The sequence below is a fragment of the Xyrauchen texanus genome, chromosome 27 (assembly GCF_025860055.1).
Source record: "Xyrauchen texanus isolate HMW12.3.18 chromosome 27, RBS_HiC_50CHRs, whole genome shotgun sequence".
Classification (NCBI taxonomy): domain Eukaryota; kingdom Metazoa; phylum Chordata; class Actinopteri; order Cypriniformes; family Catostomidae; genus Xyrauchen; species Xyrauchen texanus.
The window spans coordinates 38,714,651-38,841,873 of record NC_068302.1 but is presented as its reverse complement, the minus strand read 5'-3'; the positions used below and the strand labels follow the sequence as shown (position 1 = coordinate 38,841,873).

Genomic DNA, 127,223 nt, shown 5'->3' with positions numbered 1-127,223 from the left:
AATGCTTGATCTTGATCATAGCAAACAATATGATGATGATAACCTCAAAGTGGCCAACTTCCTTTTATTCGTTTGCTTAAATGCCTTATAGCAAGTGGCACTTCTGTTGTTGTGGTAATTGCTTCTCGAATGAAAGAAAATCAGCTCAACACTATGTGATTCCTGTATGGATAATATCCAATACATCATACTTTATAAGTGCTTTGTGAGATTCCAAAACTTTAGAAATGGACGATTGAGAGAACTCTTCATGGTTGCTATGACATTTACAAATGTTCCAAAAACATCTCATTCTTTCCAGATTCATTCCCCTTGTGTATAGCAAGCTAGTCCCAATTTCACAGGTTGTATCGATCAAGTATGAGAAATGTAATGAGGCATGAAATGAGAGGAGTGTTTACTTTTAATTTGGGGGGCTTTTAATGGGCAGCGAATGGTAGGGTTGAATTGGATAGGGAAATGCTGTCTGGACTTGAACCTGCTACACACAGTATGTGTGGTATTTACCCATGCTAAATTCGGTGGCATGATGCTAGGTGTTTTGAAAAGTCTCTAACCCCAAGTATGTCATTTATGCATTATTTTGGCAGACGATTTTAACTGAAGTAACTTATAGTACATTCAAGGTCAGTATTATCACTATGTGTGTTCCGGGGCCGAATGGTTCTGAGCATGTGAGTAACGGTTACAGTAGCATTTCAAGTTGAGCATGGTTCGGTACAGTACAATAAGACAACGGTTCCTGTCTGGAATTTTCAGCATGTTTAGCTAACCATACTCTGGACAGAAAACCGTTGGTTGAACGACTTTCCTGATTCATGATTGGTCACTTGCTCAGTCCTTTTTTAGCAGCACTAAAGTGTAAAAAGAAACCATAACTGTGCCGACCAGCCCTGATTGGCACCATTCGACCCGATGGCGGAAAAGCAGCTATTGTCTAGTTTAGCTACAGGAATCCCATATGATCAATGGTTTTGTGACCTTCAAGTGGAGTCAGAAATATTGTAATTATGTTGATGAGATTTATGCATTAAATGCGTATAGCATTTAGGGAATCTGAGAATTCAAGATGATACCTGAGATGCCGAGTTGTGATGTTGGAAGGGGTGTGTTGTCATTGAAGATTTTAAGTACAAAAAGTGGTGTACTTAAATTTTTTTTAATAATAAATAAATATATATATATATATACTGTGTGTGTGTGTGTGTGTGTGTGTGTGTGTGTATGTATGTGTATATATAAATAAAAAATAAATACATAAACAAATAATAAAAAAAAATAATATATATATATATACTGTACATATATGTATGTATGTATGTGTATATATATATAAATCAAAAGAAATACATAAATAAATAAAAAATATATAAATATATACTGTGTGTGTGTATGTGTATATATATATATAAATAAAAAATAAATACATAAACAAATAAAAAAAAATATATATATATATACTGTGTGTATGTGTATATATATATAAATAAAAAATAAATACATAAATAAATATATAAATATATATACTGTGTGTGTGTGTGTGTGTGTGTATATATATATATAAATAAAAAAAAATAATAATAATAATATATATATATATATATATATATATATATATATATATATATATATATATATATATATATATATACTGTGTATGTGTATATATATATATAAAAAAATACATAAATAAAAAAATTAAAATTAAATATATATATATATATACTGTGTGTGGTGTGTGTGTGTGTGTGTATGTATGTATGTGTATATATAAATTAAAAATAAGTACATAAACAAATAAAAAAAATATATATATATACACTGTGTGTGTGTGTATAAATAAATAAAAAATAAACACATAAATAAATAAAAAATGATAAATTCTAAATATATGTATATATATATAGCGCTTAGCTCGCTGCGCTACGAACCTGGCGACCCGAGTTCGATTCCCGCTTATGGCCAACACCAGTGACGATTATCTGAACCGGTCCCAGGCCTCCCCTAGGTCGACTCAGCCTATTTTTTCTTAAGTACAAAAAGTGGTGTAACTGTCCAGAGACAGTAAAATAAATAAATAAATAAAATGTCTCATTAAAAGCTGTTATTCATGAAAATAATAATATTAGTTGTGAATTATTTTTTTAAATATGAATATATGATTTTTCATTTTAATATATTAAAAATCGTCATGCCATGTGCCATATGATATTTTTATGTAAAGGCATATTTTGTTCAGATAAAATGAACAAACCCAAAGAAAACATAATACACTTAAAATTCAAGATATTCATGAATTTTGAAGCCGTATTGAATTACATAGGCCTACTTTAAATTATACATTAAAAAATACACATGGCGGCTTCAAAATTCACAGTTCATGTATTAAGGTGTGTATTTTATGTTGTAGAACAAAACACCCACATTTCATCAAGTAATGTTTATCACAGACCTAATTTTACTCAAAACCTCCATTATAAAAACCCACAGGAAAATCCAGAGGGAACTCATTCTGGGTTTGCCTACAAATTGACGTTATGGCTGAACAGCTCCATAACCACTGAACAACTTGGGCGTATGATTGTCTCAGGTGCACTTGAAGGCAGCATAATAGTGGATGAGCAGTAGTACACATTAGCCTTGGTAACCACCACTACTAATATAAAAAACTGTGGTCAGTTGTGGTCCTTAACAACTTGGACATTTTTAATATATGGCAATACTTAGAAAAATCCCTTTTTATAGAAGCACAAACCAAATCATTTGGGGGAAGGTTATTTTTGCAGTGGTTCTGGCACACTCCCTCCCCCATATCATCTTAATGTTAACGCTCACAGCATTCGGATCACAGAGAGACATGGAGAACATCTCAGACTGTAATTATAATTCTTCAAACTTGCTCTTCTTACATTGAGTGGCATCTTCTCTCTGTCAATGGTCTAAACAACGGTGCCTTGACGTCAGAAAGGACCAGTCATTCTTAAGCCGACATTTAACGTACGAGTGAATGTATCTTGCTGTCATATTCACTGGCTCTTTCTCTCTGGCACCTGTCCAAAATTTTACTTACAAATGTAAATTTGGTCGAGTGCAATCTAATATGTTTCAGCGGCACAGAAGGTCAAATGCAGCGGGACGCTACTAATAATACGATCACAATAAATTGCCATGTAACTCAGAAGTAAATGCAAGAGCAGGTTTATCTAAGCACAGACAACAGACTACAAATGCTCTGCTAATGTAGGCATAATGCATTGCTTGCCTTTCATCTTGAAGAAATAGCCCCCAAAAAAAAGCCTTTTGCTCACCCTAAAGTCATTCCAAACCCTATTGACTCTCTCTCTTGCTTGGAATACAAAATGAGATGTTTTGAAGAATGTTCACACTGCTCTCTTCCCCTACAGTGACCGGGGGCTGTTAAACTCATTTTACTTTCATAATGTGACAGTATTTAATAATATTTAACAAGAGAGACTAGTGTTCTGTGTTAAAAGAAAATACAATCAAAAACATTGTTGTAGGAGTGGTGGTGGTGTAGTGGTCTAAAGCACATCTCTGGTAATCAGAAGGACGCTGGTTCGATCCCCACAGCCACCACCATTGTGTCCTTGAGCAAGGCACTTAACTCCAGGTTGCTCCGGGGGGATTGTCCCTGTAATAAGTGCACTGTAAGTTGCTTTGGATAAAAGCGTCTGCCAAATGCATAAATGTAAATATTCCTGGTCACAATGGAAATGCTGCATTTTGGAGGTTATATAAGCAGAAATATGAAGCTTGTTTTATTGTGAAAGTCCTAACATATCATGAATCATTCAGTTAACCCTGAAGAGTATAATAAGTGTATATTAATATAATATATACTTACTATAGTATATACAGTAGGCCTATAGCAGGGGTGGGCAGCTATTTTGGTAAAAGGGCCACATCGGGCTTTTAATTGTGCATGGGGGGGCCACATTGTATTGCTTTTGAGATACAATGATCTGCATTGATTTGCTTTTTGTAACTTTTAAGCCCAGAAATTGTTGTATACTCAATTTTCTGAAGTGTATCTGTTACTAATGGGACTATTCTGCAATTGTCTAAAGTATTGTGTTGCTCTACAAAGATAGATACATTTCTATCAGGCATTAAAAACTGAATAAAGGCTGAGCTTATATATTTATTTTACCATCTCTACTTCCCTGTTCATTTATTATTCAATTTAACAATCTCTACATCAGGGGTCTGTTTTAAAAGTAAAAAAATATTTATAGAATTTTTAATGTTTGGGCAAAGCGGGCGAGTTTACTTACTTTTTCTAAAACTTTACCCGTTTATATGCTAAAAGGGTCATGATGCGGGTCGCCTCGATGGTTTGACTTGCAGCACACATCTGAATAACACCGACTGCATGACTATGATAAATGATTACTGCAAGAGTTCGATTAACATTCAGGTGCAAATGGACTTCAACATTTCTAAATTGCACAAATAAAAAATACATTTACATTTGTCTCTGGCTTGCTTTTGCTCGCATGTCAATAATGAAGAGATCTACTTTTATATTTAATTTAGGGCTGTCAATTGATAAAAAATTGTAATCAAATTAATTACATGGTGTCACGATTAATTAATCGCATTTAAACGCATATACAAATATTTGCTTAGAAAGCCCCTTATAGAACAATAATTTAATATATAATGATGAAATAATTATACATAGTTATCTTTAAATATTTAACAATTATATATATATATATATATATATATAAATAAAAAATATTCAGTTAATTAAAATGCATTACATTCGTGTGTCAGAAGAGTTCATCATTGATAAGACAATATAAAAAGCAGCTTTAGAATACAATGTATTGTTTAATATCATATTATTGATCATAAGTCAATCATTGACACACAGTTTACAGCAATCCATTTCACAAGTGTCAATCATTGGGGATTTATTATGAGGGCTTGTTTAAGGTCCCGTCAATGTACACCGGCATCAGACATGCTTGTGTAGCGTCTCGGGTGTGTTGCGTCATAAACATAAAATGTTTAGGTCACTGTGTCAAGTTAAATAGAGTTTAATACTTAAAACACATCTTGAGATCTCTTAGTTCGTATTTGCGCCCAATCAAGTGTTTTGAACACAAGAACGTAACGCATGTTTGTGTTGTTCTGCTGGAGTGTTTTCTTCACTGTATAAACTGCATGTTGCCACATAGCTGACATTTCAATTACTGCCCTCTGGAGTAAACAGGTGGTACTACAAGCTTGCATTTCTCAGGAATCTTCCTTATTACGGTCCGGGGGCATTGCGATTAATTGCATACATTGTTTTAACACATGAGGGTGAGGAAATGATCATATGACCCTTTAACATGCACTTATTTTACAACACATACAATGAAGTCTTATGACAAGGTGAAAATCTTAGTGAATGCCATGTGTGGTATAATGACTCGGAGAGCTTAAATAATTTTCAAGTAATTGCATATATTGCATATTTTTGCTGTGATCTTGTTTTATTGTTATCATTTCCAACCCACCTTTTGGGTTTTGGCTGACATGGACATGACATCCCGGGCTGAATATGAATCCCACTCCGGCCCTGAATACACCTCTTCTATAATGAATATGTTTCTGAGTTCAAAGTTATTTTCATATTTTTCTGGGGGTTTAGGTAAAAATTGGAGTAACTGTCTGGAGAAAAATATTAAATCAAAAAGAAAAAAGAAATGTTTGCATTAGTAGAGAAGAAAAATATTGTATTATTATTTCTGAAAAAAATAAACATTGAATATATTTTTTTTAAAATATGAATAGCCATTTTGTTGTCATGTGACAATAAATAAATAAAACCCCTTTAGACACTCAAAAGCCTGTTGTGATGTTAAAAATATATATAAAAAAATAAAATAAAAAAAAAATGTGGTTATTATTGGCAAAAACTCAATTTTGATATTTGTACATTTTATTTCATAACCCTATTAGTTTTGAAAATAATGATTAAGTTGCATACACTCATGTATTCAAGGTGCATGGGAAGTATTTTAAAACCTTTCACTTGATGGTTACATCAAAAAACATTTTGTTTTTTAATTTGTGAAACCAACATGGACACAAAGATTAGATTTCTTCAAACTTGACTCATGCATTTCATGTCATTTTTATCACCTCGGACAACCTTTCTGACCCTAAATTTCCTTAACACTTATTTAAACGTGATGTGTCAGAACATATCCTCCCATGTTTTTATCTAAAAGTAAAAAATGCATAAAACATTGTTCCTTAATATTTAAATAGATTCACCCTCAATGGAATGCATTCTCAAATAGAGGTTAACGTTTCAATGTCTCTTGGGGCTAAAGAAAGCGGTGAAAACAGTTTTGCCTCTTCATACGAGTTCATCTTGAGTTTGTCATTGGGCTGACACACCATGGTTGCAATTTTTTCCGGGTCTGTTTAATGCAGTTTTCTCACGGAACTGAGATATGCTTCATTCAGCCCTTCGTGAGAGCGACTCCAAACATTGAGCACATGAGAAAACCATCGGCCACAGAATCATGGCAATATGACAATGTCTGCTTAAAATTCCAAAGGGTTGTAGTGTGTTTACCCCAGAGCTACATTATCTCCACGGTGATGATCATGGGCTCCTGTGATTCATTTATACAAAATATGTATGTATAAATATTGCATGTAAATGCTTCCTGTAATCAGTGATTGCTTTACTAACTGGTTACAAATCATTGCAAAGATACACGTGGTTAACATGCTATAGGGTCAGAAATTAACAAGATTTGCATTTTCAAAATATAGAGGGAAAAAAGGCCTCAGAAGTGAATTTCTTCTGTATTTAATTTGTTATCTAACATTTCATAGTATTAAATTCTAAGGCACTTTATTTATAGTTGTGTTGCTGGTTCTCAACTGGAAGGCAATGGTGCTATCAACAACAAGGACATGGGTTCGATTTCCAAGATACTCACTTTGGATAAAAGCATCTGCCAAATGCATAAATGTAAAATGTTATTTGTTTAGTGTCTCTGCGGTAACTTGTAGCTGTTATATCTACATTTACTGCCTCTGAGGCGAGTGTCTTAAAATACTTAATGTAATGAAAAAACTCAACTCCGCAACCTGAGTCAGCCTGCTTTCATTAAATTACGTGACTGTGGCAACATTTCTAGCAAAATGACACGATTCATTACACATATCGCGGCGGTTCTGAGGTAAAATGTCCACTATGTGGTGCTAAAAGCGAGTTAAGTGTTCTCCTAAACTGATGAGGTTCAATGCTCTATTCAGTTGCAAATCAACAAAACTCTACCCTAGTATCCCTAGAGGTATCCCTACCCTAAACCTTAAACCTTAACCTAATGGATAGTGTCATTAAAAGCAAATGTGACTTGATAAATGTGATTGCTCAAGCAGCAAAGTTATATTGTGATGCTTTTATTAAACTTTTCTCTTGTGTCGACTCATGTGCTCTTCATGACCCGTACCCCATCATTTGCATTGTAAGAGTAACACTGTATCAGATGAGCTTCTGCACAACTTGAATGCACCTGAATAAGTTTGTAATTTAGCTGCATTTGACAAAATATAGGTGTGTCATTACAGTAGATTCAAGGCAACCTGGCCTCATAGAAATGCATTACTAATAAATATAATAATAAACATAGGGACTGGCTAATTAATAAAAACGTTTTCTAGCAGGGTGTTTATTTTGTTACATTATTTAACCTTGCGCGACCCACGTCCACATGAGTGGACGTTTTATTTTGGCTTTGCTATATGCAACTCATAATTTAATTTAAACCGACTGATCTCAGTTCAGGAGACTCTGGGATGTTAGTAAAAGGTTAAACTTTCGACGTACAGCGTCATTTAACAAAACAACATGGCTGTGATCGCAGAGGAGTTTGTGTTTGGTAAAAATACCAACAAAGCATCTGGTAAGAAACCTAATAAAGTTTTGACATTAAAACCTGTTTGAGTCAAAATATTAGAGTCTCTAGTTTCATCCAATATGCCATTTGTTTTAAAATCTGAGCGATTTATCACGAACGCCACGCTGTTGAACACAAGGACCATGTATGTGGACTGTATGCTCAGTTACAGATAAAATATCCTATATTTACTGTGCATTATCATATAGAGAATAAATGGATGCATCCACATACTGGAACATGTTGCTTTCAGAGGCTTCATATGAATTTAGGATGAAAATAAGGTGCATTTCAAACTGTTCTGAGACCAGTGCAGCTATGTGCATTCAATCCAAACGTCCTTAAAGTTCAGTTTCAGGCTGCAGATGATGTTTGGATCACTCAACATGTTTGACAGACATGGGACGATGATAATCAGTACATAGATTCACAATTTATGATGTATCATTTTATTTCAACATGGTTGGCAGTGATTGGATGATGCTGGACATTACTTTGAATCAGAATTAATTATGCTAATATCTGATGTAATGTCTGGAATGTGTCAAAAACATGACTAACCAACACTCCTGGAAACATAATAAACAATTTGATAAAAAAAAAATATAGTATTATTTAAAATTTTTCAATTTGGGGGCCTGGGTATCTCAGTGAGTATTGACGCTGACTCTCACCCCTGGAGTAGCGAGTTTGAATCCAGGGTGTGCTGAGTGACTCCAACCAAATTGGCCCGGTTGCTAGGGAGGGTAGAGTCTCATGGGGTTATCTCCTCACGGTCACAATTAGTGGTTCTCGCTCTCAATGGGGAGTGTGCTAAATTGTGCGTGGATCACGGAGAGTAGCATGACCCTCCACATGCTGTGTGTCTCCGCGGTGTCATGCACAACGAGTCACATGATAAGATGCACGGATTGACAGTCTCAGAAGTGGAGGCCACTGAGACTTGTCCTCCACCATCCGGATTGAGGTGAGTAACTGCACCACCACGAGGACCAACTAAGTAGTAGGTGATGGTCATGTGATCCTAACATGGCAGCCCCCATGACGGGACCCTCTCCATGTAGAATAAAACAGCTTTTATAAAGTTCCTGATATGAGATGTGAGTGCTCATGATTTAATACATATGTTTCAAAATTTAAATTCATTTCTTTATTAGTAAGCATTTTTAATGAGTAAAAAATTACTGAGTGCACCTTTAACAAAATGTCCTTTCTATTGCCATACACCCACCTCCACTGCTAACAAACGAGTCGGAGAGGTCATTAAGAAAACACTAGATCAGATAATAGGTAGTCATGTGATGATCTAAAATGGGCTCTTGCCTCAAGACAGCGGAGGAGAATTTAAAACCCATCAGTCCTGGACTTTGTGGGGGAAGACACTGCATGCTCAACATGATCTAAAGCAATTTTAACTTGTGCTCGTATATTTTTAATAGTTTACAGCTATCCGTATGTGTGGGAGGTTGCCCCATGCCTCTCTCTCTCTCTCTCTCTCTCTCTATCCCTTCATAAAACACCATCAAGCAAGCAAATGCTTATAAAATCAACAGTACAAGAAAGTAGTGCGCCATGACCATGTTTTATCCCTGAAATGGTACCTTAGAAAAATCACTTTTTTCTTTTCTTTTTTTTTTTTTACACGGTACATGTTTTGGGGCATGCAACATGGTAATACCATAGTTTTCAGACATGTACAACAGTCTCTTTGAAGTGCTTTGGAGCACCATGTAAACAAAACCTTAGTACTGTATGAAGTAATCATGTAGTACTTATGTTAATAATGACGTTATGTTTATGTTAATGCTTACATATTGCTTTTTCATAGCTTACGATACTTAATTGAGCTATATATGATTACTGGGGCCTTTTTCTCAGATGAAATAAGATACTCATTGCTCTCCATTTAATGCAACTGCTGTATAGGTGACACAATTGAAGAGATCTCCTTTGTTATATATATATATATATATCACTGATCTCATTGATGCTATTTGCCAAGCATAATATCAATCCATATGTCCAGATGTGAGGAAGATGGGCTGCTTATTTTCATTACACTATGGTGCCCCCTTCTGTACTAACAAAGAGCTGTGGACTTTTTGGCTATTTATGCAGTATGCACATGTTCTGTATGCATGGAATACCCAGATGACCTACTACCTACATTTGTGAAAATGTGGAAATGCTAGAAGTAATATCAGAGATAATTTAGCTGAGATGGGCAACTACTATTAAAATGAATGGGAGAAATTGTAAAGCCCAACGTAAAAGAGCCAATCACCTTTTAGATACAGACATCACCTGTCAATAAACTTGAGAATGTGCACGCCGATTCGTTATACAAGCCTGGAAAATTGCATTTTTTATGTAATCTGAGGTAAAGAAGCACAATTTATGATACCAGTGTTGACAGATTTTATGTTCTTTGTAGGTACGCAGTGTATGTTCTTGCTAAATTGCTTGCTAACATAAGATTGTTGTTTAGCATAGTAGGTCATACATACTATGTAATCTTAGAATAGTTACCCCTTTGTTATAAAATGCTTTCAGTATATATAATTTGTAATTTTCCAGGTTGTAACCCCTTTATTCCCCAAACTTTGCATTTTGTTCCCTTTACCTACACATAAGTAATTTATAGGTACACTATTATTACAAAAAGGTACGCTGTAAATTCTGTGTACTCACGCTGTACATTGCAGGGTGTAATCTAAAGCGCTACCCATAAATGAGTTTGGTTTTAACCTGCTTTAATATGCAAGATATGCTGATTAGCAGGAGTGATTGATTAAAGTTTTAATTAAACTCTACTGGAACCTTCTAGATCTGCAGTAGCAGGTTTGAGGAACCCTGCATTCAGTGATGTAAAGTGTAAGTCGTCTTTATGGTCAATTAATAACATAGGCTATGATTTATGTGCAGATATGATTCATTATATTAATCATTTCACTGAAAACACAAGGTGTGACTTATTCATCTTATATTATGTAATTTGTTGAATTACCACAGGCAATAACTTTGGCTATTGTAATAATGAAAAATGTAAATAATAAAAATTGTGATGCTTTGCACACTTACTATGGAAGTCTATGGCACCAGAATAAACACTAAAATAGACAATGTTTACAAAGTATGGCCAAGACTTAAATATTACACATGTTTACAGGAGATTGGTGTAATAAAATCGCTTACTAACCCTGTCTGTGCGAAGCTGTATTCAATATAAAAGTCCTCTCACAGGAAATAAATCGATAAACCCTGTAACTTTCTCACGATACGCACAAGGATACAACAACGTGGTGCTTTCACAAAAATATAAGCTACACGTTACTTAAATTTTTTCTTTTCTACAAACAGAGAGTTGAGTAAAAAAAATATTTATGGGTAATTCGGTGAAATATGTGCCTTTTGTGTCCCTCATTAACATATGCGTAATCAATGACATTAACAATAAATTGCAGATGCCAACTTTTACAGTGTGTTATTAAAGTGTGCAATATTCAGGCGAGTGGTTCAATGAGGATGTTGCCATTTCTTCCCCCAGCGAGGGTGAAGAACGTGCACACTCCAAGGACAAGGAGCTTCTTTGCATGCTCAGGAGAGTGGTTGAAGAGCTCGGTCTTGAGTGGTCCCCTCCAGAGGAGCCAGAAAAGTCTTGCCTCGATAAATGTTTTTTCAAACCGGCTCTCGTCAACAGACGTTCTCCGGAAGAGCGCACCATTCTTCCCTGAGGTCCACTTTCTGTGCACTCAAATCGGTGATGCTGCCATCCTCATTAAAAAGGACCATGTAGAGGAAATAGTCTTCTCAAAGCTTTCCCCAGTGGAACTGGCTGTCACAGAACAACTCTGCAATAACACTACCATGGGATGGAAATCTCACCCTGCTCACCCCTCCAAGGCATGTCGACTGACGTCCGCACTGGCTGGAAGAGCTTATATAGCAGCTGGCCAAGCTAAGTTCCTCAAACAAGCCTGGTGGTTCTGGATCTGCATATTTGGCTAACTCTCACAGGGATGCGTGAAACAGAGAAAGCCGCCCTCCTTGACAAACCGGTCTCGCCCGACTGTCTCTTTGGCAATTCAGTGGAAGGCTTTTTAGAGTACTTTATAATGGTGCAAAAGCAGTCTCAAGTGATGAAACATTTTCTGCCAAAAAGAAGTATCACTTTCCCTTTCCCTTCCCCAGCATGCTTCCGAACTAATTCAGGTCAGTGCCTGGCAAAGAATCAATTTCTCGCTGCCTCAGCGCAGCCAAAAGGTACTGCTGAGCCATTTGTGAAGCCATGCAAACTCTCAGCATGAAAAATGCGCAGACGAAAAACCCAGGCCAGGCAGCAGAGACATTTTTGACATGCCCAGCCCAGTGAAGAGGAGCCCAGAGCTGTAGAAGGCTCAATTCGAAGCTCACAGTGTTTCTTCCCTCTTCTCCAATACTGTTCATAGGGAACGGGACAATGTTAAAAATATTGCTTCTGTGTGTATTACTCAAATAGAGGCTGATCTCACAAAAGAAGAAAAAGAGCCCATTGTACAAACACCGGACCCACACACAATCTCAGAAAAAGGGCCATTTCCCACTATGCTCAACCGCTTCCCTATGGTGAGCAGCGCTCTATCTCCTATAGCGAGGGAATCAATAAGCCTGCTGTCTCTTTGCACGAACGCGGGCAAAAGGGCGAGTCAGACTGGGTATTAAATATGATCGAGCACGGTTATACGATTGTGGCAGGGCAGAGGGTGGGGCCGGGTCGTGATTATACACACCCGGTCCCTTATCAGGCTAATTAAGCCTCCGAGAGGGATAAAGGCCGATGGCAGATGGTGGTGCGACAGAGAGAGAGAGAGGACAGAGAGAAGAAGCTCACTCACCGGTTCTCTGATGTGCCGTCAACGTGGTCATCGAGCACTCCTCCACACTCTTCGGTGGACGACAGCCGCTCCACCCCAAGCGGACCGGAGTCAAACCTCCGACCCCCAGTGGACAGAACGGCCCTCCGCTTTTCTGGCGTCACATGAGGACATTCCTCCGCCCCTGGCAGCGGCCCTACAGCTCCAGGCGATCGGGGAATCTAGTCCCCACTCACTCCGCGGACGACGGCCGTTCCCCACGTCCGGGTGGTCGGGCTACTCCGTCACCCGGCCGATGGCAGCGGCGCTCCCCTGGTGGACGGCAGTGTCGAGGACTCTGCAACGGGCATCCCTCATCCTTCCCAGGTTTCGACACCAATGTAAGGGGATTCAGATGGGCAAGGAGGAGGTGAGAACCGGCTTGTCAATATAAATAATGTTTAGTTAAACTCAAAACAAAAAGCAGAAACATAAACACACACATGACGGACATGCCCGTAATTCTCTCTCTCTCGAACCGTCGTCGCCGGCCGCCTTTATCCCTCGCGTGCCCCATCAGGCCGATTGGGGACTGGCCGTGCGACATTCCAGCCTGCCCCCCCTCCGCTCCACAACGATTCAGTTTGTACACCGACCACCGGCGTTCTGCAATCTGTGGTCTGACCGGTGTTTCACGCAGAGATTCACAGACTCCTCGCAAAAAACGTAATAGAGACTGTCCCAGACTATGACACACAGGGGGTTTACAGCCATTATTTTCTTGTCACAAAAAAAATATGGTGGGCTTTGGCCCATTCTAGATCTGAGAGACTTGAATCTCATGCTCACGAAGCACCCTTTCAAAATTATAACTCAGAAACAGATCTTATCGCACATCCATCTTCAGGACTGAAAACCTCTGTCATAATGATATCATCGTCCTATCAAGATGTGAACTCTACAACTACATGTTTACTATTCGGTAATTAAAAAGTGAAAATATGTAGAAATATCAGCATTGATTGACAGCTTGTTGTGTCATGACTTTGAGCATAAATGTATTCATGGCTAATTTAACTCCACTGAATAAAATAGTTTTTTGGTGAAGTAAATATAGCAAAAAATATTAAGTACTTTCTACATCGATTAAGCTCATTTAAGCATGAACTTGAAAATATTAAGTAAATTCTACTTCTTATTTTACAATTCTAACATGTAAAAGTTAACGATATAGCTTAAAAGTAAATATTATTTATAAAAAATGTGCAATGCATCATTATGTATCAATCCTTAAGTAGAAAATCTTGTCATATTTATTCGCTAATTTTAGTACATTTAATTAGTAAATCAAATAAGTCAATTTTACCTATTTCTCTAAAGCTGTTGTTTCCAGCAAATTAGCTTGCATGGTTTCACTGCTTGCAAGTTTATTTACACCAGTTGAGTTGTTGATTTAGTTGTTATGTTTGCGAATTCTTGTTTTTTGAAGTCTGAAGTTGCCCGTTCATGATCAAATAAATTGTCTGTTAAAGGTGCACTATGTAATATTTTACTGTAATAAAGCATAAAATTATCCTAATATGTTATCAGAGATTTAGGAAACATGCTAAGTTGAAATACTGGCTTTTCCGAAAACAATGCTACAGCCAGTATATTCTACTTTGAAATGCCCATTCCGGGCCGGAATTTCTGTTTGTGTTTTGGCATGTGTGATCCCGTCCACTGCCCATTTCCCAATAGTATTTCAACACCCCGAGTTGCCACATTTGGAACAAGTTAGCATGCAAACGCAGCGCGCTGCAGCCATGGAAGCCAGCAATACATAGCTAACATTGACAGAGTTATAAAAAATCCACATGAGCTGGTTTCTAATTTGCAAATAGTAGAAACATTGCAAACGTATACATTAGCTAATCAGCTTACATTGTAAGGCTCGTCGTTTGCCTTTGTCAGTTTGCTTGTTCCTGTTGCATGTCCTCAACCTGGCAACCCGTTTGAGCTTCGAGTCTGGTTAGGAGGGGTCAGGGGAGACAACTCTCTCCAATATTTAGAATTTGGACTGCAGTACCCATTTAAATGCTTGATGTCAATGTTAAATATTGCTCCTTTAATTGTTACCATCATCTAATTTTCTGCCCCAAGTGTTGATGTCTGCTTGCGCAGCTCCATGATGTTATGCCATTGCTGGTAATGAAAGGTGATGATGTCTAATAGACTACACAAGCATGCATGACACTATCATGTGTTAGCTATCACAATTAGCTAATATAAATACCATAAACATCAAATTTGTAAGTAAAAGTTACTGAAATGGTAAAGTGAAATTCAATCCTTATTGTCAGGAAATTGTCTTGATTTTGCTTAATTTTATTCCATTCAAATTGACGTAGAAAATCTGTGTGCAAAAACTTTAAGTGAATCTTACTCGTCATTGTTTTTAGTGTGTAAACCTGTCCTCCCACAGTAATTTATAAACACTTAAAATATATATATTTTTTTAAATTAATAAGGCACAGATTTAGCAGAATAACCCATATTATTTTGAAAATGGCATTCGTTCAGTGTCATGGTATACAGGCTATATAAAACTACTATATTAACATCTGATACCACAATGAAATAATGGCTAGTCTGTGTTTGACATTGGGAAAGCTGTAAAGGCATTTGTTCACAACTGCATTTTATTGTAACAATCAAAGACATGAAGAATGATGAATTCTGTACATAATCTTCCATGAGAAATGTTCAGCTTTTGTCATAACAATACTCACAGACATTGATCAAGAACTGTATCACTTGGTGAATAGGCAGGCAAGTCAATTTATAATAACAAAGTTGAACTGCAAAATAAAAAAGAAAAGTATTCTCACCTAACGTTTAACTCAACACGGGATATCCTAAACAAACCCTACACATGCCAGTCAATCTGTTTGATATAACCATGGTCACTGCAACCTGCCAAATGCCCATATGGTAAAAGGTCAAGGTCAGTTTTGTGGCGAGATGGTTTTTTGACTGCCCCATGGCACGGTGGTGAACGCCATGTGAACTGCTGTGATGTCATGGGCTGAGCAGATAAACCAGTGCCTGGATTCACAGCATGAATTAAACACCCGTTGTGAAGAGGTTACCGGGGCAATGGCCCAACACAGCACGGCTGTGGTATCCAATCAACAGCCACTTCAAGTGATGGAGACCTGTTGCTATGGTAACTCTCTTCCGTTAGTCGGAAATGAAAGGGTGAAAAGAGCAGCTTCGCCTTTTTTTGCCTAGAGAATTTTTCTTTACTTTCTCTGTATTGTGTTCTCTGGTGAGAACCTCCTTTGTGTAAACTGCAGGAGAAAGTAGGAACGGACAGTTTGACACAGTTTGAAAAAATAAGTGAATTCAAATAACACCAAAACCCCACAGGACTGTGCACAACTGCCAATACATCACTGTTAGTCTCTTCACTGCTTTTACATATATATATATGAAACATATTCAAAACAGCAGTTAATTAATACTGAAAGAATAATGTGAAAAGTAAATAAGTGCAAAAGCATGAGGAAGACAAACATGAGGGATTTCAAGACGTGTTTACAGTACAAATACCGACCTGAAACCTAAATTATAACATACATACAAAAGAAATCGAACTTTTGAGTTCATTATAAAACAACATTCTAAAAACCTTTAATAAATCAGGCTTTTGTGGAAGAGTTGACACTTTTGCAAAATGTAAAATTCAAATGTGGCTTGCAACCTAATTTTTGAAACAATAAATACTGTAACTCACTGACTCTTCCTACAAGGAAAAAGAACAAACCAAAATGGCAACAGCACTTTTTAATACTAAACAGTGGTAGTTTTGTGCTGTTTTTCAAAATGAAAATAAAACTAATATTAAAACATTACTCTATGGATGGTACTGGTTCCAGTTTTTCAACGTGGCTTACTTGGTTAGCCGTATACGTTTTTATTTTCTTCGAAACATGCGTCAATGCAAACAATGTTACGTTTTAGAGTTTTACAGTTTGTTTTGAGGTCACTTATGTGCTAGTGCACATCTAAAAGTTTTCAAAATGATCTTTTAGCAGATATTTGCATTTAAAATGTACCTCTCATCCAGGAAAATAAATCAACAATATCAATGACATCACCTTGCACTCAGGGGCGTATCCAGAATTTTGTCCAATAAAATGCACTCTGGAATAAGAATGCCCCCAAGTAAGCCACATTAAAAGAATGGGATCCTGGATTGAAAAAGATGGAGGGAGGGGGTGGGTGAATGGAGTCGAAATGTAGGAGGAAGGGAAGGAGATGTGCTTGTTGGAACACAGTCCAGATGGATGGACCGGTAACAGAGAAAATGCCCATGTTTCTCTAACCCAACACCCCCATCCCATCTTTTCACTTTCTAAGTAAATGATTTTATCCCAGGTTGGTGATGTTGGCCCGTCCACCAGGTGGCGCCACAATGCGTTGAGTGGTGCGACGAGGGATGTTATCATCAACTTGAGCCCCTGCAGAAAAATAGAGAAAAGTATGGGTTAAATGACAAGCACAGAGAAACATATTAGGGCGAATTCACTAGTTGATCCAACAGTTGATATTTCAGCGTTTTATTTCACTAACCACCTGCAATGCGTATTGAGTATTAAAATGAAAATCTTGCAGTGTTCTGCGGCATCCTCCACTATATAGCGCTCAGAGCCGGCCTGCAAGATCGGAATTGCACAGTGCAAATTGCATTCAGCACAGCTTTTGTGGCCATGTTTACGCCGTTGACTAATTTGCATAATACCTTTAGCAAATCAAGTGCCGAACCAGCATGGAAAGCGCATGCCAAATATACGGTGCTTTTACGGGGCACGATTAATTCTTTGTGAATTCACCCCTATTATGTCTACAATAGAATACGGGTGTACTACTTACTGCATAATGCACAGTATATACTGTAAACTGCCTACTAATTATTTTAAAATAGTGGGGTTGTGCTACATAATAATACGTGCTACGACCATGCGCAACGTATTATCCAACATATTTACAATTGTATTTATGATTGAATTTTGAAGTGATTTTTAAGTCACTGCACAAGGCACCTGTGGAAGAAGTTGGAGAGAATAAAGGGAATGGACTATATAACAGGACGCAGATGCTGGAATAAACAAAGAAACAAAGAATGAAATTGCACTTGGTCCAGACCATCCAATCTTTTTGCGTGTTGCGCGGGCAATTTCGCCAAACCCACTTGCGCATATACTTAGGGCATACTTGCATGAAAATACCAAAACTTCATGGCCTTACCCATTGATTTTGCGCTTAGGACTTAAGGCATTGTGTTGTGCTTAATGCTTGTGCTCTTGTATGCAACAATGAATGTTTTAAACAGTAGGATGCTATTGGTAGTAATACACTGTTGCCACGTGATGTCACATCACTACGTTGTGTGTCAACTAGTGGCATTCGGTTATCTCAGTAATGCTGAGCACATTCAGTACATACAAGAAATTTGCATACTGTGCAGTAGAATGTAATATGCTATTCATACCTCTTGAAACTTTGTAGTACATGATATATATGAATACTGTGTATATATATATATATATATATATATATATATATATATATATATATATATATATATATATATATATATGTATATGTGTGTATATGGATGTTTACTCACCAGACAGGCTGAATCCAGACTGGTGAAGGTTGCGAACTGGTTGAGGAGCTGGTTTAGCGGGAGAAGTCTTCCCAGAAGTGACAGGGGTAAAGACCTTGGGTGTTACAGTGACCTCACACACTGGACCGTCATACAGACCCCGAGGGACTCCATGCAGCTCAGCAAGCTATGACAAGAGATGCCGTAGTCACACATGACAATCTTTACAACATATATATGTGCAGTAACACAAAAAAATTCAAACCAGACATCCAGTTTTAACTGCTGCCTTCAAGTGCACCTGCAAAGCTCCACCCACTGAGTTGGGCATTCGTTGTTACGACATGTAACACAACGAAGACAATATAAAACAAATCCACAAAATACGCTGTTAAAAGCTGTTTTGTAACGTTGAATAAGAATCCTGCATGACATTTACATGACATTGCACATATGATTTATTAATGCATTTAATCTAGCAAATAATTCTAGTATTTATTCATTTGCATAAAACAAATTGCAAAGGGTAACTCATGAACTTTACATTAGTTGACTATAATATCTCACACAGTGTTGGGCAAGCTACTCATAAAATGTAGCTAGCTAAGCAACCACTCAAAAGAATAATAAGTTAAGCTAAGCTTGTGACGAGTGAGAGGGTATGCCAAATGATTCAGCAGCGCGAGCGCAAGCTTTCGGAGTCATTCAGAATGAATCGCAAACCGATTCAGACCGCTTTCCTAACACGTGTGACCAATTCATTGTAAAGAACTGACTCAAATGAACAATTCATTTGTGATCAGACATCTTTAGTTCTGATTCAAAACTGGCATTAGTAAACACCGGGTACAAGGCATGATGTAGCGGTGTAGCTTTTATCAACGCTATGCCGCTACCTTGTCAAAGATATGGCTTTGCTTATGTAGTTAAGATAATAGCTTCGCTAATAGTAGCGAAGCTACTGCCCATCACATATATACTGCTGTCACATATAACATATATAACTGAAATCAAGCACTGAAATTATTTATCTAAATCATTGCTTTCCAACTCTGGAAATATCTAGAATTCGGAGTTTCCAAAGTGTAAATATGATCAGAACTCTTGAAGGAATATTCTGGGTTCAAAACAATGAAAGGTCAATCAACAGCATTTGTGGAATAACGACTTGTCCCTCCTTTTCGAAGTAACCGTGATGCACATATAATGGAAGTGAATGAGACCAATTTTTGGAGGGGTTAAAGGCAGAAATGTAAAGCTTATTATTTTATTAAAACACTTACATTAATTCTGTAAAACGTGTGTATTATTTGAGCTGTAAAGATGTTTATATTATTGTTTTGTTTGTCATTTTAGCAGTTTTGGTGTTACATCATGGCAAAAAAGTTGTAAAACTGGATATAACTTTACAGAGAAATGGTTAGTAAGTGATTTTCTCTCACTAAAATCATGTTAAAATGCGTATTGTTTACATCTTGTGACATACTTTTGAAAAAGTGAGTATTTTAATGTTTACGAAATGGCCCAGTGACTTCGATGTGTAAACCAGATGGTGTCTCACTGTAAACCAGATTTTTGCTTTTTTAAAGTACAGGAGGAACGAGTCAAATACATTTTTGTGGTAATCAATATTATGCCACCAATGCTGTTGATTGAGCTTAACTGTATTAAACCCAGAATATTCCTTTAATTACAAAATTTTTGACTCCACTTGAAGGCCGCAAAACACCCTACTTAATCAAAACTGGACTTTGGTGGCATTCATTCAATTTCTGTTAGCTTTGAGACTACTATCTATATGCATCTTAAAAGTTGCAACATTAAAAAGTAAGCAACATGAACTTTTAGCAAATATACGCACTAAAATTGTTCTTTTTCACCTCGAAAAATGGACCACAAATATAAATTATACCATCTTGCACTCAGGGGCGTTTCTCAATAGTTTTTCAATTAATTGCTCTCTAGAATGAGAATGGTACACCTGACATGGTTTTGCCAGGCTGTGATGTAAACTAAAGGCTATTGGCTATTTTAAAAAAGGACAAATCCTTTGAAATGCCCTGTCTGATCTTCCTGTCTCAATAGAAAATATGTCAACACATAGAAGAAACCATTTAAACCATGATCAAACCATTTTGTGAATTCTTCTTCAGTCTATAACCAGAATGACAAAGGGAATCAACAACTTGTCCTGTCTGATTTTTGCCTACAATTTCCAGCAATACTAATAACATGTGTGCACTTAAACTACCGGTATATGAATGTCTGTAACCCTACCCTGCTGCGAGCCTTTATCCTCTTGTAGACATAGTCTGGGAAGGGTTTACGGGTGATGTATCGTCCAGACCCCTCAATGGTGTGAAGATTCCCATCCTCCAATACGATCTTCCCCTGACTGATCACCACCACAGGAGCTCCACGCACCTCAATCCCCTCAAAGATATTATACTCCACCGACTGAGAGTGACAGAGAGAAAAAAAAAAAGATTAAAACAAAAGAATGAAAGAGTTTTATTTATTGCACAAGGACCAGTAGAATTTGTTTACCTTCAAATAAAAATGCTGTTTCACATTTGTGATGTCACAATAGATAAGCGCCATTTTAAAGAACTTGTAACCTTTCAGTTCCCAGCTAAGATCTTCAATCACTAAGCTACTTAAATGACTGACAAGTGGAGCTTTTGTGAATTGGTCAGTAGCACATCCCTTAAGTTATTAAATATTAATTTATAAAAACATTTTATACATCTAGTGAATTTCTCTTTTCACCTTGCAGTTCAGGGCTTCCATAATAATGCGTATTGAATAGCCTGCATGAATATATCCCATAACATACATTAACTTAAGTTCACCTCATCTTCGATTTATTTCCCTGAAAAACGTTATAAGTTTACTTAAGAGGAACAAAATCTATACTATTCTCACCAGGTGGTGGTTCTTTGCAGAGATGATCTTGGTGGCATCCGGGTCCCAGAGCACCAGGTCAGCATCGGAGCCCACGGCGATGCGTCCCTTACGCGGGAACAGGTTAAAGATCTTGGCGGCATTGGTGCTCGTCACGGCCACAAACTGGTTTTCATCCATCTTACCTGTCACCTGTGAGGCAGAACATCCACATTTCTCAAAGACAAGGTCAAACACTTCTTGTGGGCACGGAAGCCTTTTTTGATAGCAATAAGCCAACTATAGCTATGAATGCATAAAAAGCTTTTTAGCACATTTACTACAGTTTTAGTACACATTTAATAGAGTAAACATCTTCAATCTCCTTATTGTCAGGATATAAGCAAGGAGGCAGAGGTAAGTGAATCCAAACACAGCTTTATTTTCGGTGGCAAGAGTGTTAGGTGAGTATATAGTAAGTTCAGGTGCAGATACTGTGAAGATCACTCGGTGCAGGGCAGGCAACAGGTAAGCACAAACACTTCGGGAATATGGGCATCGGGTAGTAACAGTTTAGTGATACCAATCCTCTCTTTCAGAAGCAGTCGTTAGCAACCAGGTTCGGAAGACTAACTGGCGAATCGGAGGGATACTGGAGAACAGGCGGTAGGTGATACGAACAGGAGTCCTGGAGAACAACAGAATGAGGACACAGGGGTTAGAGGTTTTCAGGTGAGTAAACGTTACGTTTTCAGCAATCGGGATGCATCAGGGGTTCAGAAGACGAAGATGAAGGGTCTGTTCCTGTTGGAGGCTTGACGCTGAACTGGGGTTATGGTGAGTGATTTATAGTGCGTGTTGAGGAGGTTGCTAATGGTGAACAGGTGTGTGTGATTAGTCATCCGGGGAGAGTGATCGTTGAGTGGAGGGTGGAATCAAGCTTGGCTGATCTCTCACAGTACCCCCCCCTCCAGAGTCCAGGCCAGCGACCTTGACCCCACGTCGTGGGGTGGATGCGGTACTGAGCAGGCAGGCGAAGTTGGTAGGTGACTGGGTTGAGGTCCGGGAGGCAGCCATAGGGCAGAGACTGGGTCAGGGGGCCTGGAAGGTGACCACAGGACAGGGACTGGATCAGGGGGCCTGGAAGGTGACCACAGGACGGGGACTGGGTCAGGAGGTCTGGGAGGAGGCCACAGGTCGGGAACAGGGTCAGGAGGTCTGGGAGGAGTAATGGTTACTGGGGGAGCTTGTAGAACCATGTGAGGAAGGGTTTCTGGGGGCGGAGCCGTGGGAGGCGGAGCCAAGGCGGACTCCGGGGGTGGAGCCGTGGAAGACTTGGCAGGCGGAGCCCTGGAAGGCGGAGCCGGGGAAGACTCGGCAGGCAGAGCACTGAGAGACTGAGGAGGCGGCGCCGAGGAAGGCTCGGGAGGCTCAGGAGGCAGAGCCATGGGAGGCTCAGGAGGTAGAGCCGTGGGAGGCTCAGGAGGCAGAGCCGTGGGAGGCTCAGGAGGCAGAGCCATGGGAGGCTCAGGAGGCAGAGCCGAGGAAGGCTCAGGAGGCAGAGCCGAGGAAGGCTCAGGAGGCAGAATCGAGGAAGGTTCGGGGGGCTCAGGAGGCGGAGCCGTGGGATGCTCAGGAGGCAGAGCCGAGGAAGGTGGCGCCGTAGGAGGCTCTAGAGGCGAAGCCCTGGAAGGCTCTGGAGGCGGAGCCGAGGGAGGTGGCGCCGTAGGAGGCTTTAAAAGCGGAGCCGAGGAAGGCTCAGGAGGCGGAGCCGAGGAAGCTGGCGCCATATGAGGCTTTAGAGTCTCCGGGATCAAAGCCGTAAGAGGTTCGGGGAGAAGAGCCGTAGGAGGCTCGGGAGGCGGAGCCCTGGGAGGCTCGAGAGGCTTGAGGGGCGGAGCCCTGGGAGGCTCGAGAGGCTTGAGGGGCGGAGCCCTGGAAGGCTTGAGAGGCTTGAGGGGTGGAGCCCTGGAAGGCTCGAGAGGCTTGAGGGGCGGAGCCCTGGAAGGCTCGAGAGGTGGAGCCCTGGAAGGCTCAAGAGGCGGAGCCCTGGAAGGCTCAAGAGGCGGAGCCCTGGAAGGCTCGAGAGGCTTGAGGGGCGGAGCCCTGGAAGGCTCGGGAGGCGGAGCCGTAGGAGGCTCGGGAGGCGGAGCCGTAGGAGGCTCGGGGAGAAGGGTCGTGGAAGACTCGAGAGGCTCTGGAGGCGGAGCCCTATAAGACTCGAGTGACTTGAGGGGCGGAGCTCTGGGAGGCTCGAGAGACTTGAGAGGCGGAGCCCTGGAGGACTCGAGTGAATTGGGAGGCGGAGCCCTGGGAGGCTCGAGAGGAGGAGCCCTGGAAGGCTCGAGAGGTGGAGCCCTGGGAAGCTCGAGAGGAGCCCTGGAAGACTCAGGAGGCGGAGCTCTGGAAAGCTCAGGAGGCGGAGCCCTGGAAAGCTTGGGTGGCGGAGCCCTGGAAGACTCGGGAGGCGGAGCAGAGGCAGGCAGAGCCGTGGAAGACTCTGAGGGTGGAGCAGAGGCAGGTAGAGCCGTGGAAGACTCTGAGGGGACCTCTGCGGTCTTGAGCACAAGAAGAGACTGGGGAGAAGGCGCCCTCTTCCTTCTCTTTCTCTTTTGGCCAACAGGGAGCATGGTTATGGGGACGGCCGAGGCTACAGGCGTTGGCTCTGGGACGGTCGAGGCTACAGGCGCTGGCTCTGGGATGGTCGAGGCTACAGGCGCTGGCTCTTGGACGGTCATGGCTACTGGCGCTGGCTCTTGGACGGTCATGGCTACTGGCGCTGTCTCTTGGACGGTCATGGCTACTGGCACTGGCTCTTGGACGGTCATGGCTACTGGCACTGGCTCTGGGACGGTCGAGGCTACAGGCGTTGGCTGCTTGTCAAAGGTAGGCAGAAGCTGGAGGGCAGAGACCTTTCTTTTTCTCCTCCTCCTCCGGACAGACGAGGCTGGCAACGCTGGCTCGCTCACCGTGACAGGCGTGGGCGCAGGCTCGCTCACCGTGACAGGCGTGGGCGCAGGTTCGCTCACAATGACAGGCGTGGGCTCTGAGACTGGGGCCTCTGGTCTTGCAGTTATGTTTTGGAACACTGGCTCGGCCTCCCCCACAGTGAACGCAGAACCAGTGAACAGTAGGGCGAGGTCAATATATTGAGCCAGGCTGAGGGAACAGCGACCACCAGGCATACAAGAAGAGGTTGGCTCATTTAGCCCATAATAAAAAATGTCCTTAAGGGCTACCTCCCCAAAGTTAACCTGGTTTGCCAGGACACGAAAGTCCACCACATAAGCCTCCAGGGGTTGGTTCCCCTGACGAAGATCCAAGAGTCGGGCTGCTGGGTCCATAATGGTTGGGTCAGGTATTCTGTAACGCTCTAAACACAAAACAGGCAGAGACGTAGACTGAGTGGAGATGAACCCGTTGCAATCCTCTGCCCGGCCTGAGAAGGGCGCTGGTCGGGAGGCGGAGTTGGCAACATAAACCAGAGAGGAAGCGGGGTTTGCGGAAGCGTCGTCTTCGGGCTGTGCAGGATTCATAGCGGTGTATGGTCAAGCCTTCTGTCAGGATATAAGCAAGGAGGCAGAGGTAAGTGAATCCAAACACAGCTTTATTTTCGGTGGCAAGAGTCTTAGGTGAGTATATAGTAAGTTCAGGTGAAGATCACTCGGTGCAGGGCAGGCAACAGGTAAGCACAAACACTTCGGGAATATGGGCATCGGGTAGTAACAGTTTAGTGATACCAATCCTCTCTTTCAGAAGCAGTCGTTAGCAACCAGGTTCGGAAGACTAACTGGCGAATCGGAGGGATACTGGAGAACAGGCGGTAGGTGATACGAACAGGAGTCCTGGAGAACAACAGAATGAGGACACAGGGGTTAGAGGTTTTCAGGTGAGTAAACGTTACGTTTTCAGCAATCGGGATGCATCAGGGGTTCAGAAGACGAAGACGAAGACGAAGGGTCTGTTCCTGTTGGAGGCTTGACGCTGAACTGGGGTTATGGTGAGTGATTTATAGTGCGTGTTGATGAGGTTGCTAATGGTGAACAGGTGTGTGTGATTAGTCATCCGGGGAGAGTGATCGTTGAGTGGAGGGTGGAATCAAGCTTGGCTGATCTCTCACACTTATCTTACTTTGCTCTGATGCTATCAGTGTTATTATCGTTAACGAAAAATGTACGTAATAAAAAATGTTTTGGTATAACAATAAATAAATAAAAGTTAAACCTAAGACTACGTCAATAATAATACATTTTAGTTTAAAAAAAACACTAAAAGCACTATGTTTAAGCCTTCAATCAACAATAGAGCATTGTTTTCCTCAACTCTCTCTATTACCGTTTACTTCAGAAAACTATGAGTTTCGGAAACTGCCCTAGCATAGTTGGGGGGCCTGAAACTAAACTAAAATAAATTTTAATTGAACTTTTTAAAACTAACTCAAATAAAGAAATAGTGTTGAATTAATTTTGATAGACAGTATATAATACAATTTGAAACCTTAGCAATCTGTATTCACTAAGAATGAAAATACCACTAGAGGTATTTTGTATAAGTCTGCCATCGGAAAACATAACCATATTTACATTATTACAATTAATGCATTAACTTTGCATGTAGTTGTAACGTTAGTAGGAGGAGGCAGATGAGGAGTGCGGATCTAAGTGCGGGTTTTATTGATCAAAAGTGGAAACAAACAAAACTGGAACAAAGGAAACGTCCAAGATGAGAAAAATGAAACAAAAACATGAAAACATCAAAAGGGTACATGAACAGGGTAAACTGGGCTGAACATCGACTTCCAGACATCTACAAACAACGATCGACAGAGGAATGGAGGAACAGCAGGGTTTAAATACACAGAGACACGATAATGACAAAACGACAATCAGGTAAGAATAATAACACAGTGCTGGCAGTGATGAGGGCCGGGAATCATGGGAATTGAAGTCTGTGACGGCGACAAGAGAAACACTGGGCAGACAACCAGGGATCGTAACATAAATAATATCCTAAAAACTGAAATAAAACAGTAACACTTTACACAATCAAAAATTCAATTTGGTGGATATTTGTTATGAAATTGAAATGCATAAATCTTACAATAATTTTTTGAGTGCAATAAGGTTGTATTCGCCAACATTAGTACATGCATTGTAAACTAACATGAACTAAAAATTAAGAATTGTAAATGTATGAATAACTATTAACAAAGATTATTAAATGCTGTTAAAACGTATAATTAATTGTTAGTTCATGATACCTAATGCATTAAGTAAGGGATAATCCACTGGCTAGGTGTGCGTTAAACTATTTTAAATGAACGACATGAAGGCGAAGAACCACCTGACGCATAGTGCATTTAAAATCGCACATCTAGCCTTGGATTATCCCGATGGTCACTTGCCAGAATAAATGTTACAACTGTCATTTTTTGCAGTGCAAATTTTGATGGGAAGAATAACAAATAACGGTTAATTTTATCTAAGGGCTGTTAGATCTGCAGCTGTTCTAAATCAGACACAGAGAAAAAGTAGTGCGACTAAACACTTGGTCAAAAGTGTGAATTTAAATGCACAATCCAGAAATTAATCATATCCACAGAATGCAGTGGGGTTGGCACTCCAGATAAATTGTATTATTTCATTTTTATTCATTGTCATTTTCACAGTAATGTGGAAAAAACGACATTACAAATGTGGCAGTGACAGTAAAAGTAGCACTTACTGGATGATAAAGGGAAACCCATTCAGAACACTCTGGAACCTGCAGATTTTGCTGGACAGCGAAACACACATTTAATAGGTCCTGATTTCAATCTCTCACCCTCTGTGATGTTAGAACCAACCAATATGTGCTTACGGTTGGCAGGAACTGAACAGAGCCTTACAGGCAGCATCGTCTCCCAGCCAGAGGTTTAGATTTACGGGAGAAGGATGGACATCATATGTGGCACGGAAGAGAAAACTCGTCCTATTTGCCTCCATATTACACTGTTCTTTCCAGGTGATTCTCCTCAATGCCCTCCTATCTCGTCCAGCGGCCTTGCTTGGCTTGAGATATGGCTATAGTGATCCTGGTAGCTACTTGATAGAGCACCTCTTCCACCACAAGTTGTCTGCTGGTGTTGCTTTTTGCCTGGTGGGCTTGCTTGTTCCTAGCCCAAAACCCCATCTTTCTTGTTGCTGTCCAAAGGGCCTGGTGTCAAAGGGCTGATTTTGCATCCTGGACCGCTATTGCTGGATTACATTTCCTCCGTGTTACTAGGGTTGAAGCAGCCTCTGTTACAACCATATCCCAGGACTCTCTTAGTATCACGTCTAACCTTACTTTGGCACATTTGTATTCCTCCATAATGCTAGAAATTGGGAGAGAAATGACTCCATTTCCATACAGTCCTCTTGATAATCCAAGCCATTTCCTTGTGTGTGAGCTGATCAGATGCTCCAGCTTGCTGGCCTGTGAAAGAACGACTTCGTACAAGGTAATTGGCCACACAAGATGAGGAAGCAGCCCAAATTGGAGGCACCAAAGTTTCAGCTTCCCTGGGAGAACAGTGTTGTATGCACGAGGCCAGTGATTATATCCTCCATTAATGGTTGTCCCTGCTGTGTGTCTTTTAGGTTTGCATCATACCATCATCCAAGGCTTTTAAATGGCTTCTCCATGAATGTAGGCATTGGTTATTCATCGATGCAGAACCTGTCATATTTACATATACATTTATGCATTTGACAGATGCTTTTATGCAAAGCGACATACAGAGCCCTTAATACAGGGACAATCCCCTCGGAGCAACCTGGAGTTAAGTACCTTGCTCAAGGACACAATGGTGGTGGCAGTGGTTGATCGAACCGACAACAATCTGCTTAACAGTTTAGTGCTTTAGCCCACTACACGACCACCACCACTCCATGTCATATGAGCTTACCCTTAAAATACTGTGAGATTTACATGGCTTTATTTCCATTCGTGCCCATTTGATGTTAGAATGGTGTTTGTCCAAGAGATGCTTGGTGCAAGCCTTTGTCGTTGTAAGGCTGGCACAAGGATGTCTATGCCCAAAAGGTGCCAATTCCGGAAAAAGTCAAAGAACTCTCACACAGAAGAGCATCTCAACTTGAGACAACACACCCTACTGAGTAAGGACCATAAAATGCAAATCGCACTCACATCTGCTCCCTCTCTCACACCTCAGGTCACTTTAGACTCACCAAAAACTAAGTTCTGACTTATTCTGTCCTGTAATGTAAAAGGTTTTCTGATCATACATGTTTGTTATCATTCAAGAGGTCTCAGTGCAACTGGTAAAACAGTCTCATTCCCTTTCAGCAAAGTCAAATCACAAGTAAGATTTAAGAACTTAGTAAAATACTGTATTCTATCAGGAGCATGCCCCTCTCAAGTCTCTCACAGGAACATATGCTGCATGCAGATTAGGTGCATTCTTTGTAAACGTCAAACAACCTACTAAATTTGAAGTTTCAAAGGTCTACATACAACCCCCTAAATTGTAAACCAAATCCTGAATAACATCAAACAAACATCTGAAATAATAGAATTGTTTGGTCCCTAACGAGAGATGGCAAAGGATTTACTCTGAAATTATTGTCGTTAGTAGATAACGTTAAGTCCATGTTTCCACAAATCTACGACAAGTTTAGTAGCGGACTACAGCTCAGTTCTGAGTGGAGCATGGGGCACACCGACTGAGACTTTAGAGCTCCGACTACCAGATTTTCATTAGATCAAGTGTACTTAGAAAGTACAGGCTCGATAGGGAATTTCCATATAGGACAACATGAATAGGGTGTAGTCTAAACCTGTAATATTTTTCTAGCTATGTGTGCATAGGTAACTATGGCATGATTATATAAAGCTTATTATATAAAGGTATTGTTAGTCTATCTTTGTAAAGTTTAGTTGTCATGACCTCTGGGTAGAAATAATGTTACTCTAATTAAGTGTTTACTATCTAAGGGGACTAAACAAAATACTTTTAGATAAAGGTTAAGCATGAGCAGCAATCTAATTAGTATTTAGTCAATTACCTGACTGGCTAATTTGTAACCGTGAGATCAGCGTACATGGCCAGCGCGAGACTCTCTAAGCGACATCAGAGTACAATATAAAATAGAGTTAAATACGATGATCAAATGTTAAACCAAATTTAATAATAATAATAATTAAGATTGTAAAGATCATAAAACTAATAATATAGTTATTTAATTGGAACGAAATAACATAAACTTAATGTGCACGATAAGACAGAACACGCAGGAGACCTTCAGCCACGCCATTGGATGCCATCCTTGGGCCTTTGGGTGGCCTCCCCCTTACATTGTCGTTATTGTGGTCATGTCGTCCATATAAGCCATGATCGTAGGCAGACGCAGACCGCTTTTCAGACGTTCCCCTCCTACCACCCAGCGTGATACCCTGATGATAAGCTCCATTGCCACTGTGAAGGCCAGGGTAGAGATGGTACAGTCTGCCATTATGCCTACCTCCAGGTGCTGCCAAGCAGTGGTGTGTTCCTTTGTTGTGACACAAAACTGGAAGTAATCTTTAACAAGTTGTGTGATGGTCCTGGGACCTGGAAGAAGTTGAAGGCTGTCCAAAGCAACTCACGAGGCACTGATGCAAAGGCATTAGCCAGATCTAAAAATACCACATGCAGTGCTAGATGATAATTGCATGTTATAGACATCCTGCAAAGCCCAGCACTCCCATATAATACATCCTTACTCACCACACATTTGTCCCAAATGAGTGACATTCTCTCCTCAGTGCCGTTAGTTCCTTCTGGGATGAAAGTGAAATTATCTTTGCCAACGGCCCTCTGAGAGGTGTTAAAGGTGCAGTGTGCACTTCCAGTCACCTGCAGATCACCACTGCACAAAAAATAAAACAAACACAGGTTTGTAAAAGAGGAGTAAAGCGCTCATCAAATAGGCTACAATCTATTCTTAATCATTTGATGAATCCCAGTTCATCAAAAGAAAGTGAGAAAGAAAGATATCACATTATGGTGTATAAAAGCGCCCTCTAGTGATCATCTATGACTGTCAGCAACACCACATGACACAGGCTATTTTTGGAATAACATACTGCCATACTATTCATACTATTTCTGCAGTATGGAGTATCCCATTCACAGTACGCAAATGTTCTGTATGAATGAAATACCTGGATGACTTAAATGGGCAAAAATGTGTAGTATACAACCAGAGCATTGAGATACCGTATCCACAACACAATGCTCTCGAACATCCAATTCCAGTGTGACGAATGAATTGGAATGGAACTGGAATGACTGTCCAAAGCTTAGCTTATTTTCCCCAAAAAATGTAAACTGCAAAAATACATTGCTATGGAACTGTTCCTAGGCTCTCTGTCTCATTTAAAGCAATAGAGCAGCTGTCCACCCACCAGGCAAGCAGGGAGTTGAGATAGTCTGGTGTGGTGGGGTCGGGACTGAGGGGGGGAGATGTGACGTAGGCTGCAGCTTTGGCCCAGTTTTTGCTCCAGTAGTGAGTGCCGTCCATCCCCAGACTGGCCGAGATGGGCTCCCCGTACACCACGGTACCTGTGGAGGTACAAAGCAGCATAACTATTGTTAAAAACATTTTGAAAGCTGTATACATCCAAGCGAGTATCTTTGACTCAAGTGCTGCTTCCTTCTTCATACTCAAAAGATGCCTCATTGTCTACTATCCACATATTGAGCTATCTTCTACTATTCCAATAGTTTTTAATTGCTAAATGGAGTAAAAACTTACTCCAAGTGGCTAAACTTTTGTGGTTTTTGGCTGTTAAAACAACTTAATGATTTCAACAGACCTAACCTCGGGCCATTGCTTTGAGCAATCTAACCCGGCGTGGCACGGTCAAAAAACAGTCATCACGAATCTAGTATCGGCACTATGGATTGGCACTATGATTTGACAATTGTTTACAAATTTAACACGATGTACATCACATTATCTGCATATTTCTGCATTGAGGAAAAAGGTGGATAATATGTAAGCATGTTTGATATCCTTCAATTAGATGCAATCATACAGAGCCCCTTAAAGGACAGGATAGGAATGTTTTTCGTTAATAGTCCCTTGCAAAAATGTGCGTTCCCTCACAATACATTTACCATAGTTTTACTTTAGTAACCATATTTTTACCTTAGTATTTGTTGTAAAACCATAGTGATAATACAGGAAAATTAAAACTTTTGTAATAAAAATCATAATTTTGTGGTTATTGTCGTTTTACTTACCAAATACCATCGTATTTGTAGTAAAACCTTTGTAACCACAATAATTGCCATGGTTAATCTATTGTAAATCTAGATTGGTTACTATATGGATACAGTACGCTGTATTAAAACCACGGTTTTAAAACCATGGCTACTTAACTTACTTCTCATAGTTACTATAATATTACTGTAGTAAAACCATGGTTTCTGCCAAAAAACTAAAACAAAACATGTTAAAACATCCATCCATCCATCCATCGTCATCCGCTTATCCTGTGTACAGGGTCATGGGGGGCTGGAGCCTATCCCAGCTAACATTGGGCGAAAGGCGGGGGACACCCTGGACAGGTCGCCAGTCCATCAAAACATTTGTTAAAACATTTGTTTAGTAAAATTATAATAACCACAAAAGTATTATTTACCACAGTTTTGGTTTTCCCGTATTATCACTTAGGTTTAACTACGAATATCATGTTAAAAATATGGTTACTGTAGTAAAACCATGGTATTTCTAGGGAACGCAAAGCTTATTGCAAGGGAACACAAACTATTGCGAGGGCACGCAAAACTATTTCCGAAAATGTTTTATTATTCCCGCCATGTCCTCTAAGGGGCTCCGTAATCGTAGTCTGAGGGTAAGAAATCAGAGTCCCTACCCATCATATGCTATGTGATTTTGTGGTCCACCTGGGGCTCATATTAAGGACTTTAATATTCCTTCATTGTACTATAAAAACACACTGTAAGTTTCAGAACTCAAAACTTCCTCACCACTGCAAAAAGAGCATTTATTGTAAGCAAGCTGCAAGAAACGCTCTACTTCTGTGATTTTGTGGTGTCTAAATATGCCATCTAGGAAGGCAGCTTATAAGGTTTTGCAACAGAGCTGATATCACATTTGTCTCATCTTTAATCATTTCAAAGCAAAACTAATGTGAACCATTTAGTGATTTAGTTTAATGGTGATCAATTGATGGTACTTTCAGATCAAACAACTGTAGTACCCTTTTTCCTGGCCTGGGCAATGACATCAGCTGCACTCTTGCTCATCACCTTGGTGATGTAGAGGGGACAGTTGGTCTGATTGGCCACCGTTACGGCCCGGTTCACAGCTTCAGCCTCCACCTATAAAACAGCAACAGAAACATACTGACCTTCAGCTCAAATTACAGATACATCCGCCGTAAAGTGTCGTTCAGCACATCCTGAATGCTTACTGCACTTGTGTGCAAAAAACTTGGCTGAAACTTTCTGAACGGTTTATGTGTCTGTGAAACTATGCAGAGCATGGAAAAGTGCTTTTGAAATCCCCTGATACCTAAATGAAATGAAACATAAATGTGTTTTGGTACAGTTCTGAAGAATAAAAACTGGGAAGCATTATAGGGAAGCTACTTTAAAACTGAAGCAACTAATAATTCAGAGTAGTTTAAGCTACACTACAAGTTACTTACAAAATGTCAGTATTAAGCAGGAAAGTAACTAAAAGTAACAGCGCAGTCCAGTAGCTTTTCCAGTAACAAACTACTTTTAACCACGAGTAACTGTGTAGCGACACAAACCGCTACATCACTGTTTTTATGCAGCATACAAAACATTGAAGTGAATCAGTTCGTTTGGATGGTTAATGTAAATGAACTGGTTAAAGTAAACAGTTCATATATATGTAGCATTCAGAAGTCAGATTCATTAAAATGTGTTTTACTAAAAATTATTTTAATGAATCGGTTTGTTCAGATGGTTCATGTAAATGATTCACCGATTCACTTGAGCCCCTGTTTATAACTTTAAGTTATAAAGATAAAGAGATATTTTTCTGGGGGCCTGGGTATCTCAGCGAGTATTGACACTGACTCCAGGCCGACTCCAGCCAGGTCTCCTTAGCAACCAAATTGGGCCGGTTGCTAGGGAGGGTAGAGTCACATGGGGTAACCTCCTTCATGGTCGCTATAATGTGTGGTTCTCGTTCTCGGTGGGGCACGTGATGAGTTGTGCATGGATGCCACGGAGAATAGCGTGAAGCCTCAACACGCGCTACGTCTCCGTGGTAATGCGCTCAACAAGTCATGTGATAAGATACGCGGATTGAGGTGAGTCACTATGCCACCATGAGGACTTAGAGTACATTAGGAATTGGGCATTCCAAATTGGGAAGAAAAGGGGATAAAATCTAAGCAAATTTTTTTTTTTTTCTACAAATCTTTATTTGTGTTCTGCAGAAGAAAGAAAGTCATACACATCTGGGATGACATGAGGGTGAATAAAGGATGAGATAATTTTCCTTTTTGGGTGAACTGTCCCTTTAAATAAAAATTTCACAACAAACAAACAAATACCACAACAGCATGTTTGAAGGTTATTTTGGAAGTGTTTTTATGTCTTGATGCACATGTAATGCCTATGATGTGCTAAAAATCCTCTTCAATGCACAGATGTTTGTTCACTGTGTGAATGTGTTTTGATAGATGTATTTAGTGTTGTTTCTGTCAGCATGTGCCCTAGTTTCTAGCAGTACCTCCTCTGGGCGGCTCAGGACATGTCCTTCAGGACCAGTAATACCCAATCCCAGAATCCTCTTCTGTTCCTGAAAACATGGAGCCAAAAACAGCAGAGACACAAAAGCAGTTGTTAGACTTCTGTCACCAGAAGTTCTAGCGGGAAGACTAGCAGCTGTACATCATCACATCATTAGCTGGGTAACTCCTAGCCAATCGCACGTAAGCCATTGCTTTATAAGTCCGCTCACAATCTATCACATTGCTGCTTCGGTGTGCTAACACGGCAACCTCCACCACCCCACCACCACCAGTTGAGCCCTGTCCCGCACAGGGGTAGGCTCCTCGCCCCTGCCTCCTATCTCCGGCAGGACATGACGGTTCCGGGTACAACTCCCTCGGACAGCCGGACGGGGCCTACGCCAAAGAGAGGGACATTACTTTCTGTTTTACATCTATCAAATAAATGGCATCTTAAACTTCACTCAAGCCTGCGTGTCTTCCCGATAGAACTATCATTGTATGGAAAAAAGAGCAGCATTAACATTCTTAAAAATTTCACCTCTTGTGTCCCACAGAAGAAATGAAGTATTATGGGTTTGAAACTGCATAGTACAGAATATAAATGTTTAGGTGAACTGACGGAAGGAAAGGTGTGATTACCTCAGCGATGATGTCACCATTTTCAGCGTGCACCTGTGCGATGGCTCCTAGATCCCTGATAACACTGAACACCTCATACATCTATAACAAACAGTAGTTTTGTATGTAAATGCAGTGCTGTGTGTATTATCGTCTGCTGTGGATCTACAGCTACAGAAAATTGGGTGTAGATCACAGCATCCCGATCGTTCCTCAGTGACCATCAGCCCTGCACGCTCAAATCACACTAATGCATGGAGAACACATTAATACTGCAGTCTCATGGCACTGGAAACCCAGAGATTTACACCCTGTTCTGCAGTTCTTACGTTGCTTTGACAGTAATATCTGCATAGTTTCAAACATATGCATGATAAATCATACCTAAACCTACATTCATTTAAAGACGCATGCATGGGAACTACAGTCATACCTGGGAGTCGCTTAGCTGGAAAACACCCTTGTAAGCCAAGTAGACCAGGAAAGAGTTGACGCCTACAGAGACATCAGATATGAAAAACACATATACAGAACCTAAAAAGTACAGAACCTAAAAAAGCAAACAACACTGAAACTGAGAAAAATGGCTTTAGAGTTACTTGGTTTTTAAAGTTAATACAGTTTTCTCACTGTTTTCTCTGAATCTGAGCGTAGTTGAGACAAACCTGTCTGGCATAGCACAAATATATAGTAAGACACTTGATTCTGGTCACAGAAATCTCAGCTCTGTAGGTCCATAATGCAAGTGAATGGTGATTAAAACTTTGCAGCTGCAAAAAGCGCATAAAGGGAGCATAAACATAATCCATAAAACTCCAGTTGTTTAAGCCATATCTTCTGGAGATATAAAGTCTGTTTTAGGTGAAAACATACCACAATATAATTCCTTTTTCACTATAAATCTTGACATTAGTAGTCTCCTTGGCCATCATGAAATCATAATTGTTCCAATGACAAGATATACAGTGAATAAGGAGTTTTATTTTGGTCTGTTCTTACCCAAAACCAATTTGATCGCTTCAAGAGACACAGATAAAGCCACTGGAGGTTTATGGATTACTTTTATGCTGCCTTTATGTGCTTTTTGGAGCTTCGAAGTTTTGGTCACCATTCACTTGCATTGTATGGACCTACATAGCTGATATTAATTTGTGTCCAGCAGAAGAAAGAAAGTCATACACATCTGGGGTGACATGAGGGCGAGTAAATGATGAGAGAATTTTCATTTTTGGGTGAACTAGTCCTTTTACTTTCAGTTTCAAAGTCAAAGTTTTATTTGTCAAATGTGCAACATAGAAACAGCAGTACTTGTTGACAGTTACATTTAATTTCAAGTTCCCATTTTCATTGCATGCAAACATTTTGGCAATACAGTAATTTGACATTGCAATAAAGATCTATATCATACCGTGATCTTTCACCAGTGCCTCGACCTCCTCCTGCATGCCCTTGTGCCACTCTGTGATGTCCACATGGAGCGAGTAATCACAGCATGATTTATGATCTGCCCACTGTCTCCACTGGTTAAAGGCAGCGATCAGACTAACACCAGGCTCAGGAACTACATGATCAACTGACAACACAACCAAACACAGAAAAATCAACTTGCCTGTGTCATTGCATATTACCATCCATTTCAATGACTTCAGTCGAGCTTGTTTACAGAATCCTTCTCAATGGTCTTCCAATGCAGCTGGTAAAAATGTCCATCAAACAGGCATGAGAGGAGTTCTGTGAAAACTCCAGGAAGCACTAATTGGCGGCACTGCTCATCTCAAGTTCATGCTGTCACATTCTGCACATGCCTATCATGAGTGACCCCTGTCCCAGCAGACCGGAGTGACTCACACACAGTGTTGAGTGTGTTAGTGTCTGTCACTGGGTCTCAGATCTCAACCCAGACATGACATCTGCTGAGTCCTTGACAGACCACAATGTCAGAGCTGGAGCCAATGCTAATTGCTAATAGGCATCATAATTGATATTTGTGGGTAATTATGTTGTTTTGTCTGGACTGGTGGTGACTGACGCTGGGCTCAGAAATACAGCTGTGTTACATTAGCGTTTACTGTGTTGCAAATGAACTTTTTTAATTCAGATGACATTAAGCTTACAAAGTTTAAAGCACGCTCTAATGCAGAGCATATAGCCAGACTTATGCAAATAATACTCTGAATAACTTTTTTGTTTGGCTCTGTATTTGTTACTATGATGGTAAAAAAATTTTTTAATGATGCTGATGATAATAATTCAATTTCTTCTTCCCTTAAGTAATATCTATTATCTAAATGACACACTTCTTTGAGGATTTTATGCAAATTTGATCATTTTTACATGTAAATATGCACAAATGCTAATTTATGAAACTTCAGTACAGTAAAAACATAAACTTCTGTGAGTTGAAACATGAAGAATATATGAGAATGTGACATATATTGGAGGCAACAAAATATAAATAACATGACTTAAAAATCATGTCGTAACAATAATATCCAGAGCTGCAGAGTCTACTGAACAGTAAAGCGTTTCGCCATGGCGTTGCTTCAGAATGTGAGCAAGGCTCGATGAGGCCACTTTATACATTTGAGCTTTGGGAAAATGTCTTTGTTTCCATAACAGAAAGATGCAGTATTTTGTCTGGAAGTTGAGGCACCTGCATTTAAGCGTAAACGTTCCCACAGTGGATTTTCGGGGTCTCTCAGAACTTGTTCTTTGATCATTGTGCTGTGTGTGAGTGTTCATGAGAGTGTATGTGTGTGTGTGTGTGTTCTGCATTGTGGGTGATTTATTGGTTTTATTTGAGAAAAAAAAAGCTCTGTGTTAAGTCTCAACAGTTCATTTTTGTGTGTGTGTAAGTGTGTGTGTGTGTGGGTGTGTATGTGTATGTGTGTGTGTGAGTGGGTGTGTATTTTTTGCATTCTGTATGTTTACTAGTCTCACCTTTTAATTTATTTTATTGATTGTATTTGACAGATTCAAAAAAATTCTCTGTGTTATGGTCTTTCCCATTCATTTTCATTGGTCAGTCAATTTTGACCACGAAATCAAAGGGTTTAGATTTTTTTTACAAACACTTAGACTTATCGAATCATTCCCACATTTGTTTTGTATGTTCAGATGGCAAGTAGAGGTAAAGTCTCCAAGTCTTGTACCGCTCAGATAATGCTGAGTTTACACTACACGATTTTAGGCCCGTGAGCAACGAACGCAAAGCATGAATTATCAAAGATCCGATCTGAGAGAAGCGTTGACGCGTCGCCGATGTCAGCAAGATATCTAGAATGTTAAATATCTGGACCCGTCTGCGATTCTAAATTGCGCAATGTGAAATATCTTTTGACTGAATACAACTGCAGCGTTGACCTACAGCCAATGAGAGAGCAAGAAATGGGGCACGGGAAGTTTCAGTGGGAGGAGTCCTGATGTACCTGCTACAGAACATCAACTAGCATGGTTGCGGTATTAATAAAATCTCATTTGACCAAAGAAATGGAGAAAAAAAGAGTGGACCATTGGCATAAGCACCAGATTTTATGTTTCCTCTGAACTGTACCACAACCGGGTGAAGAAAGAGAAGAGATGGAGAGAAATTGCCAATTCTATTGGACAGTCAGTTAAGCAAATAAGTAGATTTTTCAGTAGGAGTTACTTTTTCATTTTGTAACCAATAAAATATATGATGCCTTGAGGCGATTAAAAACATACACATCATATTCTGAAATGCATAACATATGATCATGCATTTGTTGAATACCAGATTACTGTTGAATAGGTGTTATTTTATTTTAATCTATTGAATTATAGATTTATATTAGTCTTATTTTTACAGTATATTAGAAATGATATATACTGTAGTTATATTATTCTTTTGTTTTTGAACGTACTGATCATAGTGGTGCCGCCAGCAAGAGCAGCTCGTGTGCCCTGGTAGAAATCATCGGCTGCTGTCATGCCACGATCAGGCATCTGAAAGCGGGTATGGACGTCAATGCCACCTGGTATCAGCATCATGCCGTGGGCATCAATGGTCTTCACACCCCCTGGAACTATGAGGTTTTCACCAATTTGTCTGGAGAGAAAGACACAGAGATCAAGAGAGGTCAACTCTACTGTCCTCAGCTCTGACAAGGAATCGACTAGAAACATAATGACATAAAAGAATGAAAATGAACTTGCTTGATGACTCCATCCTCCATGTAGATATCCGAAAGGAAAGACTGATCATCATTCACTATCTTCGCTCCTTTGATTAGAAGACGATCACTCTGAGAGATAGAGAGAGAAGAGAGAAGTTCAATCCCAACAGCATGTGTGCGTCTATTTATTTGATTGCTTGAGTGTCAGTCAACAGGAATCACATGCTGTTAGTGACCATTAAAACAATTAGTGCAATTTCATCAATAAAACAAAAATGTGTGAATATATCACACTAATGTTGCTTTCACTCACTGTCTGTTGGTGTGACAGTTGTCCAAATAATAGCTATGATACAGAAGCCATCCTACACCGCTTCTTAAAGTCGACATGGCTGTCTTTGAAAACCTAATTTACTTCCGTAATGTGATGCATTTTAATCGTGAAACAGAAAACGTAGAGCTTTTTGACCGGGACATTCACCCTCGAGAGCATCTCCACGTATCCCACTAGAAACACGTCTTGTTCAAATCAATAATTATTTGCTATTATTGTCACAAATTGATTTACATAACATTTACTGGCATTGAATTACTTTTGATTGACTGGATTTAAGAAAGCCACACAATAAAAATCCTGCACAAAACAGCATTGAAAAAATAACAACAAGCCCAGCACATCAGATTCAATCATAACTGAAGCAGAAAGATCGCTGAGGCACATCCGAGTGATTCTTATCATGGTAAATCAATTCTGACATGCTGAGGCCAAACGTCATGTCAGGGCACTGGAATCAAATGCAGCCTGCATGAATGCAGTCCTGTTGAGACATGCAGTTTACAGTATTAGGCTTTCTGCAACAACCGCTCCACTGATGATGCCATTGCTTCTACACTACACACTGCTTTATCCCACCTGGAAAAAAGGAACACATATGTGAGAATGCTGTTTGTAAACTACAGCTCGGCATTCAACACCATAGTGCCCTCCAAGCTTGATGAGAAACTCCGGGCTCTGGGCTTAAACAGCTCGCTGTGCAGCTGGATCCTGGACTTCCTGTCAAGCAGACGCCAGGTGGTTGGAATGGGCAGCAACATCTCCTCATCACTGACCCTCAACACTGGAGCCCCGCAGGGCTGTGTTCTCAGGCCACTCCTGTATTTCCAGTACACAAATGATTGTGTGGCAACACATAGCTCCAATGCCATCATTAAGTTTGCTGATGATACGACGGTGGTAGGTCTGATCACTGACAATGATGAAACAGCCTACAGAGAGGAGGTGCACACTCTGACACGCTGGTGTCAGGAGTACAACCTCTCCCTCAACGTCAGTAAGACCAAGGAGCTTGTAGTGGACTTCAGCAGGAAAGACAGAGAACACAGCCCCATCACTATCAATTGAGCACCGGTGGAGAGAGTCAGCAGCTTCAAGTTCCTCTGTGTCCACATTACTGAGGAACTCACATGGTCCATCCACACTGAGGCCGTTGTGAAGAAGGCTCACCAGAACCTCTTCTTCCTGAGACGGCTGAGGTAGTTTGGAATGAACCACCACATCCTCACACGGTTCTACACCAGCACTGTAGAGAGCATCCTGACTGGCTGCATCACCGCCTGGTACGGCAATAGCACCGCCCACAACCGCAAAGCCCTGCAAAGGGTGGTACGAACTGCCAGAAACATCATCGGAGGTGAGCTTCCCTCCATCCAGGACATATATAAGAGGCGGTGTGAAAAAAGCTTGGAGGATCATCAGAGACTCCAGCCACCCGAGTCATGGACTGTTCTCACTGCTACTATCAGGCAGGCAGTATCGCAGCATCAGGACCCGCACCAGCTGACATCATGACAGCTTCTTCCCCCAAGCAATCAGACTTTTGAACTCTTGCATCAGCACCGCACTTTATTAGCCTCAGATTGGACTCAAATGTTATACTTCTCTTAATAACACACTGGCAACTGACTACCAACAGACAGCTGAATGTCAACACAACACTTCATATTTATATCCACTGATTATATACTTGTGTATATGGTTGAGTGACAATAAAGGGATTTGGTTTTTGATTGGAACTTGCCAAACCTTGGCTTTTGGTGAATTGACATCACTTGGATAAAACACTCAAACGCCCTTCAGTCCTTTATCTTACACCACAAGAATAGAATCTATATTTAATGGTGCATTTGATCAAAATTAAATCACATTATGGGGGTCTGAGATACTAATAAATGAATTACTTTCATCTACAAAAAAAATAAAAAATAAATGTTAGACCAACAATATTCCCCCAAATGTTGTCCCATAGCCTAACAGAGTTGTCTGAAAAACTATTTAGCTGATTTGCAAGTTCCCAGCATGCATTGCAACATGAAAAAATTGTTATAGGCTTGTTTTTTTTTTTTATTGTTTATTGACAATTGATTTTGTTATAGTTGTTTTTGCCACTATTAGTCAATTGTATACCTCTCTTCAGAGGCAAAGATTGCAGTTAACTTCATGTAAAAATGATTGAAATGGGAACAAAATGACATTCTTGTATTGCAATTGATAGTTGGCAGAACAAGAAATGCAGGAATGTTTGCATTTAGTGAACAAACATTCAAATTTACTAAACAAAGAAATGTTACTGAGGACATTTATTAAGACAGTAAGTTTGCTCAATAATTATTGTTTTACAGTGTGAAATTGGTATCCATGATTATTTTAATCACATTAAAATAATGAGAATTAATATTTTTTTAGGGTAAACAATGACTGAAATACAATATATTTTTTATAAAAATCAGTAAAACAGGCAGTATAACAAATATATGTAAATATAAATAGTACAAATCTAAAATCAAAAGTCAAAAATAATACATAAAATGTTGCATTAATAAAATAAGTATATTTAAATAATAAAATAAAGCACATTTTATGCAGATTTGAATAATAATAATTAAGAATTATTTTTAGGGTAAAAATGACAGCAATACAAATATAAAGAAAATATCAAAAAATCAGTACAACAAATACCACCATAAAGAAATTAAGCATATGCATATACGTTAAAATAAGCATATTTAAATAATAAAATAAAGCACATTTTAAGTACATTAAGTATTAAGCATATAAAATGTTATAAAATGACAGTAATACAATGATTTTTGTATGATAATTTAGTACAACATATACTACCATAATGTACACATACTTTACAATTTAAATATTAATAAAAACTTTTTAAATAACTATTTAATAAAAAAACAACATTTAATAAATACACTCAAAAATATATTTTTTTAAATTGACATTTCAATTGAATAAACATTTTCTATCAAAATAGAATTGAGTAATGCTTGAGTAGAGCAAAAGGAGTGGAGATTCACAGTCAAACATGAGAATGCCAGTATGCCAGTTCACTAGCCTGCCAGTGTGCCAGTTCACTAGCCTCCAGGAAGCCTGGCATCATTAACCGTAAGCATTGTGCTGTTTAAAGTAATTAACTCATTCTCACGTTGTCACTTTTCAAAGCGATTAGACTTATGATATTTCGACTAGCAGATGATGAAATGGTTATAAAATCTCAAAGAATAGAATATCATAGAGACTTTTGTGTTCCATGAAAGTAAGAAAGTCGTACAGTTTTGGAACAACACGAGTGAGTAAATGACGACTAGCCCTTTAAACATAATGGCTGGTTCCACACAGAACAAGGCTTTTTTCTTTGGGTTTTCTCACAGTAAAACTCTGAAGCATGGACCAGCGATAGCTACTTATTAGCACACAATTGGCTATTTAACAGTCCTTGCATTGCAATTATCCCATCAGGTTCTTAATTAAGTATGAAGTTCTTTGTTTCTAGCTAGTAAAGCAGAAAATGAGAATGAAAATTCAGCGGGCCTAATGCCAGATGACCAGTTCATAGCATGCTGATTCTTTACTGTCAGGCGTGCAGTTTCCAGCGCACACACTAATGGTATTAATCCATCGTAAAGCCTGAGAATGGGCTTAATGGGTCGTTGCATAACAGGTCAAAAAGTCCCTCCTCCAGATCAAGTCAAGCAGTAAAGCTGGAAAGGGTTTGTAGGTTTCACGTGGATCAAAACATTTGTAATGGCAAAATGTATTTTATTTTATTTCTCGTAACTCCACATTTACATTTCGAAATTGAAAGAAATAAAGTCACAGTTGTGAGATCTAAAGTTGCAGTTGCTTAACGGGTAAGATATTAACTCTAAATTGCAAGATTTTGTTTGCAAAGTCGAGATATTTAAAAGTTTGATATCTCATAATTATGAGAAATAAAGTTGCAATTGCGGGATCTTAAATTGCAATTCCAAACTATAAAATAGTTTGCACAATTACGATTTTGTAGTTGAAATTTGGAGATATTTTTTGCAAAGTTGATATTTTTTTTTTATAAATATTTTATAAACATGCAATTACGAGCACTGCAGTAACAATTGCAAAATATAAACTAGAAAGGACGAGATATAAAGTCACAATTGCAAGATATAACCCACAATTGCGATATAAACTCTAAATAGCAAGATATTTTTTGCAAAGATGAGATATTGCAGTCACATTTACAAGTTTGATATCTCATAATTAAAAAAAGAAAGTCCCAATTGTGAAATAAAGTTCCAATTAAGAAACAAATAATTTAATTATGAGGTATAAAGTTGCAATTGCGAGATAGTCGCAATTATGAGAAATTAAGTCACAATTGCATGTTTATATCTTGAATAAGAAATAAAGTTGCAATTGTGAGATATAAACTCTAAATTGCATGATAAAAAGTTGCATTTGCAAGTTTATAACTCATAATTACGAGATATAAAGTTGCAAATGTTGAGATCTAAGGTCTCAAATTGTGAGATATAATGTCGCAATTACGAGTATTAAAGAAATACAAAATAATTTCTCGCAATTTCAAGAAATAAAGTTACAGTCGTGGAATACAAACTTTGGATTGCGAGAAGTAGCAATTGCATGATATAAAGTCGAAATTGAGAGTAAATGTCTCCTAATTATGAGTATTAAAGTCACAATTATGAGATATAAATTTAGAATTAAAACATTTTTTTATTCCGAGGAGGGATCAAGACACCATAGCCTCATGTTGTTCCAAACTTGTATGAAGAATGGGAATACAGTTGTATGGACAACTTTTATTAAACTTTTGAGTTGCTTTTGCATCCATTTCAAGGCTTAAAAGCTCCAGTCACTGCAATTGCATTAAATAAAAAATACTATTTTTGTTACATTCTTCAAAACATCTTTTTTTGTGTTCCACAGAGGGAAAATAAGGCAGAATTATTTCTTTTTCATAATTTACATATCTGTATTATCAGCTGAACATAGTCTATAGTAAACTATATCAAGCCTCTGGGATTCCCCCGGGGCGTCAGGGGCTGCTAATGATGGCCTACAAGGGGTTCCATCCATACCAGACCAAATCCCTGTGACCCACTTCCAACAACTCAAGTGCATAGTTTTATCCCAAACACTGACTCAAGCTACTCCAATTGACATTAAGCTATAATGGTCACTAGATAAAGTGGGCTACCATCCTGCGCGCACAAAACAAATTGCCTTCTTGAAGCAAAGTGCATCATTTTATTGTGAGCTGAGAGAATCCAGTCCAGTAAGTATAACGGTATGGTGGGATTCTTTGTATTGCTCCTTCTAATTTAAATAAACAGGGGTCAGAGGAAATTGTAATGGAAAATTGCACTTATCTAATCAATGAGTTTAATTGATCTTTAGAGAGTGGGAGAACTACATAAAAATACAGGAATCATTCAGTGGATCTGTTCAACATTCGATATACAGCAGCAAAGTCATGTGAAGCGGAACATTGTCTGGGATGCGGGAATACAGCAATCGCTGCAGAAACATGTCTAGAAAGTGGACAAGGTGTGTGTGTGTGTGTGTGTGTGTGCACGCGCGTGTGTGTGTGTGTATGTGTGTGTGTGTGAGTTTCAGAGAATAAAGGACAGAGTGCTCAGGCGATGTTTGTCATGAGCCGTGTGGCGACGTGAGATTGTCAGATAATTCAAAGATGACAGAGAGTGAGAGACGTACTGATACTCACACACCGAAAATAAATGCCAAAGTCACATTATACGTTAAAGGGATAGTTCACTCAAAAATGAAAATTCTTTCATTAACTCTCATGCCATCCCAGATGTGTATGGTGAACACATTATGAAGATTTTTTACATCTCAGCTCTGTAGGTCCATTCAATGCAAGTGAATGGTGACTAGAACTTTGAAGCTTCAAAAAGCACATAAAGGCAGCATAAAAGTAATCCATAAGACTCCAGTGGTTTAATGTCTTCTGAAGAAATTCAGTTGGTTTTGGGTGAGAACAGACCAAAATATAACCCATTCTTCACTGTAAAACAATTAAGCAACTTTATAACTCAAATAATAAACCAGTTTTAAGAGTTAAAGTTATAAATGTATAAGCTTCAAATTTCTGCCTTTAAACCCTCCAAAAATTGGCCCTGTTCACTTCCATTGTAAGTGTAACCCAGATTTTAGCTGGTAATTATGCTAATTAACATGATGCTAACAATGCTGCCAATTGTGCTTAACTTATATTGAACCTGGAAAATATATTTCATACTTTCAATTCACTTCAGACTGAAAATGCAATTAATACTTGATAAAGTGCAGACAGTATCAACGCTTGCCACCCACTGGCAGTATTTGCACCATCCCTTAAGATGGCTAAAGCTAATCTGACGTCCAAGAGCTAAAGGCAACATCTAGCGAAGGCAGAGGGAGTCTTCCTGTATTTCTCATCTCTCTTCCTCCTGTCCCAGATTGAACATTCCTGCAGACCTCTTGTATCACATTTCAATGCAGTGAATATTGATGCAAACTGTCTTTGACTGTCATTGATGGGCTGTGCATGTATTACAAGCCCTAAATATACAGTATGTACAGTAGCACTCCATACCATGATATAGTATGCACTTTGCATCAACTGACCTACTTTTCAAAAGAGGATTTTCATTCATTTACTCTGGAGACGGTGTCTCTGCATTTTGCATGGCTATCAAACCAGTTCTCCTGCTCGCAGTGGGGGTGGGTGCGTATGCCATTCTACCAGCAAACTGAACTGAAGCTGGCTTTTAAATAAAATGAAATGCACTTTGTTTTCAGTGCATGCAATGCATCGTTCTAAAACAAATTCCCATCTCGGATTCCTTTAAAGACATTAGAGATAATATACATATCTTGTAAGATTCAAGCTACACATTGCAGCTAGTAAATTGGGCATGTAAAACAGGGAGGGTATGTTTGGTTTTATTATGTCTTATTTGAGGAAATAGATTCTGGTGCGTCTTAGGGCTAAAATAAAATGATAAAATTATGCATGGATGCTTAAAAGCTTTCCACAAGCTATTTCTAAATATAAAGAAATGCAGTTTTGAAGGTGAATGCTTTCAATGCGTTTTACATTCTCAATCTCAAATTTGATCCAATGATAGGTCGCTTTAAAATAATTGGAGATAAGGCAGATGCAAAATACATATTTCACATATTTCTAATTTTTAGAAAATTAGAACTAGGCACGTAAATCTGGGAGGTTACTTTGGTGATGAGCAAAAATGTTTAATTTTATTATACCTTTTTTGAGGGAATGTGATCTGGTGTGTTCTTAGGGCTAAAATAACAGATTTAAATAATGCATGGATACTTTAAATATTTTCACAACCTTTTCAAATAAAAATAAATGCACTTTTGAAGATGCACGCAATGCCATAATTTGTAAAGATATTACAGTGATCTTTTCATTAAATTAATTGGAGATATGATGTTTTATTTTATGGATAAAATGCATTTTGGTGTATTCTTAGGGCTAAGATGTTAAAATAGTGCATGCATGCTTAAAAGCATTTTAACAGTTTTTTGCAACATAAAGAAATGCACTTTTGAGGGTGGATGTTTTCAATACATGCACAGACAAAGTTACAGTGATGCATTTCTTTTAATTCATTAGAGATAATATACATATAAAATACATTAAATCCGGGAGGTCATGTTTGTGATGAGCAATAATGTTTTATCTTTTAATATGTAGGCCTCTGTTTGTGTGTGTGTGTGTGTGTGTAAAATGATAAAATCTTTCCATAAGCTATTTTTCAATACAATTAAATGTACTTTTGAAGGTATATGTTTGCAATCTATGCAAAGCCATCATGCTCAAGATGTTTAATTGATATATAAAATTATTTTAATTAATAAGTAGATACATTTCTGCTATCAGAATGAGAAATAAGTACTGTATGCACATTTGGAGGTTATATTTGTGGCAAGAATGTATTATTTTATTGCATCCCATTTGAGGCCATGTATTCTGGTGTATTCCTAGGATGGTAAGATAATGCATGCATGCTTAACAGCCTCCATAAGCTAACTTAGTATATGTATGCATGCAGTGTGCATACAATTATGCTATGTATGCAAGCAGGCTATTAAATTGACCAGTTAGACATCCTATAGGTGCTGACCCACAAAGACACACATTTCAAAGTGGGCCTGATTACACCATATTTCCACACATAGAAATTCTACTATGAATCCACAGAGTCTAGTTGCATAGGATATTTACATTTCAGTATTCATGTCTCCTTCTGAAATGCCATTGGGAAGGCGCTGTCATTTCAGGACCGGTTGGAAGCCTCATATTCACAAGCCTTGTCCTTTAATCGTCCAGAATACACTCTGAGGATTTACAAACCATCATTCATGGGTTCATTTCTACTCACTGTGATGCGAGGGATGTTCTTCTTGCCCTGGTATCCGGACATCTCGGCGCTGATGGCTGGAAATCCGCGCGTAATTGTTCCTAATGCGCTTTTGGAGAACCGACGACCCGCGACTCAATGACACCAGCCGGACAAACAATCCGAATGCAATGGCAGAAGGCTTTTAGGACGAGACAGCAGAGATTTTATAGATGAATAGAGAAAATTCCCCAGTGTTGAAGATGATGGGCTTTTCTCCGTGTTCCAGCGCAGCGCCAGGACGCTCCAGACAGGCAGTCACCGATGGAGTGATTTACACCTCTGAGCATGCGCAGCGCCCCGCCCTTATCAACTCACGTACGCGCGCGCGCAAACACAAACCTGCTCTACTAAATAAATTACATATAAATATATTACTTCATCATCATCATCATCATCATTATTATTATTATTATTATGTAGTAGTAGTAGCATTATTATTAGCCTCTATTATTAATTGTCATTGTTGGAAAACAACCCAGTATATGTCTTTCTATAAACCTAATTTTTTTTATTTATTTCTATAAAACTGCAAAATAATCCTGTTTTGAATTGTCTAAATTAGGTGTAAAATAAAATAAATAAATATATAAATAAAATAAAATACAGGTTTATGTATCTGGACATCTGAGATTGTAGAATCTCAAATTATTAAAATAATAATTAAGGTTAATAAAATAAAAGCACATATACTGTATATACTATCTCTTATTAAAAAATGATGTTGATATAGTTGATTTTTTATTTACAGTATATCATTTATATATTTAGAACTACTACTTAATGGCATCTTCTTAAAGGGATAGTTCCCTTTAAGTAGGGCAGTTTTAATTCTCTCATTATTTACACACCCTCATTCCATCCCAGATGTGTATAACTTTGTTCCGATGAACACAAAAGGACTATTTTAGCTCTGTAGGTCTTAACAATTCAAATAAATGGGAACCAAAATTCTGAAGCTCCAAAAGGCACATACAGGCATATCTTCTGAAGCTATAAGATAGTGTGGGTGTGAAACAGATACAAATTTAAGACAGTTTTTAACATAAATTCTCCTCCCTTCCCAGTAGGTGGTGATATGCACTAAGAATGCAAAACACCAAAAACAAAAGAAGAAGAATGTGAAAGTGAAAGTGGAGATTGAAATAAAAAAAGGACTTAAATATTTATCTGTTTCTCACCCACACCTATTATATTGCTTCTGAAGACATAGATTTAGCCAAGTCACATGGACAACTTTTAAGCTGCCTTTATGTGCTTTTTGGAGCTTAATTTCATTTAGTTCCCCTTCTTTGCATTGTAAAGACCTACAGAGCTGAACTATTCTTCGAAAAAACTTTGTTTATGTTCAGCAGAAGAGAGAAAGTCATACACATCTGGGATGGCATGAGGGTGAGTAAATGATGAGAGAATTTTCATTTTTGGGATTTTTTTTTGTCTTATTTTATTTATTAATTTGTTTAGGTGGATTTAAGTGAGTAATGAGGCTGATACTTCCAAAAATCCTATAACTGACAATTTATATGAATAAGTTAAATTAAAAGCAAATGGTTACTAAGATGAAAATCAAAGGTGTACATTTATAAGACATATTCATACAAGGCATATGTAAGAGGAACTCTTTCCAAATTGGGTATTCTTGCATTTGTATCTCTCTTTTCAGACATTACCATAAATGTGATGACCAGATCAAAAATCTATAATGAAGAAATTCACAAAATGGGAATATATAAGTGATGATTTAAACAATTAATGAAGCACTGGATTTCTCCAATAGTCTTGCACAACCTCTCCAGTTCTGTACATGCAACCTCAGAACACCTGCCAGCAGCCAATCGCGTGAATGGAAGCCCAAAGACTCCTCCCACATTTCTATGGTTGCCGTGGGTTACAGGGTAGGCTGCTCCTCTACTGCTGTCTTTCATCAGTGAACAACAGAGCCAACACAATGGATTTCCCTCTTGCAATGGATAATTTGATATTTCATGGACTGGAACTCTTAGCATGGCTAATCGCTCTTTATTAATGGGAGCAATTTGACCCATAAATGAAAAATGAGTGCACAAACTATTCACAAACCTCTAATATTGTTACATCTAACAAACGGTTTGTATGCATAAAACAAACCACAATAGCATTCATGAATACAGTACAGCTTACTGAATTATAAGTCTTTGCAATGCAATTATTACAAACATTAAGGATGTGTTTACAGTGCATTCTGCAAAACACAACAAAAGCTCCATGACAGTGTTTATGCGATCTAAAATGTGCATATGGCACATGTTTGATATTAATATTTTATATTCTTGATAGATTTACATAGTGGATGTTTGGTTACTGCCACAGCTATGTTTAATTTTTTACCATCCATTTGTCTTTTTTTAGCCATTGGGAGGGATAGCATACGAGAGTAGTATGTCATTTGCATGGGGATGAGTTGCCCACCACCATCTTGGGGTGGAAAATGATTAAAATATAGGATATTTTGTACAATTAAATTTGTTTACACAACACATTTGTTCACCATATTTTAAACCTCCATTCATTTCCATAAGTGCCTTAATATAACCTAGATATTTTTCTTTAAGACATTTTTTTATTTATTTTCTGAGATAATAACTGGACTCCCCGAATTAAACGTGTAACTATTTAGTGAGGTCATCAGGTAACAATATTCATTGAGTACTATACTTAAGTACACTTTTTGAGTATCTGTACTGGAGGAGTGGTGGTGGTGTAGTGGGCTAAAGCACTAAATTGGTAATCAGAAGGTCACTGGTTCGATCCCCACGGCCACCACCATTGTGTCCTTGAGCAAGGCACTTAACTCCAGGTTGCTCCGGGGGGATTGTCCCAGTAATAAGTGCACTGTAAGTTGCTTTGGATAAAAGTTTTCTGGAAACTTTAACGTCACTACATTTGAAAGACAAATGACGTACTTTTCACTCCACTACAGATCTATCAAGGTCATCGAGTAGAAAGTTGTTACTATGTAGCAGCTTTGAAAATCAGAGGATGATTTTTTTTCCTTCTTTAAAACGTGATTTTTTTGCAGCTGACAGACAGCCTTTCAATACTCACTCTTGTTGGGTCACGTGTCGTGAAGTTCAATGATTTCCCAGAATTATTTGAACATTGATCAGTTGGCAAAATGGAAGACGGCGGTTCCTCGGCACAGTGCGTGCCATACTTGGCCATACTTAGAAAGTATGTTCTAGTTTTCTGAAAATGATAAAGATACGTTTAGTTTTAAATGTTTGCCTAAAACGCACCATATCACAGCCTTCCAACCTGCAGAAGCATATTGAAGTATGTAAACTTTTTTTCTTGTGAAAGCTTGAAATGATCTGTGCTTTAGAGCAAAAGTTTCAGTATGAAATATGGTCGGTCAAGTTGCCATAGCCTTGTGGATACACCGCTAATGCATAGGTGAGGTTAGAAAATGACGTTAGTTAGCATGCAAAAGTGTGAATTCAAATGTAAATTAACTTAAGATTTAAATAAGTGAATATCTTTTAACTTTTATAGGTTTTTTTTGTTGTTGTTGTTACCTTGCATAATTACTATAGTTATGTGTAGAGTTGCACGATTAAATCATAAAAAGATCACTATCTCGATTCAAACACCCACACGATCTCTTTCCTGAATGACAACAATTCACCTGTGCATTAAACATTTACATTTATGCATTTGGCAGATGCTTTTATCCAAAGTGACTTACAGTGCACTTATTACAGGGACAATCCCCCCAGAACAACCTGGAGTTAAGTGCCTTGCTCAAGGGCACAATGGTGGTGGCCGTGAGGTTCGAACCAGCGACCTTCTGATTAAGAGCCCTGTGCTTTAGCCACTACGCATGTATAAACTTGGGGCTTTTCCACTGCACGGTACAGCTTGACTCGAGTCAACTCTGCTCGCTTCTTGGGGGTTTTCCACTGTGGATAGTACCTGGTACCTCAACACGCTAGTTTTAAAGTTAGCAGCAGCGATAGCAGTATCATTTGTTCTTGCAACTTTTCAATTGTAAAAAGAAATGGCTGTGCGCAAAAACACACCGTGGTCACTACACGAGGTGCAGACGTTCCTCTTGTTAGCGACGAACAAAATGAAAAAGTCTTTCAGGAAGTGTCTCAGCTGTTGGCCGCACATGGCTACCACCGGACCTACCAACACTGTAGGGAAAAGAAAACAACATGACAACAGAACCATCAAGGCCCACAACAGTCGGAATGGTTCAAACAGAAGAAAGTGGAAGTGGTTCGACCAAATGGACGATATCCATGGCAATAGACTTGTGAGCAATGGGAGGGAGAGTGTCTGGGACTCGGCCACAGCGTTATTGGAGTCCATGATGGAGGATGGTACTTTTTGTTATGTTAACTCTATATTCTGCTTGAAAGCTTCACTCTATTAAGTTGACCAGCTACTGGAAAGCTTCTAAAACAACCAGGCCAATTTAACTGTTACACATGTGTAAAATCACCATGCAACAACTGCTTTATGCAGCACAATGAGCTAGTAGCTAACAGCTAGCGGTTGTGTTTTTGTTTATGGTCAGTAATGTTTCTGTCGCGTTTAAGATGATGTCACAGCAGTAGAGGAGGCTCAACTATGACGATTAGCCTATAATCCCACCCACGTTGAGGCGGCAATAAACTGCAGTGGAAAAGCAAGCTCAGAAAAGTAAAAGCGAGCAGAGTCAAGTCGAACCGTAACGTGCAGTGGAAAACTGCCAATAGATGTGTGCACACTGCTAGAGCTGTGTGAGAACACTACCATGCTGCTTTTGTGGGGGTGGGTAGAGGTGTTAAATAAAAAAATGAAGATGATTATGGCTGATTATTGTATCTTTTTTGTCAATTCAGTTGTTTCATTTCTATATGTTTTGTAACATTCTAAAAGCTCTTTATTCCAGATACTACAAGCTAGTCAGTGTATTCAGTAGGTCGCTTCGGAGACATAAGGCATTGTAAGTATTACATACAACAATGCAACAATAATAAAATAATGCGTTAACCTAAACAAGGAAATTTACTTTTGATACTTAAGATCTTTTAAAACCAAGTACTTCTGTACTTTTACTTAAGTTAAAATCTGTCTTTACAACTTTCACTTGTAATGGAGTAATATTACAAGTAATGGAGTTGTGTACTTTGTCCACCTCTGACAATATTGAGTCATTATTTACACCCGGTCCCTTCTCAGTGTAAAGGAGTTTAATGGAAAGGAGGCGGCAAGATCCGGCTTGACAATATAAATAATAGTTTAATGAGAAACATAAAGAAAAGACACAAACACACATGACGGTCAGCTGACTGAAAATCTCACCCTATAAAGTATAACCATGTTTTACAAATATTAAAATGAGAGTGAATTAACTCACTCAAATGCTAATTTAGAAGCTGCAATTCTGTGGCAATCATCGTCTTTCCAAAACTGAATTTTTAAGTGCACCATAAAATCAGAGACAACATAAAAAAAACTGTTCATCATAATTTTACTTTTAATGCAAACAGAACATTAGACAAGATTTACACAAAGTGACGTGAATTAGTCAGTACATATCTTACAAAGGTCAGCTAGAAATGCTTTGGCAAATAAAAGCGAAAAACTCATCCACCCACGAACAAGACTGAAGAAGCAAGAAACTTTAGCTTTCAGTAAAACAAATAAACACATATAGGTTTACACTGCGATCTAAATGTCCATTTGTCAGATTTCTATAAAACCGTGTCACTTCGATTGAGAGAGTAAAATTAATCTCAGTTGATGATGGGACTGAAAGGTTTTTTTTAACCAACCATCCAAAAAAGTCCAGCATGCAATAATTAAGGCAAGTGAAGGAAAGCTTGGGAAAGGTTTTCGGTAACACTTTCTATGAAGCCCATATTTATAATGCATTGTAAAGGCATTATAATGCATTAGTAATGTCTCATAACACACCTTATAATATGTTATAACTTCTCATAAATAATTGTAACCACAATTATAATACTTACCTCTTCATAGTTATAGTATAATGCATAATAACACAAGCAACATTCGATTTTATCTGCAGAAGTTATAATGCATTATATATATAATAGGTATGCTTTGAGTAAAGGGACAAAAGTCTTCTTATAAACATCCATAAGATATTTTTAAGCGGTTTTAAGACATTACAAGTCATCCTGGAAGTTATATACATTTTACATACACAAAACAACACACATTTAATTTTAAGACGTTACAAAAAACTCATGTAAAGCTACAATGTTCAAATATATCAGAAACTCTCTATCAAGGGAATATGTGTATGTTGATCACATGTAGCCAATCTTATTGTAACCCGCACACACACACACACAAGATGAGACAGTCACAATGTCGGAGGAAACTGCTTTTATTAATAGCAGTGCAGGCAAAAGTACAAACAGGGTGAATCCAGAGAAGAGTTGTCGAGGGAAGCGTAGGGTCAAAAGCCGGGGAATCAAAGTGGAGTAAAGGGGCAAATCCGGGAGAGAGTGGTCAACGAGAGTGGGGGGTCGGCCGGAAACAGGATCAGAGTAACTAGACGGGACTAGTGGGGAGCAAAAGACAGGGGAACAAGGGAGCTGGCAAGCTAAGAGGAGGACAAGAGGAGTTCAAAACTAGACGAGACTAGCGGGGGCAAAGACACGGAAACTAAATACAATAACCAACCGGAGTGAGACGAAAGGGCAGTGATATATATAGGGGAAAGTGCAGGTGTAAACAATGAAAGGTGATGAGACGAGTACAGGTGAAACTAATGTGGAGATTGAGACGAGTGCAGGTGTACATAATGTTCTGGCGATAGGAGAGCGGGCATGCGAGCCCGAGGAGGGAGACCTGCTAAGGAGCATGAGAGCTCGAGGAGCAAACGAGCGTCGAGCTCGAGGGAGCAAACAGCGGCGAGCTCGAGGGGCGAACGAGCGCGAGCTCGAGGGAGCAAAACGAGCGGCGAGCTCGAGGGAGCAAACGAGCGCGCGAGCTCGAGGGAGCAAAATGAGCGGCGAGCTCGAGGGAGCAAAACGAGCGCGGCGAGCTCGAGGGAGCAAAGCGGCGGCGAGCTCGAGGGAGCAAAACGAGCGCGAGCTCGAGGGGCGAACGGCGTCGAGCTCGAGGGAGCAAACGAGCGCGAGCTCGAGGAGCAAACGAGCGGCGAGCTCGAGGGGCAAACGAGCGGCGAGCTCGAGGAGCAAAACGAGCGTGCGAGCTCGAGGGAGCAAAACGAGCGTGGGAGCTCGAGGGAGTAAAACGAGCGTGCGAGCTCGAGGGGGCGGAACGAGCGTGGAAGCTCGAGGGGGCAGAGCGAGGGAGCAGGGTTCGTGACACTTATAAAAGAAAAAAAACCCTAACAGATTCTATACTGGACTCTTTTTAATAAACTTTAATGTTTGTGCATCAAATTTGGAGACTTAATTTAAATAACTTCCATTATATAAGTTTGTCTTGTCTTGTATGTTACAAGTTTATGTTATGGCTGTTTAGTAGAAGATATTGCTTTTGTAACTTAAAGCACGCCAAGGCCACTTATAATATGATGATGTCATAAAGCCTTTTGACTGTTTACACTATACGGCACTTATAAAATTAACTTTATTAACTTCTGCTGTGTTGAAACTGGATGTTGCTAGTGTTTTAACACATTATACTCTAAAGTATAACTATGAATAGGGGAATTCTTATAATGTACTTATAACTGTTGTTATAATTATCAGACGTTATAACATATTATAAGGTGCATTATGGCATATTATGAAAGCAGTATAATGCCTTTACAATGTATTATTAATACAAGTTTCAAGGAAAACATTATTTTTTTTTTCATTTTAGCAGTAGCATAAAAAAGAGAGTTATAATCCAAATTAATGGATCTAGATAAATCTTAAAAATAATAACAAAAACAAAAAAATAGATGCATTTTTAAAATCTGTTTTGAGCCCCATTCGATTCCATAAAATGAACTTCACATATCATCTGTTAACAGTGATCCAGTGGGAGTAAGTCCTTAACTGAATTGTTAACCCAAAGATGAAAAATCCAATGTCGTTTCAACCCAATATGATTTACATGAACATCACGAGGGTGAGTAAATGATGACAGAATTGTCATTTTTGAGAACCCCTTTCAGTAGCTTTCCATTTGTAAAGTTTGCATATAAAAAAAGCGTCTCCTGTATCATGCGGTTTCTGTACCTGTAGCGTGCATCACAGGAGACCATCGTCAGAGTACAGGTCGCATGCTTGCCTGACTGCGCTGACGTTTTACCATAAAACACATTGAACCCCACATTCACAGTGCTGCTTAATATCATGCATTCACAGTCAGTTCCCACGCCCCACAGCCTGTAAACAAATCACCCCATTAAACTCCACACCCTCATGCATGCTGCAGTTTAGCCTTTATTACCCCGCTGTCACCTTTATATGGGGAATTTGGTTGATTGTGGTACTTTTGTCTTACCTTCAGAAATGATCAAGAAATGTGGATGGAAATGATTGATATGACCAAGAAAAAAGAAGTCCTTTTCGAGACTGTAGATATCTACAATTCAATTATCTCAAGTTAAAATGCAATTCTTAATATAAACAGTGGAATAGCTATTAATAAAGATCACAGTTACAGTGTGGCACTTACAATGGAAGTGAAAGGGGCCAGTGCTTTAACGTTAAAATAAACAAGTGTACAGCTAAAAGACGTAAACACTATACGTGTTAACACGACTTTAGTGTGATAAAATTGCTTGCAGGTTTTACAGCGTTGCATCATCATGGCAGCAAAGTATATTGGATATAAATACATAGATAAGGTTAGTAAGCGATTTGATCACTACAATCATGTAAAATCTTGGATTGTTTACATCTTGTGGCTATACTTTTGTAGCAGTGTGTAGGCTTTTTTAAAGTTTATAGACTGTAAACCCTTAATGTTATCTCAAATAGCCCTGTTTGATTGAGAGAAAAGTTTTCCTTTGCAAAGCAGATTGTGTTTGTTTGCGAAATGCTCTATTTGTTTTTGTTTAGTTTTGGCACGAATTTAGCTCCATACTGGCCCCATTCACTTCCAAAGCAAGTGCCTTACTGCTTACTGCCATTTTGCTTGTTTGTTTTTTAATATTTATACATAATGTTCAAGACAAAAATATAGTTTTGTGTTCATCAACGTTATGCCACAAATGCTGTCGATTGAGCTTCACTTTAATTGAACCCAGAACATTACGCTAATTATATAATTTCCTTTTTACATGGCAAAAAACAAAACACATGAGTGACACGGACACAGACAATGGAATGCCAACATAAGAAGATGAATTCAGGTTTATATTTGTCATTTTGATATCCGTTTTACTCCAATATTTGAGAAATAAAAGAAACTACACCATCTTTGCTTCATCACTCTATTACACGTCACACATTAGTATGCAAACAAAAACACATCCAGGAGTTGTCAGTCACGAGGGCCCCGCCCTCAAGTATCCAGACACATGATTCAAGCAAAAATGAAAACAAATAAAGAGGGATATATAAAGGATAATAATGTGCATCAAATATATCATATGGTGCTCCTACTCGACGTAGCGGGTCGGGTTAGTTTATAATCACTGACATGAGCTACAACTTCACAGTTCTGTTTCCACCCCATGCAGGGGTTAATTTCATCATCCTCAGCTCGTCCTGGTGTGGTTTTTCGTAACACATGCATTCAATGGGGCTCAGAATAGGTGCAAATAGAACTCGAGGCACGGCTGAAGTAACACAAAATTGGCCTCTTGTACCTCAACTCCCTCTCGGAGACAGATAAAGAATGAAAACGGTGAAGAAAGAGTGATACAATGACAGATGCAGGCTGGGTATGAAATCGCATTTTTAACTGGTTGTGTTTTATGAACTCTTAAACTGAGGTTTCAGGGTCTAACACTTTTCACTTCATAGAACATGTCCTTCAAACTACAACTTCAAAGTAATATATATAAAGAAAATAAAGCCTATTTTAGTACCATTAAGATATTTTGAATTGTGAAATTATTTTCAAGACTATTACGCACATTTTCCACCAAAATTCTCACTTTTTATTTTTGTACGTCTCATTCTCTATGATAATTCTCATTACTCTAAAATGTTGTTTTTTAATTGCGATTTTTCTAATCAGTGTAAATTAGGTAAAAAAATAACAAAAAAACATTACAATAAATACAAAGATTTACACATTACAATTTTAAGATTTACACATTTCAATTGTACGACAAATTTCCATCAAACTGAATTTTGTTTTATTTAAAGAACCTACATTATTAAGTTTAAATAAATACTTAACATTATGCTTAATCCATACTTATTCTTAATAGTAATTGATAATGCTGTAATAATTAATTTTTTATCATTATGATTTATTTCTAATTTGCGTAAATTAAGGGCAGTGAAACAAATATTACCAACATATACACTATTTTTAAGATTTATACACTTCAATTGTACGAGTAATATTTTAAACAATATACATAGTTATAAATTAAGCATAAATGCAAAGTATTTAAGTTAAAATAAATAGATTATTCTTAATTCATAATATGGACATTTAGTTACAGATTACTCAATTCAGAAATTTGTCATACAATTAAAATGCGGAAATCTTAAAAATAGTAGCACAAAACATTTTTTAGTAAACTAATACTTTACAAATTAAATATTTCCTCTTTTTTGCATTACAATAATGAGAATTTGGTTGGAAATTGTGCTGTCATGAAAATAATGCCGCAATTAAAAAAAATGTCTTGAGGCAAAACATTATTTCTTATTTCCTTCTTTTTGTTTTTTTATGTGAAATATGACCTGGACAAGTTTTTGACATGTTTTATGAAAGTCACCTGTATGTGTCTGAATGTAAACCTGCTAAATGAGTAGTGTAAATCTGTAAAATTACACCACATCCCATAAAAATATGTACAAAGGGTGTGGGGTCATCAGATTTGTCTCTTCTCTCTGGCATATGTTATTTTGACAAATGTGCATATAATAGCTTATAATAATAAATTATGGAAACACTTTGCTTGGAATAAACTAGCATCAACATGGTGTTCACAGTAAAAGTAAAGGCATTGCATGACATTCTCATAATTTAGTGGGCTAAAGGATAAATAATCATCTCAAGCCAAAGTGAGTCTGCAGCGATCCTCATATAAACATGTCTACAAGAGGTACGACAAGCTCATGTTGGGTTGGCAGATGTACCATCACAGTGGAAACCTTTTGGCACTAAGATACACAGTAAGAGACTGCTGTGAGCCTGGTCTGAGACAGCAGGATATGCATCAAGGCAAACGAGAGTGCATCTGTGTGCGTGTGTGTAGCCTTCCTAGTAACTCCGAAAAAAACTAACCTGATTAGTTTGGCTCTTAAACTGAAGGGTGGGCATGCATGCACATACTTAATAGTTCAGCACCCCATAACAAGTTGTTTTAAATGGAAAATCTTTTACTGTGATTACAAAATAAGATGAAAAATGTGGGGTTTATATTTACCATACGGTACTGTTGGTTTAATAGTCTATTCCATATCGCTTGCTTTTATTTTTACATCTCTAATGCTAGAGAGGAAGTATACTATGGATTTCCACGTGCCGCTACGACGCAAACTGCATCTCCAGCATGTTCGGACTGTCATCCGAAGTGCATCCCAGTTATTCTAGACATGTGGACGATCTGCGCCATCTGTGCATGCACCTGGAGTTGACTGTATTAAAAAGTACCACAAAGCAGCCACAGTGTGCATGTGTAAAACGCGTTCATCCAGGCTTGTGGTACAAAGAGTAAACTTTGAAAGGCTAGTGCGCTTGACCGTGTGAGAGATTTACCGGGGCAGAAAAACTAAGCATACTTAAAGAGACCAAGCCCAAAATACTTCAGTTAGACACGAATGCTAGGCGTCTGCGTACAGGACATGTGACGCAAATTTCGACATCAGCAGAGTGTGCGAGTACTTAATGCGTGTGGCGCGATTTTTCAAACCGTGCATACTCTGAACGTGCAGTATGCACATGCATCCTGAATTATTTGCACTAATCAGTGGATTCACAAGGTGGCAACACTCACATTTGAGCTGTTGTTGTCAGGAAGAAGCACTAGAAGATGTACCTACTTGTGTATAACTCCATCTAACATCATTAAAGGTCTAAACTACTAAACTGCATGACATGAGCAAAACAAATAACACATAAAATGAGCTGTTAACAGTCGAGTGACTTCACAGACGGCACTATGTTTCTGTCCAGTGGTACCTAAATAAGTACATGAGATACTGAACACTGCCAGCCACATCCAGGGAAAACCAATGCGGAGTTATGTGTCAGTTGCATATGCATAAATAAAATTGTATGTAATTGTATGCCAGTAATTGTAGTTATGGCGTAATAACTGAGGCTTTAGCTGTTACTGCTGTCTGTGTATATAAGAAAAGTGTACATAAGAAAAGTTAGCGAATAGATTTCTGAATAAAATAAATAAAACATCTAAAACAAGTCAGTAAGCTTTAGAGCGCAGAAATGGCAAGTGTGTGATGAATATGAGGACTGTGGAATTAAAGAAATGACAGATGGGAGTATTAAGGAGGAGAGAAAAAGAGAGGGAGGAATTATCACACATGTTTGTCCACTGCTTTGACGCCACTGCTTCAGATGGGGCATCCAGGCACTGGGGTCTGATTGGGTTCAAAATGAGCTTGTGGAAGGCATGGTCAACTTTTTCCCAATGTAGACCCTATGAAAAAAAAAAAAATGTTTTTAAAGACTTACATTTAATATACTGTATTTTCCAGGAATAAAGTCGCACCGGAATATAAGTCACATCTGGTGAAAATCGCTTTGTTGAGAGATGCGAAAACCACGATGCGATAAGTCGCATTGCTGTATAAGTCGCACTGAATAAGTCGCATTAGGACCCGTGAGCAGCCGCTGACTTCCCTTCATCTTTTTAACATGTCAAGATATGCAACGTGAAGATTATCTCAGGATCTACGTATCGCATCACACATTATTTGGCCTTGTTTTATATGGGAGCACCTGCTTCAAGTATTCGTGCGTAACAGTTTTTCATATTCTGTTTAAGTTTCATGGAAAATAAAACAAGATAATAAGCCACACAACTAAGCCACATCTGTTTATATAACATATTTAACTATGTTGTATACAAATAAAACAATAAAACAATATGCCTATTGTATTTGTACTGCCTATCTGCAATTTCTAATATTTGCAACCCTCTTTGCTATGCAATAATTATCCGGTTCACCGACTGCATGTTTTTACCACCAGTGTGATGAAACATCATTTTGTGCGTATGTGAGTAGTTGCATCTAAACAATAATGTTATGATGGGACAGAATATTTAAACCGGTTGCATGAAGTACTTTGTAAAGGCAAAAGGCTTCTACCATCTCTGTAGCTGGGTTTTAATCCAAATATTTTTGTGCACATTTTGAAATTGCGCAGAAGAAATCCTGATTGGAAAAGCTTGGCGTGCAAATAAACTTGAATAAAATTCGCTTAAAATGGTGGTGGATTTTCTAGACTTTCGCATTAGTTAAAATGAGCATGAAAGTGATGTTTATTCGCAAAATGATGACGAGTTAAGATCATTTGTGCAGGTGTTAAGAGTGTGCGATAGCTTAATGTGACTGACCCAACGAAATTTCAAAGCTTGGCACACAATTCTTCGAATATAGCCCTTAACAACAGCTTGTCTTTAAAGTGGGTTATCACAATCCGTCAGAACAAGATATGCAGACGCAGGCGGCGTGTGGGCATCTCCTGGCAAGATTTATTAAAATGAGGTACAATTGCTACAGTCCAGCAAATAAAACTCTCCCCAAAGCAAGGAGATACATCATCTGTTCCATCACGAAAAGGCGGGCTCCCTCAAGATGATGCGAACAACGTAGAATATGGAAACATTCAACGATTTGTATTTTCTTTAGTCAAATTTTTAGAAATGTGCTTAAAAATGTGAAACATGCAGATGGAAACCCAGTTTATGTTTTCATCAGTTTGTGTGTAAACATATGTGCTTTTATGTGTGTGTGTGTGTGTTGGACCATCCAACATCAATTACGAATAAATCACGTAAATAAGTTGCTAGACTATAAATCGCAGGACCTTTCAGAAGATGTGACCTTTATTCCGGAAAATACAGTAACTGGTCTGCTTTATTTTAGAATCTATATTTAATAGGTATGTAGGTCTACAGAACAAATTTTATTAAACTTTTCAAAGTGCAAATTTAAGTAAATATTTACTAAACATTTTGTCCTCCACCATAGATTAAATCTAATTTGTGCTCCATATGTTTAAACCTGGCATGCCATGACATATGAGAATTAATAATTTTTTTTGTGCAGTTTCTTTCTATGCAGTTGTATCATGTTTTGAACGGGCTGTCTGTTCCTCACTCAAAGCTATCTTATGGCTTCAGAAGACTGGGAAAATAGCACACAAGTAGTATTGACTACTTTTATGATTCATTTTTGTTGATTTTCAGTAACATAATTGACTACTTTTGTTACATGGAAAAATGTGACAAGAGCATGAGTAAATGTTGACAGACTTTTTTTTTTTAACTTTAAAAACTAAAAATATAAATACATTATTTTTATTGACTTTGCAACAAATTATACCAGAAAGAATCCTCTATATACACAGATGATCCAAAACATTATGACCACCCGCCTAATATACTACAGGTCCTCCACAAGCCATAAAACAGCGCCAGCTCGCCAAGGCATGGACTCTACAAGATCCCTGAATGTGTCCTATGTTATCTGGGACCATGAGATTAGCAGAAGATCCAGTAAGTTGCAAGGTGGAGCTGCCGTGGATCGGACTTGTTGGTCCAGCACATCCCACAGATGCTCAAATGGATTGAGATCTGGGGAATTCGGAGGCCAGGGCAACACCGTGAACTCTTCATCATGTTCCTCAAACCATTCCCGAACAGTGTGTGCAGTGTGACAGGGCGCATTATCCTGCTGAAAGAGGCCACTGCCATCAGGGAATACCATGAAAGGGTATACCTGGTGTGCAGTGACCCAGGGTTTCCGGGCAGAACATTACCAAGAGCATCACACTCCCTCCGCTGGCTTGTCACCTACCCACAGTGCATCTTGGTGCCATCACTTCCCACACACGTCCACGTAAAAGTGTAAATGTGACTCATCGGACCAGGCAACCTTCTTCCACTGCTCCAAGGTCCAGTTCCGATGCTCACGTGCCCATAGTAGGTGTTTTCGATGGTGCACAGTGGTCATCATGTCGGTTCAGACCAGAACATCGTTGAGTCTTGGGCGCCCAATACCCTGTCGCAGGTTTGTGGTTTGTCCCTCCTCGGACCACTGTCGGTAGGTACTCACCACTGCTGGCCAGGAGCACCCCACAAGCCTGGCCGTTTCAGAGATGCTCTGACCCAGTCGTCTGGCCATAACAATTTGGCCCTTGTCAAAGTCACTCATGTCTTTTACTCCTAACTATTTCTCCTGGATTCAAACATGGATTACGAGAACGAATTGTTTGCTTCCCATATAATCTACCCAGACCTTGACATGTGGCCTTGTTAGGAGATGATCAACGTCATTCGCTTCACCTGTAAGTGGTCAAGATGTTTTGGCTCATCAGTGCATATGATCCTCAGAAATTACTAGTGTTCTACACACATGTACAGTTAGAATATGTTGGCACTAACCCTAGTCCCAGTGCCAGGATGTGGGTGAGCAGCAATGATGGCATGAACACTTTGAGGAACTCAGCAGAGAACACGCCTCCTTTCTTCATAGCACCAGTCTTCCTCATGCTAAGAGACACTGATCCGGAGCGCTTCGGGTGACGGAAATGAAACTCCCTGCAACAGGTCAAAGACGATTATATTTTCAGTGGAACTGTACTACTATGAAATCAAGTACTATCACAAACTCAAACTTAATTTCAAAAACTGTAGTTTTGTTGTGAGTTTGATACCTTGCAAGGTACATTTAATTTTCCCAGAAAATAAGAAATATTTGTAAAGTTGCACACAAGGTGATTTTGCAGTGCATTCAAGATACTGCACACAAAATCAAACCCAAGACCTTGGCGTTGCTAGCGCCATGCGCTATACTCTATATCTCCAGCCGAATACCAAAGCTTTCTGCTTTTAAATTAAAACAACTATATACATCTGGGGAATATTGTATTAAACTGGACTGTTAATTCATCCTGTTCAGAAACTGGCAAGGTATTAGTTGCGCACATGGAAATAGTTGTCCTTATATGGGGAAACTTCACGTTGATCACATCAGTGCTAAGTTGAGACACTGTGGGCATACGCACAAAACACATGGCTTTACATGTATTACTTACTTTGGGGGAATGTTTTCTGGTCGACTAGACCAGTCTGCCACCCAACCCTCCCCTTTATTCATGAGAATATCATCATCCCTGTCCTTTTCCACACTGTCATCTTCTGACTGGGAGAGAGGAGACAAAAGAGACAAGAAGAGTTGTAAAAACACAGTATTATTCATATTTAATTCCATTCTCTATAACTATAAGACTGTAGTTGAAGAACGACTCTAAGAGTAGATTCATATATTGCTGCAGCGCTCACCTGACAGTCTCTCTCACTCGGCATCTCCACGTCGAACATGATCTGGCCCTCGTCGTGATCAGGACTGTGAGGTCGTGGTGGGCTGTAAAAGCACAAAGCAAACGTAAAATACATATTAAAGGAGACAAGAAAACGACAATGATTTGTGGAGTGACTTATACTGCATTTAGCCAAAAGTTGGCATTGTAATATTTTTTAAGAATAAAAAAATCAAGATAAATATAACTCTTTTTTTTTTATCTGCTTACAATATACAGTACGCTGAAGGCATCTGTCATCCCGTCTCTTATATCTCTCTTTTTCCACTCTTTCCTCCTTATTAAACGTGCCCTCATTGGAATGATCTTTCCACTTGAACGGAAGACTGCTTACATAGAAACGTTGACTGTGATTAAAAACCAGCACGTTTCCACATGACTGCACTATTTGCACACTGAATGAATTCTGTCCATTTAGTCTCATTACTTTTAAAAGCCATTTAAAAGTATGCTAACAGATAACTGTTCAACAAGACAACACATTTTCCAGGAAATAAAGACTTCTGGAAGTCGGCGAACCAGCTCATTAAAGTGATTTGTTTGCGAATCAGAGACCACTGGTCGCGCTATGATTTTAAATCACTGAAAAGAACCGGCTCATCAGAGTGATTAGTTTGAGAATCGAACTCCACTGGTCATGCTGTATGTTTTTAATTCACTAAAGAAAACAGGCGCATAAGAGTGATTCGCTTAAAGGGTAACTAAACCCTAAACCAACTTTTTTTAGTTAATGATCTGTAAGCATGGGGCTTTATTAGTACTGGTCACTGATTCAAGTAATTTTATTGACATTTGTGTATAAAGTGTTTTAATTCTACAATATATGGTGTAAAAACGTCTGAGTGCTGCCCTCTTCAGGTTGAACGGTGGCTACTGCAGTTGAATTTTCCTATTGGCTGTTTGCGGTACTTCGTGACGTAAGCGGTGAGAGCTGACGTAAGCAGGTTCCAGCTTACCACGCCCTTGGTACGAGCTAGACACTGGCCCCATTCTCCCTTGCGTGGCTGATTCGCTAGCATCGTCGGATGCCGATCGCGATGCAGGAGTTAAAACCGCACTTTGAGCCAGCGGCTCAAATTGATATGGCTCCGGCCCTGTGTCCACAGACAATTCACCCTCCTCCACTTCAGGTGAAGGTGGGGGAGAAAAGTCCTCGACTTCAAAAGACCGCTCCATGGCAAAGCTACTTGCATCACTCCAGTCACTCTCCATTTTAGAGTCTGACAGCAGCTGTCAATTAATCCGTCTCAGGTGCACGGGTCTCAGGTGCACGCCCCCCCCGCTCAGCCCGCTCAGCCCCTCGGTTCGTCCCCTCTATCCCCGCTGGGGTCTGCCCACTTTTCCAGCATTTTTCAAATATTGCTAGTGGGTGGAGTCAGACTCTGAGCAGGGGTTCAGTTACCCTTAAGAATCAGACTTCACTGGTCATGCGGTATGTGTTCACTTCACTAAAAAACAACAACAAAAAAAAGGTTCATTAGAGACCTTTGTTGGGGTATTTTTTCATACCTGTTGCAGGATGAGCTACTGGGGCTGGACTCGTGCTGGGCATCAAGCAAGATTTTCTCCATGTCTCCGTTATGGATGGAGGAGGAGGATGGTACATGCTCCAGTCCTCCTGTCAGAACCTCCTCTTCCTCCTGCACGGCCTCCAGGGCCTGTGAAACCAGGGACTCGCCTTCATTCCCGTTCTCCAGCAGGGAGGGCAAACTGGGGTTCTGTGGCTGAGTGTTTCCATTCATCTCCAGTTCCACCCAGGATCCTGAAAACCAAAGAGATTAGCATTGCTTAAAATGTTTCACCCCTAAAGCCCTCTGACACTGTAAACGTTGTAAATTTTCCAGACTGTCCGTTCCTGGAATTACACAGGCTATTTTTGCTATTGTACCTAAAAAAAAATTGCTCAAATTACACAAATTACACCATTAAGACTAAGATCATGGTTGTGACATCATAATCATGATGATATCTGAAGTATTTCTGAGTTATTTATAATTATATCAATATAACTATAATTATTTAAATATTACAATATATACTGAATTATTGTTTTTGAGGGCCTTTCTTAGAAAATATAGGCGATTGCAATTAATTTGATTAATTCATCAGCATATCATGTCATTCATTCAATTAAAAATGTTAACTGAATTATAGTCCAAGTTATTTTTTTTCCCTAAACATTTCCCTGGACTTTTTCTATATTTTAATTAAAAAATGTGTTCAAGATCACAGTCACAAACACAATGAAGCATTTTGGATCTCTCTGTTGACCCAGTGCGAACAAAAGACACGTATGCATCTCGTCTGACCCTCACTGTTGCTAGGCAACACCAAAAGGTCCACAGACAGGTCCCATGATGCCTTAATAACATGATCTGGTGTGATGTGTGCTCCTCGAGGCATCTGAACATGGCTCCTCTGCAAGATACATCTGCTGTTTTGAGGCAAGTTCAGTTTAGTAGTAGCTAATAACCAAGAACACTACACCAAAGACTGAACTCTTTTTACATTTCTGAAGAAAATGTGAGTGGTGTTTTCCCATGCAAAATTCTCTGCCATGATGCTAGAATGTTCTGGGTGGGTGCTTACATTTACATTTATGCATTTGGCAGATGCTTTTATCCAAAGCAACTTACAGTGCACTTATTACAGGGACAATCCCCCCGGAGCAACCTGGAGTTAAGTGCCTTGCTCAAGGACACAATGGTGGTGGCTGTGGGGATTGAACCAGCAACCTTCTGATTACCAGTTATGTGCTTTAGCCCACTATGCCACCAACCGTTTTATTGTCTACCAGGTGAAAATTACAAGTCTGATCACTTAGAAAAGTAATAAGACACCTTTCCTCAACAAGCAATTATGGTTTAAGGCCATGCCCACATTTTTACATTTTCGCTTGGAAACGCATTAATTTCGCCACGTTTTGGCTTTCCATTCACACTGTGATGCCATTTTTGTCCAGCAAAAACTGAGCTTTTCAGTTTCAATGAAAACACTTTTGAAAACTGCATCTTCGCATTGTAGTGTGGACAGTGAAGACGATGTATTTGTTGTCATGTGATGCAGTCATTACAAAAAAAAAAGATTTAGCACATTAGCCAACCTCAGTTTAACAGTTTAATCTCAAACAACATACATATTCACACAGCTTGGGGTGACGGTAAAGCATTCAACTCACATTTGTAAGGTGCTGTTTCTGCTGAAGTTTCACTAGCTGCTCCATCCTTTATTATTTACAACTGTTTTGTCAGACCAGCAGTGCAGCCAGGTAACGTCGCCCCTTCTGCTATGAACGGCAAGCCGCATATGTCCCGAGTGCATTAAGTGTTCTACATTGACGGTTGATAAAGTGCATCATCCGGATACTTAAAGTACACTTATTTTTTGCTACATTTTCAGTGTTAACATATTACTTGCACTAAAAAATGGCATAGAATAGTGCAGAAAGTGTGCGGTTTGGGACGCACCGAAAATCTTTTCACCTTACAGTTATGTATTTGCCCAGTTATGGGCCTGTTGCCATGGCAGTGCTTTAGTCCTTTCATGAGAGGCATCTGTTGTCACATACTTGATTTCAAGAAACCCAACAGTGTTGGAAGTAACTAGGGCTGGCAACTGTACGATATGAGGCGGGATGTCCCGTATTTTCGCCAAAATTATCATTTTGTCTCATATTAATGCGTTGAAAAAGTCTAAGGGGACTGATGACGAAATAAATGAACTATAGTTCACATAAATAATTATTCACTTGAGCCCTGCACAGCCATAAAGGGACTTTCCTTTTGACGTGAAATATTGTGTTGTGTCGAATCGGTGGGTGTAGGGTGTTTGTTTTCTATTTTTATTAGTTTATATTAAGTATAAACCTTTATGTTCAGTGTAATATGTTCACCCTAATTTGTTTAATTTAACCCTAATTACATGTATAACTATCAGGTGATATTTAAACTGCAAAATAGGGCTGAAATGATTAGTCGATGTTATCGACAATGTCGACAATAAAAAATTGCCAACAAAAATGTGCCCAAAAAAATTTAATTGTCAAATAGTTGTTTGATCGAGATCTTATGAAACTCTACTGATGGCATGCGAGAGAATGAGGGAATTATAATGCAACATTTTTAAATAAGTAAATACAGAAATAGTGTATTTATGCCGGATCTGGCATTGCACTTAAGCAAAACTTGCATGTCAGAGCATCCAAAAAGGAAACACCCCGGCGTAATATCTTTAATGCATCCTTTATTAAAGTTCAAATAATAAGGAAGCAGGCCAGGTAAATAAACAAACTCCAAAACTGGCATTTCTCTGCACAGTCAGTGCTGCTTCTATGAGAGACCCAATCTAAGAGGGAGAGATTGAAACTGCACCCAGTTGATGCACACTGATGGACGCTCATTTCTCACGTGCATTTGCAGCAGCTAGATTATAACGTGATGGCCTGTGACGTATTGAATCATAATATAATGTATGTGTCATGGTGTGTATCTTATCATGAAGAAAATCGGCGAAACCCAGCTCTATTAAGAAGAGAGAGTTTGTTTTAAAACTTTGAGTTAAAAATGGATCGAAGTTAACAAAAAGGTGAGAGTGTAATCTTAACCCTTTATACACTGCAACCAAATATGCTTTTGATTAGTCTTTTCTGGCTTGTTTTCCAAAATAATATTTAAAACTCCTTTAAAACAATGTACATTTACTTTAAGAGCTGTACTGCAGAAGAAAAAATTGTTATTGGAGAATGTTGAATAACATATTTAATATTTTAATATATATATATATTTTTTTTTCAAAAGATACAATACTGTGCAAAATTCTTAGGCACATGAGATTCTAAATATCTTATATGTTGCATCTCAAGTAAATGTATCTTATTTTAAGGAATTTAGATCAATTTAAATGGAAAACAAGACAAAAACTCTCAATAACAATATGATTTTTTGCTGTGAATTTTTAACTAAATTAAACTTCCAAGTTGAAATATAAATCCATGTTTTTTTCCTTGAAATTCAGTGAATGTCATTTAGAGGTATTGTTAAAGATTATTGTTAGTTACCGCATTTAATACAACCTTTTAAGTCGAGGTACAAGCTGAATAGTCGGTTAAGTGTGAATGATTAATCGCGGCAATAATCGCCTGAATATTCAAATAATCACTCTAATAATCGTTAGATTAGACGGTTATAAAAATAATCATTAGTTGCAGCCCTGCTGCATTTTTTTTTATATTTTACGCTTTAAATAGCTTCAATGTAGTTAGCTATGTTTTGTTAGTAATTTGTAGTGTAGCCAACTATTCTTTTTTAAGTGTACCATTACTATATTTTAACTAGCTTGTAGCTTCACTGAAACCCAAGTATTAAACTTTGGTGCTCGTCCCGCACCATTTGTGCCTCAGATATGAACGGTACCTCAAATCTTCCGGCTTAAAAACTGTACTATTTTATTGTTAGTTATCTGACTAAATATCTTCACCAGACAGATAATAAAATTGCAAAAATACCTCAGACGTACACTGAACAAGTGACCCAAGCTAGGGATGTGCAAAACTAACCAATTTTCATAATAGATCAAAATAGTTTGGTTTCGGAAGTAAAAATCCCATTAATATCTTCCACCACACTGGCACGTCCCTATCCCGAGCCATAGCTCGAGATCAGAATATGCATAATAACAATATAATAACAGAGATTTGTGGGTGGGTTCTTTTGACTTGGGCCAGTAAGTAACCACCTAGAACACCTTAGCAACCATATGGAAACATCCTAGCAAGCACCCACAACATGCTAGAAGTGTGGTGGCGAGTTTTCCTTCACAAAATGTACAAATCTAGTTGTTTGTTTTGGAGTCTTGGCCACGTCCTGGCCATATTTCCACAAAAGGTGGTGACGGACTACATCAAGTGTCAAAATATTCAAATGAATGCACAGATAACACACCAGTTCACTGTTATGAATCAGCACACACAAGCTCGAGTTACACAATTCACATAGCTGTCAATCTGTTAATGCGCTGATCCTAGAACAGCTCTAATGGAATCTGCCGCCACAGCAAAGCGGGTTGGAGGGGATTATGTAATCTCTACAACAGCGAGGTAAATGAGTCCGTTCTCTGGTTTTCACTCTCCCAAGCCAGATCTGTCTCTGTGCCACAGATGCTGAAAAACCTATACAAGTGGGTTAACCACCATCACAATAAAACCGTATGACAAACACTCATTTTCAGATGTTTGCAACTCTCTGATGGTCAGAATGGTGAAAGAAAATCAATCCATTTTCATGAATGTGACAAAATGACAGCTAAGAAGAGACAGACAGAAGTTGTGTCTCCAAGTATAGTGAGCTCCCTACCTAGGCATCATGTAACACAACAATGATGTCCAAAACTTCTGTATAGATAGGCAGCTCACTAGGTTTTGAGACACAGTAATAGTTTCTCATAATAGTTTCTCAAACCATTAGTTAAATATGAGCCTACATCCCACACGGGAGACTGTAAATAATGTTGATTAATACCCAATAGCCACATGAATCCTGATAAACATTTAGGAATTTTAACAGTCACATTCAGGTTATTTCTCATTGTGTTATGGAACGCCCCCTTTTCACAATTCAGTTCTTTTTCTGGATAAATATCCCAATACACCACTTTTAACACTTTTACAGCTTCAGAGATGCAACATCCTTTCATACATCACACTGAATATTTAATTACTTGATAACATCACTTTACAGACAGTACAAATCAATGTTATCAACTTATCAACTTATATATTGCAGACATAGTGCATCAAAACATCTGATAAAAAGTGATTCTGTGCAATCCTGCTGTTGAAATATATAAATGCTACAATAATTATAATATTAATGCTGCATGCAACTGTTATATTTTCACCATAGCTGTACAAATATAGGTCTAGTTGTTGCTAGTTGTGAAAGTAAAACTACTAGAAACAACCTTTCAGAAGCAGTGCCAAGCCAATAACCTAAATCAATTGCATCAGATTCTTTAGTTGTTTTGATATCTGCTTAGTCCCGCCTCCTCGGCATATTACGTACTGTGGAACTAGCGATTGGCTTGCGTTCCATCAATCATCAGCGAATCCCGCTCAAACACGTTCTCATTGGCGCTCGCGCTACGATGCATACACGCGTTCCCGCCTTCTTACCCCTCCCCGCATGAGCGAGGAGGAAATTCCAGTCATTAAGTGAAACAATAGATGTTGCATAACAGCGTTTTAAAGCACGAGAGAAACACGTCCGCAAACAGCGGTTTTAAAGAGACATCAGAATCACTTCCGATATTCTCCTGCAGAAATAAAATAAGTTTACCGTTAAGGCCCGGGTCTTCATTGTCGTTGAGGTGCGCGGCGGCTGTGGTGGACATGTTACCTCTCCAGTCACTCACGTCCGTCATCACAGCGCACTCCCGCCTAGCCCTCGTGAGCGCGCACATTCGTCTGCTGCCCCTGAATGGCCCCATCTGAACGCACGTGTGACGTCAGGACATTCAGAACCACTATGAAAGTGTTGGCAGCAACTCTTAGAACACGTTGTGCATGTATTATACGTAATTTTATGAACATTTTTTATGAGCCTTTGGAAGCTAGTCTAAGTCCATGCTAATTAAAAACTATCATGGTAAACCAGTTTGTTTTGGCACACAGTACAGTGGTAATGTGTTAGCTTTCTTGGAGTACTATGTAAAAAAACAACAACAACAACAAAAAAAAAAAAAACACATAGTATATTAATTTTACCATATTTTCTTGGACATAGAGTGGAAAGATATTCTTTGAAGAACCTTGAAGTAAATACCTATGAGTATGGTATGATTTAGTACCATAATTTGTCCATTTTGTACCATAAATCTGATTCATTTCTGGATGTCCTATTTGGTCCTCTTAACCTAAATGCAGCCATTCTATTCTGCATAATATTTATTCATATATATATATATATGTATGCTGAATTGCACTAAATTAAATGGACTGAATATTACCTGAAGTATATCAAAGATGAATATATATATATATATATATATATATGGAACTTAATTTTGGAAAATGAATACTTATTGAATTTTTAATGATTAAATATTTGCTAAATTTTTTTCACTTAAAATATTAACAGTTTAAATATACAACCATAATACACTGCTTCCCTAAAAATGCAAGCATTGTTAATGCAATGTGTTTATTATCCAATTAGTGCAATTAAGTGGGTTTTTGTTTCAAAGACATTTGTAAATAACCCTCCAATGGTATTCAGCCCTTCTGAAATCAATTTTCCTCATTTAATAAAAATGGTTTCATTTATCTGGGCAGTACACGACTTGGTAATTTTTCTCCATTTGTCATCTGAAAACAATACTTGGGCTTGATAAGTGATCGTAAAAAAAGAAAAAGCAACACTTTTGTTATTCTGACCGACCATTTAAAAATAATACATAAATCAGCCACAATGTTAAACACGTACACACACAAAATAAATGTTTACTAATGAAAGTTTGAAATTGCAAAATGTTTACTCTGATTATTCTGTTGTATAATTTAATTGCATTTTGCAGTAGATTTCTGTTTCTTGATGTTCATTTTCTTGACTTTATAATGCATTTACTTTGAGTTCTTAAATTATGTTAGAAATAAATTTTTGGTAGAAAAATGCTTATTCTGTGTCTTTGTAACACCATGGTCAGGTTTGATTGCAAGTATAATGACATTAACCGCAAAAACTGACACTTCAAATTAATTTTAAAATGCTAAACTTTGACAAATAAAAGTTTGATAATGTTTAAATACATATCCAAATGCATATATTGTGATACAAATATAACATTTGGTTGCTAATCATCTACCAGCTGTTACTGGCATAACATGGTTTTCAAGTCATGTTATTTATATTTTGTTCACCAGATGGCAGCAATCTGCCTCCAATTTATGTCAAAATCTCATTTTTTTCATGTTTCAGCATATAGATGTGCAAGTTCTGAATAAAAAAAATAAATAATTTGCTTATTTATGTAAATGAATGGTTAAATTTAGAAATGTAAATGTAAATATGATCAAAATGGCATAAAGTCCCAAAATAAATCATTGTATTCTTACTTCTGGGAAGAAGAAATGGTATCATCATCATTATCATCAAAAAAGAAAAGAAAAAAGGGTTACACATCTAACCCTTCTGGTCAAAAATGACCACAAATACCAAAGGGAGGAGCCAATTTTTAATACCATAGGAGGGTTAATATACTTCCATACAATTAAATAACATGTACATTTTTTTCCGTAGATGACATCCAGAGGCAAAAATGACCAACAAATTAGTCTTCAGACTTAAAATGTAAGTTTTATTTTACATTTGGGTTTTACAACTATTAGGATAAAAGGGAACATACAGTATATCAGGGTTTGTTCATGTACAGCAGGCCTGATCATGTAAACACACTCTACAGAATCATTCTGCACCAATCAACAGCTCTTAGACAGTCACATGACTAAATTAAATACACTGAATACTGTCAAGGAGATAATTTCTAAATTTCTGAAAATTCATATAAAAATATCTAGAGCATTCTCTTTACCTCATAGGAACCATTCTGAATCAGAAAGCTGCAAATAAAAAGACACACGAGATGCCAAAACCATAAGACATTATAAAACATGCACATCAGCACAATCATTTACTTAAGACTTAAAACATTTATGCCTCCATATAAAACAATAAAAAGAGACCAAAAGTCTCACTTTCCACAAAGACTAAGATATTGCATAAAATAAATGCCACAATTAGTTGTACTTACTAGAGACTATCAGATATAATGTAATGTAGCTATTTTGGAACCCTGCTTCAAGTCAATTGCACTTGTGGACAAATATCAGGCATTAGACTTTTGGATTAGAGTTTTGGGTGCGGAAAAATTCCTGTTGCCCAGGCCTGAGTTCAGAGAAGAAGGTACTTTTAGGGGGAGATCAGTGCATGAGATTCACCTCATAACCAGAAGGTTTTGTACAATTAATTAAGTGTTAATCATGATTATGCAATTATGCATGATTACTTATTAAACAGGATTCTGTAGGTTGTGTGTAGGTCAGTTTTGTTGAGTGTTTGAGATTTTGAAAATAACTTTATGAACGTGATTCTGTTCAAAAGAATAGCTCACACAAAAATGAAAATTGTGTCATCATTTACTCACCCTCACATCGTTCCGAATGCATATGACTGACTTTATTTTGTGGAACACAAAAGAAGAAATGTTGAAGAACGTTCCGGCCACTCTTTTCCATATTAAGAAAGCGAACGGGATCAGCAGTACAGTCTGCGTGGAAGGTCAGCGTGTGGCCCAGATTTTCTCGACATGTGCACAGTTCTCGTCTGTGTGCATCATCTGCACACGCATCAGCCTGTATCCGTACCAGTGTCTGTCGTAGTGCACGCGTGTCAAACTTGTTCTGTAAAAAGAGTATACTTTGAAAGGCAACGTGGTCCTGAATGCAAAAAAACTAAGTATATCCAGGCCTCAAGTCTTTCAAGCTCCAAAAATGATAAAAAAAAGCACCATACAATAGCACTGTGTGAGGAACACCAAAATTTGAGTTATTAACTGAAAATCAAACAAAAAGTCATATGGACTACAAGAATTGCACGTTTATGCCAAAAGCCATTGGTTTAGTGCGTCTTGCGATCAAAAACTACATATGATTAAATATCTAAAATGGAGGGGAAGATTTTCAGTGAATAAAGACTTAAATTTCAGTTTGCTCATCACATAAAGCTATTGTATGGCTTAGGAAGACTCAGAATATAACGTATGAGTCGTATGGACTACTTAATAGTGTTTTTTGTTTTAAAGTTTGAGTACTTTACAATTTATTAATATGGAAGAGAGTGGCCAGGATATTCTTAAAAAATCTCCTTTTGCGGTCCGTGGAAAAAATACCAGCATAGAGGGTTTGGAATAACATGAGAGTGAGTAAATAATGGACGAATTTTCATTTAAAACTAAAACTGACAGATCAGTGACGTGCAAAATAAAGACCAAGTACAGTAATACAACTTTAAAAAATCCCTTCGGCCTACATTGTATCATTTAAAAAAAAAAAATAATAATCCCAAGGTTTTCTTGTACTACAGTGGTTAATAGTAAGACTATAAGTTGCAGGAGAAAAATTGTGCATGGATACTAGATTAGAACTTATCCCGCCCAACTCCTGAGCCAGGAACAGGGACGAACCAGTTTAAAATTCCTGATTCAGTTTCTCCTGGAATATGTAAAGGTTATTGACTGTTGCCAAGGCAACAATGTTGTCCTGAGGATGCCAGGATGTGTATAGGATCTTTCGGCTGAAGTCGAGGCAGTCCACGCCGATCTCGTTTCTCTTGCGTCTGCTGCCTGCGCTCACCCGCCAGGTTTTGAGCGGGCAGCCGGGTGAGCCGCTCTCCCATGAGGCTTCCAGGGTCACATCGCGCTGGCAATCACGGTCAAACATCCGGAAGAAGTTGTTATAGGAGCCGGTCATGACCTCACTGAAAAAAAAAAAAAAAAAAAAGAGGACAACAGCTTTAAGGAATATAATTTCAACCAAATAGCCATTGTTGCCGTAAAACAGACAAAGGCTTGGACTGGGTAAAAATATACATTTTCTGATGCATCGTGATTTTTGTTTGAATGATCTCGATTCATATATTCCAAGATCGATCTTTCACTTAATGTGGCAACCCTCCATAATGCAAGTAGATCACTCGCATGTGCAGAAGACTTTATTAGCATGGATGTCCTTTCACTGTGTTGAGAATGAAAGTTCAGTTTAACTTGTTTGTCTGTCCAAAAGACGAGATCAACGGATCCATATGTCATTGAATAATGTCTCTTTTAATACTCAGTTTTTCCCCAGCAGAACAAGACCTGCCGTTTCTGAGATTCTCTGACCCAGTCGTCTAGCCATCAAAATTTTGCCATCGTCAAAATTGCTCAGATTCCTACGCTTGCCCATTTTTCCTACTTCCAACACATGAAATTCAAGAACTGACTGTTCACTTGCTGCTTAATATATCACACCCCTTGATAGGTGCCATTGTAACAAGATGATAAATGTTATACCCTTCACCTGTCAGTGGTTTTATTAATGTTGTGGCTGATCAGTGTATATTGTGTAAAAATATGTGTTTCTTTAATTTCAACAACTTTTGCAATGTTTTAATTGTATTATCATTATATACTGCATCATATCCGTAATAATCCACCTTGATCCATATATATTTGTATAATATTATTTTTAGTATTACTTGGCCATTGAAAAACACACATCAGTAACTCAAACTACTATCTTTTTAAAATAATCACTTTACTGATGATGCTAATTTTACCCACTTGATTTTGCAACACGAAAGTAAGCAGCGGCAGCATTTCCGGTGAAGAGTTAGTTACCAGAGTTAGTGATATGGGCTTATAACTATCATACAACCACAGGATGTACAACAGAAATATGTGCCAATGTCAGATAATTTCGTAACATCAGCATTTATAGTAAAAGATTAAATTTTTCACTTGTTCTAACTGAGACCGTGACGAAGCAGTCTATCTTGTCTCAATGTAAACCTCCATTCAAATGTACCTGCATAACCTCCGATGTTGCCTTTAATTATTTACAAAGGCGATGTTTCATAAGCCGTGCTGAATGCGAGATCTGCGTGTCTGTTTACTATACACTGCTAAGAAAGAGAGAATGCTCTCTGACAAGAACCGAGAGTAAAATGTGTTTATTATTTCTTATTATGATAAAACAAGATGCAGGTTTGGTGCAAAGAAAGTTGAAGCAGCATTTTCCCAGCATCTTTCTCCTCTCTGCTGGTTGTGTAATATTCGTGGCGGCGTATAAAGAAGGCGCGGAGGACTATCCTGTCAGCGCCTGATTTCATTCATTCTGCCTGTGCAACAGTGTGTGATTAATCTATGGCAAAATGCAAAAACGGTCAAACTATATGCGCTCAAATCCAATGAGTTTATGAAAATCGTAATTGATGATAGTAATACGTCGACATTTACTGCCAGCCTGTAATATAAAGCAGCATAATGTATTATTTTTGTATAGCTAAAATAGCTGGAAGTGGCTTATACCGGAAGTGGTCCACATTCAAGGTTGATAACTGCGGTGCCCTAGGGCCAAATATCTTTAAAAATGTGAAATTATTATAATAAAATTACATTTAATTAAATAATAATAAAAATCACAAAATAAAAAAATCTAATGGTGGGATTTTAAAATGGATAGACATAATTATGTAATAGTTTATAATAGTTTTATAAAACACAAAATGATTCAAGATATATGGTAAATATTCAATATATCACCCACCCCTGTATTTCATAATGAGGACAAAGTCCAAGAGTGTGTGCCTGTGTATGTCAGCACTCTGTTTGTGAAAGATAAAAGCATTAGTCTGATAGATCCTCTCTGGACGCAGTGATATGTCTGTGAAAAGCCCCGTAACCGCACACAGTTAATGCATGTTTGTTGTTTGCTTTGTTTTTTGTATCATCAACTGAAATGCGCCTAAGTATGCTTTTATCATTATCAAAATGTGCAGGAGCTCGTTAGCTGAACGGGAAACACAGGGCAACATGCTACGCTCACGTCATAATGATGGCTCCACACGTGCAATTATAGTACATGAGTCATCATCTCACCTGTCATCACTCCTCCAGCAGCACTCAAACTTATCAAAGATACAGTCATTCTCATAGAGAGAGCACAGCTTACTCCTGAGATAACCGTGAACCTGACGAGAGAGAGGCATAGATATAAAAGTATGCATAAAATACACATCAACAGCGAAGCTGGACATAAATTCAGTTTGGCATTATGAGCGTCATAGAGACAATAACAATGATGCAAACAGCTCGGAGAGGAAGCGTATGGTCATGTCATGAACACAGCATATGATAGACAACTCCTCACGATTCAATCAAAGCCTCAATATTCCACTTTATCTGCTAAATATATTCCATTATCACACAACTCACCCAAGACAAGTTGCAAATGCTGTTCTATGCTGGCTTAAACATCTTGAGCCAGCGACTGAAACAATATTGAAAATACATAAAATACCACCATTATATTCAAGCGATGGTTTCCTGATGCCATCTAGTGGTCAACATTACCTGGTGAGTTTCCACAGGTTGGCTCTCCATGTGAAGGTCCCAAATCTTGAGGGTCAAGTAATCTCTGGTCATCATGTATCGACCGCTGTGACTGAACTTCACATCTGAGATGGAGGAGATGATTTCAGAGAAGAAAGAGCGTGTGCTGGGGTCTTCAGGCTCCTCGAACACTTAATGTGGAAAAACATACCGATACACGTTACAACACACCAAAAATGCCTTGAGACACTCACAGTAGGACACCATTCTTATAAACAACAGCATTTCACAATCATTCCAAAGCTTCGATGCTAAAAAGGCTTAGAGCTTTTTGATAAGATGGCAATTACACTGATGGCCATAAGTATGGAGTAATGTACAGATTTTGCTGTTTCGGAAGGAAATTGACACTTTAATTCACTAAAGTGGCATTCAACTGGTGGTGTGGAGTGGTGGTGGCATAGTGGGCTAAAGCACATAACTGGTAATCAGAAGGTTGCTGGTTCAAGCCCCACAGCCACCATCATTGTGTCCTTGAGCAAGGCACTTAACTCCAGGTTGCTCCGGGGGGATTGTCCCTGTAATAAGTGCACTGTAAGTCGCTTTGGATAAAAGCGTCTGCCAAATGCATAAACGTAAATTGATCACAAAGTGTAGTCAGGACATTACTGATGTAAAAAACAGCACCATCACTATTTGAAAAAAGTCATTTTTGATCAAATCTAGACAGGCCCCATTTCCATTAGGTGACGCTGTGTAGAAACTGTGCAGGTACCCTCACGTCATGCTTGTGATGACATATGCGAAGTTTCGTGTCGATACGCAAAAGTGTTGCGAAGATACAGCCTAACGTCCATTTTGGCGTGCTCGCTGTAGTATTCGTTGATGCCGTATAAGAGAACGATTTTGTCTATTATCACGAATCTCATAATTTTTGGTCATTTTGAGCGAATCTGACATGCGGTGTAAGAGTTTGAAAAAGTTGTTTTTTTGGAAAATTCTAAATGTCAGGACACCTAGTGGCCGGAGCTTAAAAATGCAACCCATTGGGACTCTGTAAAAAATAATTTTATGGTTCAAAAGTTAAACTTGGAACTGTTTGTGATGCTAGCGTGTTTGCGTTAGAGACCCCAAATATTGTACCACAATCAGTTTGCCAAATTTAAGCATTTCCCTACATACGGTTCTATGGGCTGCCACAGACTTCAAGAGCAGGAGAATAATACGAAAACTATTAGAAACTTTGGTGCTTGGCCCGTAAATCTATGTTTTGCGTTGCAAAAAACAAAAATTAAAAACGAAACAAAAATACAGACATCCTGAAAGATCCATTTTAATTTATTATGATTCTACGGTAGTAACCATTCCTGTAGTAAATATGGAATTTAGATGGAAGCCATGCTTAACAAGATATTTTATTTATTATAAAAAAATATATATTTTATCCCCCAATTTAGAATGCCCAATACTTAGTAGGTCCTCGTGGTGGCGCGGTTCCTCAGTTGAATTCGGTTAGAGGAGGACAAGTCTCAGTTGCCTCCGCTTCTGAAAGATTCAATCCGCGGATCTTATCATGTGGCTTGATGTGCATGACACCGCGGGGAGACTCATGCTACTCTCCGTGATCCACGCACAACTTACCACGCACCCCATTGAGATCGAGAACCACTAATAACCACCACGAGGAGGTTACCCCATGTGACTCTACCCTCCCTAGCATCCGGGCCAATTTGGTTGCTTAGGAGACGTGGCTGGAATCACTCAGCACGCCCTGGATTCGAACTCGTGACTCCAGGGGTGTTAGTCAACGTCAATACTCGCTGAGCTACCCAAGCCCCAACATGATATTTTATTAAATATGACATAAGTCTTCAGTGTCATCATATGGCATCCACTCAATATTTACGCCTCTCACCCGCATAAGAACAGTTGAGTTTTCAAGCAAAATTGTATGTGGATTTGGCCTAAGAAGAAGTGAAATATGGGAATTAAAAGTTGCCACTAACATTTTGAGTGTTGGTCACACAGAGCGGACGCCCTCATGTCACAGAGTCGCACTGAACCCTTGCTGCTGCCGTACACAAACGTGTTGCATTGGAGCGGGTGAAACTCTGATGCCGTAATCACCTCGGTCAACTCCTCCATGTTAGCCGGCTTGATATCAACAATGTCTGAGAGCGGTCAGTGGTTAAGAGGTAAACTACAGATTAAACATGAGATCCTAAAGCAATTAAAAACCAATAGTATCACAGCCCACTTTTCCCCTATTCAAATTCTGATGGACAAAATCAAATCTCGCCCTCCATTATTTACTGGTGAACATGAAAGACATCACATTGCGGAAGTTAAATGTGGTGTGAGCAAATTCCATCTCATGTTGACTTAACGTCTGCTTTGTTTACTAGTTTAAAGCCCTCACTGGAAATGACACCCATCAAATGTGCTGATATTAGCATCACTATATCTGTCAACAGACACATTAAATAAAAAGGATACTGAAGCTTCGGTCTGTGAAGTCCAGGTGCCACAGGTTGATCCGGAGGTCATCAGCAGACAGATAAGTCTCATTGTCACTGTTGACTGAGATGGAGTTGATGTGGTACGTGTGAGCATTGGCGTAAACGCGCCGTGGGCTCGCCTCCACCATCAAATCCATCGGCTGGAATACTGGAACCTATGAGGAGCAAACCAAATCATTCAGTGTTTGGTTACATCGGGATTAACGATACAGAGATAGCGGTGGCATTATTACGGTTACAGTCATCTTTTTTGTGCCACCAGTCAAATTGGGAGTGTGTGTTAGTGTCGGGAGACTTGGCACACACCCGTAGTGTTGTAAGCGACGAAGGATGCCTGAAGCGCCCGTCTTCCTCTTTCAGGTTATACCCCTCGGGTCTCTTGTCTCGCTCACTGATTTTCCACAGCTTGATGGTTTTATCTACATACAAAAAACATAAGTATAGCCACAAGCAACTATTGTCAGGGGCCAAGCACATATGGAGAGATGACCAAAATAATCCAATTTGACAGAAAAGGTTGTGTGGATCCTGTGGACAGCTATTTTGGTCTGACATTTCACCTTCTTTGAGCAGTTTTAAAAATAGGATTTTCTTAAGTTATATACAGAACCTCACAGCACAATCCAAAGTACAACATAAAGTTATTTTTGTCAAATAAAGTACAGCAAAACAGAATATCACAGATGTGAGATATTGCTTAAAAATAATAATTATTAGTAGCAGTAGTAATACAGTGAATATTACATAACTATACAGGAGTGATATATTTCAGTCCTACTTTTTTCCATTTAAATTGAGCTTTTATTTTGAATTTCTATGTGTTTTTGACGGTAGCTTCTCACCTCTGGAAAAGCAAGTCACTACGTGACCAATGCAATTATTAAACTGCAAAAGGCTGCTATTAAATAAAATAAATATGTAGTCTGTATTTGCCTCGTACTACATAATGAATTAGCGATCTGCTCATTGTCATCTCATATAAACAGAGCTTGCGATTCTCAAGATAGTAGTTTAGATCTCCTTGGTATGAGCAGCCGGCTTCACATTTACATTCAAGCAGTCTTGAAACAAGATCTATTTACTTTGAAGAGTGCAGCACATGCAAACTATAGATCTCATTAAATCACAGCCTTTGTGGTTTAATAATCACACTAGGTCATAACGTGATTTTAATTTGTGCTCTGAATTTTTATGCAATGATATTTGTACACCAGATGGTATCGGTTTTTGGTATCTGGAGCATTTTTATGAGCACGAGCACAAGTACATTAACACAGTTTTGAACCCAAATCCAATACGGACATGCCTACTCTAAAATATGATATGATAATATAAAAACAGAATAAACTGAATCTGGGGGATTTTTGTTTTTAAATAAATAAATAAATAAATAAATACTGATTTCATAGTAAGAATACAGAAAATTCTAAATCTTAGAACACACATTTTGAACAAAGACAAAAATGTATTTTTATAAAGGTAAACAAACATGAATAAACTGACCGTTTGTTGACAACAGGAAGTGTGCAGCATTTTTCTGAGGAAGCCAGCGGATCTTGTTGATCTTCTCTTCGATTTCCAGACTCTTCAGATAGTCAAACTCGGGCTCATGACTCTGGAATGTGCTGTAGACATTATAATCCGCAAGACTCTTACTCTTGGGGGGGAGAAGAAAAGAAAACAAAAAACTTGGAAGTCACAAAACCTGTTAATCAGCAGCATGTCATAAACACTGGAGGCAGTTGGCATCATCGACAGGATAGTTCACTCAAAAATAGAAATTCTGTCATCTCGTACTCTCCAAACCCATAATACTTACATTCTTGTGTGTTTTGAAAAGTCTTTATGCTACTCCTCTCTATACAATACATTCAAAGCATACACCGATCAGCCATAACATTAAAACCACCTGCCTAATATTGTGTAGGTACCCCTTGAGCTGCCAAAACAGCGCCAACCCAGAATAGCTCAAAATAACATTCTATGATGATATTCTTCTCACCACAATTATACAGAGTGGTTATCTGAGTTACCATAGACTTTATCAGTTGAACTAAAAACAACAAAACATCCAGTGAGCGGCAGTTCTGCAGACAGAAATGTCTGAGAGGTCAACAGAGAATAGCCAGACTGGTTTGAACTGACAAAGTCTATGGTAACTCAGATAACAGCTCTGTACAATTGTAGTGAGAAGAATATCATCACTGAATGCTAATATGAGATGCGGGTTGGTGCAGTTATGGCAGCAGGAGGGGGACCTACACAATATTATGACACATTTTCACTGCACGTTACGGTTTGTCTCGACTTCACTTGACTCGCTTTACATTTCTGAGCTTGCTTTTCCACTGCAGTTTAGTGCCACCTCAACATGGGTGGGATTATAGGCTGATCGTCATAGTTGCGCCACCTCTACTGCCATGACATCGTCTTAAATGCGATACAAAACACACAACAATGGAGCAATGAACAAATTGCTTCACCTTCTCATGCAAAACTCATGCATATGCATAGTTCTGCAGGCTATTGCATTTGTGCCTGGTGCCTACTTTTTGTGGAAAACTGTCTCTTGTAAAGAGACAATCCTTTCTGTATTGCATCATACATAAATCTGATATATGGCATATGCATTAAAAATGCATGTTTTCACAAACTACAGGCCTAGCCTCAAAAACTATTATTTTATATGTATCTGTTTACGTGGCCATTTAAAACGTGCCAGCAGATGGCGACAACTGTGCTAGAAGTGTGTCCAAGACATTATCGAAAAACAAAAACGCATCCTTTATTAAAGTTCAAATAATGAGGGAGCGGGCTGTATAAATAAGCACAAACTCCGAAACTGGCATTTGTCTGTGCGGTCAGAGCCGCTATATGAATCGCATGAAAAACAGCGCAAGGAAGTTTCAAAATTCTCCTGGCTGATATACAGTCTCGCGCGGAGACGCTCATCACTGGCGCACGCTTGGAGCAGCTGGATTATCATTATGATTGCTCGAGACATAATTAATTATAATATGAGTGTCATGGTGTGAATCTTATGCTGAAGAGAATCAGCGATACGCAGCTCTATAAAGAAAAAAAAAAGAGTTTGTTTTTTGTGAGTTAAAGATGGATCGAAATCAAGTGAACAGAAATGTGAGAGGGTCTTAGCCCCATTATACAATGCAAAAATATTTTTTTATTTTATTTGTCTTTTTTGGTTTGTTTTCCAATAGAAATATCTAAAACTCCTTATGTACATTTACTTTAGCAGCTATACAGCAGAAGAAAATATTGTTAGAGAATTTTGAATATAATATTTAATTAATTTAAATATTTTAAAATATCGAAAAATACTTAACAAGATACATTTACCTGAGAAGCAACATATAAGATATGAATACTTACTTTTAGAGCATTTATGTTGAATATGAGTATATTTTATCTTTACTGCACTCGCAGAAGTATGAACAAGTGAAAAAATACACTTGTAAAAATACACCTATATTTAAGATACATTCTTTTAGACAATGTTAAATGGAAAAAAAGACAAACACTTCATAACAATAGGATTTGATTAATTAAACAATAAAAATCCAAGTAGTTTTACCCTTTAATTTAATGAATGTCATTTAGAGGTATTTTTAAAAGATTATTTTGTCCACTTTATTGTTAGTAAGCACGTATAATACAAACTTTTAAGTCGGACACAAGCTGAATAGTCAGTTAAGAGCAAATTATTAATCGTCACAATAATCGCCGAATAGTCTGGAGTGGTGGTGGTGCAGTGGGCTAAAGCACATAACTGGTAATCAGGAGGTTGCTGGTTCGATCCCCACAGCCACCACAATTGTGTCCTTGAGCAAGGCACTTAACTCCAGGTTGCTCCGGGGGGGATTGTCCCTGTAATAAGGGCTCTGTAAGTCACTTTGCAAAAAAGCGTCTGCCAAATGCATTAAAAATAAAAGTCGAATAATCGTTCGATTAGTATAAAAATAATCGTTAGTTGCATGGATGGCTCATTATTACTGTGGCAATGAGTAAAATAAAATATACATAATACAATTTAAATTAAGTCTCATATATTCTCCCCGAGAGATCATTTAAAATGAACATTTTATTGCAGTTTACTAACATCAAATGTGATGAGTAGATAAAACCCCTTCATTTTTGGCACATTTTACTCTTCATTGGTGGTTAGAATGCCCCGCTGTCTAAATGGTTGAGATGTTTGACTTCTTACAAAGCGCTTTAAAGTAAAAATAAAACCTTTCCCAAAAAAGTTTTTTGAGGTCTGCGCTGCAGTATCGCGAGAAGCCGAACTGAGCAGCGCGAGTGATCCAGAGATAGTGCGTGCAACATTCACGTGAAACATAGACGCACGTGTCAGAAGATAAGTATATTTAGCGGTTGATTTTTCTCCCTACGCTCACAGTTTTGAATGAATAAATCCCATCCGGTAGATCGTTCACATATGGTCTAGACGCACAAGTTGAAATATGTCAGTGCATCCGAAGCTCAAATCCGATTCGAAAATTCCGCATCAGCAGATGTTCGGAACTCCACGTAGTCCTTGTCCAACTCTAAATGGGATATTACTAACTTCCGGTCTATTGTCTGTCAGAGGCTGTTAAAAATGTCAGTCTCGATCCTCACCTATCATGTGCCTTTAGATGACTTGGAATATAGTGCACGAGTCTTATAGACTAGTTTATTATTTTTATGGTGTTTTTTTTTGGAGCTTGACAGCTTGTTTCCACTTTCACTGTATGGAAAAGAGCAGTGTGAACAATCTTTTTTTGTGTTTCAGCAGAAAGGCATGCACGTTTGGAACGACATGAGGGTGAGTACAGTATGACAATATCAAATTTTTGGGCAAACTATTCCTTTGATTGCACAGCGATACTCGTGATACTCCTGTAATCAGTCTTACCTCTTGTTCCTGTTGGAAGATTACTATTCTTCCACCCCTGTCTCCTGTGGCCAACAACTCCCCGGAATGATTGAACTCCACCGCAGAGATGATGTCAGCTAACAACACACAATAATGACACAATACTGAATTATTTAAAAAACTATATGACCATATTGTTCCGCTGAATGTTTTCAAGAACATAAGTGACTGCTTGTTTTTGTGTGTGTGTGTGTGTGTGTGGGTGGGCACACGCAGAGCCTGGCATTAAAAGCATCTTGGGCATCTGCAGGCACAGTACCATCAAACAACCCCCAACCCAGCTCTACCCAAGAATAACAATCTCTCTCTCTCTCTCTCTCTCTCTCTCTCTCTCTCTCTCTCTCTCTCTCTCTCTGTCTGTCTGTCTGTCTGTCTGTCTGTCTCTCGTATTATTGTGGCTGGCAGCCGCATGGTACTGGGCAGTGCCATGTTCGGTTTCAAATCTGAAGAACAGACCATTTGTTTAAAACACATGCACACCAAACCCTCTTATTACTAAACTTTGTGACACATATTTTGATGTGAACAGTCTATGCAGTTCAACAGAACCCTCACCAATTAATTCTCCAAATGTATTATAATAAAACCAAAGCACCAATACAGAACAAGGTTCCAAGACTTTTGAACAGTTCATTTTCGTGACTTTGCATGACCTCATGACGTAATTTTATAGCCTAGAGATTTTACTCACAAAGAGCTATTTCGTGTGAATAAATTATTTAAGACGTTAGCATAACTTTCTATCATGAAGAATCACAAATTCACTGGTTAAAATATTTGGGAACCTTGTTTTATTAAGTTGTTTTGATTATTTCTGAGGTACTCCAGTTTTACTGTAGTAATGTAATTTGTTTAGCAGAAACTATAATTTTCCAAGTGTTGGGAAATGGAAACTTTTAAACAAAAGAGGTTGTTTGTTCTCGTTTGGCATAAAGTTTATGTTTTTATACTCTACAAATAAAATGCAGGGTTCCAGGCCTGGAAAAGTCATGGAAAATTCTATTTTGAATGTAGTTTTCCATGAATATTCCAGTAGGGTTGCACCAAAAAAAAATGACATAAATAAATTAGCGGATAACAATTTTAACAAAAAACTATAGGCCGACACCGATTTTCTTTCTGCCACTTATTTTATCGTCAGATTTTACTTAGGAATTACCGGTATGCTTTTAAATCGTACAAAGAGGAGCAAAAGTTTTTTTTTACTGTTCTAACAATAAATAATTTTCATTAAACATATTGAACACATGTCTTTTCAAAAAGACCCACAATAAAAGAAAAATAGTACATAAAAAAAAAGATACAAATAAGAACTAAATATGATAAAATAATGATTCATTTGAAAAAAAGGTTATTTTGTACTTGTACAAATATTTGCAGTTTAACACAACCGAACATTACAACCGAAATAGAACATTACAAATTCTAACTATGCTTATGTTGGGCAATTCCACGAAAATGTCCGACACAATTTTTTAAGGAACAAAATCTCCTTTTAAATTCTATATTATAGATGTATAACAGCTAATGGATAATGCCGTCCAGACCGCTAGAGAGCGCCGCTTGCACACACATTGCCGACTGAAGCGCTGAATTCAGACATTTAAAAATGCACGCTTTTAGGTTTTAGTAATCGTTCAAGGCCATATTGCAATTTAAATCTTAATTCAATCAATTATGCAACATTAATGGGTATCATAACAATGTCTCAAAAGTCAAAGTATTCTACAATAGGGTTGCAGCGGTATACCGGTTTCACGTTATACCACGGTTTGAAAATTGATGGATATCATACCATGTACATTTGCTTATCTACGGTATTGAGGAAAAAATGCAACTGGACGGAGAACCTCACATGCGCATCTCCTTTATTCCTTGTCTGCCTCTTAGACGCGTCAACTTGCGACACACACACACAGCATAGAAAATGTCTGAGAGAAGCGAGGCGATGGGATCTGACATGAGTGTGTGTGTGTGTGTGTGTTAAAGCAATGTTCCTCAACTGGTCTGGACCGCAGGGAAATAACAATGCCATGGTTATCCCATATAAGATATTATAAGTGATAGACTATTTAAGAGTGCCGAGGCAGATTTAATGACAATCTTGCAAACAGCTAAAGCAGACATGGGCAATTTACGGCTGGATCAGGCCCTACACATTGTATAATGTGGCCCACGGCTCATTTATCGTAAAAGCATTTATTTTTTCCATTGGATATTTCAGTTAACTTGCATTGGGACGTAACGCGTCTCCACAGGCGTTTAACATGCTCAGGGTTGCCAGATAAGAGACAAAACACCACCAGTTTGAGATTTATACTAGCGCAAATTGGAAATATTTTGCCTAATGTTATACTTATTTTGTGCAATCTGGCAACCATGCACACGAGTACGCTATTTCTGTCTCTTGCTTTGCTTCCCCATGTGAACAAACTTGGCAATCTGTAGTGCAATATTCTGCTCAAGGAAAAGTGTTATACTGCTATACTCTGTGTCCATTCTTGAGGCTGCTTGTGATGTTTGGTGCTACTTATTTTGCAGGTAAACCTTCTCAGTGATTAAATTAAACATAGAAGTAGATCTAGGCATCATTGACAAACGGAGGGGTAATCACTGACATGCGAAACCATCCAGGAGACCCGCATCATGACACTTTTAGCATGCAAACGGGTAAAGTTTTTGAATAAAAAACAAGTAAACTCGCCCAATTTGCGACAAACATTAAGTGTTATATCAATTTAATTATTTTTATTAAAACAGACCCATGATGTAGAAAGTGTTAAATTTAATTATAAATGAACAGGGAAGTAGAGATGGTAAAATAAATGTATAATCTCAGCCTCAGTTTTTTAGAAAAGTATCTACATATGTAGAGCAATATAATACTTTAGGCAATTGCAGAATAGTCCCATTAGTCACAGATATACTTTAGAAAATTGAGTAGGCGACTATTTCTGGGCTTCAAAGTTACAAAAAACAAATCAATGCAGATCCTTGTATCTCAAAAGCAATACAATGTGGCCCCCATGCACTACCCGATGTGGCCAATTTACCAAAAAAGTTACAAATATTAATAATTACATACATGTCACTTTACAAATTTGTTTCAGGATTTTATATGAGTAAAAGTAACTGTTATATTTTGACAAACTGTTATAATTTCTTATGAAATAATCTAAAGGTAGAATCTATTAGACCTCATTTTATATCAACAGTGGCAGTTTTAGTTAAAGTTTCAATATGTGTTTCAGCTAGTATTTATTTTTCATTAATACATAAAAGTATTATTATTATTACTATTATTTAAGACTAGCACACTGACCTAACAACGGTAATGAGTCTTTCCTTCTGTGCAATATGTGTGTAAATATGTAATATTAGGTAACAAATGGGATATCAATGGGCTCATATATGTACATATGTTCGTCGGTTTTTAAAAGGGGGAGAGACAACTTCCTGTAGATTTTGTTGTTGGCATCATCAATGACACTTGATGCATGTCCTTCTACTGGAAAACCATGAACAAAACTATGCAACGTACAAGGAAATGCGACCCAAGATACAGTAAATACAGGTTATGTTTAATCTATGGCAGGTCGACACTTGATTTCCAATGTATCTGCCCTGAAGCAAAACCAGTTGAGTTAAAGTTACAGACAGGAGCAGTCTGACTGTGGTGTCGTGCACCTACAGTATATATTAACTGTTATAAAACGGTTAGTTCCAATCCTTGATTCTGATTGGTCAATAGCTGTGCTTTATTCACGATAAAACATGGCTATGACCGCTTCACCCAACGCTTCTATTTATCACTGCGCCCTTAGCAACACCCTTAGCAACCACACGTAAGAATTAAAAAGGCTAAAATGTTTAAAGTAAATTTCGATTTACTAGGTGGCATGACGATGGATAAGTGGTTTGAGGAACAATTTGTAGAGACTTCTACAAATATGAGTAGTCATGCTGAAGTGCTGAAATGTAACATTGATACATTCGAGAAGACTCGTAATGAAAAAAATACCGTGCAGCAAACCCAATGGGCAGTGAAATGCTTTGGTGACTGGTGTAGAGAAAAGGGTTGCAGCATTGATTTTAAACAAATTTAATTAATTTAATTTAATTAATTCCTTACATTTATATAGCGCTTTTTCTAGACACTCAAAGCGCTTTACATAGTAAAGGGGGAATCTCCTCAACCACCACCAGTGTGCAGCATCCACTTGGATGATGCGACGGCAGCCATAGTGCGCCAGAACGCCCACCACACACTAGCTATTGGCGGAGAGGAGATGGTAGAGTGATGTAGCCAATTCAGGGATGAAGATTATTAGGAGGCCATGATATATAGGGGCCAATGGGGGGGAATTTGGCTAGGACACCGGGGTTACACCCCTACTCTTTACGAGAAGTGCCCTAGGGATTTTTAATAACCACAGAGAGTCAGGACCTCGGTTTAACGTCTCATCCAAAAGACGGTGCTTTTTTTACAGTATAGTGTCCCCGTCACTATACTGGGGCATTAGGACCCACACAGACCACAGGGTGGGCACCCCCTGCTGGCCTCCCGAATACCACTTCCAGCAGCAACCTTGGTTTTCCCCAGGAGGTCTCCCATCCAGGTACTGGCCAGGCTCAACCCTGCTTAGCTATAGTGGGCAACCAGGCAAGAGCTGCAGGGTGATATGGCTGCCGAACAAATCACCAAGACGGAACTCAACGCACTTCTCCGTGACTTCTACGGAACTGTCAGAAGCTCCAAAGGCGAAAAATATGGGATCAGTAGCTATGTAGCGTTACGTGCGGGTCTGAACAGATTCCTGAATGATCCACCTTTGAGTTTGTCCTGGTGTCTGATGAGAGACAGCGAATTCACCTCATCCAATAATGTTTTCATTGGAGTCGTAAAGACAATGAGAAGAGAGGGTCGTGATAAAACGGAGCATCACACACCGATTTCTACTAAAGATTTCAGCACAATAAAACTGTCTGATGCGCTTAATCCTAACACACCTGAAGGACTCGTAAACAAAGTCTGGTTTGACGTGCAGTTACACTTCGGACGTAGAGGAAAAGAGGGGAACCGAGAACTCATTCCAGACTCATTCCGCAACGGTTTGTTGTTTTTATTTGAGCTTTCATGCATATTACATATTGGAACGTTGTTGTTCACGGTCAGGGACTATTTTTTTCTAGCGGAAGGAATGCTTTTATTGATTTAACTTCATGAAATTTCCACTAATAAATTTTTTTTTTCTTTAATATTGTGTGTGGTAACTGTTTTATAGAAGCAATAAGGTACTCGAGGCAAGTGCTGTATCGTGAATAAGTAACGGCTGAAGGGGTTGCAGGCACTAACAACGCCCTTCAGCCATTACTTATTCACAATACAGCACAGCCTCTCGTACCTTATTGCTTACTTAATAATCACAGGACACAACTTCAAAAGCTCACACAGCTGGTTATTTTTCATTTAGCAGTTAATTTAACATGCTATGCTAACATGCTTTAGTTATATAACATGTTATAGTTACATTATATTTTTTATCATGTTTATAATTCTGTTTATTATAATTCTGTTAGCTTTCTTATTTTTTCTTATATTTCTTATTATCAAAAGGGAGATTGAAATTGAAATTGATGGTTTTAACTTGGTCAATAATTGTCTGATAAATATCGGCAGCCGATACATCGGTGCATCTCCCTACCTTCCAGTTATTTAAATTTATAAGGATTCCTTTTTCTCCCCAATTTGGAATGCCCAATTACCAATGCACTCTTAAGTCCTCGTGGTGGCACAGTGACTTGCCTCAATCCGGGTGGTGGAGAAGGAATCTCAGTTGCTTCCGCGTCTGAGACCGTCAATCCGCGCATCTTATCACGTGGATTGAGCGCGTAACCGTGGAGACCTAGCGCGTTTGGAGGACACACTATTCTCCGTGGCATCCACACACAACTCACCACGTGGCCCACCGAGAGGTTAACCCAACGCGACTCTACCCACCCTAGCAACCGGGCCAATTGGTTGCTTAGGAGGCCTGACTGGAGTCACTCAACACGCCCTGGATTCAAACTCGTGACTCCATGTGTGATAGTCAGCGTCTTTACTTGCTGAGCTACACAGGTAACCAATTTAGCTACCCAATGAGCCATTTCCAATCAAATATTTTACACTTTCACATAACTAAAGTATAGGCTACAACACTATTTGACTATATTATTCATTTCAAATGACGTTTCCAGGCCTGAAAATCACAATTTTAAAATTCCCTGACCGTGGGAACCTTAATAGAAGCATTTCTTTTTGTAAACCCATGCAAAATGTATAAAAGTAGATGCCAGAAGAGAAAAAAAGCATCCTGCTTTGTTCACCAAAATTAATCTACCTTAACTATAATTTCCAAGGCTATACCAAAATATCCAAGGCTACTACAGTGTTAACTACATTACTACCGTAAAAGCGTAAAATAATCAAAACTTCTTCCACTGTTTGACAGAGATCTCATATTAATTTATTATGATTTAACAGCTATAACACTAACTGAAGTAACTATGGTATTTTGGTAGCATGGGATTGTCAAGGTCACATCAGGAATGTCTTACCTTCAGCTACATCATCATCCACAGCGCCTTTGACCTGGGACAAACACCAGTGGCTCTGACCGTCTACATCTCCTGAAACCAAAGACACATTCACACTGTATGTCCAACATGAAGACCACATTTAAGACCCCCTCTTAAGAGATATTCTGTTAAGGACTAGAGTTATGTAGTTTTAGACATCAATTGTATAGTAAAATCTTGATAAAATGTAAATATATCCTCTAAGATTGAATGGATTTGGAGGAGAGCTGTTGACCAGGGCTGTGTTCAACAGTCTGTGCCAATCATCTGACCACAACAGCATCAAACATGTGATTATCTGAACATGAATAATAACATAAAGAGGTGTGGCTTTGTTACTGTATGAACAAGCGGTGCAAATGAAAGCAAATATAACATAAATACACTCACTCCTCAAATACAATATCTTTAAGATGACCTACAAGCATGGCAAAACACTAAAGGGTTTCAAAATGTAATACTAATTTTATCGCAATGCAATGTATTGCTTAACATCACATGAATGCATGTAATAAATGCGATAATATGACATTAAAGTTGTATGTACCTTCCATGCTGGGAGGAATCTTGATCAATCCTGGGCCTCTTTATTTTCGATCTCGATTTCACGCGTCTGTTGCTCTTACTCGGTAACTGTAGAAAGATGCTTTGATAAGAGAAGAGCGATTTTGTCAAAAGAGGTTTGATTTCATAATTCCCTCCGTACAGAAGTGTGTTTAGTTCCTCTATCAGACCCGCACAGGAAACATTTCCCACGCACACGCGTTGTGGATGTGCGTGAGCTGATGACGTCACGTCCCACGCATGAAGCCAGACAGCGACCACGTGCGGTCGGTCAGCAAAGCACTACTGTGTGACTACCGTTTAAAAAATGAACACGGGAACCTTAGTTTACGCTGAAATATCATAGTTGGGTCATTCTTACTATGGTATTCCTGTACATTTTTATGTGTATATCCCCATGTGTTTATGGATATGTATTTCATGTTTTTGATTAAATATTAATTTCACAATTGCACGTGGGTTTTAAGTGTTTTACTGCTTAGGTGTGAGCAGATGTTGTCATTTTTGCCATATGGTGCTAAAAATAAAATAAAAAAATTATCTCACTCGCTCTCTCTCTCTCTCTCTCTCTCTCTCTCTCTCTCTCTCTCTCTCTCTCTCTCTCTCTCTCTCTCTCTATCTATTCAGTTTCAATTTAAAGTACTTTATTGGCATGATTGTGTTTACGTACAATATTGCCAAAGCATTAATTAAATAAAAATAGAATTAAAATAAGGTGCCAGGTAATGAATAAAAATAAATAAAAACTATAATAACAATATACGCTATACAATATAAAATAAAATACATTTTTAACATGGCATTATGAACATAAGAAAATAAAAGTACTGTGACTGGAGAACATTAAGGCAGTGAATGGTTTCTAAGGGTGTGTGTCTCAAAAATAAATTTAGCTTTCTCTAAATATATATATATTATCCATACGTCATCCAGGAAGTGACATCTGTTTTTTTCGGTGGGAAAACCACAACAGTTCAAACCTAAGTATTAATGATTTTGAATTATCTGCTTTTATTGTGGTATTAGTTGGCTTTATCACATTATAAAACATTCCATCATGTTTGTAAAAATGACAGAAATAGCCATTATAATAATATTATTTTAGAAGATAAAAAATATATCGAAGTGACCTTCAACACACTCACATGTACTGTAAATAGGGCTGTTTGATTCTGAAATGCAGCAATCGACTCTGAAACAGCTCACTACTAAGTGTTCTTTGCACTATTTACAGTAGCATAGTGGTGATAGGTCCGTGCTAAATTTAAATTAGGGCCTATATGCACAAACCAAAGCGCGATGCCTTAATCCCATGAAATACATTTGAGGGAAGTTTGAGTAGATGCGCCTGTATTTTGAAGAACTACTGCAAATAATCTTAAAAGCACCGTTGAAAATGTCTGTTATCACTCATGAGTTCTTGTTTAGAAGAGGTTTATATCAGAATGTACAGTAACTGTCCACTACCATAAATACACTGAAGAAAATGTCCAAACAATACACTTATTTCATTTAAGAGTCCAGTTTGTAGATTTAATATACACCCAGCACTGTGCAAAAGTTTTAGGCACTTGTGTAAAATGTTGCATAGTGAGGATGTCTTAAAAAATAATGTCATAAATAGTTTTTATTTATCACTTAATGTCATACAAAGTCCAGTAAACAAACAAACAAACCAACAAAAATAGAATTCAGTGTGACCACCTTTGCATTTAAAACAGCCCCAATTCTCCTACTTACACCTGGACAGTTTTTCTTGGTTGTTGGCAGATCGGATATTTCAACCTTCTTGAAGAATTCGTCACAGTTCTTCTGTCTATTTCGGCTGTCTCAGTTGCTTCTGTCTCTTTATGTAATGTCAGACTGACACGATGTTCAGTGGAGGGCTCAGTGGGGTCCATGCCATCTGTTGCAGGGCTCCCTGTTCTTCTATTCTAATCATTTCTATTTGCAAAAGTCATGTTTGGTAGACTAACATTTATATTTCCTATTGACACACTAAAGCTGAAGATATAAATAACCATCTTAAGACACATTTTTTGAATTTGATTTCATAAAATAATTGTAATGTCAAATTGTGTAAAAGGTAGGCTAAATATATAAATAAATATATTTATATGCAATGGGTTTTAAAACACTGTAAAAATATCGGGAACGCCTAGAGAAGCGTTAGATTCTGCTTTTATAAGTGCAGCACATTGATCATTTTAATTAAACTTCAACATACTGATTTATGTGAACTGGGAAGCTAACTCAACTCTGCCAACTCCTTGTTGCAGACTTATGTTGTAACATCGGGGAAATCATTATTGTTTTCCAATTTACTGTCACAAATTTGACCTGTTTTTTGGGTTTAATCCAAAGTAAAATACCAGCAGACTATACAGGTCTGGAAAGCATATATATTGAAGGACTTGTGTGATTGCTTCATGCAGATTAACAAACGGAGAGGATTTACAGATGCTGACGGACTACAAAAGACATGGAGTCAGTTTGATGATCGTTAAGATGCAACATTTTTACAATTATTTTGTGAATTGTTTAAGTGGTATTAGGCTTCTGAAATGTGTAGCAGTTCAGTGGTCAAGGAAATAAACACAGTCTGAAAATATCAACCAGTTTCCCCGAAAGGAATCGACTCCAGCTTTGGAGTAAATTCCAACGATTCTCGATCCCAACGCCTCAAAATCGATTCTTTTTGGAATCGATTCCCAGCCCTATATGTAAACTGTGAATCTCTCATACTGAGCAATGGCTCATTTTAGCTCTTTATTTCCCTCCCGCACCATGTTATAGGTGCTGTAAGCATTTTCTTTAATGAAACGACAAGCAGAAAATGTCCCTATCATATGAGAGGTATCAATGAAATATCAGGTCTGTCTTTATTACAGCTTTAGTCTCTATTAATAGTAAAACAAATAAATAATAATTAGAGGTGGGCCATTGTCAGATTGAAGCAGCTTTAACAGAGAATAAGCTGTAATATAGTGGTATCTAATATAGTGAGTCATAATAGTGTGGTTTAATAAGCAACATGATTGTAAATTGTGCACTAAATAAAATAATAAACAAGTAAATTATATTTGTGTAACCAGTCCTGCTTGAACCGCTCTGAGCGGGATTCGAACCGGGTGCACTAATGAGGAGGCTAAATGCTACAGCCCCTAGCATCAGTCACTAGCGTGCCTCTTGATGCCATGGGAGTGAGGTTTACACACTGCACAACTACCTACCAGCTGGTCAAGGCACCACTGCAACTGGTCCTGCTTGACCCACTCCGAATGGGATTCAAACCGGCGTCTCCGGCACGGTAGGCGGGCACGCTAATGAGGAAGCTAAAGGCTACATCCTATAGTTTTAATCACTAGTGCACCTCTTGAGGCCAGATAAGTGAGGTTTACACATACCGCAGAGCTATAATGTACCAGCAGTTTCCCGTTACAAGGCTACTGTGGCAAGCAACACAAATCCTCACAAGATGTTGGTTAATGAAATATAACTTTGGGGGAAACCAGGTTCACTGTGAGTTCCCTCTGACTAAAAGTCCATACACGCTAAGTTGAGAACGCTATTTTGCTACTGTTGCCAGAGATGATCTATATGTACATTATCTCTTACATATAGATGATCTCTGGCAACATTACACAGGTACTAACTAAATAAGTACAATGATTTTTTTATTCTTGATCTGCATTGAAATGATGTAATTTGCGAAGAAAGAAACGTCTAAAATCCACCTCCGAGTTCTATTGGGATTTATTTTGTGAAAAAGGACAAACTGATTCCTCATTATTCAGCCTGTACAAGCCTACTTGCCAAATAAACAAATAGATGGAAATGAAACACTGATTTGCATTGAAATTGTGCAATTATGTGAGAAGAAATAAATGGCTGAACAGCTAAAATTCCACCTCCGGTTTGCTGAGTTCATTTGTTTATTTTTTAATGAATGAATGTCTGACAGCTTAGTATGCATCTTATTACAAGACTACTTGCCAAATGAATAAGTTAATGCACATGAAACATTGATTTAAGTTTAAATTATTTTAAGCTTACTTGTAGAGATCGCAGTGCAATACGAGAAGCAGGAAAGATGGCTCAGATACCCAGTTGAGTGGTCTGATCCATCGTTATGTTGGTTACAGAGAAATATCAGACTGTTAGATGGCGCCATTGACCAATCAGAATCAAGTATTCCAGGCAGACGTGTAATTAAAAAATAGAGCTGTCAGAATTAACATGTTAAATCATACGATTCATTAAATTAAAATTACATGCACACTGATCTGTTAATACAGCATCAGCTCTTGAGTGAAGGTCGGAATCATTACACTGACGCCCACGCCACAGCGGCAGAGCCCTTCTACGAAGATGGGACTACAAGATTAGCATAAAAGAGCGTAACGCGGCGATCCCATGGACATTCTATGGCCGGAACTGTCATAACATGATACTTGCCCGTTATGCTTTCTCCTATGATAGAGTGGCGGAGGTTGTTATCTCATAAATAAAAGAATCTTTGACAGCATTTCCTTGTCAGTGATAAAATGGAGAAAGGATCACTATTTGATGCACAAAACAAGCCCAGATGGGACTTGTGATAGAAATCAAGTATTTTTCAGCCTTTGTAAGTATGTTAGTTTGCAAGCACTTTCTTGGTGAGTTCAAAGCTGCGCGCAACGCAGCCATTGCTGCCCTGATGCGAACCATGAACGCAGCTTCACGATTGCTGTAACAAAGAAGATAGCCACAGTCTACCGGCAGATTAATATTGTGGAGGATGAGCGTTTAAGGGATTTAATGCACATTGCAATGGATATGCAACCTAAGTGGGGACTAGTTCTTTCAATTCAGTTAGTCAAACTCCCACTTAGACTTTGGGAAATGTTTAATGTTACTTAAATTGGTGACATTTTAGTGCATTTCTATCTTTATATTGTGGAAGGCTTTGTTTGAAAAATGTTAATAAAGCATTATATTGCTACATATTGTTTCCTAAAATGAAAATAAATGAATTTGACAAGAAGTATACATAGTGTCAAATTTCAGCACTTTTAAAATCTGCGATTCATCGCAATGAACTACCAAAAAATATGCGATTAATCGCAATTTTAAAACATTAATTGACTATGAGCACTAATAAATATATATAACAACCTGCATGTTTTTAACATTGTATAGAGGGTAGTGGCATCTAGTGTGTTATGACAGTAAGTCAATGTTTGCGGATACTATACAAACTAAATGGGAGAGCCATAAACTGACACCTGTGTGTTATTTTATAAAACAGCAATTATATCGTAGTAAACTCCACACATAGTTCATTCCAAAAGGATTGTTTAGTCTAAAACATGTTGAAGATTGCATTTCTCTTTTTTTCTCAAATGCCCAATGCACACTATGTCCTCTTGGTGGCATAGTGACTCCATTACCCTTTCATAGGAATACTTCAACATATCAAGCATATTCATTTTTAATCTTCTTTTTTAACCAAATATAAGTTCATAAGGTGCATAAATAACTATAGCTATAACTACAGTTATTTTGACTATACTGTCCTGCTGAAAGAGACCACTGCCATCACGGGATAGCATTGCCATGAAGTGGTGTATCTGGTCTGCAACAATAGTAGGTGGCATGTTTTAAATTGATGTCCACATGAATGGCTGGACTCAGGATTTCCCAGCAGAACTTTGCCCATAGCATCACACTCCCTCCACCAGCTTGTCGTCTTCCCACAGTGCATCCTGGAGCTATCACTTCACCAGGTAAACAGCGCACACGTACACGGCTGCCCACATACACGTCCACCCATGTAATGTAAAGGAAAACAGGACTCATTGAACCTGGTGACCTTCTTCTACTGCTCCAAGGTTCAGTTCCAACACTCGCTTGCCTATTGGAGGCCCTTTCGATGGTGGGCAGGGGTCATCATTGGCAGTCTGACCGGTCTGCGCATGGCACATCAGTGTATGTGGAAACGCATATGAAAATAACTCATCATTTAACATTGTCATATAGAATATCAATGTGATATGGTCTTTTGAATTAATTTGGTACTCATTTGTCTTGTAATTACAAAGACATATATATCATGTGATAGTAAACTTATATTATATGTATACTGTGGCAGGGCGGAGGGCGAGGCCGGGTCGTGAATCTACACACCCGGCCCTTATCAGGCTTATCAAGAGGGATAAAGGCCGACTGCGGAGGATGGTGCGGGAGAGAGAGAGAGCGTTTACGGCAGCTGACCGTCATGTGTGTGTGTTTTTGTTTTAATAAGTTTAGCATTAAAATATTATTTATATTGCCAAGCCGGCTCACGCCTCCTCCTTTCCCTTAAACTGCGTTAGATATACATTTATAATCATAAAAATATGATAAAAAAAAACACTTGCTAATCAAGCAGTTGCAATTTTGCCTTTTTTGTTTTTCTTTACACTATTCAGAAGAGAAAAGTTGATGATGAATACTAAAAAGGTGTGATACTCCAAAAAAGTTGATGAACTACAGTGGGAAGAATGAGGTCCCAGGTCAATAAAGGCCCAATGGTATGCATCAAAGGGTTAAACAATGAATAAGCTTTTAGAATATTATAATATTTTTTCAAATCAAATTTCATCAAATTGCCACAGTTTTATTGTGATATCAATAACTGTATCAATGGTATTTTGATAGAAACTAGACTGCCAGGGTAAATCTTGGTAAGATTTCTTTTTTAACCTGTTGATACGCACCCCCTTTTTGAGCACAATCCATGAAAATGACATACCTAAACTTAAATGGTTGTATTTATTGGACCCTTTGGAGTATGGACACAGTTGTAGTATCTTTAGTAAGAAGACACTTTGGGCTTTTTTTCCCCAAGTTTATCAGTTTGTCAGAATTAATATATGTTGTTATTTTTTAAAGTTAGAGTAGCTGAAGTTTATAGTAATGGAAATATTTTGTGCTGAACATGTATTTATAATCTAAAAAAACAATAATAAATGTGCCAAGACAACCCAGAAATACAATGTTCTCAAAGCCACGAGTCTAAAGAAGTTATGTGTCAAATTTGAAGATGATCTGACAAAAAATGAGGTTCCTGCAGCTTTTTTCAAATTAAGGCTCTTCCATTCAAGACGACACTAAATCTGACGGCACTGCTTGGCTATTATGAATAAAACTATGGCGCATTTTTAAAAATAGACTTTGGAGACAGACTCGTTTGTTTACGAGACTCTAATATATAATATAACATACAGTTTTACAACATGAATGCTGCTCAGATTGCAGTTTGTTGAAGAACGATGACGAAGGGTGATTCTTCCAGGCGAGATCTCATGTAAACAACAGAGAATATATCAATATTTCTCAGATTTATCACTTTTATGGACAAAAAGTGCTATTGGATGTTTTTCAATGAACGCTTGTCATGGACGATTGACCCAAGTGTGTTGAACTGCATTCATCTGGCGATCGCATTTTCATAACAAATGTATGAATCCCGCTTTGATATATCCAGAGACAACTATAGGTACATTTTCTGGAGAACTGAAACACTTTGACTCTGTTGGGCTATAACAATTCCTCAGTGACCCGTCTTAAGAAAGACAATAACATTGACTCGACCAATGGTGTGAGTTGGGGGCAGGACTATCTGTTTGTTCATTCGAGAGTGTACTGGAGTCCTTTACAGAAAACAATGTTTATTTTTGCAATTCTGTTAAATGTCAGTCTGTTCCTCACACAAACTTATCATATGATTTAGATTACAGTTCATGAGTCATACTTTTATGGTGTTAACATGAACTATGGACACTATTACCTACCATGAGGGTTGGTAAATAATGACAACATTTTTAATTTTGGGTGAACAATCTGCTTAATCGCCTTCTATAGTTCAACATCCACTATGTTTCCCAGAATTCCACATATCTAGTGTCCTTCGATGACGACACTGTTCCTCTAAAAGACCTAAAAGATCAAGATGAAATAATAAGAAATCACAGTCTATTGATTTATCAATAATGTATTGTAATGTAAGTGTAAGTTGTAGCTCTTAAACCAATTCGTATCAAGTGAAGAATAAATTGAAGTTAATGTGGCTTGGAGAGTCCAGCCCAGAGGCTTTGTTTGTATGATATGGCCCATAAAGATTAATTTCTCCCATTATACCAAGCACGTGATCTCTAGCCTTAGACACAGATCTCTCTGTCTTTATTTTTCCATTCTGCTTTTAAGCCATGCCATTGATCGAGATCAAAACAAAAGCTTTGTGAGCCTTTAATTTGAACAAGAATTCCCCTGATTATAATTAACAAAATGATGCAAGTCAAATTATTTTATGTGACTCCTAAAGCAGTTATACCTGTGCTTCTACAGTTGATATTTGAGCATTTTTAAGCTTTATGCATTTGAATAAATGGACCTGTATGGCTGCACAATTTTAAGTTTGCTTATTGATGTTGGATGTGTTTGGTTAGGTGTACCATAGGGGGGCCCTTTTTTGAAAACTTGCAAGGGCCGGCTCTGTTCAAACAACCCTTCGTGTGGCACCGCCTTCCCGCAGTGCCCTTCAAGGGGCCAGCCTAAGTCTTGCGAGAGTCTCATTCGCAGTTATTAAGGTTAGGTTTAGGGTTAGATTTAGTGGTAGGGTTAAGATTAGGCTTAAAGATGCTATAAGCAATTTGTTCATGGAAAGGTATGCCAAAAATGTTGCTACTCCCTGAAAGATATTAATGAAATAAATGTTTTGAGATGTCTCACCTGTTTCTGTGACAGCTCTTGACTCTTTAAACAGCAAATAGAAATGTGTACAAGGGCCGCGGACAATGACACTTTCCACCTGTCAATCATTTTGCGTGTTCTCACAGTATTGTAGTTGCAGCGGTTTATTGAGTGGTGGTGGCATAGTGGGCTAAACCACATAACTGTTGATCAGAAGGTTGCTGGTTCGATCCCCACAGCCACCACCATTGTGTCCTTGAGCAAGGCACTTAACTCTAGGTTGCTCTGGGGGATTGTCCCTGTAATAGGGCACTGTAAGTCACTTTGGATAAAAGCATCTGCCAAATGTATAAATGTAAATGTTATTGAGGCTTACTGCCATTTTTAAGCCATGTTATTCATAGCAGTTGTAGGTTGAGGGCGCTATTTTGCTGCTGTTGTTTTAAACAACCGTTTCAGCACATGTCTGTCTTAAAAAAGCTCATTTGAGTTTTGGAAAGAGTGGGCGTGGCTAATTCAATGACAGTCTCGTGGAAGTAGAACAGCTGAAATCACTTAAAGCACCTTTTAGTTTAGGGGTAGGGGTAGGTGTAGGGTTTCTGTAGGACTCTATATAAATACAATAAACACAGTGTGTGAACATTCAGTGCGGCTCTCGTTAGACTTTAGGTAACTGGGGAGTTACCTTCTAGACACGACCTTTAAAGGGTGCAAAAATGCCTTTGGGAATATATGACTCAAATGAGTAACAGGTCAGATAAAAAGTCTACTCTACTAAATGTATAGTGTTGTAGTGTATAAAAATAATACTCGATTGCTTCCGCATTTCCATGGAACTATATTTTGTTTTGGCCATGTTGGCTACCATAGTAACTATTACTATCTTGGTACCATTATTGTACCATGATTCCGCCACACATTATTGCTGTAAGGTCCTATTTATAAATCACAGATTGAGAATATAGTAAAATAACAATACATTGATATGAAAGGAAATTAAGTGAAAGTAAATAGAAAGTGTCAGTTCTATAAAGAGGATGATGAGTTCTGAGAGGAAGCAGCAGAGATGACAGGAGGATGTGAGAGAGCAGAGACGAGAGTGATGAGACAAGAAAAAGATTAGCACTGTTACCAGGGTTAGACCATGGTGCTGAAGGGTTATTATATTCATACTGTATTTCATTGTATTTTCATGGTACTCTAAGGTACTTCAAAATATCATGGTTTAACTACACTCACCTAAAGGATTATTAGGAACACCTGTTCAACTTCTCATTAATGCAATTATCTAATCAACCAATCACATGGCAGTTTCTTCAATGCATTTAGGGGTGTGGTCCTGGTCAAGACAATCTCCTGAACTCCAAACTGAATGTCAGAATGGGAAAGAAAGGTGATTTAAGCAATTTTGAGCGTGGCATGGTTGTTGGTGCCAGACGGGCCGGTCTGAGTATTTCACAATCTGCTCAGTTACTGGGATTTTCACGCACAACCATTTCTAGGGTTTACAAAGAATGGTGTGAAAAGGAAAAACATCCAGTATGCGGCAGTCCTGTGGGCGAAAATGCCTTGTTGATGCTAGAGGTCAGAGGAGAATGGGCCGACTGATTCAAGCTGATAGAAGAGCAACTTTGCCTGAAATAACCACTTGTTACAACCGAGGTATGCAGCAAAGCATTTGTGAAGCCACAACATGCACAACCTTGAGGCGGATGGGCTACAACAGCAGAAGACCCCACCGGGTACCACTCATCTCCACTACAAATAGGAAAAAGAGGCTACAATTTGCAAGAGCTCACCAAAATTGGACCGTTGAAGACTGGAAAAATGTTGCCTGGTCTGATGAGTCTCGATTTCTGTTGAGACATTCAGATGGTAGAGTCAGAATTTGGCGTAAACAGAATGAGAACATGGATCCATCATGCCTTGTTACCACTGTGCAGGCTGGTGGTGGTGGTGTAATGGTGTGGGGGATGTTTTCTTGGCACACTTTAGGCCCCTTAGTGCCAATTGGGCATCGTTTAAATGCCACGGCCTACCGGAGCATTGTTTCTGACCATGTCCATCCCTTTATGGCCACCATGTACCCATCCTCTGATGGCTACTTCCAGCAGGATAATGCACCATGTCACAAAGCTCGAATCATTTCAAATTGGTTTCTTGAACATGACAATGAGTTCACTGTACTAAAATGGCCCCCACAGTCACCAGATCTCAACCCAATAGAGCATCTTTGGGATGTGGTGGAATGGGAGCTTCGTGCCCTGGATGTGCATCCCACAAATCTCCATCAACTGCAAGATGCTATCCTATCAATATGGGCCAACATTTCTAAAGAATGCTTTCAGCACCTTGTTGAATCAATGCCATGTAGAATTAAGGCAGTTCTGAAGGCGAAAGGGGGTCAAACACAGTATTAGTATGGTGTTCCTAATAATCCTTTAGGTGAGTGTATAGCACATGTAAAAATAAAAAGGCATACATCAGACCATTTTTAAAAAACATTGTAATACCTACAGAATAGGCTATTACTTGTGATAAAGGAAATCACGGAAAAACTATGATATGAAAAAGAAAAATGCTTAAAAACACCCCTGCCCCTGCTAAGGTCAGTGCACGCCACAGTCAGAAATACATCACATTACAAAGGGAAAATGGGTTGTGAAGGCTGTTTCATGATGTCTTGAATGCATCTGCTTCGGAGAACATCCTTCAGCCTTTAATATCATTATACTAATGAAATATAGCTAGTCCTCTTTGAAGAATCAGCTCTTGAAATGTGACACCTAACATGCAAACACTTCAAATAGGCTGCATTAAAGGAGACACACAGAATCTCAATGCCTGTATGAGTCATCATATATCCAGCAGGCAGATGGCAGTCTCTCCATACTGAATCAACAGGACTAGACTGAAGTCCTCTGGCAACTGAACTGCTTTAACTTATCTATTATTAAATAGACAATTGAGACATATTTAACCGAAATATAAGGCCCAACGCACTTGTAAATCCTCTGTGAGGATTGTATAAGTGATCACCCTAGATTGCTCAATTAAAGTTCAGGAAATATTGCCCTTTCACCAAGCCCTGAAATCAAGCCTGTTGAAATATTAATGTAATAACCAGCATGAATACATAAACATATATGATAAGTGAAAACTGTTTTTCTGGAAGTAATGAGCTGTTTTTCTAAAAGTCAACATGAAATCAATATTTACCTTATGTACTTAAAGGTGAAGTGTGTTAAAGTGTTTCTGTGGCTTTAGCGTCACCAAAAAGCATATACATTCAAGATCTGCTGCACTGAAAAAAGGGAAAGCAGCTTTATTGAAATACTAAACCAGTACACTTAAAATAAACTTAATACATTTATGTTGGAGATAAGAACACAATTATAATGTGTAAAGTCCAAGTGATATTAATCCCAGTCATTAAAAAGTGATATGATCACATTTCTAGGAAATGTTCAAATGGATTCAGTGTTCACTCAATGTGATTTATACTGCTTGCTCAATTAATTTATTATAAGTGAGCTAGTGCAACACAATTCTTTAGCTTTTGGTATCAACATAAAATGATAGTTCACCCAAAAATTACAATTCTCTCATCATTTAATCACCCTCATGCCATCCCAGACGTGCATGACTTTCTTTCTTCAGCTGAACACAAATGAAAATATTTAAATGAATATCTCAGCTCTGTAGGTCCATACAATGCAAGTGAATGGTGACCAGAACTTTGAAAGCCCAAAAAGCACATAAAGGCAACATGAAAGTAATCCATATGACTCCAGTGGTTTAATTAATGTCTTCTGAAGCAGTGTGGTCACTGTTTAAGTCATCTTTTAATATAAATCTCCATGTTCACTTTCCCTTTCTTCCATTGTTTCTGGTGATTTGCATTCTTTGTGCACATCGCCACTTACTGGGCTTTTTTATAGTAATAATGGATGTAAATATTGATCTGTTTCTCACCCACAACAATCATATGGCTTCTGAAAATATGGGTTTAAACCACAGGAGTCATTTGAATGACTTTTATGCTACATTTATGTGCTTTTTGAACATTCAAAGTTCCGTAGTAAAAAAATTACTTAAACACTGATCCTTAACACTTACTTAGTTTAATAATTTCAAACCATGACCTGCACTGCACATAAATAAGTAATATTGGCATTATATTCATGATGTTAGCCAGAGGGGAACTGGCCCGCACAGTGAGTCTGGTTTCTCCCCAAGGTTATTTTTCTCCATTAACCAACATTGTATGGAGTTTTGTGTTCCTTGCCACAGTCACTTTCGGCTTGCTCACTGGATTTATAAATACAATTACTATTTAATTACTTATTTTGATGACTCTTAAGACATTATAGATATTACAGTTTCATTTTCTGTTAATGCTGATCTTCTTTAAAGCTGCTTTAAAACGATGTGTGTTGTGAAAGGCGCTATACAAATAAAAATGACTTGATTTGACTTGGTCACCATTCAATTGCATTGTATGGGCCTACAGAGCTGAAATACTCCTCTAAAAATTGTCTTTTGTGTTCTGCGGGAGAAAGAGAGTCGTACACATCCGGGATGAGTAAATGGTGAGAGAATTGTAATTTTTGGGTGATCTATCCCTTTAATTTCATTGTGTACAATTATCTATGATCACTTAATCCAATTGTGTTGGGACTATGTGAATAATATTTGTTGCATCAATGTATTGCTGAATCCGTGCAGGGGATTCCTTTATCCAGCATGCTTTGCATTGGACCAGGTGTGGAGCCAGTGAAATTTTGATTGCTGGTGCTGAAGAGGTGTTAAATCATTAACAGGAGGAGCTGAGGTTTAGTCACTAAATATGTGCAAAACCCAGCATGGCCAAGCGATTTTATTAATATCAGTTTGCACGTGGTGACAACAGAAATCTCTACGCTGCAGCCTCAATAATACAGAAATCACACTTTCGGGGTGTTTTCAGATTTTTACAGTTCTGTCTAAAGCACAGGTACAGCAAAACAGTGTACCCTTATTGGGGGTCTGGGGACATGCTCCCCCGTGAGAAACTTTTTGCAATAACAGCACTAAAGTATTTCATTCTGGTGACTTTAGGAGCAGCATTTTTACCTTTTCACAAGTATATATCTTGTGTAGCAATTAATGTAACTACGGGCTACAAAGAATTGTTAAAAGACTTATTCACACAGCACATCCAGTGCTAGTTAAAGTTTCTCAAAATCAGCTACCTTTAAAAATAGAATAGCCTGCTGTGGCAGGACCATGCTATTGTGATTATGTCAGATGCTAATACTATGGTGCATTGATGCACACCATGGTATTTACATAGTACTTCAATGTACATGTAAAAAAAACATGACACCTACTTGTCACAAAATCGTCCGAGACTTTTTTCAGAGTCAACTCCACACATTGTTCACTCCAATAGGATTGTTGAGTGGAAAACATGTTGAAGATTAGTGGACAAGTGGACAATTTAATAAGTTGTACACTGCTTCCTCACAAAAGCAGTTTATTATTCTTGTCTCTTGTCTCCTCGCCAGTGAATCCCCATAAGAGTGTCTATGGGACCGCTGTGTTATGCTCAGCTTGGAAGATGGGCTCTGGTTGTTAGAAAGCTCCACCATTACTGAGAGAGAGCTGCTGTTGGAGACAGCAACTTAATAAAGTTTCTCTGTGTATCACGACAGAAATATTCCACTTGATTGTTTCCTGTTCTATTTATTTCATTTCTGTTTTTAAGGAGTGTGAAACGCACCAAACGACAGTGCATGAAATACAGTGCATGAACTGTCTGAATGATTCGGACCATTTTGCTCAAACGTTTGAATTGTTCTTTGAAGGAATCGACTCAAATGAGTAATTCATTCATAAATCGAGCATTACTAGTTCTAATTTTAAACTTAACTTAAAATATATGGGACAAACTACATGATTGCTAAAATATTGTCAGGGAAAATGTTTCTTCATACAATCTTCATACAGAGGATAATCTGCTGGCTGTTCCAAACATTTGCTAAGGGGGTGCTATTGACCTTCTTGGGGAGGCTGAAGCACACCCTAGCCCCTCCCGCTGCCACTGTATTGGACTGGTTTGGGATAGTACATTTTCAAATTAAGTGTTATTTTAATGTATTTCTATGCAAAATGAAACAAGTAGGAGACTTGTTAGTGTTTAATGTTTTATAATGTTGATATTCAGAACAGTTTCTCTTTTCTGTGTTTCTTCGGAGGTTACAATGGTGGAGAAAAGTGAAGTTAATGTTTAGGCGAAGGTTGGGTACAATACTAATGAAAAATCAGTGCGTATTGTTGTATAGTGTCTTATTTGCTTCTTATGACGCAAATACTGAGGGATCAGAATAATGACTGATTGTGGACCCGTAAACTGTCATCAGCACCATACTTGTTATACACACACACACATATATATAAATATAAAATATGGTAATGAATTTGTTGCTATCAAGGAACAAGCTACAAAGTTCAATAGAGTTATTTAAACAGAACAAAATGAAGTGAGGATAACTCAATTAATTTATGTTTTTCCTGCACAAAGTATTTGAGTAGAGTCTACGTTTTAATTTCATATCACAGAAACTCATTTTCATTGTGCGGAACCATGTCCATAATCAGTACCGCTGCTATACGCATATTACACAGTCTGGGCACCAACTCCCTAGGGGGCACCATCTTACCCTAGGGGGCACCAGAGACTCCACCGGCTGCCCTTCCGCGCACATTGTACGTTATTCAGGAACACAAAATCCGGTGTTGGATAAGTTACTTAAAAATTGTATTCCACTACAAATGACTAATTAGTGGCTAAGCAAATGTCTCCTGAAGAAATATGATAGGTGTGGGTAAGAAATAGATCAACATTTAAGTATTTTGCTACTGTAAAAGCCCAGTAAGTGGCAACGTGCACATAGAATGTGAATCACCTAAATCAAAAGGAGAAAGTGAAAGTGGAGATTTATAGATACAATTGACTTAAATATTTATCTGGTTCTCAGCCACACCTATCATATTGCTTCAGAAGACATGAATTAAACCACTGGAGTCATATGGATGCTTTTATGCAGCCGGTGTGTGCTTTTTGGACCTTCAAAGTTCTGGTTACCATTCACTTGCATTGTATGGACCTACAGAGCTGACATATTTTTCTAAAAATCTTCATTTTAACCCCTGTCTGACGACTGCGGAGCACTGCATATGGCATCAATTTGGCCAATCGATTGAATTAAATTAAACCAACAAATTTTTTTTTTCAGTGTGTACTGAGTTTGAACAAAGCTGAAACGCCTCCAGTTTTACCTTTTCCATCCTTTTATATACAGTCACAAACGTGGCCTACAGCCAGTGGCGACCCATATGTCACGCACTCCCTCCACATAAATTTACCAGGCTTTACTTTGATTAAAATATAAATCATAATTTATGTGCTGCCCTGAGCCTCCATTTCATCAAACAATAATAAATACTGGGAGTGAATAATGATGAGTAACAAAACAGAGCCAAAAAATAAATAGAAATAATTTAAAATAAAAGTCTCAAAGACACTATGACTAAACTCAAAATGTGTGGCTTTTACTCCATGTCTGTTTGAGGCAATCTACATTATATGCTAGTGTACCCCTAAAAGGGATTGTTCACCTAAAAATGTAAATTATGTCATCAATTACTCACCCTCATGTTGTTCCAAACATCATGACTTTTTCTTCTTTGGAGCACAAATAGCAAAATGTTAGGGATTGACAGCCTCAGTCACCATTCACTTTCATTGTATCTTAAACAATATGTAATAAAATTCTTCTAATTTGTGTTCCACAGAATAAAGAAGGTGATATTGGTTTGGGACAACATGAGGGTGAGTAAATGATGATACACTTATCATTTTTGGGTGAACTATTCAGAGCATTTCTACAATTTGGCACCTTTTAAGTCCCAACTTTTTGTATTTGTAATGCTTGTTTTTTTTAACCGATTATGCAATTAATAGGCTTGTTAATCAGAATATAGACTTTTTTTTAATGTTACACACTGCTGTGGGCCTAAAGGTCACATTTTACATAATTCAAATTGTATAAATCTTTGACAAAACAGGGGGCATATCATTGGGTTTCTAAATGTTTTTTTCCATACATTTAGAAATGTCCCTTTAGTTAGGAAACATAAAGGTACCAGTTAAAGTGTGTTTTATTTTTCAAAAGTTTCAAAGCAGAAAAAGACACCAAATTGTAGGAATGACCTTTTCCTTTATACACTTTTAGCAACTAATCAAATTCTAAAATGATAGACATTCTCTTCTGGGAAAATGGACGGTAACAGTTTCTATGAAGCCCATATTTGTAATGCATTGTAAAGGCATTATAATGCATCAGTAATGTTAATGTAGTTATAATTATTTATGAGAAGTTTTAACTTATTATGAAGTGTTTTATGAGACAGTATGAAGGCAGTTTAATGCATGCATAATGCCTTTACAACGCATTATAAATATGAGCTTCATAGGTAGTGTTACCAAATGGACCACAAATATTGATGTCATCATCTTGCACTCAAGTCAATTTGACAGGCTGCCTATAATGACAATTTTCCTTCCCCTAAAACCACCTGCTTAGACAATAGCAAGTAGCTGCATCTGTGATGTAAATATACTGTAACAGCATTGCAGATACGTGCCATAGAACTGCAATTTTACAGGTTTTGCATGAAAGCTAGAATGTACATTTTAAACACAATAATAGTGAAAGCAGACAAAAGAAGTAACATGTATGAGTTGAGAACAGAAAAATAAGTGCTAGTGATTTATTTGATACATCACAGAGAGATAAAAAGTCATCTTTTTCTCTGAATCTCATGATGTGCACTTATATTGCACTTGCATCATCTTCTAAGATGTGATATGTCATGTGAATTGTCTGGTTTTCTTTCTTTGTGCATTGAAAGGTCAGTGGCAAATAGGAAGTTGAATTTGTTAATGTTGCGTGTCGTGTTACAGTACCTGACCTGCACACAATGTATCGCCAGGGGTGACGCTGTAGCTAGATGCTTCGCTCCATAGATTTCAGAGTATTTGAGAACATTCACACGAGTCATGTGAAAAGGCCTTTATAAGAGTTTCCTGTAAGAGTGAAAAACAATATACTACAGCAGTGCTGCATTTGCCATGACCTGTACACACAGGTATACACACACACAAAAGATACAAAGATAAAGAGCCCCCATTTACCGCCTTTGTCTCCCCAGTGGCGATGTTTACACACCACACCAGGTACTCATTTTAGGCTGAGTTGACCCAGGACAGGTTCAGATAATCGTCACTGGTGTTGGTCATGAGCGGGAATCAAACTTAGATTGCCAGGTTCGTAGTGCAGTGCGCTAACCGCTACACTACCGCTCCCCTTCTCTCTCTCTCTCTCTCTCTCTAACACACACACACACACACACACACACACACACACACACACACACACACACACACACACACACACACACACACACACACACACACACACACACACACACACACACACACACACACACACGTTGTGTTTCCATGTTTTATGGGGACTTTCCATAGACATAATGGTTTTTATACTGTACAAACTTTATATTCTATCCCCTAAACCTAACCCTACCCCTAAACCTAACCCTCACAGAAAACTTTCTGCATTTTTACCTTTTCAAAAAACATAATTTAGTATGATTTATAAGCTGTTTTCCTCATGGGGACTGACAAAATGTCCCCACAAGGTCAAAAATTTCGGGTTTTACTATCCTTATGGGGACATTTGGTCCCCATAAAGTGATAAATACACGCTCACACGCACTCACACACACACACACACACACTCACACACACACACACACACACACACACACACACACACACACACACACACACACACACACACACACACACACACACACACACACACACACACACACACACACACACACACACTCACACACACACACACACACACACACACACACACACACACAACTTTGCAAAAGACTTAAGCACATAAGATGTTTCACAAACGCATTTGTCTTAAGATGGTTATTTATATCTTCAGTTTTAGTGTCAATAGGAAATATAAATCTAAGACTCCCAAACATGACTTTTGCAAAGAGAAAAGATTAGAATAGAAGAACAGGGAGCCCTGCAACAGAGGTCATGACCCCCACAAAGCCCCCCACTGAACATCGTGTCAGTCTGACATTACATAAAGAGACAGAAGCAACTGAGACAGCCGAAATAGACAGAAGAACTGTGACGAATTCTCCAAGAATCTTGAAACATCCGATCTGCAAACAACCAAGTAACGGTATCCAGGTGTATCTAGGAGGATTAAAGGTAAAGGTGGTCACACCGCATATTGATTTAGCTTTTTTTTTAATGTTTACTGGACTTTGTATGACATTAAGTGATAAATGAAAACTATTTATGGCATTATTTTTTTAAGACACACTCACTATGCAATTTTTTTTCCAAGTGCCTAAATATTTTGCACAGTACTGTATATATATATATATATATATATATATATATATATATATATATATGTATATATTGTGTATATTTCCATGATTCAAGAGCACAGGTTGTTCACCCATGTCCTCATATGAAGCATTTGCAATGCTAACATGAATAGCAAATAGAGAAATATGCTTTACTCGGCAAAGCAGTTTCATCTTTCATGCAATCCAAAGCCTGACACAGCTAAAGAGTTTCTGCGTACTGGAGCATGTTTGCTTATGTACCAAATATACAGGAATATACTGTAGCCTTGGACATGATATTGACCCATTAGCTTAAGATTTTGCCACCATGTTTCATAATAACATGAAGATGAAATCATAACCTAATAGACAAAGGTCACAGCAGTTTAAAGTCCAAATGAAAGGCTTTCACAACAGGATATTCGAGAGAAACAAAATGTAGAGTGAGTCTTGGATTCTCTCCGTCTAGAATTGGTTGGATGGAGAAAAGTGTTCTCTATGACGTCAGCTGAAAAGTGAAGTCATTTCAGAAGCGGAGCAGAAGATTTGGACCATAATTAACCAGCTCTACCAGGTCACTTACAGAATAGCCAAAGTGACCAACCAAATACAATCAGGTTGACCAGGATCATCTACCAGGTCAACCTCAGCTCCATAAAACTGGTAGTTTAGCTGATTAACCACCTGTATTAGCTTAGACCAGCTAGAAACTCTATATTCGCTTACATTAGTTAACATGGATGTCATTAACTCATAAGGTTTCCCCAGGGCTACTTTATTTGACATGTCAGGTTCGTAGAACTGTACTCTTTGTGTCCATGTTGGTTTCATACGTTTATATTTAATGACTTTAACCACTCAGCAGGAAACCGATGGAGTGCGTACTCCAGGTAGGGAAGGAGGTATTGCCCCAAGTGAAGGAGTTCAAGTACCTCAGGGTCTTGTTCACGAGTGAGGGGACAATGGAGCGGGAGGTTGGCCGGAGAATCGGGGCAGCGGGGGCGGTATTGCGCTCGCTCTATCGCACCGTTGTCACGAAAAGAGAGCTGAGCCGAAAGGCAAAGCTCTCGATCTAGCGGTCAATTTTTGTTCCTACCCTCACCTATGGTCATGAAGGTTGGGTCATGACCGAAAGAACTAGGTCACGAGTACAAGCGGCCGAAATGGGCTTCCTCAGAAGGGTGGCGGGCTTCTCCCTTAGAGATAGGGTGAGGAGCTCAGAGTGGAGCCGCTGCTTCTTTGCGTCGAAAGGACTCAGTTGAGGTGGTTTGGGCATCTGGTAAGGATGCCCCCTGGCAGGTGTTTCAGGCATGTCCAGCTGGGAGGAGGCCTCGGGGAAGACCCAGGATTAGGTGGAGAGATTACATCTCCACACTGGCCTGGGAATGCCTCGGGGTCCCCCAGTCAGAGCTGGTTAATGTGGCTCGGGATAAGGGAGTTTGGGGCCCCCTGCTGGAGCAGGTTATTTTAAGTCACGAATAGAATAGTCCGGTCCATAAGGCTCCCCTTCTCCTACCCAGCCAACCCGATTCCAGTCTGTTTTTGGGACATTGTTTCTTCCTTATGGGGTAGATTTGTTGAGTCCCTGCCTCTCTACTCCTCTCACCTGACACTTATTAATCTTTGTAATGTTATATTCAACATACTAATACATCTTTAAAATTAAAAGTTGTACGTTAACCTCAGTTAATGCATTATGAACTAAAATGAACTAACAAGGAGTAATTGTGTTTTTATAAACTAACATTTAATATCTAATAAATGCTGTAAAATATTGTTAATTGATAGTTCATTATAAGTAATGCATTTACTAATGTTAACAAATAGAAACTTATTGTAAAGTGTCACCAAAACTTCTGATTTGGAGTAGATGTTAGCTGGATTTTTCAGAAAACCTCCCCATGAAATTAAGATCAAGGATATAGATGCCTGCAATTATATACAGAAACCTGCAATCACTTATTTCTATTTTTAAGGGCTCCACCTACCGTATACTATTCTGCAGTCTTTCTATTATGAACATGTCACACCAAGCATCCAGTGGAATCACCCAGTTGGTTGAGACATTTCTAATCGCAGTGACAACAACCTGTATTATTTTAGTCAGCCATAATGATACCACAAACACACAAGACACTTGAGCTGAGCAGAGTCACCACTGGATATGGAGAAATCCATGGACGTCTGGGAAGACTAAACACAAGCTGCATAAGTAGCTGCTGGGGTGAGTCAAAGGGCTCAGGGGCAGGTGTTAGTAATTACCCACTAACAAACTGATTATAGTGTGAGTTTCAGGTAAGAGGACTCTCTCTACAGTCAATTACTAAAACAAATCAATGGAAAACCAGCATATGCAACAAACCTGCGGCTATCAATCTGCAGAGGCTGTTGCTTGTGTTTTATATTTAAGGAATTGTTTCACTTTTGATTTAGACTATTATATCATGAGGGTTTATCATGACTGTGCACACGCGCGTAAAACATGTGCATGAACTCTTTCATGTAAAAATAAAACAAAACATGATCCAACAAGTTCATTCTTAAAGGGATAGTTCACCCAAAAATGAAAATTCCCTCATCATTTACTCACCCTCATGCCATCCCAGAGGTTTATGACTTCCTTTCCTCTGTTGAACACAATCATTTTCTTTAGCTCGGTAGGTCCTAACAATGCAAGTGAATGGGTACCAAAGGCTGCATAAAAGTAATCCATTTGACTCCAGTGGTTTAATCCATGTCTTCTTAAAGGATTAGTTCTTCCAAAAATGATAATTCTCTCATGATTAACTCACATTTAAGACAGCCCAGATGTGTTTATCTTTCCTTATTCAGCAGAACCGAAATTAAGATTTTTATGAGCACATTTCAGCTCTGTTTCTCCATACAATGAAAGTGAATGGGTGCCGTGAGGTTGCTGGCTGTTTGGCGATCTAAAAGGCATATTTATGCAGCATAAAAGTAATCCACACGACTTCAGTCAATCAATTCATGTCTTCTGAAGCAAATCGATAGGGTTGAGTAAGAAACAAATAGATAATAAAAAAGTTTTTTTTAGACATACACATCTGGGATGGCTTAATGGTGAGTAAATCATTTTTGGGTGAACTAATCCTTTAAAAGATCTAATCGATTTTGGGTGAGAATTATTTAGGTTGAATTTTTGGGTGAACTATTCCTTGAAGAGCTAAGATCCATCATTATTGAGAAAAGTAGTAGATCGTAGAATCCATTATTGTTCAAACAGATCAATATTTAAGTCCTTTTTATAAATTCTCCTCCCTGCACAGTAGGTGGCGATATACACGAAGAAGACGTGAAAGTGAAAATGGGGAACGATCGTAAAAAAAGGACTTAAATATTGATCTGTTTCTCACCCACAGCAATCATATTGCAATCTTAACAACCACATAGCAATGCCCAATAATGCAATTCTTGAGATGATAATTTTTAGGTAATATAATCTGATTAATTTTATTTTACTTATTGCATGTTTTGCTCAATGTAATCATTGATATTAAATGCATCAAGTACCAATAAACACTTCTTTCATTATATTAACAAACAAAAACTTGCTATTTATTATTTAAATCATTGTATAAAAAGGACCATAGGGTTTTTGGCATATGTGGCATTCGTCATCATGGCAACGAAATTGTAAATAACTACACAGAAAAGTTAAGCAATTTTATGACACTAAAATCATGTGAACATGTAAAGTTTTATGTCTTGTGGCCAGGGCTGGGGTGTAACAGGATTACATATTTAAAATACAAAATATAAGTAACTGTATTCCACTACAGTTACAATTTAAATCATTAGTAATTAGAATACAGTTACATTCAAAAAGTATTTTGATTACTGAAGAGATTACTTTGCATTTATTGTTATTTGTTTCATTTAATATTTAGTTCTTTCAGATGGAAAACATTTATACATATAAATGATGTGATCTAAAAGTGCATTTGAACAGCGCTGAAACACTTTCTTATGATGTGTTACATTCATACGAGCAGACAGAGAAGTGAGTTTGAAGGAAGTTTGGAGCAGAAGAAATAGAAATAAACCTTGTGTAAATTGTCAGCTTTACGCTAAGCTAAGATGCTATTTCTAGCCATTCTACAAGCACATGTTACCAGACACGATCATATTTTGTTTTTTCCAGTAAGACCTTTGATATTAGTGCAAAAATCGTATTCTTGATAATAATTGTTGTATTGTTTTCCTGTAAAAATATAAAAAAAATCCTTAAAACAAGATCAATTTGTGACACTAAAATCATGTGAACATGTAAAGTTTTATGTCTTGTGGCCATACATGTAACGGGATTTTTAAAATACAAAATATAAGTCAATGGACCGAAGCCTGGCCACCCCATTGGACACCCCACTCGCAATTGCTGTTTTAGTAATTTTCTGGCACAATTTAGTTCTTTAGGGGGGAAATTATCTCTTTACAAATGTACAAACTTAACATGTGCGCTCAGCAAGGTCACCAAACCTCTTCGTCCTGGGTGTCATTGTATCCACTCAACCCCCCCTACCTGATCTCAGACTGATCTCTTGCCCCTGCCTGGCCACCCCTTTGAAAAACCCCTGGATCCGCCCCTGGAAGTAATCCAAAGTATTTAGAATATGTTACTGACCTTGAGTAATCTAACGAAATACGTTACAAATGACATTTTACAGCATATATTCTGTAATCTGTAGTGGAATACATTTCAAAAGTAACTTTCCCAACCCTGCTTGTGGCTATACATTTGAAGCAGCGAATATTTTGACGTTTAAGGATTGGTCCCCTTCACTTCCGTTGTTATTTTGTTAATCAACATTATGACACAAATGCTGTCAATTGAGCTTAACTTGTATTGAACCCGGAATATTCCTTTACCTATGCAAGATGCTGAAAAATAACTGGATGTGGTGCAAGGGACAAAGACGTCTGTCTAGCTCTAGCATATGCATACACAGAAATAGCAATGGAAAAATAGTGCCGACAGACACAAAAACTTTGCTATTCATAAACTCTTGATGCACGAAGCAAATGTCATGGCTTTAACCAGACAGAGGCAGTTTAATTCTGCGAGCGTTTAGTTATTTAATAACTCACTCAGCAGACAGCACTGTTTTAACTACTTACATAACACAATTTCCATCCAGGATCTCTGAGAACATGTTTCAAATGTCAAACTGTTTTCTCTTTCATTATCTGATTGTGTCATGCTTTTCATAGCGGATGGCTTTTAGCATCATCTTCATGAAGGTTGAAATGTCCTGAACACATCAGTTTCGAGAGATGAACAATCTAGTACAATCTAAACCTCTGAAAAACTTTGTTCACACTGCACACAAATCCCATTTGGTTTCCAAATCTAATCTTTAGTATTAACTGTCTGTACTGTTGTTTTGCAAGTGATGAAATGTGATCTGTCTGTCCAGACAGTGTCATCACTTGCCGGTATATCTACATTTGATGTATTTGATAGTCAGGATGTGAACACAACACAATACAACAACTAAGGAAGCTGTCAGTGTGGAAAAAGAGGACAGAAAAAGTCACATAGTTCGCTATATGAGCAAATATATAAGTGAAAATTTGTGCATTTGAACACTGTTTCAGACAATAGTGTGCAACAGTCTGGTTCCAGGCCACTTTTAAAAGATGCAGTGTCAAGTTACAACTCTAAAGAGGAGAAGCTTTTGTCATTCAGCTGCTGCCTCTTGCTGTTTTGGGCACAAACGCATCATGGATGTGTTCTTTCGCCAATCTGCTCTATTTTAAATTGTTGGTGTATGAAAGAATGCACTTGATGGACGTATTTGACCATTCAGGTGTGTTTCAGGCGATGTGCATTTCAGTGCAGGATGATACTGGAAACTGGATGTGGATGTATCCGCATATTTCTGCGTGGATTGCATGCTTTTTTCAGCTCATATCAATGTTGATTGCTTGTGAACCAATCATAACACGATTCAAGCTTTGCAAATGAACTGTTATTGAAAGATGAGGCAGTTAAAAGGACTTGGACCCGATGCGAAACAGTTAGTCAAATGTAATTTGTCAATGATTGGTTCAAATGTCAATGATTGTTTCGTCATGACTGTTTGATAGTTTATGGTGGTAACACCCTGTTTACACCGGGCGTGTCTATTGATGTGACACAACAGCTTGAGGCTGTGACAGCTTGAGGCATTTACATTGAAGTTTTAAGGATGCGCTCATGCCAAAACCGAGCGTTTCAGACACAGGGCCAGAGACAGGGTGGCAAATGATCATGTATTGCTAAATTCTGAATGTTTTAATGTAAAAGAACCAGGATGGCTGAAAAAGTGGGCGGGCACTGTTGCACTCCATATTCTGAAGACATGTTGCATCCTGAATGGGGAAAGCACTACTTGAAATACCACTTTTAATCTTTTTACAATTCCCTCAATTGCACTTCTATATTCCATTCGTTATAAGTCAACTAAACTTTTCTGTCTACCTCCGCCTGCAGGATTTAATCTCTGTGCGCCAACACAAACCTTAAGTTGTAAAAACAACACCAGACCATTCAATTCTGATGACATTGGGAGAAGTAGTTTCTAAGTGCAATATAGCCGAGGATGCTGCAGACCACCAAATTCACCCTGCCGGGACTGAACTGCATCACTTTGATCCGGACACCTGACACATGACGACACTGCGCATCTGGATATATACAGGTTATAATGCTCTTCAACATAATTTAATGATTATTTTATTCATTACTGCAGAAATGATTGTTTGAAAATGTTCAGAAACAACTCTTAAATTAAATACATTTTCTCCCTTTTCATTTGGCAAAGTGTTTTGTACGGAAGCCCTGAACCGCAAAGTGAAAAAAAAAAAAATTTGTGTCTCAGTTTGTTCCTGAGCATAAGTCTTAAATGTTTTTCTCTCTTAAAAAAAATACAAATATTTTAACTTCTCTTCAAAACATTTTGGGGGGTGTTCCCTGTTCTTTTCTGTATTTATTGCACTCACACATAGAAACATACATTAAACAAACATAAACAAAGTCTTTTGAAACATACAATAACTTTAAAGGAGACCTATTATGCCCATTTTTACAAGATGTAATATAAGTCTCAGGTGTCCCCAGAATGTGTCTGTCAAGTTTCAGCTCAAAATACCCCACGGATCATTTATTACACCATGTTGTAAATGCCTATTTTTGAGTGGAATCAAAAAAATGCTGATTTCGTGTGTGTCTCTTTAAATGCAAATGAGCTGCTGCTCCCATCCCCTTTCCAGAAGAGGGCTTTGCCTTTACAGTTCGTGCTTCAGTTACTACAGAAACAACAAATCAGAACCAATATACTGACAGAGTAAATACCGGAGTTCAAGCAAGGCTGGACAGGGAAGAGAAATGGGCCCGGGATTTTACATAGCAACTGGCCCAAAAGTGTTTGCTGTCCTTTTCTGCATATCGCGGTGGCTCATTTAAGCTTATTGCGACCCATTCGGTCCATTTTCGGGCCGCTCGGTTCTCCCGACCCACTGGCCCGCTCGATTCCCGATGGCCAGTCCACCCCTGATCGGACCCAAAATGCCCGGTATGCCAGATTACCAGTCCAGCTTGTCCACTGCGTCTTCAGTGGCTCTGATGCTGGGGGGGGTTCATGAAGAATCTTATGTTCACTTTTACAGCCAACAACAGAACACTTATGATGCTTACGAATCTGAGACATTATTCTTATCACAGTTTCTGCTCCAGCGTGGAAAAATGGCAGACTGTGTGTAGATCACTCAGGGGTGGATCTATGATAATAGGGTGGAGTCCGTCACCAGTCATGGGCGTGGCTTGCTCTAATGTGATGTCACTTAAGAGCAGAAACGAAAACCATTTATTTTGACACACTGTTTTTGATTAATAGAAATATAAGAAAGTGTGGGTGGACTTTTAACATTGTAGGGTGGTTGTGTACGCACACTGCCGACTCACATTTATGTACAAACACCATGTAAAAGTGAATTTTGCATAATAGTTTGCCTTTAAATAATGACGTTTGAACAATAATGCAGTTGTGAACTATTCCTTAAAAACGTCATGTATCCACGGTGCCACAAAATACATTATGTTGTAACAGCAAGATTTAAGTGAGAGAAGCAGTTTCATAGTTGCCCACAACAGGCACAAGCACAATGGAAAATCTGAACAAGTACCTGTTACTCATACACATTCCTAATATGAATGTGGTTCGGATTGGTTTTGAAACATTGGATTTCGGTATTTTTTGATCTTCAGAATACAAACAACTGAATGGATTCGAGTCAGATATGCCAAAAATATATTTTTTTTTGTTCCCTGTCCGAACATAGTTTTCTGTGGTTTGCCTTTCCAAACTGATACTTGAACAGATTGCCATACAAGCTGGAAAAGGGTTTCATTTGACCTCATGACATCATAATGGGTGTCAGTTTACTCTCTCTTGATTGGTAGAAAAGGGTAACAAGCCATTCAATTGGCTCCTTTACCTTTTTCATCACAACTCCTCATTAAACAAGCAGAATTCATGACAGATACCACCCATTAACTTCCCCTTGAAATGCAATGGGGGAGATGGAAGATTACGACATTATGCAATATCATTGTCCAATTTGATTAGTCGGCACTGCTGTTACCTCTGCAGAGTAAATTAGTTAATTGAGTAGATATGTCAGTGGGTAATATAAAAAGGAAATTAAAAATGGCTTGGCCGTATCTCACATTCTGTCTTTCCTGTTCTATGCTTGAGTCTTTCAAATCACTCTGTTGGCTCCTGTTAAGGACAAATGATTGATTTGCAAGGGGGTGTTGGAACAAGTGAGCGTTTGCAATGGCTTGTTTTTATTGACACGGACAACTGCTGATTTTCTACCGAGTAACAAAGCAGATTGCCAGGCCACACAGTTCAGGCCTATGAATATCATAAAAGCACGGATATATGATGTCAACATCACTACGTTTTGACCACTATGGCTAAAATTGTTGGAGTGACAACTACATTTAATTTTTATTTATTTTTTTTGCAACTTCAGACACTTTTAGCACTGTGGACTTCCTTAAAACTTTTTTTACACTCAAACATTTAATTTGCGTACTAACAATGTCCAAATTTGTATGTACATACGTCACAGGATATTTCTGTCATGTTTTTTTAATGAAAATGTTGCCACTGTGTCATTTTCATCACGTCAAAATCTGTTTTGTGTTTCATCCCTTAAACTCCTGGGACATTTCGCTATATCACGCAAAAAGGTTTACGCTTAAAATGTTAATATCTCCGTGTACATAATTCAGGCATGTGAGGCATCGTTTGAAAGTTTAGAATCTGAACTTTTCAGAGATAACATCACTTCAGCATTTATGTTTACTTAAAATAACAAAATAAGGCCTCAAATCATTCACATTGAAAATTAGTGCCCTCTAGATGTAATGGGGTACAAATATTTAAATAAAAATAAACATTCTTCACATAGCACCAAAATTGACAAGACAAATATCAAATGAAAGCACTCACTCTCAAGAATGTGATGGTAGAGTGAATTCTTTGGCCCTACTATGACAATTTGGAAGATTTTTAAAAGAATCACAAAGTGAAATATGATTTCTTTAAGACATCAAATACAAATGTCTCTTTTATGCTCTGATAACTGCTGCTGTAAGCCCCAAGTAGCCAAAAACTGTTTATCTGCTTTTACCTTTTAGTTTTCTAAAACATCTGCCATTTATATGCCATACAAAAGGAAAAGCATGCAAAACCAATCATCATAAAATATTTATTGGATTACGAATGATAAAATATTATATATCATTGCAAAGGGGAGGATCTCAGCTTTCTAATGACACCTAGATTGAGCTTCTAGTCCACTAGGAGGCCGCTATATTCAATGAAATAATGGAGGTGGTGCTTGAACAAAAAATTAGCCTGAATGTCTATGGACGAGCACATCTGTGAGGGCTAAAATGCGTTAGAGTGCCACCTACATTTCAGATCTGTATATTGTGATGGAATGTGATAGAGAAAAACAATTCTAGTGCTTTCTACCACCAAGTGTAGTAAAATTATACTTTTCGAAGTGAGGTAGAGTGAACGGAACAGTAATTACATGTTTACAAATTTAGGACGACAAAAAACATAACTAAAAAATAATGTTTATATAATAAGATTATAAACATAATCAATGTTATGTATGAATATTTTTTCATCTGAAAGATTAGATTGGATGGTGAGCTTTTAAATTTGAGTGTGAAAAATTGTGGGCGGCGACTATTATTTCATTGCAAAAATTTTATGGATCACACAATTAAAAAAATTATTTCTTTTTTTTTTTTAATCAAAATTACGGCTTGATTGGAAATGATATCCAATAAAAATACTCTACTCACTAAACATATTTACTAATGATATCTCAAGCATGCTCTTCACTGATGGTTTTGTCCACATTGTTTGGTGCAGTGGAAATGAAGCCACAACTGTGAGAAAGTCATAATTTCTGAAAGATTTATAAAAATCATTTTCACACTTAACATATTGAAATGGCTTATTGGTTATTAACACTTTGTTTAAGATTATCATAGTTTTAAACTTAACAATTTGTATTTTTAGAATGGATTTTCATAGTTTAATATTGAAAGTAGGGCTGTCAATCGATTACAATTTTTTAATTGAATTAATTACCTGGTGTTATGTACATTAATTTATCGCGATTAATCACATTTAATCACATATACAAATATTTGCTGAAAAAGCCCTCATATAACAATAATTCAGTATATAATGATGAAATAATTATACATGTTATCTTTAAATATTTAAAAATGATATATATCATTGATAAGACAATACAAAAAGCGGCTTTAGAATACAATGTATTGTTTACTACCATATTATTGATCATAAGTCAATCATTGGAAACAGTTCAGAGCAATCCATTATACAAGTGAATTTGTCAATCAGTTGGAGATTTATTATGAGGGCTTGTTTAAGAGCCCGTCAATTTACACCTGCATCAGACATGCTTGTGTAGCGTCTCGGGTGTGTTGCGTCATAAACATACATTTTTAGGTCACTGTGTCAAGTTAAATATAGTTTAATACTTAAAAAACATCTTGAGATCCCTTAGTTCGCATTTGCGCTCCATCAAGTGTTTTGAATGCAAGAACATAACGAATGTTTGTGTTGTGTGTCTGCTGGATGGATGATTTCTTCACTGTATAAACTCATAAAGTTGAAATTTCACTTACTGCCCTCTGGAGTAAACAGGTGGTACTACAAGCTTGCATTTCTCAGGAATCTTCCTTATTACGGTCCAGGGGCATTGCGATCGCACTGAATTAACGCGTTAAATCGACAGCCCTAATTGAAAGGTTTGAAAAGTACCAAAAATAAACGATGAAGGCATGACGTGACGTTCACATAACGTTAGTTAGTTTTACTAAATTTCAACCCCCGAGACATGACATTGCCTAAAGGGAAAGAAACACCCTTAAATGCAGAAGTGAATCCTTTAACTGATCATTTCCTGGTGTACGAAATAAAAGACTTGCTGCTAAAATAGTGATGATTGACCAGATATTCTCATAGCAGTGTTTTGGCATCTTGCATAGGAGTAAATAGGTAACATGCATGCTAATAAAAAGCATTTTTTTAAGTGTTAAGCACCTTTTTGAGGAGTGAATTCAGTTGGCGAATACGGTATTAACCCCTGTGTGTATAGAACAGTATCAAGTACTGCAAACAGGAGTAAAAACTGTATTTAGTTGCAGTGTGTATATGACCCTTAATTTTCAAATCCTTATAGGCCTTCATATTTAATAAACGTAATAGGGATTGGATGTAAAATTAAATAAATATTTCATTTAAAAAACCTGCTGCATGAACTGGCTGCTCACAGAGGCGGGCAGAACAGCACGCATTAAACACCCCGTCACTGTGATTGCTGTTTGAAGTTGTGAATTATTATTTATCAGAGGCAAAGTTTTCATCTTGTTTTCTATTTCATTTGTTCACGTACACCAAGCAGGCAAACAAGCTGACAACGGAAGAACAAATCCATTATACAGAATTATTCTCGAATAAATATTTTCAATTTGCGTGCAAAACAAATCCAAAAGAGGATAATGTGGGAAATTTGTGTTGCAATAGCTTCATTAAATAGTTATCTCATAAGTCTTTTACACAGGATACAGTTGTTTTATGATGAAGATAATGACTAAAATGTAGATATTTAAGTTTAGCTCATACTGATGCATGGGGCCAGATATAGGCATGGGCAGGGGTGGGCTGAGTCTTGCCCACCCATTCAAAGATTTAGGAAACAGTTTTAAATAAAATTAAAACCAAATTCCCAATTTGTGCATTGGTTAAAAGCAATATGGGGGCGGGCTGTGTGTTGAAAACATTGAGGGTGGACTAAAGACTGCCCAACCAATCACAAAACAGCACCAGAAATGTGTAGAGTTTAAAATTTTTGTCATTTGTTGCAGGGCTGGACTGGGAAGCCCGGGATTTTACATGGCAACTGGCCGAACTGGCTGGGGGGTGTTCGCTGTCCTTTTCTGCATATCGTGGCGCCGTTTTGTGGTCCGTTCTGCATAACGCAGTGGCACATTTTTGATTATCGCGGCCCATTCGACACATTTCGCGGCCAACCGACCAGCCCGCTCGGTTCTCCCAATGTCCATTATGCCCCTGATCGGCCCAAAAGTGCAGCGGCCCACCGGGAAAATGCCCGGTATTCCAGATTACCAGTCCAGCCCTGATTGGCCGTAAGCAACGAAACTCGCAAGAAGGGGCTGCTGCAATCAAGAGAGTCCGAGACGTTACACAAGCGAGAATGGTAATAAGAGATATTTTTGTGCAATGCATAGGTTTTTAGTGCCCATACAGTAATAATGGGCGTTCCGGCTCTTTTGGCTCCCAAACGGCTCTTTAAAAAACAGGTGAGGCTGTTCATCTGAGCAGACAGTCAGAACGAATGTGTGCGCTTGAGCATTTAGGCCAATATTATTTTATTTCTTTTTTCGTTCTTTGAAGTAGTTAATTATATTCATTTAAATATTTTGATTATTCATATCTTATATATATATATATATATATATATATATTTTTTTTTTATATAAATAGATTCGGCTCTATTTACGTCCCATCACTACCATACAGAAGCCTGGTGCTGTCTCAGTGTGTAGTGACCATGTGGCTGCTGTTAATGTACCACAGGCTCCCTCTTATCAAATATCTCCCTCTCCCTCCACATCAGCTTCCCAAAATCGCACTGCGGGTGTTCGTGAAGTTCTGGACCTGAACTATAAAGTAGAAGTCTGTGCGGGATGGATTTTTCAGACCCGCTCCAGAGAGATTCTGTCCCGCTCCCACAAAAATAAAAAAAATAAAACATATTAATATTTTGTCCCACACAGAACTGGGCGGATAATGTATTAATGTGAAATATTTATATTTAAAATGTGTTTTCTTAAAAATCTCTTTCAATCTCATAAAGTATCTCCCGTTATATCTCCATTGCAGTCGTCCGGTTGAATGTGGGTTTAGTCTACTGACTCATGCATTAACATTACCATGAACCCCTAACACCCGAGAATGAATCAAGTTGCTAAACTACTAATAATTAAAACCATTAAATGTAAAATCAGAGCATAATTTTATCAAATATTTATTTTAATAAAAATCATCCAGCCGGCGGAACCCGGGGAGCGATACTAGACTTACTGTAACTGTCTAGCTCATGTTTAGACAGACCAACAATATTTGGATATTTATTTGACCTTCTTCATCAGGAACTCTTCACTTCTGCAGTAGACACTGTGTTTCAAAAGCATAGCCAACTTGTTATATTAAAATATATTATTATAAATAAATTTCACTATGACATGTCTGCACATGACATATAGCAACAGAGAAAGCATTAAAAGCATAAGATTACATGTTTACTGATAGTGGCAGCTAGTGGACAAGGTTGGTACTGCATTACTTTTTTTGAAGCGAGGAAAAAAAAAACAATTTGAAGAGAGAAAAATACATTTTTTAAGAGAAAAGAAATTGAAGACTTAGGCTCAGGAAAGAACCGAGTTACTATTTTTTTCACCGTTTTTTTCATTTTATTTTTTTATCTTGCGGTTCAGGGCTTCCGTACAATTCCCTTCCAAAAAAAAAAACAAACAAACAAAAAAACGGGTAGAGAGAGAGAAAAAACTTTTTGTTAACACTAACATTCCCAAATATCAGATTGCCTTCAAAGATTTGTTTGTAACTTTCTTTAATAAAGCGTTAACATACATAGCTCTAAGGGACGTTCCTCTGGATCAACCCTGCGCCTGTAAATCGCATTTTTTTGTGTGCCCTTGCACAAAAGATGGATGACACAAATAACCCTCTGTACGGTGGTCAAGAGAGCTCAACGTGCTGCAACCTAAAGAAGACGCATGCAAAAAGAAAAAAACGCATGCAAAAAGAAAAAAACGCATGCAAAATAAAAAAAAACGCATGCAAATAGAAAAAAACGCAAGCAAATAGAAAAAAACACCAGCAAATTAAGAAAACATCTTCATCAGTTTCACAGCACACGTGCACTCCAAATACTCACAACACAACCAAATACAGAAACGTGCTGCAAGTAACACAGACCACAACGGAAATGTTTCCGGGGGAACCAAATAAGCGACGAACCCGGCTGGGACGTGCTTACAGCAAAGAACTGATATTGACAAGAAGTGAAAGCCTATATTTTTTTTTTATAAATAAACTATAATATTACAATAATATTGTAATATATTGTATATAGAAATAATATTATAATATTATATTGTAATATTATATTGTAATATTGTACTTTTTTATAGTTCTTCTACTCTTTGATTACAGCTCAAAATTCTACTTTATTTCATTTTAATTATTTTAACTTTTTTTTC

The 127,223-nt window shown here is 38.3% G+C and overlaps 3 protein-coding genes across 3 annotated transcripts; all 3 read right to left on the bottom strand.

Annotated features, from left to right (window-relative positions):
- Positions 1-16,977: 16,977 nt before the first annotated feature.
- On the bottom strand, positions 16,978-47,879 carry LOC127621326 (dihydropyrimidinase-related protein 2-like). Its single transcript, XM_052094883.1, has 14 exons — positions 47,597-47,879; positions 38,868-38,956; positions 38,576-38,760; positions 36,100-36,264; positions 35,125-35,186; positions 34,713-34,793; positions 34,070-34,138; positions 32,559-32,679; positions 30,735-30,891; positions 30,055-30,196; positions 21,348-21,518; positions 20,700-20,879; positions 18,444-18,609; positions 16,978-17,274 (listed from the first exon to the last, which is right to left on the bottom strand). The coding sequence occupies exons 1-14, from the start codon at positions 47,636-47,638 to the stop codon at positions 17,183-17,185; spliced, it is 1,722 nt and encodes a 573-aa protein (XP_051950843.1). The 5' UTR covers positions 47,639-47,879; the 3' UTR covers positions 16,978-17,182.
- Positions 47,880-58,166: 10,287 nt separating this feature from the next.
- LOC127621338 (BCL2/adenovirus E1B 19 kDa protein-interacting protein 3-like) lies at positions 58,167-71,747 on the bottom strand. Its single transcript, XM_052094899.1, has 6 exons — positions 71,614-71,747; positions 65,792-66,044; positions 64,245-64,326; positions 63,998-64,104; positions 63,345-63,500; positions 58,167-60,371 (listed from the first exon to the last, which is right to left on the bottom strand). The coding sequence occupies exons 1-6, from the start codon at positions 71,735-71,737 to the stop codon at positions 60,323-60,325; spliced, it is 771 nt and encodes a 256-aa protein (XP_051950859.1). The 5' UTR covers positions 71,738-71,747; the 3' UTR covers positions 58,167-60,322.
- Positions 71,748-73,609: 1,862 nt separating this feature from the next.
- LOC127621329 (serine/threonine-protein phosphatase 2A 55 kDa regulatory subunit B alpha isoform-like) lies at positions 73,610-93,282 on the bottom strand. Its single transcript, XM_052094887.1, has 10 exons — positions 93,045-93,282; positions 92,477-92,548; positions 85,856-85,953; positions 82,444-82,597; positions 81,247-81,359; positions 80,918-81,095; positions 80,428-80,592; positions 78,443-78,612; positions 77,969-78,060; positions 73,610-75,807 (listed from the first exon to the last, which is right to left on the bottom strand). The coding sequence occupies exons 1-10, from the start codon at positions 93,049-93,051 to the stop codon at positions 75,519-75,521; spliced, it is 1,338 nt and encodes a 445-aa protein (XP_051950847.1). The 5' UTR covers positions 93,052-93,282; the 3' UTR covers positions 73,610-75,518.
- Between the last annotated feature and the right edge of the window lie 33,941 nt (positions 93,283-127,223).

Coding starts and splice junctions, on each gene's coding strand:
- LOC127621338 (XM_052094899.1), bottom strand. CDS start 71,737: ATGTGCGCGCTCACGAGGGCTAGGCGGGAGTGCGCTGTGATGACGGAC. Junction 64,327..65,791: donor AGTAGCTCATCCTGCAACAG/GTATGAAAAAAT, acceptor GTGCTTTTACAG/CCCACCACGACCTCACAGTC. Junction 60,372..63,344: donor ATCCTGGCACTGGGACTAGG/GTTAGTGCCAAC, acceptor TTTTTTTCATAG/GGTCTACATTGGGAAAAAGT.
- LOC127621326 (XM_052094883.1), bottom strand. CDS start 47,638: ATGTCCGGATACCAGGGCAAGAAGAACATCCCTCGCATCACA. Junction 34,794..35,124: donor TCCAGCTAAGCGACTCCCAG/GTATGACTGTAG, acceptor TGTTTGTTATAG/ATGTATGAGGTGTTCAGTGT. Junction 34,139..34,712: donor ATGGTGACATCATCGCTGAG/GTAATCACACCT, acceptor CCATGTTTTCAG/GAACAGAAGAGGATTCTGGG.
- LOC127621329 (XM_052094887.1), bottom strand. Junction 81,360..82,443: donor CTTCCTGTTGTCAACAAACG/GTCAGTTTATTC, acceptor TTTTGTATGTAG/ATAAAACCATCAAGCTGTGG. Junction 75,808..77,968: donor TGCTGGAGGAGTGATGACAG/GTGAGATGATGA, acceptor TTTTTTTTTCAG/TGAGGTCATGACCGGCTCCT.